Below are 135,716 nucleotides of genomic sequence, written 5' to 3' on the forward strand. Positions count from 1 at the left end.
TTCTTTCATCATTTACTCACCCTCATGTTGTTCCAAACTCATATGATTATTTTTCTGTAGAACACAAAAGGATGTTAACAGAATGTTACTCAGTTACCATTCACTTTTATTGTATGGAAAAAAGATGCAATTAAACTGAATGGTGACTGAAGCTATGATTCTGTCTAACATCTCCTGTTGTGTTCCATGGCAGAAGGACATCCTATGAGTTTATAACTACATGAGAGTAAATGTGACCGAATTTTCATCTTCATTTTTGGGTGAACTGTCTCTTTATGAGGCCACACAGATGGCTATCCCACCAATCTTCACTGCAGTTCAACTGAGTTCAATAGCAGTTTAGAGGGCTTTAGTTGCCATATCAAAGGGCTTTAGCTTTCCTCACCTGTGAGGTGAAAGCAGATGAACAAAACAACTCCTGAAATTTGATCTAGATTTTACAGAAGTCAAGGGCAGCCATTTAGAATGCCTTCTCAAAGCTTGACAATTTAGATTGACAGGCCAGTCACCATATCAAGAAACTAAATGTTGGGTAAGAATATAACTTGTCAGCATAATCCAGAAATCTTTGTGGGACCTGCTTTTGTCCAGTTTGGCTTGATGGGTACACAGTCAAGGGATAATGGATCCCCAAAGTGTAATGCTGAGGGGTGGGATGGGCATGTGATAAGTTGGGTTAACAGGTGTTTGTGACTATGCTATGTGTTGAGTTGTTAAAATAGGTGAACTGGCAGGTGTCAACCGATGGAAACTTTTGTAAAGGTTCCAGACATACCGTGAACATAAGAGTGTATCAAGTTATTTGTTTTGTTAAGTGCTCCAGCCTTATATATATATATATATATATATATATATATATATATATATATATATATATATATATATATATATATAGTTACATATGTAGTTACAGAATATGCAACGTCATTCTTCTGTATTTCAGTAATTCATCTAAGCACTACATGTATCACAAATTAATCTTTTGAGGATGCATCACAAATTAACTGTACCTAATTTTTGTCATTTTCAAAATTTCCCAAATTGCAGTGATTGCTAACATATAGTTGAGTTCAAGAGTCAACTTGTGAAAATGTTTCAACTTTGCATTGTTTCTAAATTAATACAGTTTTTTTTTTTTTTTTATGAAAAATTATATTATCAGCATAGTAATTGGAGTCAAAAGCTTAATTGAACATTCTTAAGTTCTCTTGTTTTGGGTACATACTGTATTTGTATGTTGTTGTTCCCAGAGGCACAAAACATATAAATGTACCTTTAAAGGTACAAAATATGTCCTTAGGTTTCAATTATGTACCCATAATATTATCCTTACACTTATAAAATATTTGATTTAATGACCTTAAAAAAAAAACTGAAAATGATAAATAAGTGTTTTGTCTCAAAAGAAATGTGTTAATTTCAGGGATTTTCATTAGCTACATAAATTTGCAACATAATTTTTTTTTTTTTTTTTAAATACAAATAAAAATACAAATTAGATCAAATTGCCTCAAAATCAGCCTTTAGACATCACACGCAAAGATCTCATGGAACAGGAAAATGTTCCAGTGTATAGTGACAAACAAGTGTTAGGAAAGTGCTGTGGTAGTTTTTGTTGCTATTTAGTGTTTTGGGAGAAAATAAAATTAATGGAGCCTTTTATCCCGCGGAGTCTTAAGCCCCGTTGTACCCTATATTAAAAGTAAAGGACAAACAATGCCCCATGAATTCCTCTATTTATTATTTGTAACATCTGATATATTTTTTTAAATTGCATTTTAGGCTTAGTTATGCATATTATCCCATGAAATTATTGATTTTGATTACATTTCATATGTAACATCTTAATTATTCAGATTGAAAATTAATTTTATTAACATAGATTAATTTAAGCATTTGACATAAAAAGGATGACCATAGTATTTTTTTATTTGGTTAGATAAATATGCCATCCTAAAGGTGCAAATGCCCCTGAAAACAACTCCAGGGAACAACTACTGCCCCTTAACGGAAAAGTTCTTATAATGCTTGAAACAGCAGAGATCCAAGGCAAGATGTGTAAGTGCTATCTACTTAACATAGATCAAACCCATTACTGTAAAGCATGTCTGTTAGTTTGACACTGAATGGAAACAGCAGTCTCTCTTTCAAGGCCTTTCAATGGCACAGCTGAAATGCACACAGTAGATTGATTTTCCATGACAACATTGCATTGATCAAACTGCTGATTCTCTGATGATGACTTTATCTTTTGCCTTTAATCAAAAAGGCTTCATCAAGCTTAACAGCCCTCTTATTTTAAACAATAATCCTCACCATCACCATTAAGTTTATTCACTGCCTCTGCAGTGTGAAGTATTGCTGACACCCCTGTTCTAAATAACCAGCTCTGTTTTGCGCAAGAAGAGCTCTGGCTGCAATTCTACTAGAGGGCTTGTTAGATATCCCAAAATACAGCGCTGTGTGGCTCGGTTCTGTCTGCGACACAGCATGGCACAAAAATAAAGAGCCAAGTTCAGCTCTCTCCCTCTGTGTTTCAGAGCACTGTGGGGTTGGGAAGATAGAGATAGCCCTTAAGAAAGGAGATTGTGTGTAGCACATTATGAGAAACGGGTGCCCCTTCAGTAATCTTTCAAAGCAGGTGAGATAGCTTCATACTAAAGCCATCAGATATTTAAATAGAAAAGATCTTGCTCGGTTCACCTGTTTATTGTGGTTTTACTTTGCTCTTTGCTCAGGGGTGGCTTTAAAGGTATTTTAGCTAAGTCAGAATAGTGCTCAGAATAGTCTGGTTTGCACTGCTGACCCTGAAGTTTGCAATAATAAAATATATTAAACATATGTTAATAGTACTCATTACATGTGACAAATTTTCAGTTTGGAGTGTTAAATGCATTTACTACAGCAACATGGTCATTATAATCAGGTCTAAATGAGTGCAGTTACTTGTCACATGGTTGTCCTATAAGACAATGCAACAGTGTGAAAACTGCTCCTGTGTCCCAACAATATACTTATGACAAACTGAGGGCATGCGAAAGTCATGCCTTAACAAGACAAACCATTTATATCTATAATCAGTTTTCCAAAATATGTAGGTTATGATTTAGTTAAAAAATACTGTATTTAGAAAAAAAGAAGAAAAAAAAAGAAACAAAAAAAAAAAGAAAAGAAAAAAACAGTCCATAAAAAATTATAGTAGATTTTTTTCTTCTGGAATTTGTGATGTGAGGAGTTCCCTACTTTGCCAGGAAAAATGCAGCATACATAACAAATCCTGCTTACAAATGTTATGCGGTAATGTACTTGATTTGTTAGTAGTCTGAATTGGACTATGTGTCATGAATATATACATTATTTTCGGAGTGTCTCAGAATGTTACGGATAAATGACCAAAGTTCAGCCATGCAACTCTTTTGTGGAGCAAGCTGATAGGTTCTTTGAACTTGCTGTCTGTTAGCCAGTCAACTCACTCACATGTGAAATATTTAGCCAATCGGCTCCCATGGTGTAAGCTGATGGGTCCTTTGACTTGTAATAGGGTAGCCAATCAATTTATTTTTCTCTCTTTGTCTAACATTCTAAAATTGCTCAGTTTTGCAGCTGGTTTCTCTACAGCGTGCTGCCAGAGATTCTCTCTGATAATGCTGTTTGCTCAGGTAGTTTGCTGGGGATTTTCTTCTGTCAGTTTGCACAGTAAGGTCTGCTTTTGGCATCGCTATCTTCGGTCATTAGTTAAAAAAACAAATCCACACATAGCTTGTCTAAGTCACTAGTTAAATAATCTCTGTGCTTTCTTGGCTCAGGGACACATTATGAATTAGGTCACAAACCGTTTAAGCTATTTGGCTAAGCAGGCTGAGGCACACATCGAAATTTAGTTCAAGTGTTATGCCATTTGGCCAGTGGTCAAGGCACATCTAGCTAGCATGCATTTGGTGCACATGGCTCTTTGGAGCAGCAGCAATACACAAGTCTTGGTGATTGATCTGCTCGGTTAGGGGGTTTTGATTTGTGTTTATATGTTATGCATTTAGTGCAGCTTCCCTGCTTTGTTGGGGGATTGTTTGTATGTGATTGTTTGCAGCAGCAGCATGTCCATATTCTTAACTCTGTATGTACAGTATGTGTATTTTCTAGCAGTAGCAAGTTTCTGTACTTGCGCTGCAGCAGCAGCAGCAGTGTTAGCAGATCTAGTCCGCCAAGACCAATATCCTATCAATAACATAACCACATTAACATGCTGAATCTTTCCGAGAGTTGTCATGACTGAAATCACCAAAGTTCAGCCATGAAACTCTACATGTGGCACAAGCTGATAGGTTCGTTGACTTGTTATCTGTTAGCCAATCGGCTTGCTCACATGTGAAATGTTAAGTCACTCGGCTCGCATGGTGTAAGTGGATTGGTTCTTTGACATGCAATCAGGTAATTAATCAACTTGCATCTCTCTCTTTGTCTAACATTTAAATGGCTTAGTTTTGCAGATAAGCTGGTTTCTCTGCAGCACTCTCCACCCCAGCTTCCACCTGCCTAGGTATGCTACATGGGCATTGTTAGTAATGTCTATTTGTGCAGCAGCATGTAGAATGTCCACATGCTAACTCCGTATGTACGCATATTCTCCATAGTCTCCATACTTGCTTTGCAGCAGCAGCAGCAGCGTTAGCAGATCTAGTCCACCAAGACCAATATCCTATCAATATGTCATACCCATATTTCCATGCCAGTGTAACAGGTATAGAAAGTATTATGTTCATATATGTAGAATTACACAAAGAAAATGTTCAAACGTATACCTGATATGCCTGTCTCTATGTGTGCACCTTCCCCTTTAAATTTCTGAATGCAATGTTGGTCTGATTTCCTGTCTGTGCACCTCCTCTTCCCTTTCTGCACTGTCTCTGCATGGGAGAGGTGGGTTTCTAATGAGCTCTGATCAATCCAGTTACATCTTTTTCTTTTAAATTACTTTTATACTTAAATCTGTCATCTAAATCATATGAGACATTATTTTTCATGTATATTTGATTATTTAAACATTTTCATCAAGTTTGGTCACTTTTCTGTCTGATGTAAACTGGAAGCACATGCTAATTACATTGCACTTACATTCATCTTACAGAAATGAAAAAGGGTGAATTCACACCATATATATACATACTCATGTCTTATCAGGTATGCTGTTTTGTTACTAATGTTGTTAAATTAATTTCATTACTGAAATGTTGCCCCTTTCTGCACTGTCTCTGCATGGGAGAGAAATGAAAAAGGGTGAATTCACACCATATATATACGTACTCATGTCTTATCAGATTAAAGAAGAATTGACCGTCGTCTGATGTCCGTCTGATCATTCCAAAAAAGAAAACACAACGCAGACTACACCGGTTACACCAGATCTTTCAGAGAGTTGTCATGACTGAACATAAGTTTAAGAAGCCACTATTCTGGAACAATTCAGAATTAAAAAATATAAACTTTTCTCTCGTCCTAAAGTATTGCTCTGTGTATATCATTAAATTATAGACCTATAGATTATAGCAACCACGTTACTCGTTAACAGATCACCTTACCCAGCCGTGTCTGCATCTAAATTTAGACCGAACTCTGATACCCTTCCTCTGCAACATGCCAGCCCCCACAAAGTACAGTCTGATATGGTGCTATTGCTATATGTAAGCACGTTTGAGCCTCATGTTGGAAATTTTGATGTTGCATATCATGGTCTTCTATATAATGTCAACACCACAATTACGTCAGTACATCCACCTGAACTGATACAGTATTGTATGCTTATGTGATGTTTAAACAAAAAAAACAAAACCAAAAATCCTCATTCATTCATTCATTAGGAAATTCCTTACAAAACGGCATGGCCTGCAATCAATGTACCATTTCTATGTTATAGTCTGCATACTGTATACTAAAAACTGCCATACTGACATGGTATTCCATGGCATCAGACATCAACACATGCTGCGAAAGCATTAGCATTAGATTTCACACGATTATATATGTGACCACAGATGAGTTTCAATAGAAATTCATGCATGAACTGTGAATTGCATTCCTTCAGAGCAATATTCTTTCCAAAACGTCTTGTCATTTGCCTGTGGCAAAGTCGGGATTTTGAACACATTTCCTGCTCATGTGGAGGTTGTGCCAAAGGTCTGACGTTATGGTAAATTAAAACCACAAGATATTGAAAGAAGCAAACTGGTTTTATATATATATATATAGCTGAAAGATTCTAAATGCATTATTGTTTTATATATTATTCTTGCTTTATAAACAATGATAAATTTTCAGCAGTCAGTCATAGCAATGATACAAGGTAAATAACGTATGTTGAAGCTTTCAGAAGTTAGTGTCAAATTTATAGACCCATCAAAGCTTATACAGATCTTCAGGACTATCAGAATTGTGGACCATGAGTCATTTTATCAGTTTGCATCCTTGTCTAATATCTCAGGCTTTAGAGTGCAATGACTCCCCAAGCATAGTTCTCACTGCATGATATAATCTTCAAAACTCTGTCAGTGCAGCCAATTTAACTATATCATGCAATGCAGATGTATATTAGTACAATCTTTTCATTGAGAATCAGCCATTCTGTAGTGAAACTGTATCACTTTCTCAATAAAACCATTTTCTATTCTTATGTATTAAGTCTTGTTAAAAAAATAAAAATAGATTTTTTTTTATTTTATTTTTTTCATTTTTTTTTACAAAGATTAGGAGGAGGAATCTCTTGTCACCCCTCATTTATCAGCTCTTTTGAGCTGGGTCCTGCCTCAGTGCTGCAGTCAGATTCAATCATGTACTGATGTTCAGTGAAGCAGCAGATTTAGGCTGTGCCAGCCTCAGGCACTGAGGTACTGTTTCTAAACCCTCCCTAAAACAGTCTTTTTCTGTGTTTCCCTGTTAACACTGGGAACGGCTGCCCATCCTGATTTTCCTGTCAACATATACAGCAAAAACATTAAAAACAAGTGATGATTATAGTTATGATGATTTATCACTAAAAGCTGTTCTGTGAAAATAAATGCTGCAATACAGCATAAATTAATGTTTCTAAACTAGTTCAAGGATTTGACTGGAGGTTTCTCCCTAAAATGAAAAAAATAAAATAAAAAAATAATAATATTTGAGATAATGCCAGATTTTTGGTGAAATTGTATGGACACAAACTAGGATGTGGTATTTACTCTATTCTCTTAAGGGGCAACCGCCAAAGAAATTGAGGAGGACATGTACCCCCATTTTTTGTTTCTATTTTATTTTGTATATATTATATTGTATAGTGGTTAATCAATATGGCTTTTTTTCCTCCAAAAAATAAGCAATTTACAATCCTTGTGTCATTGTTTTTATCCTTGTAACAAAACAAAACTAGCCAGCCAGCCAGCTATCCAGACACACACAAACCAAACAAACCAAACACAACAAAACAAACAAAACACAACACACACACGCACAAACCAAACAAACAAACAAAACACACACAAACCAAACAAACAAACAAAACAAAACACACACAAACCAAACAAACATAAAAAACAATAAACACAAGCAAAACAAACAAACAAATGAAACAAAACACATACACAAACCAAACAAACAAACAAACAAACAAACAAAACAAAACACACAAACCAAACACACACAAACCAAACAAACCAAACACAACAAAACAAACAAAACACAACACACACAAACCAAACCAAACAAAACAAAACACAACACACACAAACACAAACCAAACAAACATAAAAAACAATAAACACAAGCAAAACAAACAAACAAATGAAACAAAACACATACACAAACCAAACAAACAAACAAAACACCCAAACAAACATACAAAACACACACAAACCAAACAAACAAAACACACACAAATCAAACAAACAAAACAAAACCACACAATCAAAACAAACAAACAAAACAAAATGCACACACAAACCAAACAAAACAACAAAACATGCACACAAACCAAACGAATAAACAAAGCAAAACACACAAACCAAACATATAAACAAAACAAAACACACAAACCAAACACAAACACACACAAATCAAACAAAACACAAACACACACAAACCAAACAAACAAAACACACACAAACCAAACAAACAAAACAAAACACACACACACACACAAACCAAACAAACAAACAAAACAAAACACACAAACAAAACACAAACCAAACAAACCAAACAAAACACACACACACAAACCAAACAAAAAACAAACAAAACAAAACGCACACACAAAGTAAGCACAACACACATACACACAAACAAAACAAACAAACAAACAAAACAAAAAACACACAAACCAAACAAACCAACAAAACAAAACACACACAAAACAAACAAACAAAACACACAAAACAAACAAACAAAACACACACACAAACCAAACAAACAAACAAACAAAACTCACACAAACACAAACAAACAAACTAAACAGAACACACAAACTAAACAAACAAAACAAAACTGAATCAAAACAAAACTGAACTATACAAAAATAAAAAATAAAAACAAACAAACAAAAATTGTCAGGTCTGCATTCTTTACATTAAAATTAATTTAATGATATGCAGCCACAAAATGTATTCTTATGCACATAACTAAAGTGTATTTAGCCAGCCAAAATGCAGAGAAACTATGAGACATAAAAAAAGCTTTATGTGCAATGCCATTCCTTTTATATATGCAACTAAACCCTGCATTGCTGTTTCATGATGACTTTACTGAGTGTGAGGAACATGCATGCATTGCAGTGCATGCATTCTTCTTAATCTTTATTCATACACAAGGAAAAAGATACTGATGAAAACTAATTAGTACACTACAGTAATGTAACATTACTCCTTTGCTATGTCTCAGTGGGTTAGGTCTGGCCAACTCTGAAGTGACTGGACTGGATTGTGACTGGATTGTGTTGTCCTGGCCCTGGGAAAAAATACTGTGACCTTTCTGGTTGGCTCAACACCTCAGAATACACAGGAGTGTTCTCAAACAAATCATCCAGATGTCAAAACATAATATCTGTCACATGTGATGTGGTTCTGCATTTACACATGATCCCTACCACCAGTGCTATGTGCAGAAGATGTGTCAGGAGAAGAGCAGTATCTTTTGACATTTGCACCAGTTCGCAATAAACAGCCCTTGTACACCCTGCAGTCCAGAGTCACAATCACTTCATCTCCCTCCCCAAGTTTTTCAGCTTTCTCGGTCACAGTGTCCTTGATTTGCTTGAAGAAACAAAGAATCCCTCTTTCTGTGGCAGGTTTCTGTTGCAAAATGTAATGCGACACATATTTTTGGTCAGTTTACAACCAAATTGTTGAAAAGTGTTGGAAAGTTTTGACCTCTGTGCACCCCATCGTCTTTGTCTGTCAGGTGCTTTTCTTTGGCATGGCTTTTCTGGTTTACTTTGTGTGTAAATACCAGGGTGATGGAGAGGTGTTCACAGCCCTAAAGTAAAGATTTGTGCAGCCTCTGTGGAACGTGCCACTAAAAAGACAAAAATTCAGGAAAGACTGACCGCTGAACTTTTCAATTTCCGTCTCATCTCCAAAAGATTACTGTGGCTTGTGATTTTCAAGACCTTTTATTTTTGCTTGTAAAAGTATGATCTGTTTTCTATTGAAGCAATATATCTGTTGTTATGAACTCTGGTTGCAAGCTGGATAATAACCTTTCCACTACAAGAAAGGAAAAATAAAATATTAAAGCACGTTAGTAGGTTTCAAAGTAGGAATAGTACAAGAAAGCATTTAATTGTTTAAGATTATCTAAGTCCCATTTCATAAATTTTCACAAAGGTTTCACAGAGATTCACAGAGTGAATGATACTGATATAGGTTGAGTCTCAGCGATTTTCTCTTATCGTTGTTCTTTGATTGTATCTCAGTAGTTTGGTTGGCCAGTATTTGTGGTAAGACCAACCCTGGGGATATCGTAACAACAAACAGTAGTTTACAACCAAAAAAAAAAAAAAAAAAAGTTCAGACAGTGTATGAAAAAATTAATAAAAATAATAATAATAATAATAAAATGCCATCTGTAAGTCTCTTTCGAATGAAGTCTTAAATTAGCTTCTTTGTTAAAAGTGCTATATGTAATATTTTTTATGTACTAAATCATAAAATGACCATAATATTTCATTAGAGAATTAGGAAACATGCTAAGTTGAAATACTGGCTTCTCCGATAACAATGCTACAGCCAGTATATTCTACTTTGAAATTTCCATTCCGGGCCGGAATTTCTGTTTATGTTTTGGCCTGTGTGATCCCACCCACTGCCCACTCACCAATAGTATTTCGACACCGCCGGGTTGCCAGACTTGAACAAGTTTGCAGGCAAACAACACTGCGTGCTGCAGCCATGGAAGCCAGCAAACAAAATAGATCAAAGATAACAGATTCCACCCGACCTAAAAAGCCTCATCATCCGTCTAAAAACCACCATGACCAGAGGCGTAGTAAAACAATGATAAATATTGGAGATGCCTTTGGAAGATGGAGACAGCTGAAAGCCCAGAAATCCTTTAAAACGGATGCTGAGTTAGCTAAATCTGGCAACCCACATGAGCTTCGAGTCTGGGGCGGGGCAGACAACTCTCCAATATTTTGAATTTGGACTGCAGTATCCATTTCAGATGCTTGTTGTCAATCTTACATATAGCACCTTTAAGATGATAGTCACATATACAATAAACTTCTTTTCAATAACTGCAATCTAAAATCTGCCTATATGAGTTGTGCAGATGACAAAGAGACCAGATTTTTATTTATTTATTTATTTATTTATTTATTTTTCTTTTTCACCCAATTTGGAATGCCCAATTCCCAGTGTGCTTTTTAAGTCCTCGTGGTCGCGCAGTGATTCGCCTCAATCCGGGTGGCGGAGGACAAATCTCAGTTGCCTCCGCTTCTGAGAGCATCTTATCACGTGGCTTGTTGAGCCCATTGTCACAAAGACATAGCGTGTGTGGAGGCTTCACGCCATCCACCGCGGCATCCACGCTAAACTCACCACGCACCCCACCGAGATCGAACCACATTATAGCGACTACAAGGAGGTTACCCCATGTGACTCTACCCTCCCTAGCAACCGGGCCAATTTGGTTGCTTAGGAGACCTGGCTGGAGTCACTCAGCACGCCAGGGGTGGTAGAAGAGGCCAGATTTGATGTATGCTTGTTTTGTCGGTCTCTTGCCGCCACCGTCACGGCTACCTTTCTGTGTTGTGTTCAGTAAATAGAGGCTGGAGTCCAACTGTTAGTTCATGTCTTTATTGGAGGAGGCTGTGTAAGATAGAGAATATGCAGATGATAAACATTGCAATGACAATTTGTCTGCTCCTGCTCTCTCCACTCATACCTCACACGGATTAAAGCAGGAGAGTGGCAGCACGGCAATGACATTACAACTGCAACGCACATAAAACTCATATAAACAGTAACAAATACATTATTTATATTTTTCTTTCACAAAATAATTTCCTCCTTTTATTTCCACACATATAAATCAGTTTACATCAGATGAATTTAAGGTTTTTGAGTGAAGTTAAACAGATCAGAATTACTACCTACTGTCAAATGAAAGAAAAGAAAAAAAATATGTGTGTATAATCTAACTTGTTCAGCAAGACTCCCCTCAAATTGCTGCTCCGACATGACAGTTGTTGATTGAAAAAAGAAAATCCGCTGTAGCGCCCCATGTGGCAATGCTGAGAATACAGGACGTACATGCATTGGGTTATGAATTGCGATCTGACACATTTCACAATGCAACGACACGTGAAATCGAGCTTGTGTTGCGCAAGTTGCGTCTGTGTTCACGTACTTACGTAGAGTATGTTTGGGCCTTTATGCTAAAATGCTTAAAAAATAATAATAATTTTCACATCAATCTACACTCCATACCCCATAATGAGAAAGCAAGAAATATATATATATATATATATATATATATATATATATATATATATATATATATATATATTATTTATTTATTTATTTATTTTTGATAACTTTGCAAATGTATTAAAAAGAAAAAAAGGAAATATCACATTAACATAAGTATTCAGACCCTTTGCTATGACACATGAAATTTAGTTCAGGTGCATCCCATTTCTCTGGCTCATCTTTGAGATGTTTCTACACTTTGATTGGAGTCCTGTGTCAAAAACCTGTCTATATAGATCTCACAGCTGAAAATGCATATCAGAGCAAAAACCAAGCCATGAGGTCAAAGGATCTGGCTGCAGAGCTCAGAGACAGGATTGTGTCAAGGCACAGATCTGGGGAAGGCTACAAAACAATTTCGGCTGCACTGAAGATACCCAGGAGCACAGTGGCCATAATTCTTAAATGGAAGAATTTTGGAACAACCAGGACTCTTCCTAGTGCTGGCGGCCCAGCCAAACTGAGCAATCGGAGGAGAAGGGCCTTGGTAAGAAAGGTGACCAAGAACTCGATAGCCACTCTTGTTGAGCTCCAGAGATCATGTGTGGAGATGGGAGAAACTTGCAGAAGGACAACCATCACTGCAACACTCCACCTATCTGGGCTTTATGACAGAGTGGCAAGACTGAAGCCTCTTCTCAGTGCAAGACACAAAAAAGCACCTAAAGGACTCTCAGACTGTGAGAAACAAGATTCTCTGACCTGATGAAATGAAGACTGAACTGTTTGGCCTCAGTTCCAAGTGTCATGTATTGAGGAAACCAGGCATCACTCATCACCTGTGCAATACCATCCCAATGGTGAAGCATGATGGTGGTAGCATCATGCTGTGGGGGTGTTTTTCAGTGGCAGGGACCGGGGGACTGGTCAGGGTTGAAGGAAAGCTGAACCCAGCAAAATACAGAGATATCCTTAATGATGTCTGGGCCGAAGTTTCACCTTCCAACAGGACAGTGACGCTAAGCACAGAGCCAAGACAACGCAAGATTAGCTTAGGGACAACTATGTGAATGTCTTTGAGTTGCCCAGCCAGAGTCTGGATTTGAACCCAATCGAACATCTCTGGAGAGTCCTGAAAATGGCTGTCCACCGATGGTCCCCATCCAACCTGACAGAGCTTGAGAGGAACTGCAGAGAATAATGGCAGAAAATCCCTAAATCCAGGTGTGCAAAGCTTGTTGCATCATACCCAAAAAGACTTGAGGCTGTAATCGCTGCCAAAGGTGCTTCAACTAAGTACTGAGTGAAGGGTCTGAATACTTATGTCACTGTGATATTTCAGTTTTTTCTTTTTAATACATTTGCAAAGTTATCAAAAATCTGGTTTTTGCTTTGTCATTATGGGGTATGGAGTGTAGACAACAGCTAGTTTGGGCTGGTTTGAGTATTTCTGTAACTGCTGATCTCCTGGGATTTTCACACACAAGAGTCTCTAAAATTTACTCCAAATGGTGCCAGAAACAAAAATCATCCTGTGCGCAGCAGTTCTGTGAGTGGAAATGCCTTGTTGAAGAGAGAGGTCAACAGAGAATGACCAGACTAGTTCAAACTGACAAAGTCTACGGTAACTCAGATAACCGCTCTGTACAATTGTGATGAGAAGAATATCATCTCAGAATGTTATTCTGAGATGTGGGTTGGTGCTGTTTTGGCGGCAAGAGGGGGACCTACATAATATTAGGCAGGTGGTTTTTAATGTTGTGGCTGTGTATGTTCATCCCTGTTACCTATTCAATCCAGTTACGTGGCATTCAAGCCTGTTACTTCATTGTTTTTATCACAAAATTAAATATAAATCACTTTATCACATTGGTCCTTTTTTTTTTTTTTTTTTTTTACTACTTTAATAAATAAAACGCTATAAACATTTGGATAGAATTTGGGCTTGTTGGCAGCATTAAAAGAAAAAACGGATTTTGTTATTGAAGAAAAATACAAATTATATGAATATGGTCATTGTTTTTTAACAGATGTAAAGTATGTTGACATGTAACCATTCATTTCATAAAAAGTAAATGTTTATTGGGGGAAATTATGTACTTTATTTTATATACATTAAAAAATATATTCAAGCAATTGAAGAACTTTTATAAACAAGGTTGAGAAACATGCAGCCTTTGTCCACAAAAAAAAATAAAAATAATAATAATAAAAAAATAATAATAAAAAAAACAATATATATATACACACTACCGGTCAAAAGTTTTGAAACACTTGAATGTTTCTCATGATCTTAAAAATCTTTTCATTTGAATGTTTGAAATTAGTTTTGTAGACAAAAATATAATTGTGCCACCATATTAATTTATTTCATTATAAAACTAAAATTGTATATATATATATATATATATATATATATATATATATATATATATATATATATATATATAAATTGAAATTGATGATTTGGACCAAATAATAAAGAAAAGCAGCCAATAAGTGCCCAACATATAGATGGGAACTCCTTCAATACTGTTTAAAAAGCATCCCAGGGTGATACCTCAAGAAGTTGGTTGAGAAATTGTCAAGAGTACATGTCTGCATATTCTAGACAAAGGGTGACTACTTTGAAGATGCTAAAATATAACACAGTTCTGATTTATTTTGGATTTTGTTTAGTCACAACATAATTCCCATAGTTCCATTTATGTTATTCCATAGTTTTGATGACTTTACTATTATTCTAAAATGTGAAGAAAAAAATTATAATAAAGAATGAGTGTTTCAAAACTTTTGACCGGTAGTGTATATATATTATGGCCTGAGAGCACTTTTTGAATAGGCAAAAACACTTTTTGGATGGCTAAAAGCATGTTTTCTTTGATTAAATTTTGATAATTGACTAAGTTAAGTTCGATTTTCAAGAGGTGAATGGCCTCAATGGCACCACAATCATAGAATCACCCAAAAGATGCTTGACATATTGTACAGTTGCCACACATATAGGACATGTGTGTCACCTCTCAATTTATAGTTGTTTTGGTGCGTACATATAGGGTCCTCCATTCATTGAAGGTATCTCTATTTTAATGACTGTAGTATGTCAAAAAAAGATGCTTGACATTTAGCGCAGTTGCTGGCATGTGAAACAGAAGTGGTATGAGCTTACAAGCTACGAATAGAACTACGGGAGGAATGAGAGGAAGTTTCCAGCTCTTCAGCAAACACTTACCCAGGCCAATCAGTGAGCGATACACATATGAGACTTTAAGTGCTGAGTAAAATTTGGCTTCAGTGTCCTCAGTTGGGATTTTTAAGCTTGACCAGCGAAGTCATATGGGGGATAGAGATTTTTCTCAGCTTCACAAAGATCCTGTGCTACTTACTAAAAAGTTCAGTAACCAAAAGCAGCAAAATGGCCAGGTCACTGTGTATCGTTTTTTGATTGGAAGCTGTCTCTAATATTTTATAATCATTATTTTATGCATCCTCTCACTGAAGCGATGGGCTTGTTTACTTGAAAGTATTTGTGGTGGACAATTTTATAACCACATGATAAAAGCTGGAATTTTAATCAGATACTTGTTTGCCAGTGTGTCGTGTTCAATCAGAGAGCCACAATGCTTTCCATTTTGAACGGGAATACTTCTAAAACCTCTCTGTATTAATGTTTAAGACCTGCTCCAACTGTATGATAAGAGAGACCGTGGGAGAGGTCAGACACCAATTAGCACATGCTATCAGTGTTATTTGGATCAGTTTTCTATGTTTACACTAAACGTATATGTTAATAATGAGAGAGGCTCAAATACATATTAATGCTAACGGTGGTATGAAATTACAGTAAAATACAATCACTGCTACACCAAGATAGCTCTAACCTGCTCTGGTGTTTCAAAGTAAACAACTGTTTGATCCATAGTCTTTTTGAAAAAGTGCTGGAAGATATCCTCAAGACTATAACAAGGTGGTAACATGACAGAAAGATAAACAATGTAGGAATGCAGGACTAGTGGAAGTAATATGGAGGGAGTATTGTCATTAATCAGGATGTGATCCATAGCTCTGTAAACAATCCATATAATTCGCTTAATCAAAGCAAGTCCGATCATCAGTTGGACTAGGACTAAGTAATATTAAATAAACAATATGTGCATTACTATAGTAATATTATTTTAGTAAGTGGTTAGATAGAACTTCTTTTTACAAAGCAACTTATTATACTGGGGTATTATACTAGGGATAATACTCCTTGAGCAGTCTGGGGTTATAATCCAACTGATAACAATGTGAATTTGGCAACAGTACATCGAAGGTTCTGCTGCTGAAATCACTCTGTGCATAACGTAATTTGAATCATTGCCCCCAGTGGCCAAAGCTGGCATATAGGCATGTGTCAGCTCCAGTTTCTGGGTGAAACTGTCACAAAAGCCAAAAGCAAGCTGTATTTTTAGTTGTAAATGATGTAATACAGTCAACAGGAATGTATTTTTTTTTAACCATGCCCCCTAACCCAAACCCCATCCCCAAACCTAACCGTCAGTGGAGTAAAAATGTAACTTTATAGTGAAAATGCAACCTCTAAATCAAGCGGACCACTATGTAAATACTATCACTTCTTAGTTTCCATGGGACCAGAACCCATGTCTCAGAGGTCGCTCACGCAACATGCTATCAGTAGCGCTAGAGGGAACAGAGTTCACATTTGAATTGATGCAAAAATGTTTGATGGGGGATGGTGCTTATCAGTAATTTGACTGAATTGGGTTGATTTCATGGGATGCAACATGTTGATTTCCCATGCAATGAACGATGGTGGTTGCTCATAGCTTGATCCTTATGGAAATCAAACAGCAACCTTCCAGTTATTAGCCCTAATCTTCAACAACACACACTGTTTCAATGTTAAACTTAACAATTTGTTTTTGAATATGATATTACCCAAAGGACTGCAGCCTCTCCAAGCTTTGTGGAATGTATTTCCAAAGTGGGATTGCTCTCTTCTGACATTAGTTGATATTGATTTGTGGGTTTAAACAATCGTTTCAGCATTCACTGTGTCTGAGCATCATTTAGGGTCCCACACCACTCTTTCTTTCCAAAGGAGATTAACACACTGCACAACTGGCAATTGACATTTATTGAGCACTTTTCCATTTTATGCTTACATAGTTTTAATGATTTTGATTTAGGAGTTCCAACAGTTTTTGTTTAATGTCTAAAGTCTGATTTATTGTGGCACTTCTATAGAAGAAGCCTGTAATGCAACACTTTCTACCAGTTTTGATTGAGAGGGTCTTTTGAAATTTCCACACTGATTGCCTCTCTGAGCTTCTTTTTATTGTATGCAACCAACACAAGTTTTAAAATTACTCTTCAATCAGAACTTGCATCACTTTCATTATGCTGAACACATTACCATGATTGTGGAATAATGGTTTGCTTCTTGTTTTCAATTTGGTTTAATCCAGTTTTAGAATAGTAACCCTTCTAGGATGGCCACTTTGCTTGTAACAAGAAAGACAATAGACCGTCTGACTCATTGCAGATAAACCCTGACATCACGCCTGTTACTTATGGATTACATTGTGTTTGCTAGAGGTGATGTATGTGCACTACATGACCTATCCTGGAATAGCCCTATAATATTTCCACTATAGGTATATATTTTCAGATGTTTGAAGGCCAAGAGGTAGAATAATGAACACTAACAAAACAAATAACTTTCTGTTAATCAACGTGCAGGCTACAACTGTACATTGGCAGTAGATTCAAATTTCCCACAATAAATTTACACACCACTAAGTTAAACCACACCTGGTAAGTGATTATTTCCAGCGGAACTTCCTCTTAGCTGTGGGAGCAAATATGCAGTATATAGGCAATCTTATGAATAACAACCAAAATGTTGCTGTTTATTCATTTCAAGATAATTTTTGTGCTCGATGGCCTGTAACATTTACTCGCAATGACGAGATGCATTTTCTCAGTTGGCCTGTTTCCAGGCAAAAGAGCTATTCATCCCACCACCCCACCCCCATCTCATTCAGGACTGATATGCCTCAAAAGGGGATTACTGGGTCAGTCTAATTAAATCTCTAAAAAACATGCAGCAACGAACAACAAAAAGACAATGTATATCGTGATATGAAACATACATCTTTTACATCGAACATAATTTTTATATTGAGGTGACAATTTTAATGTAAAACTAAACAAGGTTTTCATTAAACATGACAAAACACAAATAAAGCTCTCAAAGGGCAAATGAGCCAAAGAGTGAAATCATCAGACATTATCAATAAACATAAAAGCACCACAAGTCTCTCATCATTGAACATAAAGTTTTATTTCTACAAGGAACACAGAGAGCACAACAGTCTTTTGAACAAACATCTTTCTTCGCAGTAGAAAAATATTTAGGCATACACTATGGCTTGTGTACAGCTTTTTTACATTCAACCTACATGATCCTTCTTAGCAATTACAGCAGCTATCATCACAGTTCACAATCGCTTTCGTTCAAGGTGTCAGCTTCACCATACTGACCTGTTTCTCTATTGCAGCAGAAGAGGGATAAAACAAGCATTTAAAAAAGGCAACAATTAATCTCATTCAATATTATCTTTCTCCTTAGCCACTTTTCCTCACTTACTTAATATGTCTTCCTTAAAGTTACAGTACATCCAAAGTCCCTTATGTCCTCCAAGTAACACTGGAAAGTTTCCACACGCACACACTAAAGTGCAGGAAACGCAGGCACACACAAAACCATAGCAGCAAAAATGTTGTAGGAAAGAAGTGTAAAAGACACTGCAGCTTTAAAAAATTAGAACAGATGTAGGAAAAATCAGAAGTGCAGGAGTAGGTGTTTAGCGCATAATTATCTCTCATGAACCTCCTTATAATGCATCATGCTTATTGCACTTGTTAGAAAGTGACCGATAAGCTGGTACTGTGAAATGAGATACACAAACTTCAATATGAAGCAATCTCGTATTGTACCAGATTCCCACTTTCAAAATCTGATTCAAAATAATTTTATGCAGTGCTGGACTGGTTCCTCTGCTCTAAAGGGCTACTTAAATTTAATGTCCAAAAAGATATTTAAAGATATTTAATGTCCAGTCACATTTTAGAAACAGGATTTCCACAATTAATAGACTTCAAATGGGTAACGACTGATGCTTCCCATCAAAATCATTACACTTAAAGGTAACAAATAGTACATTTGAAGAATCTATTTAGGAGCTAGCGCTAGTTGTTCACTTCAAACAAGGATACTTTAAAAGATTTTTGAAAATGATGCAATTGTATTACAGTTGTACATAATATTGTATTAAATTGACAATTAAAGAGAATCACAAAGGAGGGCATCTATGTTATGAGAATGATTGGTTTACCCCATGTCAGATCTAGAAAAAGCCGTAGTGTGCTACAAAAAAAAAAAAAATTATATAAATTTGAGTAATTGCCATCATAAAGTGTTAACATGGTTAGTATCAAATTTGCATTATTTCAGAGCCCCAAATCACATTAACTTGGACAGTCTGAAAAGACAAAACATGGCCAAAATGGCTTTCTTTTGAGGATGTCATTGCTAATTTCTACTCTTTAGACTTTTTAAAACTGAGCAGTCTCAATATGTTTAAGTCAATTCTGAAATTAACCAGGTGCCCATTTGCGTTTGTCCTTTAACCACTATCATTAAAAAATGTATTTTGAATTTGTAAATGGCCCTTGAACTGTCACCAGTAGGGGGTATTGTTCTCAATACGACCCCAGCTCTGCCACTCGGGAAAGAAGCCACTGGATGTTCTCGGGCTTCCAAATTGATCAAACTCCACCTCTGGCCGTTTGCCTTGATTCTTGAAATTTGTTGTGGTCTTCTGAATGACATGGTTGGCCTGACTGGGGTCATTTTCTATATGCACCAACTTGTAATTTTTTCCATCATTATTGTCCCAGTATATCATATCGTGAGTTTTGTATGATATGCAGAACTCCACCTGCTCATCTTGGGGCACAAAACTTGGAAGGTCGATGGAAAATGAGAAGATGTCAACATCCTCGCATCCATAAACATTATTCATGTAGGTACATGGAATGTCAGTGTAGCTTTTCCATGAATCAAATGTTATTCGCACATGGACAACTTTCTCAAAGCGTACATTGCCAACTTTTACTGTGCCAGTGAGCGATGTCTCTTGAATTATACAGTTTTCCAAGCATACCAGGTTCTTCTTTAGACGGTTTCGGAACTCCAAATAGTCTGCGGCGGGCTGAGGGAAGTCCAAAACCAAATTCTTCTCTTTCTCGACTTTCAGGCCACCAATAGCATCCCCAAGGTCTGTTAATTCAAACTGCAGGTCTATCATGGGGTCTTCCTCAAATTCTTTAAACACATGGACTGATGTTAGAGAAATGCCTTTGGAGTCAGCAAAAACCACTTTCTTTTTAGCTTTGGTTTTGGTACTCTTCCAACCTAAGTTGACAGTGTCCACTTCTGTCTTGGAGCTGATACAGGATCTTAGGGGTTTGTATTGATTGACTAGGTTCCTGGACTTGCAGTCTTCGTATGAACTGAGGAAACTGCGAAGAGGCGGCGAGTGTGCCAAACAGATTCTCATAGCTACATCCACAGGCATAATTGGACTTGGCATTGGCCTGGGGTTCAGGATCTGCAAAACCCTGTAATAAACAGATAATGAACAACAATAGGGTGACCAATTAATCAGAGATACAGAAAGGGAGAGGCAACATTCACATGATTAAAGACTTTGACCAGAATTTACAGAATGAATGAACAAAACCACAATAGCTCGCTATCTAGTCTAAATAGCCATAGCTGCTGTTTTAAGCTGTGATTTGTTGTCAAATTAACATAACTATAATTTATGAAAAAGTTTGTTTTTAATAAGCTACATGACAACATACAGTATGTAAAGTAGCATTAAATGTAATTTAGATAAATCCAAAAGCAACCAAGTAAAAAAATGCGACCTACAGCAGTTCTCAAAAGACCATTTCAAACCATAAAAAAAAATCAGTAACACTTTACAATAAGGGTCCATTCATTAACATTAGTCAATGCATCAGGTATCATGAACTAACAATGAACATTAAATTATTATTTTTTTTACAGTATTTATAAATCTTTGTTAATGTTAGTTAATAAAAATACAAATGTTCATGGTTAGTTCATGTTCGCTCGTAGCGCATTGATTAATGTTAACATTTTTATTTTAAAAAATGTGTGTACTGTATGCTGAAAATAACATTAACCAAGATTAATAAATGCTGTAAAGTACTGTTAAAGTGCTACCAAATAATTATATTCAATAAAGTCTGGTAATGCATTATATAAACCGTTACTTGTAAGAATTTCCATTCTGTGATATGGTTTCTTATCAAGCAAATACTTTCACCCACTGTCCAAATATTACTTTAAACAAGCCAAAATAGTCGCAAAAAAATCTATTACACTTCCCAAACGCGTACTAAGCAGTAATAAACCTCACTGACTCTCTCTCGCCGGAACGTGACGCACTCGGTTACTTACCTGGTGCAATTCATTGGAAAAGCGTGGTTTATTTCCAAAACGACAGACACGAATTGCTCTGCTGTAGTTGGGACAAGTTCAGGATTCTCCAACGTGCTTTTAAAGTTAATTTAAACACGTTTTAAGCATCATAACGAAAATCCTGTTGAAGAACAGCCGATTGCTGCGGCACGCCCCTCTCGCAGTCCAGCTGCACTGCAAAAGTAAAGCTCTCTCAGCTGGTCGATCAAGATTCAACCCCCCGTGCTCATCCTGACAGCCAATGGGAGATCAGGTAAGAGAGGGGATCGAGCAATCAGCGCGCAGGAAAGTATCAGTCGGGGCGTGCGTGCAAGGCAGATCAGCTAGACCGTTATTCACGCTAGCGCCATCTTTTTAATGGGAATGACAACGAGGCTGATAGACTTGCAACGTCCGAATATCCATACTTCCCTACTATATAGCAGTGGCGAGGCTAGAAATCTCCAAGTGAGTGGACCTCTTTTCTGTACCAAAATGTGTATTTAATGAAGCGTACCCTTTCCTCAGCCATTATGAGTCAATATTCGCTCAATTTTAATGCGTATAGGTGCATAATTACTGACAATAAAAATACTTATTTGTTTTTGAAAAATTATTACGTTTATAAATAGTCATTTAACTTAATAGGTCATATTGATGCGATGAAAAATGAAATGGCCATAGAAAAAAAAAATACAATAAATTAAATTAAAGAGCACCTATAATGGTTTTTCCAATATTACCTTTCATGTAGTGTGTTATATAGCTGTTTGCGAATGTAAAAAAAAAGAAAGAACCGATTCCGAACACCTGAAATGAGCCGTTAGTAATTCCAGACTTACTTCTTGTACTATCCTACATAATTTGGTAACAAAAACCCCGCCTCTGGTCTTCATTGGCTGTTCGCGAACAGCTTTGACCCGCCCTCAAACATTACAGTAAGCAGTAGACCAATCACAACAGACTGGGAAATCTGACCAATCAGAGCAGAGTAGGCTCTCTGAAAGGAGGAGTTTAGAATGAATCCTTTAGAACAGATCGTTGAACGAGTCGTTTTTGACGCTAGGGAAAAAAAGGTAATGCTGCAGTTTAAATTATGAGCAAATTAAAGTGGTTTTTACCTTGGATGCATGTAAATATATTGTATGAGACCTTTAAAACAAAATTAGGCACGTTGAAAAAACCATAATAGGTGCTTTTTAAAGGGGCACTAAGTTCTTGTTAATGTTGTCTTAGACTTACACACCTAGTGGCCTGGATTCAGCATCATTCAAACGCAATAGTTTTCAGGTACTGATGCCAATGAAAAAATTCACAATTCACAGTCAGCCATGATTACTTTAATCAATGAGTGCAAGTGTCAAATAACAGGATGGTTACTGAGATTAAGCCAGTAATATTCGGCTGGTCATGTGATTCTAACATGGCAGCCCCCATGTGCGGACCCTCTCCGTGTAGAATAAAACAGTTTTATAAGGTTACTGATATGACTGGAGTCTTCATTTTAATGTGAAGATGTAAGATGCCACAAACATTATATTAGACATTTTTTCAGTCCTCCTGCTGTGCAAAGGTGCTATTTTCCAGAAGAACCAATCTTTAATTAAGCTGACAAACTCTCTCCTTTGGGTGATGTTCTGTGCTTCGTGGAGCTGCTGCAATGTCGTAAAATATTTATTTTGCATAGTAGCCTATGTAAAATAAGAGAAAAACGTGAGTGGTGAATCAGATTTTCTATTTAACAGCTGTTTTATAGAGTTGGGGAACGTTAGGCTACTTTTAAAAGTTATGTTACATTATTTTGCTATTGATACTTGATAATGAAATCATTTTTATAGGCTATCGTTAAGCTGCTTTGTATGGAAAGCAGCGCGTTTTGCATAATTTTTTTTTTTAAATAGCTTTACTTGACTGGAAGCTCTCTCCGTTTCAGTTTTAGGTTCTCATGGAAGCAATGGAAACTTAGAAAGAAACTGCATGCAAAGAAAACAGTGCAAAACACAGTCCAAAACAATGTAGCCATAAATTAAGAGAGATGTCAAGAGATTAAAAAGCTCTCTTGCTCCCTCACACACAGTGCGCGCGCAAAGAGAGATGCATCGTAAAGATGTTTATGAAACAGAAGCGACAGGTTTAGATGGCTTTCAATGGCAAATATGCAGACAGAGAATGTATAACTACTCTAAAGAGCACATCAATATGAAAACTAAACCAAATTAATCCCGGACATTTTAGGCAATTGAATCCCGACCAGACGCTCGACCAGAAAATTCCGAAAAAGAGGACCGGTTCGGGAAAAAGAGGACGCGTTTGAAATTAAATATTTTGCCCACCAGATACAGTGGCGGGTGAATGCCAAATTTTACCAGCCACTTTTTTTTTTCATATTATATATATATATATATATATATATATATATATATATATATATATATATACATACAATTATATATTTCAATTATATATTTCAGTATATATTTTAACAATGCTATTTTATAATAGCCTATAAAATATAACATACAGCCTAATAGACTACCAGGCTATTATTATTATTATCATGAAGATGATTTTGCGGCATTCAAATGGAGACTAAAGAGTAGACAAGCACAGAAAAGAAACTTCTTGTTGAAGAACCAAGTTGTACTGAATATAACTCATAAGCTAAACGTTGTTAAAACTCTAACGACGCCTCTTTCCAACCGCAGTAAGGTAGACAACGAGCTACAACCTAATTTTCATCAAGACGAGCCGTCCTCCGAGCTGGATAAATAACATTGGTCTCTCCGTGCAGCAGGCTGCTAGACGAGTGCGCAGGGACCGTCCACAAAGTGCAACACCGAAAAGTGACACAACAAAAATATTCAATAACTTCACTCTTATACAGTGTAGTGTCACCAAAACCACTTCACACATCAGTGGTCTCCTGTTGGTCATACTACAACACTTAGTTAGGAAAAAAATGCTTTTGGATAATTTTGGGGAATTTTTATTAGGATTAAAAAAGCTGTGCTGCAAAATTTGTGCCAACTGAAATAAACATCTGTCCATATTAAATGAGTGAACTAGTTTTGATAGCTTTTCTCTTTGTGTGTGTGATACTATATTTTTATTCAAGACAAATACATCATACAAAACAGCATAGGTCCACAGTTGCACCTGTTTGACCAAATTGCATGATACTTTATACCAATGTATCTTGGAATCCTCCCCACAAAGAGAATTGGACAACACCAATGATTGTATATCAAAATAAATATATAATTAATATTTGCTTGAGCGGCATCCGCATTGGTCTGCAGTCAGTCTTAAATCTTAAAAATACCAACCAATGAAAATTTTATTGAGCTCTTCTTTAACCCCAAAAACATGGAGAATAATAATTTTGAGTCATAAATAAAACAGAATTGTCCTTCAAAAGTGTCAGAGATATAGGCTAAAAAAAAAAAAAAAAGACGTGCATAAATTACCCAGTGGTTTACAATAAAAATAAAATAAGCATTTAAAATAATAATGTCATAACCAACTAAATTCATCTCGTAACATGAAGTTTAGCTTCATACACAAACTCTGTCATCGAATAATACATTTATTTTATAGTCTATAATTAAATTATAAACAAAACATTTCACTACCCAAAATATCCTAATATTTTATTTTATTGTGCATGGTTGAATGTCGTGAATGGTGGACAAATGCTGTAAAAGAATGTATTTTAAGCAGCTCGTCAGTGCTTTGAAAATAGTCAATCAATAATAAATAGGTGCTGTTTATCTGTTTAGAGTTGCTGTCTGCTTTAGCAATAACGCTTTTTTCCCCCGACTATTAACAAATTACACAGTTAATTCATCAAGCTATTATGGACCAGTTCAAGCTGACAACACTGCGTGGATCACAAGAGACTACAGAAGCCTACATGTGTAGATACATTACGCCTAAAAAGACTTAATATCCAATATTAATACTATTTTTATGTATTTTTATTTCAATATGCTGTATTTAGTAAACTGTGAGAGACATGATGTGGGTGACTTGACTCTATGAAGTTCCTGATTTTAAGTTTTTAACCATGATTAAACCGCGATGCGAGCACCGTCTTGGCTGCACAAACGGCACACGCCATTTTACCAGTTGTCAGGTCCTGTGTTGTGTGAAACTGCCTTGTTTAGTTTCTATTACATTGGATACATACCCATCTTTATGTTTTCTTCATGCCAGCCACCTTGGTAGTCGATGTTATACAGTAGTCTCTGTAGTAACATTCAAGCGTATTGGTTGACTGATGAGTGTGCCTGTGCATGTGCGTATGTGTGTGTGCGTGTGTTTGCTAAAACACAGTGAAACAACTCAGGCTACATCTATGACTTCAGGGGCTAATACAGCTGCATGCAGACAGAGATGTGTTCATTAATTTCTTTTTTTTTTCATTGCATCACAAATGTCATGGACTCGGCTGGACTCTGAAAAAAATCCAGAGTCCCAAAGGCTCGAGTCTGAGTCAAGTCAGAGTAAAAATGCATCTGAGCCTGTGACAAGTCCAAGTCCATTAAAATTGGACTTGTGACTCGGACTCGAGTCCAAGTCCAAACTCGAGTACCCCAACTCTAACATCTGGCCTTCCACATCTCTTTCTGTCCTTGTTAGAGCCAGTTGTCTTTGAAGACTGTAGTGTACACCTTTGTATGAAATCTTCAGATTTTTTGGCAGTTTCAAGCATTGTATAGCCTTCATTCCTCAAAACAATGATTGACTGACAAGTTTCTAGAGAAAGTTGTTTCAGTTTTGCCATTTTTGACCTAATATTGACCTTAGGACATGCCAGTCTATTGCATACTGTGGCAACTCAAAAACAAACACAAAGACAATGTTAAGCATCATTTAATGAACCAAATAGCTTTCAACTGTGTTTGATATAATGGCAAGTGATTTTCTAGTACCAAATTAGCAATTTAACATGAATACTCAAGGATAAGATGTTGGAGTGATGGCTGCTGGAAATGGGGCCTGTCTAGATTTGATCAAAAATGACTTTTTTCGATTAGTGATGGTGCTGTTTTTTACATCAGTAATGATGTGAATTACAGTACCAATTTCCTTCTGAAACAGCATAATCTGTACATTATTCCAAACATTTGGCCGTCAGTGTATATATAAACACAAAATAAAACTTAAAAGACTTTAATTTAAGCAATATATAGCCTAAATTGCTATAGATTTAATTGACAAGATGACCGAATAAGATACTTTAAAAAATTTTGTGTAATGCCATAATATTCATTCATAAAATCTATCTGGAAAAAAGTTTTTTTTTTTTTTGCCCTTCCTTTTGGGACATCTGAGATATGTTTGCTAATATCTAAATCTAAACTTTTATTTTCTATGTCAAGATTGGAAACTTTAAGTAACAACTGGTCCATTAACCACACTTGCAAAACAGGAAGCGCACATGCAGCATGCACAATCAGTTTGGCCAGCAGCAGAATGCCAGAATATACTTGAATACACTGATCAAAACGTATTCTCTTTACATTGTTAATAAAGATGATCCTTAAAAAGGGTCAGCAGGAATTCCTGTACCTGTCTAATTTAGAATTTAGGACAGTGCTTGTTTTTTTCTTAAAACTATGGTACTGTGCTTTGCAACACCAATGCTAATTTTCAGTGTTTGGTCCTTAAAAAGTATTTAACACACAGTAAGCAAGACTGTTAAGAAAGTCTGAGACTTTGTAAACACTTAAGAGTCTACTTTGCAATGAACTTTAAGATGACTTTCAGATGGGTATTTTTTTCACAGAGGGGTGTTGTTATGGATGATTTCCTGTGGTAGGTTGAACAATTCAGGGTGTGTTTTTACTTAATAGCAGATATGCTAACATGTATTAAGGGAAATAGAGTGCAAAACAAGCCAGAGCTTGCAAAGATTCATTTTTTCCAGCCATAGCAGCCAATGGCAATAATTGGTATGTCAGCAATGATAATATAGTTTAAAAAAGTACACTAGACTCACTGAACTGTTTATTGGGAGATTTAATTATGTTTATGTTTTTTAGAGTTGCCAGTTAGGTTGTGACCATATAATTCCCCCCTCAGTCTTTTGTTTGTATACACTATTACACATTTGTAGGCTGTAGTGCTTTAAAACCTGACACGCCTGATACAGCAACATTGGCTAAACCAATGTTGTCTGACCAAGGAATACCTGGGAGTGTTAGGGGAAAACTGTTTGAAACAGCCCTAATTTTTGCAAATTCCATTTTTTGCCACTAGTGGCACGAAAATTACACACTTTACCATTTAAAGGTTCACTCACCTATTTTTTTGTTTGTGTCATCTTGGACTTACAGTGACACCTAGAGGTGTGGATGCAGCATAATTCAAAATCAGTTGTTTTTAGTTACAGATGCAATTGTAGAAGTTCACTATTTACAGTCAGCCATGATTATTTTAATTCAATAGTTAAAGTGTCCAATAACTGTGCAGTTCCTGAGATTAAGCAAGTAGTATTTGACTGGTCATGATTCTAACATGGCTGCCCCATGAGGGGACCCTCTCCATGTTGAATAAAGAAGCTATTACGTCAGGCCCGGTTCCAGATCAAAATCACTGAGGGTGCTTCTGAAAATAGTGGGGTGCTCTGTATAAAGTGGAGATGTATCATAATTACACATTTTTAAAATATATTAAATCATGTTTAAATGCTACTAAAACAACGTAAATAACAGTTTTTTTATGTACAAAACATTTATTGCTTCGTTTTTTTCACATGATCTGTCACTGAAAATGACAGCAAAATGCTGCACCTGCAGATTAGGACATACTGATTTGCACAATCATACACGTTTATAAGTTTTGATGCAGCAATTGTGTGTTCACAAACTGCAGGGATTTTTGTGTGTTTGATGGGATTCAAGGAAATCTGCTTGCCAATTTACAGTATTAGACTTACATATTCAATTGAGCAGAGGTGTGCAGTTGTTTTGGTACAGGGGCCACATTAGCCGTTAAGTAGAACATGGAAGAGAGAAGATAAGAAGTTCTGCATAGTTGAATATTTTAATCCCAGAAGTAGTAGTGCACTCATGCACTCAATGAATGATGCACAATTTTCTGAAGTGTATACTGATGGCACCATTCTGTGATTGCTTGAAGTTTTGCTGCTACTTTTCTATCACGTGTTAGTAAAACTGAATTAAGACTGAGTATAATTATTGTTTATTTTACCATACTTCAATGCAGTAGTAATTTAGTATTTAATTTAACACTCTCACCTCATCAGGAGTCTGGTTTAATAGTAAAATAAAATATTCGGAAATTATAGATTCTAAAGGCTTATTTTAACGTTGGCCGCAAAGTGGACACATTTGTTTTATTCTCAGAACATTTTCAACCTGTTTACACGCTCATGGGTCATGATGTAGGTCTCATCAGTGGTTTATTTGGCATCTCATTCAGCACAACACTGAATAAAACAGGCTGCATGACACTGATAAATGATTACTGCCGGAGTAACATTCACATACAAGTGTGAGGGACTTCAGCATTTAACACAAAGAACAAACATATTCCTCTATCACCTCCGCGTGCGAAAGATGCGAAGATCTATCACTGAAAAGGTTTGCTCGCAGACTTGGCACCGAACAGCACACGCAACATCACGAATGGACAAGGAGTGGCTGGCTGGCTGCATCACACTTTTCTTTGAGCAGAATATTGCACTATTGAGCTCTTTAAGGTTTTTGTTTCTGAAGAGGAGAGAGAGAGTGTGCACACTTGCATGCATGGTTGCCAGATTGCATAAATTAAGTATGAAATAAGGTGAAATATTTCCAATTTGTGCAGGAATAAAGTGCATCCGGAAAGTATTCACAGCGCTTCACTTTTTCCACATTTTGTTATGTTACAGCCTTATTCCAAAATGGATTAAATTAATTAATTTCCTCAAAATTCTACAAACAATACCCCATAATGACAACATGTCTCTGCCTTACAAAATGTATACTCTTTTGACCGCGAGCACTTATGGCTGCGTTCAACGCATTACAACTGCTTTGTGCAGCATTGATGCGTAAAGCCGCGGACAGTCCGTGTGTCTAGAAAAACTAGGCTGACATTGCATGTGAACTACTGTGCTAATGAAATTTTCACCATGTGCACTATATGTGAGATGTACTGGCACGCAGAGAAACCAAGTATACTTTGGCCTTTGCTGTGTCGGTGACTCTGCAACAAACCTCAGTACTCAAGGGAGCGATAGAGTTGCCCTTAAAAGTTTGTGTCATAAAGGTGGATTATTTAATTTAGATGCATTAAATATATTGACTGTAAATGACTCAACTATATACACAATATTACGTTCACATACTTGCATAGGATATGTTTTGGCCTTTAAGATGCACATTTGAGTTAACTAAACTTTGGCACATTTCCATTTTCAAAAACCACATTTAATGCAAGATTTTGTACTAACCAGACTGTACCAAGCCTAGAGCTTTACTGGCTTCTAGTAGTGTTACACCTATTGAGAGCAAGTAGCACTCATATGGTACATGATTTGAGGTTTGTACATGCCACTTCCTTGGCAGCTGAGACCTAAAGTTGGATTGCTGAAATGTGGAGAGTGTTGTATAGTGTGGCAATATTTGCACAGCGATTGCAAGAATAAGACAGCTTTTTAGAGTAAACTATGAAATCGGCTTACTATTGCACTCCAGACTCAGATGAAATCAGAAATGTATTTTGGATTAAACCTTACCATATACGGTTTCTCTTATTTCTGTCCATTTAAAACAATCCCTATTTTTCATGGTCAGTGATATTTTACTTTGGTATTTTACTAAAGATGATGTCAAACAGTAAGTGGACAATCTTTTTGTCTCCCTATGTTTTGATTTGATTACAGGTTGACATTTTGTTTATATGCGTTTTTTGCAAGGTGTAAACCATAACGGGTCCTATAAAACTTACTACCTCCATCTGGTGGTTGTACCAGATGGTACCAGTTAGGTGCATACATCAGCAGAGTGCTCTAATAACAAATAAGGAACAAGATGCTAAGCTCAATGTTTGTTAGCTTGAATAGGTTAATCATCCGATTGCAGTCACAAAATTCTAGCATTAATATTTAATTAACATTAAGTTAATATTATTATTTTCTCTGCTGTTGCAATTTGTTCTCTTTAGTAAAACTCAATACACAGAAAGAAAAAAGAAAGAACAAAAAATAATATGGCACTAGCCTAATGTATTTTTATTATAACAATTTACATTAAAAAATACTCCATAAATTCTAAACGGAACACATAACATTTTGGACATTGCAATATGGCCCTAAAGATGTGAACAAGCCTTAATGCTCTTTGACTTCAATGTAGCATTTGCTTAATGAATTACACAGACATCATACAGAAACGCATCAGTCATCAGTTTGATATATTGTACAAAAAAAAAAAAAAACATTGACAATTACATCCAAAATATAGACAGATTGACCAAATACGAAATATTGCCTTTTGCTTTTGCACGGATATAAACACTGAAATTATTTGCAAATATACAATATGCTATCTTTCAACATTCCCATTTACATTGGACTAAATATACACAGCCAGCATAAGATGAAGATAACAAACCAAGAGACCTTCACATGACTAGACATTTGCCTGACATAAACATAGCTTTGACACAGTGAGTAAACCCAAGTCATTGATGTCCTCAATCCAAGTGGTACTATCCTCCATTTCTCTCCATCATGATATTGTTATGTGCAGCTCACTCAACAGAAAGAAGGACATCAGTCAGATCAGGGGCATTTTAGTGATACATTTTTGTCAATGCTACTTCAATGCAAAATTTTAGAAATAAAGGTCTTCAATACTACAGCAGAATAACAATTTCTTTGTATTATGTCAGTCAAAGGGATGAAAGGAAAACAGACAGACAGCAGACTCAGAGGCAGAGATGGTCTGTTTTCATTACACCAATGCAAGTGTTTGAATACAGGAAGGATCAAGATCGGACCCAGCTGACTGGCACCCACTGTGGCTCCCTCTCGAGTCGTTCCAGAATATTCCTCAGCTCCGCACAGGCACTGGCAGAGTCCTCTTTTATAAGGACCCTGTCCACTTGGTGGCCGTATTGTTGGTCCATCTGCTCGGCAGACTGTCTCATGTCCTGCAGGTCTTCATCCTTTTCACAATGGGAGGGAGGCCAATTGAAATGAGAAAATTAGATTTGCTTTGACTATGTACAATTTTTGGAATAAAATGAGATTTCCTAGAGAAGTTAGTATTAGCCAGAGTCTTATATAAATAAACTTATATACTATATATATATATATATATATATATATATATATATATATATATATATATATATATATATATATTTCTTTTTTTTTCTGTATATTTTTATTTTATTATTATTATTATTATTTTATTATTATTATTTTTTTTACCTGGATAGCATTTTTTTTAAAAAAGAAAGAAATTACTGGAACAAATTCTTCCTCCACATTTTAAATGTCTAGAGTTAGGGTATTTTTGTCTCATTCTGTGGCATTGCCCTGAGCCCTGGTTAATTTCTGACTCCAGTGAAATAAATAAATCTCACCGTCATGTGTCCATTATCACCCCTTACTGGTGATGTGCTAGTGCTACGCAGCCGACGACTCTCAGGGATGCGTGGCTTTACAAAGATGACATAGGGCTTAAACTCTGCCGTTCTAAGGATTTTAAGGGCCTGAAAATTAGAATGGAGTAAAGAGAGAACTGTTATGAGTTACCAGTTATGTGCACAACAAAAACCAAAACCTTTGGGTGGTGGTAGTCTAATTCTTGGCTGGTAACAAATATTACAGATTTAAATCCAAATTCGTTGGGTAGGAGAAAATCTTGTCTTGCCCACAGTTGTGCAAGAGATCACCACTGTGTCTTTGAGCAAGACACTTAATCTTAGGTTACTCCAGGGGGACTGTCTATGTAATTTATGTATAGTCTGCTTGATAAATGCCACTGCTAAATGAAAAGGTAAAGCCGTACTTGATTTCAGGGCCGTATCCACCACAGACATTGAGGGGGACATGTCCCCACAATGTTCAGATTAATGGTAAATCTAAATTTTGTTATAAACTTTACATGTGTCTGAAATGCAGAGAAAAGTCTAAAGAAAAAAAAAACTTTTCAATTCAAAATGGAAAAAATTATGTTTTACCTCAGGCTGAACATCTACCAGACACACTTTATTTCTCTCCAGTACGCTCCGAATGGACTCCAGACTCGTCCCATATTGGTTACTCTTGTATTCACCATATTCAATAAACCTACATTAGATAAACCATGTAAGTAGCTGTTAAATGTACATCTTTTAAACATAGCAATAAAAAATGAAATCATATAATACATGTAACAATAATAACAAATAACTCTCAGATGTGTATCAATATTGACCAAATGTGAATCAGATTTACTGTAGGCCTAAATATAAAAAACAAAAACAAATCTAGTCTTATGTAACATACTTATTAGATTGGATGTCAGTCTCAAAGGCCTGCTTGGAGATAAAGTGGTATTCTACACCCTCCTTCTCATGGCTCTTCTTGGGTCTTGTTGTGTCTGTTAGAAAGAGATAGTTCATCCCAACAATCAAAATTATGTTCTAATGTACTCACCCTCATGTTTTACCAAACCAATTTGACTATCACAGCCCATCTTTGTAATACAATGGCAGTGGATAGTGCCTCATTTTAAAGCTTAAAAAGGACCCCAAAGTACCCATAAATGCAGTCCATGCAATTTGTGCATTTTCAGCAAAAATCTTGATGTCCGTTGACTGTTTATGAGCACTATAATAGAAGCTTGTTCACAGTGACACGCATGTTCATGTGAGAACCTTAGTTTTAGCATTAAATAGCTCAAGTTTTTGCGTAACACCGTGAACAAGCTTTTCTCTTTGGGTTCATGAACATGTTAAAAAATACTTAAATATAAGGTAAATTCTCCCTAAAACTATGCCTTCATTAGACTTGTAACATGATGCTTAAGCTGCATAGACTACTTTGATGATACTTATGTGTTTATGTTTTGTGAATTAACGTCATATGAAGATTCCTAATACATGAAATACAATATGTAGTTATTGAAATTAAAATTTCTTTCCATTTATAGGTCTGAGAAAAGAGTAGGTTACTTTGATTCAGCTCCAAGATGTACCAGCCAGGATATTCTCTAATGTTGGAACAGTGGAAAAAGCAAACTCACGTGGAACAGCGACGCAATACCGATGAGGATTCTCAGCAATCACCTTCTGCTTCAGCTCATTGATCCGAGCACCAAGAGAGCCTAGAAAGAAAACAGAGGAAGAAAATTAGTGGCAACAGGTGAACTCATTCTAAGGGCAAACAAAAGTTTTTATAACTTGGATAGCATCAAAATCTTTTGGATCTTACCTATCAGCACAACAAGTCTTGGTTTATCTTGGGGTCTCATCTGATGTAGAATCACCTCTTCATATATGAGGAACTCAATCTCGGTGGACTCCGCAGGGCGAGATTCTGTGGGCGAACCCTGGCGATCTTTGCGGCTAAGCCTGAAGCTCCTCCTAAGACCAGCTGGAAGCCAGAAAGATTTGTCAATAGATCAACATGAGAACAGAGGATGGAAAAATAAAAGATAAATAGACATGACAGAGTTACAGGAACACAAATATCAGACAAAAAGACAAGGGTGGAAAGAGGTGCTGAAATATCCTGTCTCACAAATAATCATCACCTGGAGATTTGTATGTAACAGCTATGTTTCAGGGGCAAATAGCATTACGCTGTGAATGCTACATCAGCTTTGTACAGTTTAAAAGGATAGTTTACCCAAAATTGAAAATTATTTCATCATTTACCCACCCCCATGTTGTTCCAAACCCATATGACACTCTTGCATGAAACTCAAAAGGAGATGTAAGGTAGAATAGTAATGTTAGGTAGAATCACTTCTCACTTTCATTGTATGAAAAAAAAAGATGCAATGAAAGTAAATGGTGACTGAGGCTAACATTCTGCCTAACATCTCCTTTTGAGTTCTGTGCAAGAAATAAAGTCATACTGGTTGGAAACAACATGAGGTTGAGTTAATAATGACAGAATGTTCATTTTTGAGTGAACTATTTCTTTAATATGCAGTGAATAAGGTAAAGGTGAAGTGTGTAATTTCTGCACCACTAGCGGCACCAAACAATTTTCCCAAACACTCTGCTCGTCTGCCATTGGTCACCCCAAACTCACATCATTGGTTGATTCAATGTCGCTTCAAACAGAGTAATGTGCCACACAGCCACAGTTTTTACACTTTTTGGGGAAATCAAACTAAGAACAGCATACTAATAAAGCTGTCTCTGTCTCTGAAAAAGATACACACATCACCTTTAAAGCAGCAATGTATCTAGTCACCTTACAAGTGTAAATGAAATGTGGTACCTGAGTAAAACTCCCAGAAAAAGGCCTGGCCACAGGATGGTGCCACCACCTTACACTTTGGAGAAACTACAACTAATGTTAGACCATCACACATCCAGCATAATTCTATGGAGACCAGCACAAGCTAACAGCCATGCCGGGGCTGTGTGAGCCATTTGCCTAAAGCAACAGTCCACTGACTATAGCAGTGTGCATAAGTGGTTCAAGCTTAAGCAGTATAAGCTCTACAAACATTAAATGTCCCTCTTTGCAAACAGAAAAAGGCCTCAAACTTGCACAAAGAGGGAGTTGTCCAAAGCCAGCAGCAGAGCAGAGGGCTGTCATGATGTGACCAATGGCTGGGATCTTAGGATGTGCCAAGCGCATGAGCTGTGGTGCTGTGCACCAAATAATTCACAGAAAGAACCCGGGTGACATTTAAAGCATTTCACACCACACAACAAAGCACCATCCAGAGCCAAAGCCATGTGGAGTGCATTCAGGGTGCATGCTCTCACCTATGTGCTGTCCACTGCCACTGCCTTCACTGTCACAGTCCTCTGGAGGATGGGTGGGTGTGTCAGGGTAAACAGCAGAGATGGCAGGAGAGTGTAGGAGAGGATAATCAGTGGGATGGGGGAATACATGTATATTTTACAAGGACATTTTGTTGATTTTTCAGAAGGTCAAAGAAGGGTTGGAAACTCAGAGGTCAGAATTGTTGGAGATGACAAAGGACCGACAACAGCAAAATGAAGCAGCAAGCGCTGAGCGCACATAGGGTTATCAGAAAAAAAGGTTGTCTGCTTCAGCATTTCTCCATTGGGTGTTTATATATTCACAGGAGTTTTGTAATTGGGTGATTATTCAATTTAGTACACATTTGACTTCTTGAAATCTTGAAAATTTAAACTTCTATAAATTATGTTTCAATAAAATATTCATCACATATACAGGAATAAACATTTAAAGATCACTTCTTATTTCACATCCTTAGTAAAGCTCTTATTTCAGACAAATTGACAAATTCAGTTACAAAGTGGATTGCTGTGGACTGTACTCAGAGGTGGGTAGTAACACGCTACATTTATGCTGTTACATTTACTTGAGTAACTTTTTGGAAATTTTTTTTTACTTTTATAGCAGGTTTAAAAATGGGTACTTCTTACTCTCACTCAAGTAAATTTCTAATGAAATTTTGTAACTTTTACTTATTTACAATGGGCGGCATTCCTGTCGTTCCTGGGTTTAATTTTAATTAATGCGTAATTTATTGAGAGATTGTTGACTGGGACTTTTACGAGAGCGGAAGTTCACACAGAGGCCTGCTCTGCTGTCACAGACTCTCACTCAAATCATCAGTGCTGCAGCATCAAACTCTTCAAACAAAGTGAAACACTTTCTTCGCTCCACACAGTGGAAAAAAAGAGAATAGATTCATCATGCAATGCCTTCATTTAACACCAAGACAAGCTGATATTTCAAGATTAAAATCACAGCTCCAATTTAAGGCAGCACGCTGAGGTAAATTTTGGCTCTAATCCTAACGCGGGCTTTTCTGTGTGAATGTGTTGGTAATTTTCAAGGTGATTCTGTAACTGGGCTCTTATGACATCAGTATTTAAGTGTACATTTTTAAAGCAATGCAGCAATATATCAGTGCGCTTTGTCCCGCATGTAATGAACAGTATTTACGCATTTACCCCACGTCCTCAAGGGGGTACTGGAAACTATCGCAGCTACTTAAGGCGGATTAACTATAAATCCATGTAAACATCCAATTTAAGTGTAAATAAATGCCTTAGCTCTGCTGTTCGCGTGATTGACAACTGGAGCGCGAACAGACAGCATTTGTGCGCGTGCTCAGCGAGGTGCGCGGGGCGGGCGCGAGGTATCGCAAAGAGAGTGGCTGTGTCTGAAATCGTTCACTATTTCCTATATAGTGAATGGCAGTAAGTTCACTATATCTCAGCAGTGAGTGAAGTTGGACGCTGACATATACACAAAAGAATCGGATCTCTGAGGCTGTCATAGAAACATCCAATATGAACTTTTAAAATACTTGGGCCTTACTTGTTATTCTTATTAAATAATATATTAATACAATACATTTTTTATATATACTGTGTGTTAATATAAAGAGTAAACACATTTGATCAAATAAAGAGTACATTTTAAAATGTATCTGTATGTTTTGCCTCTCTATATGTTATGTTATTTTAATCAAGTAATGATTTGTCAAAAAGTAATTTAATACATTCAGCATGAAAGAAAACATTGCAGGAGTGAAGGAAGCAGTAAACTCCCAGCTCGTACGTCTTCCCCGTGGTGGATTGTGGGCAATTAAACATCGTCGAGTGTACATCAAATGTACACTCGAAATTAGAGTGCATTGTGGGTAAGAATGAGTGAACAAAAGCGGACACTCGAAATAGTGCAATATATAGTGGATAGGGGGTGGTTTCAGACACAGCGAGTGTTCTGCGACCAGGGTTGGTGCCCTACACAGGCTGCGTACTCTGCATTTAGAGAGCGGAGGTACTGCTGTACAGAACTAATGATCTAAACACTTATGACACTGAAAACTGTAACTACACTGAAATAAGAATCCGCACAGGACTTTAAAAGCTATGAAATAGTGAAATAAGGCATTAATAAAACATGATCTTGCTTTGGTTTATATTTCAGCATTATATATAATGTCCTTGTGGGACATTTTCACGTTTTCACTGTAATAATTACTAGAAATGTTTCCAAACCTCTCTTATTGACAAATTCATCCAGATCTGACAAGAGCCCTTAAAGGGATAGTTCACCCAAAAATTACAATTCTCATTATTTACTCACCCTCATGCCATCCCAGATGTGTATGACTTTCTTTCATCTGCTGAACTCAAATGAAGATTTTTAGAAGAATTTCTCAGCTCTGTAGGTCCTCACAATGCAAGTGAATGGGTGGCAACATTTTAAAGCTAAACAAAATCACATAAATCAGCATAAAATAATTGATAAGAATCCAGTGGTTAAATCAATATCTTCAGAAGCGATGTGATAGGTGTGGATGAGAAACAGAGAAACAGATCACCTTCACATTCTTGTGTTTTTGGTGATTCACATTCTCTGCATATCGCCCCCTGCTTTCTAGCAAAAAATAACAAATATTGATCATTTTTTCAGCCACACCTATCATATCACTTCTGAAGACATGGATTTAACTACTGGAGTTTTATGGATTACTTTTATGCTGCCTTTATGTGCTTTCTGGAGCATCAAAATTTTGGCCAACATAGCTAAAATATTAATTTGTGTTCTGCAGAAGAAAGGAAGTCATACACATCTGGGAGGCATGAGGGTGAGTAAATGATGAGAGAATTTTCATTTTTGGGTAAACTATCCCTTTAAAGTGATAGCTCAGCCATAATTTAATATTCTGTCATAATTTCCCTACCCTCATGTTGTTCCAAACCTGTGTGATGCTTTGCATTGTGTGGAACACAAAATATGTTAGACAGAATATTAGGGACTGACAGTCTCGCTCACCATTCACTTTAAAAAAAAAAAACAAAAAAAAAAAAAAAACAAATATATATATATATTTTCACTAAAAAAAAAATATATATATATATATATATATATATATATATATATATATATATATATATATATATATATATATATATATATATTAAATTCACTAAATTCATTGAAAGTAAATAGTGTCAAACATTCTGTCTAATATCTACTTATTGTGTTGCTTGGAAGAAAGAAAGTCATACGGGTTTGGAACAACATAATGGTGAATGATGACAGAATTTCCATTAATAATAATACTAATTCTGTAATACATCTTAAATGTGTATTATGTAATGGAATATAGGGGAGTTAACGTCTATTATGTCATTTGTGAAAGTAACGAGTTACTCACTACTTGAGTACTCTTTTAATTGGATACTTTCTTACTCTTACTCAAGTAATTATTTATGTTAGTACTTCTACTTGAGTAATTTTTTTTAAGTAATTGTACTTTTACTTGAGTACAGTTTTGGGCTACTCTACCCACCTCTGACTGTACTCCAATGAAAGTCTTATGTTCAATAATATGGAAATAAACAATATATTGCCTTATAAAGCCCCTTTTTGTATTGTCTTATCAATGCTTTACTCGTCTGCCACAATAATGCTATGCATTTGTATTATCTGAATTATATATTGAATTGTTGTTATTTAAAGGGCTTTCTCAGCAAATATTTGAATTCAGTTAATTAATTGGAATATCATGTAATTCAATAATAATAATAAAAAACATTTAATCAATTGACAGGCCTTAAAAAAATCTTGCAAATGAAACATTTCAATGTACTTAAAAATTAGGAAAAACAATTAAAGAAGGAAGATAAAAAATGAAGTTCTTATAATCTATTCTTTAAAGCTATAATGATTTTTAAAGTATTTTTTCTTTTAAATCCAAGAGGGACAGCAAAGTTCCCCTCATTGACAAATCACCCAATTAAAAAATGTTTTTATTTATTTATTTTGCTGCCAGTCTGTTTTTTTCATGGGCCAGCCATGGTTATAATTGTAACTTGGGGGTATCTGAAGAACACATTTTACAGATTTACAGTTCTAATGAAAGAGAAGAATCTTGATTTAATATAATTTTTGTCAAAATCGCTTACCTTTTTCACTATTCTGGTCACCTGGGGTAAGCAGAATGAGGAAACAAATACAATAGCTGAAACATTAATAAATATATTATATAGTAATATATTATAATATTACATAGCAAAATTGTAGTATTTAAATTTACATAGCATTTCATACTGAATAACACAGGATTGGGTCATGTAACAGGAACTGTTTTTATTATTCTTTAATAATAGGTTCAAAAAATCTGATTGTACAGAAGAGTATTAAACTTAATCCATTTACCAACATTCATCAGCATTTGGCTTTAACTGGTTCACTTCCATATTTCCCTGTTTTCTCTGAGGGCTAATCATTCAGCGCAGTTCAAAATTACTGCCTGGTGAATAATGCATCATTTTCAAATTGCATGTGATAATGTCAGACACAATAACTCACATCATTAGTTATGGAGTACATGCCCTACTTCTGTTAGCTAATAAGTAGCTTCTAAAAACTTACATGGTGCTGCTCTAGGAGATTTAGGGCTCTGGTATGTTCCCATTTTAATCCTATACATCAGTCGTCTGCAGATTTGGGAGGAAAAGACAAGACATGTTAAGAATAAGCATGAAAAGTATACATATCACAATTATTGTTTGTTCCATTTGAAACCACAAAAGTCTTATCTTTCCAAGACTTTATCCTAGATTAGAATCATATTACAGACTTGGTGTTTTAAGGGACTGGTTATAGTAAGTGGAGGGTAACTCTTGACATGGTCTTTGTTGTGTACCTCTCCTGGAACTGTCTTGAGGGAATGAGGCCGGCACGCAGGTTGCTGTCTCCGACTCGTTTGGCCTGCCACCATGTCGGGTCATCCTTGCTGACCACCTGCAGGATGTCTCCACGTGTAAAAGGGAGTCCCGCCTCCTGACAGGGTGTGGCCTTGTCCTCAAACGGTGTGTAGTCAAACAAGGCTCTTAAATAGACCTTAAACAGAAATAAGATAACTATTTACAGAAGTATGAATAGAGCTGTTCAGTCATGACGTCAGTTTGTAGGCCAATTTGGAAGACGTACTATGAGTCACCTTGGGAATTACTAATAGGATTTTAGAATAGCAGTTTTTGAATTATTGGTAAAATAAGGTCTGTAATAAACATTATTTTAAGAGACATTCCCATTTTGTTCTAAACATAAAATTCACACAGTCATCAAAATGAATTTTGAAGAGCTTTAAAAATATAAGTTGCATAGTACTATTTAAAGACTACAATGGTTGTCTGCTTAGTTACATGTCATTTGTCAAGCAAATGTGAGTTATCTATGGTTTATGTGCTTGACGATTTACATGTAATTAAGCAGACAGCCATTGTAGTCCTCATATGGCAATTTGTGATCAACTTGTTTTTAAATCACACAAAAGTTGTAGAACAAACCAGAAAGTCTCTTAAAACCACTATTCTTAAATCTACTTGAAAATGGCAATTCTCTTTAAGGTTTAGGACTACAACCAGAAGAGCTGTATTGTACATGCACAGTATATGTTATGTTGATGCTCTGTGTTCTGTTCAATGTCAACCCTGCTGAAAAGACCAGCAGCATATGTTGTGTTCTGGGTGCTGGTGCTGGATGCTGGAGGGCTGGTGTCGCCACCAGGCTTTTAAACTAGCTTTACCAGCTTTATCAGAAAGACCATGCCTGTCAACCAGCTGCACAAGTTGGATTTTGCTGTTGAAAAGCATGGCTATGCTGGTCCACTAGTTAGACCAAAACCAAACCAGCACAACCAGCATGGGAACTGCATGCTGGTTAAGATTATCTTTTTAGCAGGGAAGTTCAGTCACTCAGCAGTGATTTCATTCACCTTACTCTCCTTGAATCTGTCCTCCTCCTTAATGGCAGGAATTATCTTCAGAGTGATCGAGCCCTGAGACTGAGACTGCAGCCAACAAGACGATAAACATCAAGGACACTAAATTACACAAGTGCTTCTCTGTTTTGAGATTTGAAATCTTCTGGGAATGATTCAGCAGTTTGTAAAATAGGAGGAAGCTAATAGTGCACTCACCAGAATCTGACTGATCTCCTCAGGACGTTTGTGTATGATGAGATTTCCATTGACCTCTCTTAGCTCATCTCCAACATGCACCAGACCTGAAGAACATTTAAGCAACAGTAGTCACAGTGCATTCAAAATGTATCAAAATATCATATCTATAAATCTATAAGGATTTCTCAAAATGTGTTGATGAGTACACTGGACATATTAATAATCTGTTTTATTTGTTTTAAATATTGCATACAAATTTCATTATACATTATATTGCCAAAAGTATGTGGACAACCCATTTTAATTAAGAGTTTTGGCTATTTTAGCTACACCCAATACATAACATCAAGCATACAGTCATGCAGTCTACTAGACAAACATTTAGAGCTCAGTGACAATCAATGTGACGCATAAGATGTTATCAGTGAAATGGTGTACAAAGTCTGGTGTGGATGAACTTGACTGGCCTCACAAAGTCCAGACCTGAACCCCACTGACCACTGAATGCAATTCAGTGCCCATCACCCAACATCAATGTCTGACCACATTGATGCTCTTATGTCTGAATGGGAGCAAATCCCCTATGCTTCAACATTTTGTGGAAAGCCTTCCCTGATAAGTGGACCCTGTTAAAGGGAGGACCAACTCCCTTTTAATGAAAAATCTATTATTTGAAATGAAATGTTAACAAGGACATATATGAGTGTGGTGTTCTGGTGTCCACATACGTTTGGTCATACTGTATGTTGTGCACATTAGAACAACCTAGAATACATACAGATGCAAATCATATTCCAGCAGAATTTCCATGGCAACCATAAAATCCAGCTCTGCATATTTCCATTGTAATCTGTAATCTCAAAGCAATGCATAATCTCAAGGATTTTAGTCAATATTTTGCTTGTCATCAGAAAAATCCACTGCCCCGAATGCTATTAATATCAACAAAATCATGATTCTTCTGTGATTACTTCTCTTGTTGTTGACATAATTTTCAAAATAATTTTTCCCCTTTTTTAAGATCTCAAAGGATGAGAGATTCACAGTAAATTGTGTTGTGTAACACTTGAATAAGTGACATTCAATTCCTTCTCTATATAGAATTGAGTCATTTTTCACAGTTTTAGAGATTCAACATTTTTTGGCTTATATGCTCTCTGACCGCGTCATCACAGATTATGTTACGCCAAATCTGCTGAGAGAGATTTTGGTGTCGTGTAGCCACAGTGAAAAAGTACTCGTTGATAGGGGGAGGGACTAGACTGTCACTCACCACTGCGGTCTGCAGCCCCGCCCCTCATGATCCTAGCAACCACCACTGCCCCAGTTACCTCATCCCTGCGGATGGTCGCACCCTAAAGAAACAGAGCCACAGGCTACAGCGGGCCATATATTTTCATATATTGTCACAATCGATATCTAATATGACGTTTCATGATAATGATTATGATGATTATAAAGATTTAAGTCAGTGCAATAGGAATAGCCAATGTTGTCTTAAATCTAATTTAATGTCTGATCTAATATTGGCTTCTTTTTCTCTTATATATATATATATAAAGCTAGACCAAAACCAATATGTATATATGACATAAAATGTCCCAAACAATCTGATATATATTACTGAAAGAGGTGCTTTGAGAAATCACACATATTTCTGTGATGGGCCTAGGCTCTCTAAACAACTGCATTTACAGCTTCAGAATACTTTTTGGACAGTTCTTCTCTAGAAAGAACTTGATCTTAGGGTCACGACAATGCAGCTTTGAGTGGATTGGGCAGGATTTCATGATAATCACCACAGATGGCCACCAGCATGTTTTCCTTGACTTTAAGGGGATTTAAGACAATAAATCTTAAAGTTTAAGAGCAATTAAGGATGAGAGAGTGCTGGGGACAGTCCCACACTTTTTAACCAATCAGAAAACTAGCCATCACTAGACTCATTTAGCATTCAGGTTTGCTGACATCTGATTGGCTAACATGTCTTTCAAGGGGAGGGTTTAGAGATAGGGTGTGAAATTAGCAAAACTGGTAAAATTAGCAAAATCTTTTAACTGTTATGAACTGGTCACACACATTTCCAGTAATGTACTGTAACAGTCTGATGCTTAAACTACTGTTGACTTTTGCTGAAACTCACCAGAGGCTCTTTGTTCTTCACCAAACGCACAATCTTCACAGATTCCTCCTCCAATTCATCATCCAGATCATCCGGCAGAGGGGGGAGCATGGGGTCAAAGTTCTTCTGCGCCACCGTGTCATGTACTGTCAGCACTGCCTGATGGATCATGCAGAGAGGTGAGAAAAAGCACAATAAAAGTTTGCAAGCTGTTCCAATGGTGCTGTGGAGGACATAATGGATGTGTCCGTGTGTGAGAGATAGAGAAAGAATATAAGCATAACTGGGCTGAAAGAGAATAGATATAAAAGAAGAGAGAAACAGGAAACTAATGCCTGGGGCACTGTGAGGAAATGAGTGAGTCTAATTAGAAGGTTTTGAAAATGTCATCTGATTCCAAAGCAGCACACTCAAACAAAAACTAATTAAGTCTAATCACTCAAAGCTTCTTTTATTGACTGATTATAGCATCTTGACATGACTGTGTAGCTGGAAAACCCCCCACTTTCGTGTAAAAATCAAAATGATAAAAACAATGCAAGTTCTTGCGTGATCATCCCTGCCACTGTGAATGAGTTTCTCTCATGCTGAAAAATCACTGAACAATGACTTAAATATTGGGTTGTTTCCTACTAAAACCTTGGAATATGATGCACGAGCCGCTTGGAGTCACTTCAATAAGAAAGAAGGCCACACTGGTTTGGAATGACGTAAACAATGACAGAATTTTAATTTTTGGGTGAACTATCCTTTTAAGTTGAATGTGAAAGGAGAAGGGTTAAGGTTAGAAGAAGGTACATGGTTATAGGTAAGAAAGTCCCTAGATATGAATGACACCAAGAGTTTGATTTAGCAGTTAATTTTAGAGTTTGGCTTTGGGAATTCCCTACAAAGACAAAAAGACTGTATGTGTCTATGTTAGTTTTGAACCTTCACATGTGGAGCAGTCAGAAGCATCAATAGCTCTCTCTCATCCTCTTCCAGTGGTCCATTCTGCAGCTCCTCAGCAACCTGTCAATCCAAACCACAAGATCAGTGAAGTCATAACATTCTATGGCATTTTGATGTCTATAAAAAGCATTTTATAATCAAAAACCTAACGTTTGAATAAGAGACACACACTTACGTCCTCTACCAGGCAGGAGGCGCTGTGGAGCACTGGGGTCGGGCTCTGCAGCTGGAATTGCCTCAGTCGCTCATGGATCTGCAGAAATGGCCCGTATTACATAATTGTTCACAAAACAACACTATTAGGAGATTAGATTTTGGCTATGTTCAGAATGGAAAATTGTACTAGCATACTACTTCCTGAATACCTCACAGGATAGACTATACTGCCTACTATTTTAAAGTAGTGAGTGAAAAAGCAGGCATTATTCCACAAAACAGGTTTCAGACAGTAATATGCTACATGTCATGTGTATGACACCCAGTTATCATCTTGGATGAAAACTACATTTTTCAATCAAATACTGAGTCTGAAAAGATATTTATTAATTCTGGCTCATTCATCTCACTGGTTATAAAATGTCAAGTTAAGCACATTGCATAGGGATACACTATTCCTTGCCATGTGCTCTGCACATTTTGGCAAATGTAGTAGGTCATCAGGGTATTCCACGCATACAGAAGAAAAATACATTCTGTACACTGCAGCAATAGCGTAGTAGGAGTATTATGTTAGTATGCTATTCCAAACATAGGCATTATCTCCAGCATGACACACTTTCATAAGATTGCTGAGGCCTCTCTCACTGAACACCTCTCTGAGGAAGACCAGGTCCTCCTTATGATTAGCTTCTGGATGCAGCTGTGAGGTGAGGAGGGCTAGCATCTCATGTAAACCTGCAGCAGGAAAAAACAAAAAGTTATATATATGTTTATGTTTTAAAACATGGGTTATGTAGTGGGAAGCACATCAACAAAGTTGTAGTGTAATTTTAAATCAAGTTTAAAATTGTAATCAGTTCAAGGTTAGGGGTTTGTGGTGGAACTTCAGGGAGTTTGTGAGATTGTGATAGAAATGCCATTGCATAATTAAATAGAATAAAAATGTAAAATGTATATATAAATGTATGGCAAAACTACGAAAAATAGAACACTTACATGATCTTATCAGAATGATTCAATAAGTTGTTTTAATTATTTCCAAATAAAAACATGAATATGTTGTAATATTCATCATGGGTTTAAATTACAGTAGCAATACTTTAAATCACAGGGGGTACTTGAGGTAAATAATTAATGTAAAGGGTTTTAGCTCACAAAAAAGGTAGATAACTACAGGATTAAATGAGCTTCACACCTGCTGTGTAAAGTATTTACCTTTGGTAGGTGAGAGAACAGGCATGGCTACTCGTGAGACAGACAAATATGCAGGAAAAAGGGTCTCTCGGGTCACTCACAACGTGAGCTCATCTGAAAAGCCTGTTATGCATAAAACCTTAAAAACAGAAAAGAAAAATGTTTTGGTTCAAGCCAGCTTTGGGGAAACCCTAACAATTTGGCTGTTACATTCTGTCAAATTGTAAGTGTGCTATATAGCTTTTCAGTAGTAATGTGGCACATCAAATCAATGAGGCAAATATAGTGGTATACAATTACAAGGTAATATAATATTTCATGCTCATACTGATCAATTCATTTTGAGATTTTTGTGTCATTACTGCATAGTAAGGTTCACTGTCAGATGTTACAGAATAAAGACAATAGTCATCAGACATGGCATTACATTTAATTGTATTTAGTCATCTCACTTTAGTGGTAGGATAAAATGTTGCCTTGACAAGCCAATTGTGGAAAAACATCTCACTTCAGAGGGGATATAGATTCTGGTGGTCTGCACAGATCCCAGCGATTGAGTGAAGTAAGTGGAAATATGATCACTTCAAAAAGAGTCCAGTGGGAAAAAATCCCCATGGCAACAACAATCAAAACTTAGTCACTACTTTCCATCCAGATTGACAGGAACAAAATCACAGGACTCAATTATTTGTAAGAGGCTCTGCACTTGTTTAAAGTCCCTGTTAACCACGTCTAAAAAGTATACTTTTTCAATTCGACTGCAACCACTGTGTGCAGTTTTTAAAATAATTTTGCCTTTCTACAATTCCTGCCAAATGGCCCTAAACATTCCTAGTAATGCAGTGCTCGAAGTCTGGATTCCTATCACCAATTACCATTCAGAGAAAGCAATAAGTGTATAGGATTGAGTATACATTGGTAAACATAACTGAAACCAAGTTTATTTAGCAGACACTTTTATCCAAAGCAATTTAAAGTACAAAATTCCATTACAGGAATTTAAGATTAAAGGGATAGATCACACAAAAATAAAAATTATATCACCATTCACTCATCCCTGTGTTTTTCCAAAGCCATATGACTTACTTCTGTGGAACACAAAATGAAATGTTAAGATGAATGACAGCCTGAGTCACCATTCACTTTCATTGTATGGAAATCAAAGTCAGTGGTGATGAGACTTACATACTGCCTAACATTTTATTTTGTGTACCACAGAAGAAAGAAAGTCATATGGGTTTGGAACAACAAAAGGGTGAGTAAATAATGACATAATTTTCATTTTGGGGGGAACTATCCCTTTAAAGGTGCACTCAGTAGTTTTTTTTTTTTTTAGGTGTATCCTTTTATGTGGACTTGCACTGACAACATATATTTAAAATCATTACCACTCAATTGAGATGAAGACTTATACATCAGTAACCTAAAAAAAGCTGTTTTGTTCTACGTGGAGAGGGTCCCCTCATGGGGGCTGCCATGTTAAATCCTCATGGGACTACTTAATATATGGAGGAAGCTATAGGGCAGGAACTCTTAGAAGATTGAGGATGGAGATGGAGAGGTGGAGCGATACTGGAAAGACTGTTGCTAGAGTGAGGTAATCAGCGACATATATATTCTGCAGCCTGCAGGTTGATTGGCAAATTAGATTAAGCTGCAGTATTCCACTGGTCATGTGATCCTAACATGGCAGCCCCCATGAGGGGACCCTCTCCATGTAGAACAAAACAGCTTTTTTAAGGTTACTTATATACAGTAACTGGAATCTAATGTGTCATCATGATTTTAAACACATGTTTAAAAACCTTACTGAGAGCATCTTTAAGTGCTAACCCAAAATAAGAAAATAGAAGAAATTGTGGAATATTGTTGTAACCATTTCGCAGTCAGAAAATGTGTTGACTGATATTTTGTGGTTTTCTCTAGATTTCAGCATCTAGTAAAAATTCAGGTGGTTTCAACAATAAAAAGCTATAAATACAGATGTAGGCCAAATCATCACTCATATTATTGTAGGCCAAAATAGACCTACAGTTTCAAAAATGAAATCCCTGTGCTTATTAAAGATTCAGTATGATCTGCAAAACTCAGGCATTCTGATTGTGGTATATGTAGCTCAAACCCTTAAAGGAAAAGTTCACACAAAAATGTAAATTCTCTCATCATTTACTCACACTTATGCCATCTCAGATGTGTATGACTTTCTTTCATCTGCTGAACTCAAATGACATTTTTTAGAAGAATTTCTCTGCTCTTTTCTCAATGCGAGTGAATGGGTGCCAAAATTTTGAAGCTCCAAAAATCACGTAAGTCATCATAAAAGTAATCCATAAGACACTTATAGAAGATATCTTCAGAAGTGATATGATTTGGGTGTGGGTGAGAAACAGATCACTTTCACATTCTTCTTCTGGTGTTTTTGGTGATTCACATTCTTCATGCATATCGCCCCCTACTGGGCAGCGAGAAGAATTTCAAGCGAAAAAGGACTTAAATATTGATAATTTTCTCACCCACACCTATCATATCACTTCTGAAGATATGGATTAAAACACTGGAGTCATATGGATTACTTTTATGATGCCTTTATGTGCTTTTTGAAGCGTCAATATTTTAGCACCCATTCAACTGCATTGTATGTACAGAGCTGAAATATTCTTCTAAAAATCATAATTTGTGTTCTGCAGAAGAAAGAAAGTCATACACATCTGGGATGGCATGAGGGTAAGTAAATGATGAATTTTCATTTTTGGGTGAACTATCCCTTTAATATGAGAGGTGAAATATTGAGGGGTGCCATGATATGAAAATTTGGTACGGCTTGTACCAGATGCAGCCTTACTACAGACTTTACATTTTCTGAAAGCCCTCTAATCCAAGCTGATTTTCTGAAAACACCAGAACTATCTCTCTTTTTCCCTCTCTTTTTCTTTCTATTTTCCCCCCTTTCTCTCTGATTATGATGTGTTTGATGGAAAGATTACACTGGTTTGCATCTCTCTTCAACTTACTCTTATGCTGCTGCTGCTTTGACAGGATTCTCACTAGACATATGCTCAGATCAGGCTTCTCTCTATCTACCTTCCTATGTACCCTACCTACCTACCAAACCCACCTACCTACCTACCTACCTACCTACCTACCGACCGTCCGACCTACCTACCCTTGACACGTAGCATTTTTGTTTTCATGCAGTCAGAAGACACTGGGCCAGCTCTGTCTGACCTAACATCATCCTCTTTTTCTCCAGCAGAACAGCAGGTCTTTTGCCCAGTTCTCACCCTAACAGAGTGATTGATGTGAGGCTAAAAACATGCCCTACTGGGGGACAAGGTCATTCCACCACCCTTCTGCCACCATCTGTCCCCTCCACTATCATGCACTGCTAAAGGCCACCATAGTGCTGATAGCTATTTTGTGTGTGTGCATGTACAGAATACATGTATGGATACAAGCATGGATAGCAAATACATCAAATTAAATCTCTTTGGAGCAGATTATTGTAAATTACATCAGCAGGAGTCACTGAGCGCTATGGGATAGAGCCAAATTCAGCAGATTATAAGAAAACAGTCTGGACATCACAACAAAACACATCACAACAATCAGCAACAATATATGCACATGAAAAAAGTCTGTATTAGAACAGACTTGTTAGTTTACAGGTTGTCAAAGAAGCCTAATGCATAGACGCATGCATGCCTCTACTCATGTACACTGACATTCATAAAAATACACACACAAAGACATTTCTTTTTCTGTCATGGTGGGGACTTTCTGTTGACTTCTATTGTTTATACTAAGCTAATGATATTTTCTGTGCCCTAACCTTACCCCTACCCTTAACCCTTACAAAGCCCTTACCCCTACCCTTAACCCTGAACCCTAACCCTAACCCTTACCCTTAACCCTGAACCCTAACCCTAACCCCTACCCTTAACCCTTACCTCTGCTTTTCTACATTTTCATTAACATTATTTAGTATGTTTATTAAACCTTATCCTCGTAGGGACAATTGGGACACACAATGTAGGTGAATTTAGGTTTTCCTATCCTAAATGTCCCCATAATGTAGGCAAAATCTGACCCAAACATATATACACAGACATGCACAGGCATGACATAACACACATCACAGGTGCAAGGTAATATGCTGAAGGCTGCTCAAGGAAATCTAAGAAAGCAAAAGCTAGAGAGCAACAAAAAAGGCAGTCATATTTTGAACTCTAAAATACAACATCTATATCACTATTTTTCTATTCACACACCCTCACCAATAAATTTCTGAAGATATATATATGACCATCACTTTAAAAACCTAAAGAGAATCTGATAAATAGTCAGGGAGACCCAGCATCCCTCTACCTCATTCCAGTGTATGTGCATCCCAGAGTCTCTCCGGAACTGAGCGTCAGTGAATGTGGCCAGCAAAAAACACATCGCTGGATGCTGAGATCCTTTTAAGTGCTGAATCCTTCCACCCTGCTGTTCACTCTGTCTGCAGAACGGATTATACACCCAGCCGTGAAAAAGGGAGGATGCCCCCGTATCTCTTACCTTTCACTGTCTCTGTGTGTGTGAGGTTATTTCTGCTTTCATGGAAAGACCCTGTGCATCTCTGTGGCAATTCCTGCTACACTGGCTCGAGTGTCTATTAGTGTGTTGGTTTTTCGGTTCCTTCCCCTCTCTCTCTCTCTTACACACACAATCTTCAGCCCTCCCTTCTTCAATCTCTTGCTTTATCACCATCCCCCATCTGCTCCTCTTCCTCTCTCTCTCTCCTCTAATGAGGCTCGCTGTGATATGGCAAGAGCTGATAAGCAGTGCCTGAAACTGGACAATGTAGCATACTTGCGTATTGCGAGCCCATCAAAAGCCTCGGTCAAACACACATTAATCATGTTTGAAGGTGTTCTGGTTTTCATAACTTTTAATATATGCAGGCTGAAATACAAATAGCTACTTTATTATGTTCAATCACTCTGGAAAAATACAATAAAAATAAATAAACCATATGGGGTTTATTGCCACACTGGTGGAACCCTCTGGAGAACCTCTAAGGTTTCTCTTAAATATCCTATTGTTACTCAAGGAACTGAAATGCTGTTCATATTTCAAATTCCTCAAAGCCCTTCCTTTATAACAGGGATACTCTGGAACTTCCTGGTTCCATTTTTGTAAGCTCCTCAGAGAACTGCCCTGTTTGGAGTGTGTCTAGAGGTTCTTTAAAATGTGTTTTTCCACCATCGACCCAAACAGTTCTGAGTATTTGTTCCAGAAGCATTTCCACCTGAGCACGGTTTGGCATGGTACGATTAAAAACCATTCCCGGCCCGGATTTCTCAGCACGGTTAGTAAACCATACTCAATTGTACTGGAGGACCACCTGTGGTGACTCACTATAGGTTACTTGCCCGGTCAGGCGGATTTAGTGATTTGGGGGCCCTAGGCAAAGTACAGGAATGGGGCCCTCTTCAATGACACATTTAGGTTGAGTTTCTATTAAAGGTGCTGTTAGCCTTTTTATTATTATTATTTCATTTTTTTATGGAATGTTATGGAGAAAATATTCCTACGCCCTGAAAGATATCACTGACTATGGTGACATGGACGCCAGAAAGTGGCTTATTGTGAGAAAGCGGGTTATTGCAAGAAAACAGCGTTCCCATTTACATGCACTGTATAGACAGCGTACATTACACCTGTATACGTGTGACTCGGTTAATAAACAGCTTTCTCCACAGCAACATAATTTTCCTGCAATGCTTGTGTAAACAACACACATGGCATCCGAGGAAGACTCTCTGTTGATTCGCTTTATTTCCAGATATTCCAGAGTTGTTAATAATGTCTGACAACACATTATAAAAACACAGTCTGGCTATGAACTAAAATACAGTATATTCTACTACAATACCTTTTTTCTTTCTCACTCTCCCTCTTTCTTAATGCACTTTTCCTCCATCAACTTGACCTTGAATTAACTATATCCAAATTATTAGACTAAAAGTTGACTTTGCATGTTTCCAGAAGGCTTTGATCAACTTTTAAATTTGAAAACATTTACGCTGCTAAATAGGGCGAAAACACGTCAACAGTTAGATAATAATTTTTTAATTTTTTTTATTTACGAGTGTCAACGCGCAGATCATAATCATCATCAACACTGTGTATTGGTGACTATTGTGAGTGCTGTACTCGTCGAAGGAGCGGCAGGTGGTGGTGCAGTCTGTCCAGCAGTCTGATCTGTTTGGAAAAACAGTGTTACCTTAGGAAGTCTTGATTCCATAAAAAAAATTTCTCTCCACAAATTCAAACCAAACTGAACTAGCAACAATGGTGCTTAACTAGTAACTTGCAATGGAGTATACGGTGAAATCACACAAAACTGTCCTAGTGATTTGGCTAACTTTCACCTGTTTACAAACTTGTGTAGATGCATAAAAACCTTGGAATATTCCACTTCAGCCTGATCTGAGGGGGAAAGGGGTTACTTGCATTGATGGTGCTGAAAATAACAGCAATCTCATGTAACAGCAATATCGGTGTTGTAACAGTGATATTTAAAATTTCAGCACACGTTATTTAGCATTAATGATAATAACAAAGCATATTATTTGTATTTTTAGGGGGCCCTTGGCTTCTGGGGGCCCTAGGTGGATGCCTACCTTTGCTTAGTGCTAAGTCCACCCCTGTGCCCGGTCAGTCCATTCTAATCCTGATTTTTGCAGCATCACAGTGGAATAAGAAACTGTAACCTTGTCAAAGAACCCGTATTAGTACGTAACGGCACAGTTTCGAGACGATAACTGTTCAGCCTGATGGCAAAAATGTGGCTAAAGGGTTTTGCATGTGTGGCAATCTGAGAAAACCCAAATGGCACCTTGGGTATCTTTTCATTTTTACAGTATGTCATGAACACTGAAGAAAAAAAAATTCTTAGTATTTGTCTCGTTTATCAGTAAAAAAATCTAAAAATACTTAAAAAATATACATTTTGTTATATATGAAAACCAGATGTTATATCTTGTTTTCTGATAAATCTAACCAAATTTAGTGAAGTTTATGCTTAAAACGGAAAAAGAAAAAATTGCCTATGGGGTAAGAAAATGTTTTATGGATGAGTAGATATTTGTACTGGAAAACGAGACAAAAAACTGAACAAGAAAATTATTTTCTGCAATTATATTAAATGATTTCTACAGTTATTTTTTATAATTACATTTTGCTTCTCAAGGATATGTTTTGGGGATGTTTAGATTTTTCTTCTAAAAACAAGACAAAAATACTAAGGTTTATTTATTTATTTGTGTGTGTGTGTGTGTGTGTGTGTGTGTGTGTGTGATGATGAACCATCTAGCATCACTTGACGATACAATATAACCTGTTTATTGGGTCATAGCTTCCTGAGGCATTTAGATATCAAGTTCAATAATGGCACATTTGTATAAACTGCATGTGCATGTGTATTCATGTGCATCAGACCTACGTATAACATTCTGAAGTTCCACAATTCGACAGAAAACCTTTTTCGAGGCATAATTACACTTTATTAACATCTTAACAAAATGAGACAAAACAGCATTACACTTGATCACATATATTGTGGGGAAAAAACATGACTTTAAATTAAATCAGACAGCAAATGCATCAGTAATTTGAAGAGAATCATAACGCCAATCTACAGAACACATCTAAAGTACCACAAGGCAAATCTTTATCTATAAAAATACATTAAAATGTGTAATCGATCAACAATACTACACTGCAAATCTTTACTGTATATACAAACATATATTGAAAGGAATGTGTACTAAAAAAACTGTTAACAGTTGCTGAGTGTGTCATCTAAAACTTTGTTGTATCTCCCTATATATGCAGACCATATGCAGATTACATTGATGAATAGTATACGGCAGCCATAATTTACTAACCATAAGTCTTAGCTGCCACAGTGACTAAGAGCCAGTCGTGTAAGATGATCTTGAATTTTCTTCAGACTGTAGACTCTCCCTGGATGCCTGTGAGTGGTGAATCCTGCCAGGACACAATGTAAGGAATCTTTATCAGTTTTCTTTCCTCAAATTTAGTCACAAGAGGTAGCACGCTAGGTGCCATTAGGTGCCTTTTTCTTTATGCTGAGGTGGAGGAATCAGCATGTCAAGGTACATGGAGGGAATGATAATTGACTGAGGATAAAGAGCTGAATGCATCTGCATTCGCAGAGATCAGTCTCAGGCCTCGACAGAACAAAACACATATACTGTAGATCTGTGTCATGCTTGTAATTTCTGCATCTGAGAGACTTACCTTTCATTAATCTGATTCAAATGTAGTATTTTGAGCTACTTATGAAATGTTCAGTGACAGCTCATGTGTCATTTGCTAAATGATACAGTAGACTGTCTTTTTTGAATTCCATGAAATACTGTAGATGGATGGATATACAGTATAAATGAAATACGATTTCAGAGTTTGCATCATGTTCCTCCTGATCACAAGGGTTTATTTTGCATCAGTGAATGGTTGACAGTACATTATCCTGTTTATTACATGACTGCTTACCAAATAAAATAAAACGATTGACATTCAATATTGATCCAAGTTGAAATATAGGAGATTACACAGTGTAGGAGATTGGTTGTAATGAACAACGGTCAAATATACAGAATAAAGGTCATCATACAAAAATATTTGACTTTAGAATGCAATGATTGACCAGACAGAAATGAGTAGTCCAGACAGATCTGTAATAACAAACAAGAACATTCTGATGGATATCTAAAAATATATTCAGATGACATAACCACAGTAAATTACAGTAATCAAAACAAATTAAGTACACAGATTATATATATCTTTACATCTAACATTTCCTTTTTGTCTATTAATGTCCACTCAGGCAAACACAATTCCCTTCATGCTTCCAGTTTGCTTTAGCACAGATACTTGCAACTGAATCAACACCTCCTCCACTCCAAATTACTTTGTCATTTCAATGAGACTTCCAAGGTCTTTCTCTTCCTTTGTTCCCTGTTTTTATCAGCAAGAGAAATTCTTCATCCAAGGCCTTAACATGCCTTCACAGGGCTTTAAAATTTAAAAATCTCACCATATACAATGGGTTGGCGAACATATCATCTGTATCCACCTCGGTCTGCAGTTGTGATGTATCAGCCTGTGTAAGAGAGGAAAACAGAAATTCAGACACAGTCTAATGACGCTCAGAACTGATTGGTATTACACAGTTGAGACACAGATCTATCTCTGTGCTACCATGCTGTGTGGAATGAAGGTCGCCTGTGGGTTTTTGCTGTTACTTATTGATGTCTCTCGAGCTCTTTTGTGTCTTCTTCTCCCAAACAATTGCCTTTTCCTTGTTTTGTTTTTTACAGGACTTGCACGGCAGCAATGTATTGATATTCCTCAAACATTCTGATAAGGGTTTTGTCTTAACCCCTAACCCTAAGTATAAAACTTCTTCGGAACTTCTTAACCCTTGTACACTTATCAATAGAGAACCCCGTTCCATCTGTTTGGGTCAAATTTGACACGAAACATCAAATGTCGAACCCCCGTTATTTTTTTATATTTTTGTCTTCAATTAAGTAAAAAAACTACAGTTATGCATTTCATATGGGATTTTATAGTATTTTTTTTTTACCTTATTTTCCTCTAAATTACTCAGTTACTCCATCCATGTTCACAGAAAATATGCACATTTTATGTTATCTTCTCTTCAATAAAAAACTTTATTTCAGTAAATGTAAAGATTGTCAATACATCAAAATATGTCATCCAACGGATCTCTCTGATGAATTCTGCTGGAATAAAAATAACAATGACATGAAATGACAACTAGGAACAGTAGATGGCTTCAGTGCTCCATGCATTGGCTGACTTGAGGCACTTACGATGGAAGTGAATGGAGCCAATACGTAAATGTTAAAATACTCACTGTTTCAAAAGTAAAGACACAAGGCGTAAACAATATGTGTGCTAACATGATTCTAGTATGTTAAAATCACTCTCTAACAATTTCCTTGTAATGTTATATACAGTGCTGTGTATTTTTCATACTAAATTGTTTTAGAACTTCAAATGAGATATGACATAAACAAAGGAAACCTGAGTAAACACAAAATACAGTTTTCAAATATATATATATATATATATATATATTGATTTTTTTTACCAAAGCAAAAAAGTTATCCAACACCTATATCACCCATGTGAAAAACTAGCTGCCCCCTTAAACTTAATAGCTGGTTGTGCCATCTTTAGCAGCAACAACTGCAACCAAATGCTTCTGATAACTGGAAATCAGTCTTTCACAACGCTGTGGTGGAATTTTGGCCCACTCTTCTTTGCAGAGCTGCTTTAGTTCAGCCACACTGGAGGGTTTTCTAGCATGAACTGCCCGTTTAAGGTCCTGCCACAGCATCTCAATTGGGTTCAAGTCAGGACTTTGGCTAGGGTCACTCCAAAACTTAAATTTAGCTTCTTTTGAGCCATTCAGAGGTGGACTTATTCCCAAGTCGCCCTGGCCCTGAAGCAGCAAAGCATCCACACATCATCACACTACCACCACAATGCTTGACCGTAGGTATGATGTTCTTTTTGTGGAATTCTGTGTTTGATTTACGGCAGATTTAATGGGACCCCTGTCTTTCAAACAGTTCCACTTTCAACTCATCAGTCCACAGAACATTCTCCCAAAAGGTTTGAGGATCATCAAAGTGTGTTTTGGTAAAATTCAGATGAGACCTAATGTTCTTCTGGGTTAGCAGTGGTTTTCGCCTCGCCACTCTTCCATGGATGGCATTTTTGGCCAGTGTCTTTCTGATAGCGGAGTCATGAACAGTGACCTTTATTGATGCAAGAGAGGCCTGCAGTTCCTTGGATGTTGTCCTTGGCTTTTTTGTGACTTCCTGGATGAGTCGTTGCTGCGCTCTTGGAGGAATTTTGGAAGGTCGGCCACTTCTGGGAAGGTTCACTACTGTGCCAAATTTTCTCCATTTGGAGATAATGGCTCTCACTGTGGTTCTTTGGAGTCCAAGAGCCTTTGAAATAGTTTTGTAACCCTTCCCAGACTGATGTATTTCTGTCAACTTTTTCCTCATCATTTCTGGAATTTTTTTTGACCTTGGCATAGTGCTATTGGGTGGGACCTTTTAGCCAACTTCATGCTGCTGAAAAAGTTATATTTAGGTGTTGATTTGGTTGAACAGGGCTGGCAGTAATCAGGCCTGGGTGGTCTAGTCCAGCTGAATCCCTTTATGAATGCAGTTTCATAGATTTGGGGATTTAGTAACTAATGGGCAAATACTTTTTCACACAAGCCCAGTTGGTATTGGATAACTTTAATAATTTTTTTAATAAATAACATTATCATATAAAAACCGAATTTTGTGTTTACTCAGATTGCCTTTGTTTTATGTTAGATTTTGTTTGAATTTTTGAAACAATTTAGTATGAGAAATACACAAAAACAAAAGAAATCAGACAAAACGTAAACCCTGCAAACGACCATAAAATGATTGAAACAGCTTTATAGCTCAAATAATACACAAGCTTTATTAGAAGAATGAATATAAGTGCTTTTAAAAAAATTATAAGCTTCACATTTCTGCCTTTAAACCCTCCAAAAATTGGCCCCATTCACTTCCATTGTAAGTTCCTCACTGCAACCCAGATTTTGCTTTTGTGGTAATCAATATTATGCCACAAATTCTGTCAACTGAGCTTAACTTGTATTGAACCCGGAATATCCCATATCCAGACTCCATTCAAACTTTGTTAAATAGATAATTTCAGCCTTAGGAGTGCCATCTATTTTTATTTTTATTTTTGGTTTTTTTAAACATTATACTTTTTAATTCAAATCATCCAACCAAACAAAGTGAAATCATTTCCAGGAAAATAAATCATACATTGCTAAACTTGTCAGGCTTAGTGTTGGTTGGAATGGCATCTGTTTTGGCAGGGGTTGCAGCATCATTTAGCTGGGTCACAGAGTTCATCTCAGTAGCATAAACTGGGTTTTCAATACTCTCCTGAATGCCAAAAGATTTAAAGAAAACACTGAGCCTGACATTCAGTTTTTTACTTTAAAGCGATAGTTCACCCAAAAATGAAAATTCTCTCATCATTTACTCACCCTCATGCCATCCCAGATGTGTATGACTTTCTTTCTTCTGCAGATCACAAATGAAGATTTTTAGAAGAATATCTCAGCTCTGTAGGTCCATACACTGCAAGTGAATGGTGGACAGAACTTTGAAGCTCCAAAAAGCAGATCATGTCAGCATAAACATAATCCATCAAACTCCAGTGGTTCAAGCAATGTCTTCACAAGTGATCAAGTCAAGGCCGTAGCAAGGAATTCTGGGCCCCCTGACTGTATATTGATCAGGGCCCCTTTCATTTAAAGAAATACAGTAAAAAATTTGTTGTGGGCCCCCCTTGACCTGTGGGCCCCTAGAATCATTACCACCTTTCACCCCATTAGCTACAGCCCTGATCCAGTTGGTTTTGGGTGAGAACAGACAAAACAAAACTCCTTTTTAACTGTAGATTTTGACAGCAGTCTCCTTGGCGATCATGATTTCAGGCTCGATTACACTTCCTATAGCACCATCTAGCGCTCTGCACATGTGTCAAGCAGCACTAGGAAGTGTAATTGAGCTTGAAATCATGATCGTGCCAAGTGACTGCAATGGCAAGATATATAGTGAAAAAGGAGTTACCCAAAACCAACTGGATTGCTTCAGAAGACATTGATTTAACCACTGGAGTCATATGGATTACATTTATGCTGACTTTATCTCCTTTTTTGGAGCTTTAAAGTTCTGGCCACCATTAAACTGCATTTTGAGGACCTACAGAGCTGAGATATTCTTCTAGAAATCTTAATTTGTGTTCTGCAGAAGACAGAAAGTCATACACATCTGGGATGACATGAGGGTGAGTATATGCTGAGAGAATTTTAATTTTGGGGTGCACTATCCCTTTGAACAAATAGTTCAACTAAAAATAAAAATTCAGTCACAATTTACACACTGTTTAGTCACTACAAACCTGTATGTTTTTTCTTTCTTCTGTGGAACATAAAATAATGTATTTTGTTTATAAAGCTGCTCTTTACCATATAACAAAAATATACAGTGACCAAAGGCTATCATGCTTCAGTAATAACATAAAAGAACCATTAAGAAAAAAGAACCATTTGACTCATTTTATAAATTCCAAGACTTCTGAAGCCATTTGATAGCTTTGTGTGAGGAACAGACCAAAAGTCATTATTCGCTAAAAATCTTCCACAAACACAAAGCTTGTATAACTGTTGAATACTTGGAACACAGCACATTAAGTCAAATGAACTAAAAAATAAATAAATAAATAAAAAAAAGCATACAGGTTTTAAATGACATGAGGGTGAATATTAATTTTTTGTTGTTTTCTTTAGTTTTGGTGAACTATCCCATTCAGACTAAATTCAGTACACTGTTTCTTCCACTAGAGAGCAGTAAAAGACATACTATGGCAGGCCCGCTGATGACTGTAGTCGCAACAGTGGCAGGGGTGGTGGGAGAGCCCTTTGTTTCTCCCTCATCACTGTATGCAGGGTTCTCAAAACTTCTTCCTGTTCCCTCCACTTCTATAGATGTACTGGACTCCTGTTTTTGACCAGAGAGCAAAATATGTTGATATTAACAAGGCAAACAAACCTACATCTTCAAATTAGCATGAAACATTTCCATTCAACTTTTTAAAAGCAAGCCTCTGCACTAATAATATGGATATTATCAGATTTTTACCAACCAAGACACCATTAATTTAGCAAATAATTATGTAATCACAGGATATGTTTAAAATGCATAGATAACAGGTTAAGTACAAACCCCTTTGGGGATGTTTTTGTTGTCATTATCTTCTCTGGATTCTGGTGGGTTGTTAGATGATTCAGATGAACCACCCTTAATTATGTTAAACAATAGATTTAATGTGGTATGTGTACTGTAACTGTATTTAACTGCAGAGTACTGTATGTTCTCTGTCTCATTAATGAGACATTTTTATTAATTGTCACCAGAAATGGGGCCTACTGAAGTTAGATATGCTGACATATAGATTGATGTTATGCAGAGCATCCATGATTTTTGATTTCTTATGGGCAGAATATATCAGTAATCCCAGGAAAATAGCTACAGCTGCTGTTACTTCAAGAGCAATGGCAACTGTGGATGTAAAAAGAGTGACAGAGGCAGACAGGATGTGGTACACATCTCGTTTGCTAAGAGACCTGTTTTGCATGAGGACAAATTCCATACTAGCTACATAATAACTGCAATGCTGAGGTTTAATACCAGGTGACAGAAGGGTGTTATGTACCAACATAAGATTCTACCTGAGGTTGTGACTACACCATAAATACTGGTCTGGCAGAAATCTCCTTTCCAATCAGGAGGACAGCTGTGAGGACAGTTAGCAGTCAGCATTACATAAATTTATCCATACATCCATCCACACACAAACACACCCATGTACCCTTTTTTAAAGGCCATTTGTAGTCATCTATATGCTGTATTCTAAAGGTTTTAACAGATATACACATTTAAAATGTACAGTCTTTCTCTTCTGGGAAAATGGACTAAAAATGGTAATGATTTTTTACACTACACAGAATTTTGTCCAGTCAAATGCTCTCTAGAATGATAATGTAAAGTAAATAAAGCCTGTTAGCGATTTTAAAAAAGGGACACGCCCTTCAATATGTCCTGTCCAAACTTCTTGTTTCAATAGGAAATATGTCAACACAGAAAACAGTGCTTGTCAAGCAATTTCATTAAACATTACAATTGTGTCAATTTCATCAGAAATTATTATAAGCTTACATGCCTTATTGTCGTCAAAATAGCAGGTTCCTCGATTCATGCACTGGCATGGAGGGGGCATGGTGGGTTCAGGATCAGTTCCTATCAAAAATCATACAGCAAAACACAATCGTCAGTCGATGACAGTATAAATAGAGCTGAGATATAAATGTGCACCACATTATTGACTTGGTGCAGGAACCGAACTGCCATCATATATCCTGTAATATTACTGAAACCCGCAGGCAAACGTCAGCAATGTCGGTTTGAATAGCTAAAATTAATTACTTTATGATCACATCATCAAGATAAAGACAGAGATAACAAGTATAAAAGGCACCTGCGTCACACTCCGTACTGCTGCCAGGGAAGAAGCTGGTGCCCTCTGGAAAAGCACAGGTGTAGCCTCCTGGCCTTAACAAACACAGATGACTGCATGTGCCCTTACAAGGGTTCTTCACTGTGGGAGGGAGAGATAATGCCAGTCACACACATTCATCTCACCTATAAAATCACTTTTTATGGATTACTTATAACATTATTGGATACCTACATATCCTCACAACCATCATTATATGGAACAATTAAGGGACCACTTCAAATTATCAGTTTCTCCGGATTTACTATTTGTAGGTATGTGTTTATGTAAAATAATGCAAAGAAACAAGTTCATATTCATTTTTAAACAACACAATACTAATGTTTTAACTTAGGAAGAGTTCAGAAATCTGTATTTGGTGGAATATCCCTGATTTTCAATCACATATGCATGAAGAATGTGAAAAATATTCACTTGAGTTCTGCAGAAGAAAGAAAGGGGTTGGCTTAAGTGTGAGTAAATGATGTGAGAATTTAAATTTTTGGGTAAACAATTTCTTTAACAAATGGAACCTTATTGTGGTGTTTTTTTTAAGATTTACGCATTCCAATTTCATGAAAATTCAACAAAATTCCATCAAACTGAATAGAGTAATCTTTAACTAAATAATATTTTAAAAACCTACAAATTTTATAAAAAAACTACACAATTCAGTTTTATGGAATTTTGTTATGAAATCTAAATGCGTAAATCTTAAAAATAGGCTAAAATATTTTTGAGTAGCATCTTTTAAAACAGTGTTTACAACGTGCTTTATATAATAATATTTGTATAAGAAAAGGGATTTAAGTGCTGGATTTATGTAATTCCTTAGTCTTGTATGAGTCAGCATTATAACAGAAGTCAAGTCTAGATATACCAAATGCATAAATGCCTCACTGCCAGAAAAATATCGGAATTGTAAACAGAATGCTTTGCCTGCCAACCTAGTCCACTGCAATTCTATAAGACTTGTTGATATACTTGATGTCCAGGTTAACGGCAGCAGCAATGTTATTACTGTGATCATCCAAAGCAGGCAGATAAGCTCGTTTAATAGCACCAGGTAGTGCACCCTTCCCTTCTACTATAAAATACACCATACCTGACACACAGAAAAGGTAATGCACCATATGAAGCACAAAAGATGTGAAATTGTGAACTTTGAAAGTGATTAGTTATCATATTTGGTGCTTTTATCATAACTGGTTTGTGATTAATTTATTATTGATAATTTATTATTTGTGTATTAGGAGGAACAGGCTAATGTCTTATAAAGATTACACACTGAATCCAGTGTTGTTGTGGTCCCAGTCGTAGTCCAGGGCCACAGTGTGCTCCTCTTCCTGCAGGAAGTCACGGTACTTCTCTCTCTGGAGGTTGAAGCGGCTGATACGGATGTTCTCCGGCAGCAGGAGCAACGGCCCTGGACCTAAGAGAGAGGAATGACAGAAATGAACATGCATACTGAAGACTTAATTTCCTATTACTCAAAGACTTGTGCTAAACATATTCTGATTATTTTCAGTATCCTACTTGTGAATGAGTACTAATTTGTCTTTCTTGTGAGAAGCCAAAGGAAAATTTCCACATTTGTGGATAATAAAGTTCAATCAATCAATCAATCAATCAGTCAATCAGTCAATCAATCAATCAGTAAATTTATTGTGTGTTGTTCCACACAAATATAGTTTTCACAATATAGTATCACAGAATGTGTTCCTACCTTCAGCCTCGCACTCATTTCCTGTGCACACTTTCTTGTACCCCTGGGCACACTCACAGTCATAGCTGCCTTTAAAGTTCTTGCAGACCTGTGGGCATACGGCACACTCTAAACACTAATCTATATCTGCAAGGAGAAAGATACACACAGGATAAGCGGAGGCATAGCAAGATAAAAGTGAGGGTTAAAACACCATTCATAGGTAAAACGTTGAACTTGTCTATTTACCTCCAAGATATTCATTTGGAAAATGTAAGACTAATTGAAAAGGACAAAGGAGTGAAGAGAATTGTGTTAAGATGCTTAGTGTACTTAGTGTCTCAGTTATGGACAACACGGCAAATCCGTTTACCTTAAAGTGCTCCAGGACTATATGAACCAGTGAACTCGTGAAATGGCACTTGTGTTTCTTTGCCGCAGATACACTGCAAGACATGTGAAGAATGTGAGCTTCTTTCCAATGACAGTTTATTCTAAAGCAAGCAATTACACTATGAGAATTGCATTATACTCTAATAAGTGTGACCTGGAGCATGCAAAGATGTAGATTATTCAACATCATTAGCAGTTCACTTTTGCAATTTAGGACTGATTGTTTTCATTCCAACTGCAAACTGTAACAGAATTCACATGAACCGTATCCTAGATCAACTTTTCAAGTTCGGTTTCATTGTCACCACAGCGGAACTGATTGCTGGAGCAGTCTGCCACACACTGGATCTTAAAGCCAATTGACAGACCAATGAAGTGATCTGGACACACACATGTAGCAGATCAGACCCAATCAGACACAGGTGACTGCAGGTTAGGAAATGGTCATTGCAAGGATTCTCACCTAAGGAAACCTAGAAAAATACTTTCAAACAACTATAATTTAACTTTCTGTTGTAAGTTGTGAAATGAATGATATACTATAGTCTTCCTGTAAGGCTGTCTGTAAGGATGGTAGATGTGGATGTCATTTGGGCAGTGTGTGATGTTGCCCATGACAATACGGTCAGCACCGGTGTACTTGTGGGCCCTCTCTATGGTGTGGGTGTTCCAGTCGGTCCAGAATACAGAGTCTTCAAACAGGGTCAAAGCGTAAGCATGAGGCAAGGAGCCAGCTATAGCCCTGTGTCTGTTCTGTCCATCCATATCAGCATAACTGTTGGGATAAGGAAATAGCAATTAGAAGGATAGTTTGGTTTCAAAATACAAGACTTATGGCAAATGCCCCTGAGCTGGTGGTGAATTTACTAAAATCCACTAAAGAAAAGTATTCTAACTTAGATAAAGTAGCCCTACTGTGTGTGTTGTGCTGGAGATACCCATGATTATGCTATCACCAATTATTTATTGGTTTGGGTTAGATATAATATTATTAGAAAAGTTAAGGGATAATAGTATTTTATTTTACTCAAGGAAATTGAGGTGAGCATCAGCAAAAAATATCTTGTTACTGGTGTAGTCAATGGTCAGGGCATTTGGCCACACCAGCTTTGAAGTGATGATGGCAGATGCACTGGATCCATCCATGCTAGCCCTGCCAGTGAAAGCTGTCCATCCCCAGTCTGTCCATTATAGCCATCTGACCGGGAACAGGATGAAGAACATTTGGAAATTTCATACATAAAAATGCTAGACAAATGCTAGTTCAACTACAAACAAACTACTACTATACATTTAAATGGTTATTTTTCTCACCCATATTTAGGGTTGACAGCGACAGCCTGAGGAATTGCAAAGCAGTATGTAGAGTTGGTGTCAACACAATCTTGAAGGAGCTTCTTTTGGTAATGTCCATCAAGTTCAGACACGTGAATGGCTCCCATGGTTGCATCTGTCCAGTACAGCTTTCTATAATGAAAGGAACACCCAGCCATACACTAACCCTCATAAACCTTGTGTTTAGAAAGCAATGCCCAGTTATTTTTAGAATATACTGAATATATTAAAGTGAAAGTTTGAATCAAGCTTTGAACACCAAAATGAGTACTTTGTCATCATGCACTCATCCTTATGATGTTACTAACCAGCATCACTTTCTTTCTCCCATAGAACACAAAAGGGGAATTTCTGAAGAATGTGCTGTTAATTTTTTCCTTGCAATTACGAAGAATGTTGATCGGACCGGTAACACTTTCTATGTAGCCAATATTTATAATGCATTATAAAGGCATTACAAAAGCATTGTAATGCATTTATAATGTCTTATACACCTTATATGTCATAAATAACTGTAACCACAATTATAATTCATTATAAACATCAAATTTAATCTGTAAAAGATAAAATGTATTATATATATATATATATATATATATATATATATATATATATATATATATACACAGGTATTTATATTACAGTATATTAGCTATGCTTTAAGTAAAGTGACAAAAGCAATATCTTCTTATAAACATCCATAAAATATTTTTAAGTAGTTATAAGACATTACAAGTCAAGCTTGTAAAATGCATATTATATATTTTAATATATTTGCAAGCTTTATTGTACATTTTCAATAGGCATTTGGCCTATGTTCCACTTAAATTACACCCTCTTGGGCAAAATTGCACAGGAAATTTCTTAATGTCTCAATTTACATTGTGAATGTGTGTTCCATTGTATCCTGCACATTTTTAAATAACTTATATTATTTAAGTTTGACTTGTAATGTACTGTATGTTACAAGTTTATGTTATGGCTGTTAATAGGAAGACATTGCTTTTGTAACTTCAAACAGGCTAAGAGCACTTATAATGTTATATGATCACGTTATAAAGTCTTTTGACTGTTGACACTATGCTGCATTTGCATGACAGCACTTACGATACCTATTATATATATATACTGTATATATATATATATATATATATTACATAACTTATGCAGATAAAATTCATTGTTGATTGTGTTATAATGCATTATACTCTTTGAGGTATAACTATGAATATGTCAAGTATTATGATGTATAATAACAATAGTTCCAATTACCTAAGATGTAACATATTATAAGGTGTATTATGAGATATTATAAATGCATTTATAACGCCTTTACAATGCATTATACTGTAGATATGGGCTTTAAAGAAAGTATTACCATTGGACCTTTCAAGCTTAAAAAATTACGCAAAAACATATTCAAAATTGGTCCGTTATTGACTGTAAATCTTGAAATCTGTCCTTGCTCTCCACAACAGAGAAGTAACAATGTCTGATTCATGAAAATAATTATTCTTTAGAGTCTGATCAATGAATCAGATGATCAGCCTTCTGGTGGTGAAGATTATAAGTGAATATCGATTCACTTCAATTTTGGTCTGCTCTTTACATAAAATTATCTGTTTAACAATACTTATATTTTTATGGTGATTTCACATCCTTTTTGAAGCTTAAAAGCTGCAGACTTCCTTCTTTGTAATTTCATAGAAATAAAAACAATCAGTTTCTCCTTTTGTGTTCCACGGAAGAAAGTCAGACTGGTTTAAAATAAATAAATAAGTGTCAGTAAATAATGACAGAAATTTCATTTTAGGGTGAACTAAGTCTGATGGTCCTCATTAACTTACCGGCCCACCCAGTCCACAGCCAGGCCCTCTGCTCCACCCAGGTCACACTGCAATATGACCTCCCTCCCTGTCCCATCTAAATTCATCCTCTCAAAATGCATTACGCCACCCAGTACAAGCGTTTACTCAGAGGTATCAAAGTCAAGAGCTACAATGTTGGACAGGCCTTGCAGCACCACTGAGAGTGAAGATCCATCAGCAGTCAGGTACGGATGTAGTAACGGTTGCAGTAGAGGAGATATGGGGAGATCCCACTTTTCTGCCTGCAGGTGCGGCCATCGGGCTCCCACAAATATCCAGGGGCACACTTGCAGTGGAAGGAGCCCACAGCATTCTCACAAACCTGACTGCACACTCCCAGCATCTCCTTGCACTCATCTATGTCCTCACAGGCCTTGCCATCTGACATGAGTTTGTAGCCTTCCCTGCAGGAGCAGTAGTAACCTGTGGGAGTGTCTGTGCAGTTGTGTGCAACTGGTGGACGGCTGAGTTAATGCATTCATTTATGCCTGTGGAGGGACAGAATTGCAGAAAGCAGGTGAAAGACATCAGATTATTGTCATTTTTTTGAACAAGTGATATAATTTGTTAAGTAGAGTAACTTCATTTCATACAGCTAAAGGAATAGTTCACCCAAAAAATAAATTCTCTCATCATTTACTCACCCTCATGCTATCCCAGATGTGTATGACTTTCTTTCTTCAGCAGAACACAAACAAATACCTTTTGAAGAATATCTCAGCTCTGTAGGCAAATACAATGTAAGTGAATTGTGACCTAAATTTTGAAGCTCCATAAAGCACACAAAGGCAGCATAAAAGTAATCCATACGACTCCAGTGGTTTAATCCATGTCTACTGAAGTGAGCTTATCAATTTTGGGTGAGAACAGACCAAAATGTAACTAGTTTTTAAATGTACATCTTGCCATTACAGTCTCTAGGCACAATCATAATTTCAAGCTTGATTACACTTCCTAGTGCTTGACGCATGCGCAGAGTGATAAATGGTGCTAGGAAGTGGAATCGAGCTTGAAATCATGATCACCAAGAAGACTGATGATGTCAAGATTTATAGTGAAAAAGGAGTTATATTTTGGTCTGTTCTCACCCGAAACTGACTGGATAGCTTCAGAAGAAATTGATTAAATCACTTGAGCCTTATGAGCTTTTATGCTGCATTTGTGCTTCTTGGAGCTTCAAAGTTTTAATCACCATTCACTTGCATTGTATGGACCTTGAGAGCTGAGATATTCTTCTAAAAATCCTCAGTTGTGCTCTGCAGAAAAAAGAAAGTCATATACATCTGAGATGGCATAAGGGTGAGGGAATTTTCACAAACACACTTTTCAAGCAAAACATTCCACAAAAAATGTTTAACAATTGATATATGCTAGAAAATTAAGACAAAAAGTTAATATGAAGAACTTTAACTGTGTTTACTCTGCTGGGACACCTGTATGAATGGTATTTGACTTTATACAGTATATCCACTAAAAGTCACCTATGGACCCAGTGGTTAAGTACTTGAAAAAGGTCTAGCAACTTTTGTATGCAGATGCCAGTTGGTTTGATTTTTTGCTATGTAATGCAATGAAATGCCAAAATGTTTAAGCATGAATTAAGAGTCTAAAAGTGTCAAAATGCTTTTTGGGGCCACTATTTATGGTAAAGCCTTTCCAAATATTGTATCTTACTACAGCCCTTCTCATCACTGTTGTCAGAGCAGTCCCTCTGCTGGTTGCAGACCTTGAGATTGTCAGTGCATTCTCCAGAATTGCACAGAAATTGTCCAGGTGCACAGGTGGGTTCCGGGCTACTGCACAACCCCTCTAGTTCATCAGTTCATCGACAGTCAGCTTCTCCATCGCATACAAACGTTGACGGGATAAACATTCCATTCTGACAGGTAAACTCACGACTGGAGCAGGTGTCGTACACACAGCCGATCTCATCACTGCCATCCCCACAGTCATTCACACGGTCACAGCTAAGGAGAAAAGTTTCACATGCACAATCAATGGCATTCAATGTTAAAATACTTTCTTGCATCCCAGCTTAATATGCAGAGACAATAAGTTTGTAGCCATTTCATAGGTTGATTCTTCCAAAAGTGCAAACAGTATGGCTCTGTTTCACTATCAAAACATTTTTTTATCTTTATGTGCGCATGTTTTTTTCTAATCATTTAAAACAAACTGTCATATTGTCCTGGTTACTTTCGTAACCTCCGTTCCCTGACAGAGGGAACAAGACGTTGTGTCGATGTAGTGACACTAGGGGTTGCCCTTGGGAGCCCCAAACACCTCTGATCTTTGAGAAAAGGCCAATGGGAATTGGCAAGTGGAATTTGCATGCCACTCCCCCGGACATATGGGTATAAAAGGAGCTGGCTCGCAACCACTCATTCAGGTTTTGTGCTGAGGAGCTGAGACTGGGTCCTGGACATTTCAGCGGGTAGGTCAGAGTTGTGGCAGGAGGGACACAACGTCTCGTTTCCTCCATCAGGGAACGGAGGTTACGAAAGTAACCAGGACGTTCCCTATCTGTCACTCACTTGACGTTGTGTCGATGTAGTGACACTAGGGGTCCCTATACAAAATGCCACAACTAGCTGAACTGTGTTACGTGAACTGGCGGTGTGTGACGGGCAGACTGCTGTGTGCTTTGTAGCCAGTGTACCAGGCCGTCATGTAACCTCCCCCAATGCTTTTATGGGCATCGAATGGTCCATCAGGAACAAGCCGACTGCCCAACTACAGTGACAGGCTAGCCCAGCCGTGGCCTCTTTTCCCTCTCTTTTCTCCCCAAAAAAGAGTGGAATTTGTTAACTGACTGGGAGCCATAAGTGTCTGCGTCGGGGGGTGTCCTTCCCAAGGGGAAGACACCGTGGAGACCACACCCCGCCCAAAAGGGGGGGGGTTGAGTGGAATACGTCACATGGTCTTACCAAGTCTTGTCGGAAGTATGTCATGTGGAGAGGTCCCATGGTAGGTCCTACCCGAAGGGGGAGGAGTTTCTACAGAGCATGGCGACCGGGGACAGAGGGGCCTCTGCCCAAGGAAGATGCAGTTTGCCATCAGAGAAACAATTTTTGTGGAAGATATCACATGGGGTCATCTTCGGGGAACCAGCACATGTTGAGCACCTACCTCAGTACAGGGGCTCATTAGCGCACGTATTGGGCTGGTCAGCGAGTTTCTCTGCAAACTCAATTGCCAGTGGGCTAAGGAGGAAAATCATCCAAGGATCACAGTCTGTGAACACGATTGAAAGTCAAGAGCGCACGTCTTCACCTCAAGTGAAGGGAAAAGCGCTATGCGCAAGCAGTACACCCGGCCAGTTGTCCCGGAACTTACCTGCTCGTGCCTGCCAATACACAGGACGAGACCGGCTCAACCCGGAGATTGTAGAACCTCGCAAAGGTGTTGGGTGTTGCCCAACCTGCTGCTCTGCAGATGTCTGCCAAAGAGGCGCCACTGGCCAGGGCCCAAGAGGCCACCACTCTCCTGGTGGAGTGGGCTCGGAACCCCGCAGGGGGTGGCATGTCCTGAGCCTGATATGCCATTGTGATGGCGTCGATGACCCAGTGGGCGATCCTCTGTTTGGAGACAGCATTTCCTTTCCGCTGTCCACCAAAGCAAACAAAGAGCTGCTCAGAGCTTCTAAGGCTCTGCGTGCAATCCAAATAGATGTGTAAAGCTCGCACCGGACACAGCAACGCCTAGGCTGGATCTGCCTCCTCCTGGGGCAGCGCTTGCAGGTTCACCACCTGATCCCTAAAAGGAGTCGTGGGAACCTTGGGCACATAGCCCGGTTGGGGTCTCAGGATCACGTGAGAGTAACCCGGACCGAACTCCAGGCACAATTCGCTGACAGAGAATGCCCGCAGTTCCCCTACCCTTTTGATGGAAGTGAGCACAGTCAGGAGGGCAGTCTTCAAAGAGAGTGCCTTAAGTTCAGCTGACTCCAAGGGCTCAAAGGGAGCTCCCTGTAGACCCTGAAGGACTACAGAGAGGTCCCACGAGGGGACGAGGCATGGTCTGGAGGGATTCAACCTCCTAGCGCCTCTCAGGAACCTGATGATCAAGTCGAAATAGCGGCTACATACACCTTCAGAGTGGAGGGGGACAGCCGCCCCTCCAGCCTCTCCTGCAGGAAGAAAAGCACTGATCCGACTGCACATCTCTGGGGGTCTTCGCGTCGGGAAGAACACCACTTAGTGAACAGACGCCACTTCAAGGTATACAGGTGCCTCGTAGAGGGAGCCCTAGTCTGAGTGATCGTGTATACCACCACGGGTGGTAGGCCACTTAGGTCTTCCACGTCCCATCCAGGGGCCAGACGTGGAGATTCCAGAGGTCTGGTCACGGGTGCCAGATGGTGCCCCGTCCCTGAGAAAGAAGGTCCTTCCTAAGGGGAATTCGCCGGGGGAGGGGGGGGCGGGCTGTCGCGAGGAGCGTGAGATCCGAGAGCCACATCTGGGTGGGCCAGTAGGGTGCTACTAGGATGATCTGCTCCTCGTCCTCCCTGACACTGCACAGGGTCTGTGCAAGTAGGCTCACTGGGGGAAACGTGTATTTGCATGCCAGCGGATCTATACCAAGGGGTGCCTTGGTCAGGGCGTACCAAAGCGGGCAGTGGGAGGATTCCCGGGAAGCAAACAGGTCTTCCTGTGCTTAACCGAATCGACACCAAATCAGCTGGACCACCTGAGGGTGGAGTCTCCACTCTCCCCTGAGGGTAACCTGACGTGACAGCACGTCCACTGCGGTGTTGAGGTCGCCTGGAATGTGAGTGGATCGTAGTGACTTGAGGCACTGCTGACTCCAGAGGAGGAGACGGCGGGCGAGTTGTGACATGCAATGGGAGCGTAGACCACCTTGGCAGTTGATGTACGCTACCAATGCTGTGTTGTCCGTCCGGACCAACACGTGCTTGCCCTGGATCAACGGCCGAAACCTCCGCAGGATGAGCAGTACTGCCAACAACTCTAGGCAGTTGATGTGCCAACACAAACGCGGGCCAGTCCAGGAGCCGGTGACTGTGTGCCTGTTGCATACGGCGCCCTAGCCCATCTAGGAGGCATCTTTTGTAACCACGATGCGCCTGGAGACCTGCTCTAGGGGAACCCATGCCCATAGAAATGCAAAGTCGGTCCAAAGGCTGTTAGAGGCAGCGACAGATCAGCGTGATGGCCACGCGATGTGTCCCGCGGCACCATGCCCATCAAGGGACTTGAGTCTGAAGGGCTGCCTCTGTGACCTTCGTGAAGATGCGAGGGGACAAGGACAGGCCGAAAGGGAGGACCTTGTACTGATACGCCGACCCTCGAATGCAAACCACAGGAAGGGTCTGTGTCGAGGTAGAATCGAGATGTGGAAGTACGCGTCCTTCATGTCTACCACCACGAACCAATCTTGATGCCGGACGCTCGCTAGAATGTGTTTTTGCATCTTGAACGGGAGTCTGTGTAAAGCCCGGTTCAGTACTCGCCTTTCTTCAGTACAATGAAGTAGGGGCTGCAAAACCCCTTCTTCATCTTGGCCGGAGATGTACTTGAAACTTAATTCTCTGTCTGCTCGTATGAATGTAACACATCATAAGAAAGTGTTTCACTGCTGGTCAAGTGCACTTTGGATTGCATCATTTATATGTATAAATGTTTTCCATCTGAAAGGACTAAATATTAAATGAAACAAATGACAAAAAAATGCAAAGTAATCTCTTCAGTAATCAAAATACTTTTTGGATGTAACTGTATTCTAATTAACAATGATTTAAATTGTAACTGTAGTGGAATACAGTTACTTATATTTTGTATTTTAAATACGTAATCCCGTTACATGTATTCTGTTACTTCTCAAACCTGGGGGTAAAGTTAACAGTGTAACTACAGATGTAATTAAATGCAGGTACTTTAAATGTAAGTACAATGCAACAACACATAAGTGCATAATAAGTACATTGTATAAAATTCTTAAGTAAATGGTAGTTAAAGACATCTAATGTTAAGTGGGTCCTTTCTGCGTATTAATTCAGAGAATGATAAAGCATCAGGCTGTACCACTGGCTATGGTGATTGGAGGGCTGGTGCTACTCGTGGTTGTGATGTATCCTATTTTACTCTTTGCTAAACCCAAGTACTGGGTAAAGAACACTCTCTTATCCTGAAAGTCAAACTCTAAAGCCATAACACCATAGCCCAGGGTAAAATTGGGAAATGGAGAGCTGTGGTCATCTGGGTCCAGCCTGATGCTGTTCAGAGAGTAATCTGTGGTGAAGATGAGGTACTCATCAAGGCCAAAACCACAAGAGACTCCATTGCTGAGCAGGGAGCCATGGGCACAGGCGCATTTGGGCTGCTGCTGCTCAGGCGTTGCAAAGCAAAACTGTTGGCAGCGCCCATTGTCCTCTTGACAGGGGTTGAAACCAATCTGGTTGGCGGCAGTGGGCTGAACATGGGGGTCAAACACTGCAACATCTGTCAGATGCTCAATGCCATTTCAGATGACCTCAGGAGTGTCTGTATTCCCAAGCAGCTTGCTGGCCTGAAAGAGTTTGCCCAGTTTGCGATCCACCCATAGCATGTAGCTGCCAAAGATGGCAACACTGTACGGGGAGGGGTAGCGAACAATCTGTCGCTGAGAACCATCGACTGCCATGCATGAGATCATATCTATCGCATCATCAACCCAGTAGAGGAAGTCATTAATGTAGTCATTTGTAAGGCCTCAGGGAGATGATAGGCTGTCAGATGCAAGAATAGTCCAACTGGTACCATCTAAAAGAGCACTTTCGATCTTAAGTGACTGGCCAGCATCAGTCCAGAATAGCAGATGCAGTTTGGAGCTGACGGCAAGATCCTGGGGACAATCCACTGAACTCTTTAGCAGGATCAGTCGATCACTTGAGTTTAGATGTAACACCTCGAGATATGTCTGAGTAGTGTATGTGATAGTGAAGTACATGTTTCCTGAAAAAATCAAAAAACAAAAAACAAAAAAACAAAAAAAACAGGAAAAGAATATGTTTCACAACATATATTAACAATACTTTTATTTTATTTCTGTATGTGTATACAAGTATACATATCTTTGGCAATGTACGTATATGTACATGTTTTCAGAATAATACATACTCTATACACATACACAAAACTGTATGTATATCTGTGTGTTTATGTGTCTAAACCATGTTTATACAGTATGTGTTCCTTGTTAGATAGTCTGAGTACTGGTTAGATGCATATGATTGTTCATTGTTCATTTTCATATGTTATATCAAAGTGTATGATTGAAATCAAAATAAAATAAAATAAATAAAATGTTGATCACACACACAAAAATAAAAACAGTAATTTACCTGCTATCCAATCTACAGCCAAGCCTTGAATCCTTCCAGTTCCCAACTGAGTATGAGAGAAGAATAGCGGGAGCCATTTGTCTTGGCCCTGTGAAGACCTCTGTAGGATGAGTAGGTACTGTTATCAATCCAACACAGGAAGCCAGAGGTGATGTGCATGTCCAGCTTGTCAATAATTGAGTAAGTACCTTAAGAAGAAAAGCACAGCATGAATTATTGCAGTGAACAACAAACACATTACAACACAATGTTAAATCATAGGACTAACCTATTGTACAATTATATATGTATATATACACACACATAATAATTATAAATGGTTCAACACAACCACTCCTTTAAAATATTTTTGAGGTGCTATATGAAAGACAAAATATGAATCACAGAATCAATTGGTTGGTAATGAAATATTACCACTACCTTTCTAAAAAAAAATAAAAAAAATAAAATAAAAACATAAAAAAATGCCTTTCTAAATCTTTTGTACTCTATGCTATAAAATTTGAATAATGTTAAGCCACTTTGACCTACAAATACATTTTCAGTTTTATTCCACTGAAATTAAAAAAAGGTCTCAGCTTTCCAATGATATAATTATTATGTTTCTACTTCAAACCATTGCAGAGATTTAATCAGATAAATGCTGGCTAAGACGTTCCTTGTTGCTTTAGTGTATAAAATGTAACATGTTTTCTGGGTCAATTTGACACAAAAAAAAAATGGAGCGAGTCACAAATACTTAAACAAGTTTCAAACAGTCTAACAATGTTGTCAATACTCACTAGCTCCCACAGGAACCATGGCCTCAGAGTGGTCTGAACTGTTGATGTGGAACCCTCTAATAAATCTGGGAGAGGATACTACAACATAAGAGTCATACTGCTCACAGCGGGAGCCGTCCTGAGATGGGATGAAACCTGTGGTGCAGGCACATGTCTTCTGTCCATTAGTTTTGGCAGACACAGATGAGGACACCCTCCATTGTTGATGCTGCAAGCGTTGGTGGTTCTAGCAGAGTCTGGATATAAACGATTGGTGATGAACAGAATATAACAAGTGATTTTTAAAAAGTGCTTTTTTTTTTTTTATGTTCCAACAGGAAAAAACATGAGGGTGAGTAAATTATGAATTTTAATTTGGGGGGGGGGGGGGGGGGGGGGGTAAACTATCCCTTCATTTGTCTCTTCTTGTATTGATCTCATTTGTATGTTGCTTGGATAAATGATTGGCTAAATGAACAAATGTAAATGTAAATGCTATAATCACTCACTGTCTCTGGCATGCACTTTTAGTGCCCGCACCCCAGCCATGCCACTCCTCATCACCACCATGTCTGCGCCCATGTTCTTGTCCATTCTCTCAATGACCTCATAGTCAAGGTCAGTGTAGTAGAGATATTTTTTGGTATACAGTGATGCCCCAGGGATGTGATAAACCACTCACGATAGTCACCCTGCTCTCACCATCCATGGTTCCACACTCAATCTGACAACCACAGATTAATTGACAAAAACAGTTGCTATATTAAAAAAACAATAGTCAGTGTCCGCACATCATTATTAATGTTCCAAAATTGTATAATCATTTATCAGGCTTGATTGAGGCCAAGAGGTCGAAACTTTGCAATTGTTTCAGCACTGTAATTTCTATTCCAGAACGATACCAGAAAAGAAAGAAATAGGCTCTTGTTTTGTGTTTGGAACTTGGAAGATGTAGCCTACATGGGAGAACATAACAAATATTATTTTTAAGTTGTAATTTTCTCCAACAGAAACAAATTCACTATTATGTTTCCACAACTTTCCAAAAGAAAAAAAAATTAAGAGAGATGGATTATGGCAGTCAAAAAAGAGAAAGATGTCAAATTGACTGTCTCTGACTCCTTAATTCCATGGTAATATAACTCAAAGAATAGTATTATAAATTCACATGAAATTGTTTCAAATATAAAAAAGTTAGATTTACACTGGTAAATTAAGGTGGAAATGCATCATCACAGCTCTGGTTCTCTGGTGTGTACTGTACTACACACAGTCTGCATCTGACATATCAATGCCAAAACCAGACAAAATCAAGCAAATGTGTAATTAATTACTTCTGTATGTGGCTTCATAAGGAAGTTTATGCTTTTCACCATCCCAATTTGAGGGACATCCCAGTAGAGCTTCCTGGCTTCAATGTCTGTGGCGATAATCTCAATGTTGCCCAGGTTACCCGTGTAGAGGTTTCTGAGATTATCACCATCCATGTCTGCACTGGCCAACTTTGGTGGAACACCAATGTCCGTCCCTCAGTCTGTCCAGAACAGTTTCGTGTAGAGTGGATGATGACAATAATATCCAAACACTGACACATAAATTAGCACAGGACAAATGTGTACTAGTCAGAATAATGTGTTTACCCCCTGGCTGGATCAAGAGCTATTCCTATTGGCTGACCAGCTCCCTCTGGTTTTCCTGTGTTTGTGATGATAGTCTTCCTGTAATGTTGAGATCCATCAACCTTAATGACCTATGGGTGGAGCAGAGCAAAGTATTTACTTTTAATATGTAATTAAATACATTCATATATAAAATATCACATTTGGTAGCATGATGTGTTAAGTATCTTATTTTATAAATTGTGTTGTTCACCTCAATAGCCCTAGTTGAGGGACTGGTGTAGTACATGATTCGTGTTATCCAATCAAATGTGAGACCAGAGGGAGAGCCAGTGATAGCAGCTGGTGCAAATTGAGTTCGATTGGCCCCATCTGTCTTACTCCTATAAATAGAGCCCTGAGAAAAATATTTAACTTTAGTTTCATGGTAAACACAACAATTATGTATTTTTTTATTTTTTTTTCTTAGACAGGTTCAATACTACAGTACTTTGTAACAGCTGTAAACCACTATAAAGGAAATGGACATCGACTTAACCTCTTTTACCACTCAAATTTAAAAGCTCCCTGTTCACACATACAGTGGACTAATTTCATAAAAATGGTCTCATTTTACAGATAACCCCCTACATTTTAAGAAACAATTGCACTAATTTATAATAACATTGTATACGTTTACAATTTTATGATCAACATAATTTTTTTCTTCTAAAGTTTAAAAGCATGCCATTTCATTTCTGTGTGCTCTATTTTCGAGCAACAAGTCTTATTTTATTCCACTGGATGGCAGCAAGTACTAGAAAAAATAACTTTCTCTCTATCACATTCCATCACATTATACTGATCTGAAATGTAAGTTGTGCTCTAATGCATTTTAGCACTCACCCATAGACAACAAGTCTTTTTTTCTTTTTATGCTAAGAGCTTTCACACTGAGTTGTCTAGAAGCCCAATCTAGGTGTCTTTGGAAAACAGAGAATCTTAGCTTTACAATGATGTGTAATATTTTATCTTCAATAGATGAGAACCTATTTTGCTGATGATTTGTTTGTCATATTTTTTCTACTGAACTTCATATTTTGTTCAAATAATTTCGGACACAAAATTGGATTATTTACCCACGCAAGCTCACAAACAAGTAAACAAGTAATTTCTTTATCTCATTTTAAAGCTAACAACCCAAGGTAAGATTTGATATAACGTTTGAAGTTATTTGGGGCTTACAGATCAGTGGTCAGCACAGAAAAGTGACGTTTGCATTTAATGCCTCATCGAAATAAAATTACACTTTGTGATATTTTTGAAAATAATTAAAACTGTGGTATTATGGCAACAAAATAAAATGTTTTTATATGACTGGTATGTGAATGACTTTTATATTCATTTAAAAATTCTACAACGTAACCTCTAGGTGGGGCCAATTTGCGACACAAATGTTTTCAGGCCTTATTTTATTATTTTATGTAACTAAATGCAAAAGTGATGGGGTTCTCTAAAAATGTCAGATTCTGAGTTTTCAAATGATACCACATATGCCTAATTTATACATCCAGGGACTGACAGGTGCATCTATAGTATCGAGGTCTTAAAATCGAAAGCAAGCATAGCTGACTGCACGAATGGCTCGCACAGGGGTTAAGTGCTGCATGGAAGCCAACAGACACTTTGTTATTCACATGAAAAAAACAAAAAAAAACATTCAGGAGTAATGTAGTCCTTCTATCAATAATCTGCATAAAAGTCTGACCTAAAGGCTACTTTACAGGGTGATCCATGATGATACCCATGCACTGGTAAATGCCAGACAGAAGGATGGTGATGTTTTCTCCATGAAATTTGTTAGTCCTCATGATTTGACCTGTGTACCGGTCACTCCAGTAAATGTTGTCCTCAAAAATGGTAATACCATGGGGTTGCTGAAATACCTGCAAGGTGTGATGACAGGGAGTGAAGACAGAAGAACATAGATCCAGAAAAACATTCACTTTCATTGTATGAATAAAAATTATGCAATCAAAGTGAATGGTGACTGAGACTGATACTGCTTAACATCTCCTTGTGTGTTCCATGGAAGAGAGAAATTTATAAGGGTTTGGAACAAAATGAGGGTGAGTAAATTAATACAGATTTTTTAATTTCTGAGTCAACTATCCCTTTAATTTAAAATGACTTTTGCACCAGATTTTGTCTGGGGATTAACTCTTACCATCTCACTTGCAAAGACTTGATTTTTGCCGTCGTAGTCACAGTAGTCAATATATTTTAGGTAGGCATCAGCGAAGTATACTCTTCTGGTTGTGTAATCCAAGGTAAGACCATTAGGCCAGTATACCTTACTGGTCACAATCAGATACGTTACTGGTCACAATTGGTCTTCTTGCCAACCCGTCCATGCTTGCCTGTTCTATACGGGGGTTCTGACCCCAGTCCGACCAGAACATTAGATTGATACTGAGAATAGAAGAAATTATATTTTTAGTATAAAAGACAGTATCTTTAAAAGTAAGTCATCTTAAACAGCAAAACTTTTATTGCAGTCCCTTAAACAACATTTTAAAGATTATAATAAAGTGCAAACAAATAATTTTGTCCAAAATGCCTACTGGTTGCGGGGATCTAGAGCCAGTCCATGAGGGCTGGTGACATTCTTGGTAATCAGGATCTTCTGGAAGCGGCCATTTAGAGTGGATACTTAAATGTTCTCCATGACATAGTTGGTCCAGTAAAGGTTTCTACCCACCCAATCCACTGCTATAATTTTCTGGTACCAGTCCTGAGGAGAACACCTAACATACCAGGATCATGGAATGAGTTTGTCCCAAAAAGTAGTAGATGAATACAGTCAAACAAATCCAGATGGATTTCAAAAAGAGGTGTCTAAATCACATTGGACCCTTAAATTGTTTTTTGCAATGTGAAATTATTTTCAGAAAAATTAAGATAATTTTACTCCCAAATTCTCATTACTGTATTGCAAAATTAGTCTCATCCTTATTACTGTAACATGAAAAAAGATTAATATAATAAGAATTAATGTAATATTATCTCTATAAAAATAAAATATAAAGTAACGTTCATTTTAAAATGTATATTTTTTATATTTTATAACATAAAATGTATTCAATTTATAGTAATATAATAATTAATATAATCAAAAATATTATACCATAAAATATGAAAATAGAATTTTTTTATACATTTTACTTGATATTCAAAACACATTTACATCATTGTAAACTCTATTTGTTGTACTTTAATTAAAATGTAATTATTTTAATTTAAAAAAAATATATTGCGCACACACACACACAAAAAGACAATAAAAGATGCATACAGTAAAGATAATTAAGGGTTAAAATGTGTTTAATTGTTTGAAAAGAAAAAGTTAAAGTGCAAATATTCTAACAATAGACTACATTTTTTTATTAATTTGTCTTTTGGTTTTGGAGTGAAATCTGACCTCAAGATTTCTTGTCAGGTTTCCTGAGATGAAATGAAAGGCTACACCCTAAAAGACAACCAGATAAATCTTTATTTCCTTGTATTACTTACCTGCTGTTGGTCTGTGCCATTCCGTAATGAACTAAAGATCATTTTCTGAGAGGCATCACTCCAGTAGATTCTTCTGTTGACATTATCAAAGTCTACAGTGATGATGCTCTGGCCACTGACAATGGGTTGGATGATGGGTGGCCTGAAGCTGATGCGGTTAGACACAACTTCGTAGCATTTGGCCACAAGAAGTAAGGCTTCACCTCGGGCTAGAGCAGATTCAGTTTCATTACACATGACTGACAAAGAATTATAACTCTCCTGCACTTGGTCTCAGTACAGTAAAACCACTGTTTTCATGACCATACCTATACAATACACCATCATATTACTCCTCAAAAAAGCCCAATCATGTTAGAAATGTAAGGGTAAGTAATGGAGATGTGGCTTACAGTTGGCTTTGCATGTGCGTTCATCAGGCTCCAGCTGGTAACCATCCTGGCAGCAGCATCAGAAGGAGCCTCGCTCATTGAAGCAGGTCTGGCTGCAGAAGCCAGGGATCATACACTTATTTATGTCATCGCAGGTCTTCGAGTCGTTCAACAGCTGAAATCCTGGGTCACAGGTGCACTGAGCCCCAAATGGGCCCTGTATACAATCATCAATGCAGCCCCCTTTATTCACTTGACAGTCATCTTCATCTAAAAAGATAGAGAGAGAGAGAGAGAGAGAGAGAGAATTTAGGAAGTAGAAAAACTTTTAAATATTTAGGAAATTGTTTAGATCATGGAATAAAGATGGCGGGCCCTATTTTAAGAGTGCTAGCGCTAAGCACAACACTATACTATAAGTCAAAAGTGCAAAGTCATTGGGCTTGGCCACAAAGTTTTGGTATTTTTTTAGTCTAGACGCAATTGGGTTTGGCGAACTTTTGCAGCCAAAGTGCTAATGGACTGGGTCAAGTGCAATTTAATTCTGAGTTTTCCTATTATATAGTCTACTCCCTCAAGCACCAGCGATATAAACAAAGACAGCAAATTCACAAGAAGTTGGTAGTGTAAATGGACTGTATGCAATTAATTAGAAGAATAAAAATACTTGTATGACAGTGACACGGTCCTTTTACATGTAGCCAAGTGGAGAAATGTAATGTAATTTAACTCTAGTTATAAACTGGACATGGCCCCTTTAAAGACTAGAGTTTTGCGACACTGGAGTTTTGCACCTGCTTTCCGGCACTCTCTCGTGTTAGAGACGTGACAACATAGGCTGGGCAAGAGAGCTCTCAGTTTTGTTCATCGGTTGATAATTCTTTGGGTATATATACAATTTTACACAAAATGTTGTTAAATTGCATTAAATACAGTTGTGCTCAAAAGTTTGCATACCCTGGCAGAAATTGTGACATTTTGGCATTGATTTTGAAAATATGACTTACCATGCAAAAAAACTTTTATTTAAGGATAGTGATCATATGAAGCCATTTATTATCACATAGTTGTTTGGCTCCTTTTTAAATCATAATGATAACAGAAATCACCCAAATGGCCCTGATCAAAAGTTTACATACCCTTGAATGTTTGGCCTTGTTACAAACACACAAGGTGACACACAGGTTTAAATGGCAATTAAACGTTAATTTCCCACACCTGTGGCTTTTTAAATTGCAATTAGTGTCTGTGTATAAATAGTCAATGAGTTTGTTAGCTCTCACGTGGATGCACTGAGCAGGCTAGATACTGAGCCATGGGGAGCAGAAAAGAACTGTCAAAAGACCTGTGTAACAAGGTAATGGAACTTTATAAAGATGGAAAATAATATAAAAAGATATCCAAAGCCTTGAAAATGCTAGACAGTACTGTTCAATCACTTATTAAGAAGTGGAAAATTCGGGGATCTCTTCATACCAAGCCAAGGTCAGGTAGACCAAAAAAGATTTCAGCCAAAACTGCCAGAAGAATTGTTCGGGATACAAAGAAAAACCCACAGGTAACCTCAGGAGGAATACAGGTTGCTCTGGAAAAAGACAGTGTGGTTGTTTCAAGGAGCACAATACGATGATACTTGATCAAAAATGAGCTGCATGGTCGAGTTGCCAGAAAGAAGCCTTTACTGCGCCAATGCCACAAAAAAGCCTGGTTACAATATGCCCGACAACACCTTGACACGCCTCACAGCTTCTGGCACACTGTAATTTGGAGTGACGAGACCAAAATAGAGCTTTATGGTCACAACCATAAGCGCTATGTTTGGAGACCAAGGCCTCTAGTGAAAAGAATACCATCCCCACTGTGAAGCATAGTGGTGGCTCACTGATGTTTTGGGGGTGTGTGAGCTCTAAATGTACGGGGAATCTTTTGAAAATTGATGGCAAGATGAATGCAGCATGTTATCAGAAAATACTGGCAGACAATTTGCATTCTTCTGCATGAAAGCTGCACATGGGACGCTCTTGGACTTTCCAGCATGACAATGATCCTAAGCACAAGGCCAAGTTGACCCTCCAGTGGTTACAGCAGAAAAAGTTGAAGGTTCTGGAGTGGCCATCACATTCTCCTGACCTTAATATCATCGAGCCACTCTGGGGAGATCTCAAACGTGCGGTTCATGCAAGACGACCAAAGACTTTGCATGACCTGGAGGCATTTTGCCAAGACGAATGGGCAGCTATACCACCTGCAAGAATTTGGGGCCTCATAGACAACTATTACAAAAGACTGCACGCTGTCATTGATGCTAAAGGGGGCAATACACAGTATTAAGAACTAAGGGTATGCAGACTTTTGAACAGGGGTCATTTCATTTTTTTCTTTGTTGCCATGGTTTATTTTATGTTTGTGCCATTCTGTTATAACCTACAGTTGAATATGAATCCCATAAGAAATAAAAGAAATATGTTTTGACTGCTCACTCATGTTTTCTTTAAAAATGGTACATATATTACCAGTTCTCCAAGGGTATGCAAATTTTGAGCACAAATGTATGTGTTCAGAAGAGTTGTATGTTAAAACTGAGAGTTTGTTATAGATCATTTTTGAAGGATGCGTATGGATTGCATGTGTGGAGTTTGATCATGTTTACACACATGCGAGGACTGGATATGTACATTTAGAATTAATCATATCTTATTTAGTGATCTATAGCCCAGAGTGTTTTCCAGTTTAGTGAATTAGTGTAATATGTTTTATGTGTGAAAATATGAGAATTCTATTGTTTTAGGCTGTTTTAAATGTCCTTAAAGCATACTTAAAAATAAGTAAAGTGTTTAAGCATGTGTTAAATGCATAAAATGCTTTGAGTGATTTAAGCATGTGTAAAACGCATAAAATGCGTTGAATGATAGAAGCATGTATTACGGTGATGAAAGCTGAAACATATGGGTAGGCTAATGCCCTGTTTGTGTTTTCATTTAACATTATCCTCTACCGTATTTCAGTTCCATTTTACTATATTTTTCTATATTTCTTTTTTTCCCTTTGCAATATGGCCCCATCGATTGCTGTCATTTTTCTGAGACAGCAGTCAGAAATAAAAATTCCCAAAAGTAATTTTTTGTTTGCTGTGTTTTTTTTTTTTACAACCCACTCTTATTTTTACATTTAAATTACACATCAAATAACGATGTGGTCATAAAATTATATCAAATTTAAACATTTTACCCTCTACAACTTCTACAACCAATACAAATTAGATCATAAATACAATTGTAAAAATGAATGTAAACATAATTGTAGCAAGTTTATTGTTGTATGGGAATGAGGAAGTGGGAATCGTTTCTGCAGACCACATGAGTTTATTGTAACACATTCTTTAACGTAACACAAACAAAAGAAGCGCTTTTCAGAGAACTGGTAAACCTCTGCTCTTCATCTTGTCAGTGAAGCTCCCAAATATCAACTGCACTCTATGTGGTCCGGCACAATATGTGGATCTCTTGCTCTGGCGTCTGGCTCCCTCTTATACCTCTCAAGCTCTCACTGTAATAGAAAACAGCTGTTAGAAATAATCCCATCCAAAATCCTTACCTCTCCCATCTCTCGAACTTGCTCTCCACTCACAAACCAGCGCTCGACCATGCCCTCACCACCACAATAATAATAATAATTGAAAAATAAAGTATGATCTAAAGATAGTTTAACACACTATATTTTCAGAGTTTGGACATGAACTTTATTAACACTTGCTGGTGGGCTCTCCAAACTGCAAATGTAGGGACTGAGTTTGGACTTGAACTGAGTTTAGGCTGCAAATAGACCTGCTTTTGAAACGTCTTAGCATAATTACCTCTTTCTCAGGAAAATAGCAAATTGCGCTAGGCTCCACTTCATTAACATACAATACACCCACAGTTAGTGCGTGCATACACCCACAGATGGCACAAAACACTCTCACCCATGCCCACTTGCGCTTTGTGCCAGCACAACAAAATTACGCACTCACGAAAATTCTATAAGATGTAGCTCAAGGTTGTTGCGTGTATCGCTATGCTTTGCACACTTATGAAAATAGAGCCCTTAGAGGGAGAGATTCTCATTCTCAGGAGCATTTGATTGGACAAACAAATCTGTGAAGTGTAGGATGATTCATCAATATATTTGATGTTTTCCTGAACTAAAAACTTTTAGTTTAATTTAAAATGTGAATATCTGCCAAAGGTTATTTTTTGTCAACCCTGATGAATAGACATTGTAGACCCGCATGAATTTCCATGGCAAGTAATTATGTTTTTTTCCCAAAAGGCTAGCATATAGATGCACTGCAGAAAAAAAAAGAAAAAAAAAGTATTTTTGTCTTATTTTCCAGTAAAAAAAACCAAAAACAAAAACAAAAACTAAACATTCTCAAAACAAGATCAATTTACTTGACAAGCAAAATGGCATAAGATATTTTGTCAAAACTATTTGCCAATGTGATAAGAAAAATAAAGGAAACAAGTTTATTATTTTAATCATGAAGTTTGCAAAATTTCAAAATTCTCTAAAAACAAGACTTAATATCTTATGCCATTTTGCTTCTCAAGTAAATATATCTTATTTTAAGAATATTTAGATGTTTTACTGGAAAAAAAGACAAAAATACTAAATAAGAAAAAACAATTGCGGCTTCAAAGCAAACGGACATACAATATTCTAAAAGTCACAAAACTCCAGTTTTACATTTATGAGGTCTTGAAAGCATAAATTTGCTGTCCCAACAGCATCAGTACTCACTGCAGAGGGGTGACTCATCTGCTCCATTGGGACAGTCTCTCTGGCCATCACACACCTGAGCCTCTGTGATGCACACCTGGTCTGTGGGACACAACCACTAGCCTGATGGGCAGCTGAATGGTGGAGTGGGACAGTTCATCTCATCACTCATATCCCGGCAGTCATTATCCCCATCACAAACCCAGCTCTGAGGCACACAGTTGCCATTAGCACACTGGAAGTCTCCAGATCTGCAGGTTCGGGGGTTGACATCCTTTGTGCTCATCAGAGACGTCTTCGCATTCTGGATGGTCATAACATTCCCACGCCTTCAGAATACAGAATCCGTCAACCTGGCACTGGAACTCATTGTCATGGCACAGGCCTGGCCCACGTGTGGCTGCACATACAAAAAAAATACCAGTCATCACTGACATTATTTTATTTCATTAGCATCATTATGCTAACTGCTAATTACACTAATACAAAAACCTAAATAGATACGCTAATATATATATGGATGGAACTCACTATCAAGAAAACAGCCAAAACAGATATGGGTCGTTAACGCATTGATTTGCCAAGGTAAACTTAGAACATAGATTATAGAATGAAACACTGATTACAATAACACCCTTATTATAACTTAATTGAATAAAAGGTAATAATCAGCAATATGCATTCACATATGGATTTATTGGAATGTTTAAACGTGACATCAGGATGTTAGAATTACATTCTAGTACTTGACATCAGGATGTTAGAATTACATTCTAGTAACCTCATTACATGATGACGTAAAAGAAACGCTAAAATTATTTGAACCAATTCAATGAAACGAATTGTCCAAAAGAACCGGTTCGTGGAAATGAATCAGACTTCCCATCACTAAGTTATACGTATTGTAAACAACACAACTTACGACAGCCACTCTCATCTGAGTGATCCCTGCAGTCATAAACTCCATCACAGAGGTAGCTCTGACTCACACACTGGTCTCCACTGGCACAGGCAAACTCGTACATTCCACAGGAGTAGTCTACCAAAAGCACACAATATTCATGTCGTTTGTGTTAATTAAACAGATCTTTAGAATGGATCCTGACACCTAAAATGTGCGATCTGCGTCTTACCACAGTCTTTCTCATCAGAGCCATCCAAACAGTCCTGGTCTCCATCACAGACATATAAGCCATGAATAAAGCAGTGATCTGGACACAGGAAGTAGCCTGGCCTGCAGGTGCTGATAGTGGAATCTAGAAATGGATAAAATAGGGAGACAATGGTTATTAACTTAAAATTTTAAAACTTAAAATGGTTCACAAAACCATTATGAATATCTTCCATGGAATATGCTAGGCAGAATGTTAGCCTCAGTCACCATTTACTTTATTTTATAGAAAAAAGATTAAATAAAAGTAAATGGTGACTGGGGCTAGCATTCTGCCTAACATCATCTTTTGTGTTAAACAGAGTCATAATTGTTATGAACAACATGAGGGTAAGTAGATGACAGATTTTTTATTTTTTTGGATGAACTATCCCTTTAATGGCCATGATAAGACAAATGATAAGGATGAGGACAACACACAGCATGTTACATTAAAAAACTTCCTGAACTTGCTTCAGTATCTTCAATATTTACTGCACTCTCTCTCATCAGAACCACCACCACAGTCATTGAAGGCATCGCACACCCATAATTTTGGGATACAGTTTCCACTGGTGCAAGGGAAGAGGTTTGACGAGCAGGTTGTTGGACCACAAGTGGGGCAGTTATCCTCATCAGTCCCATCACAACAGTCATCGTGCCCATCACGGCGCCATCTAGCAGGGATGCAGTGCTTGTTGCCACAGGGGAAGGCATATGGAGAGCAGGTTGTCCCTGATTACAAATGTGAAAGGGGAGTAACAGCGTTTTCATAGAAGTTCATAGACTCACATGTACTTGTCTCAGTTTCAGATGACATATCCACAGACAGACCGTTTGCTGACTGTCTGATGCATATTGCACACAACACTGGAAAGTTACTTTCTCGATCTGGCAAATGTTAATTTGATTGGAAATAAGGGCACACAGACTTTTCTTAACAGTCCGCTTGGAAATAAAGTGTCTTTACAAAATACAGAGTTGATACAATGAGAGCTTTTGAGGGTGAAATTATCATTGGATTTGCCAAAATTTGTCAGGTTGGTGGCATCAAATCATTGAAAGATATTCAGAGTTTTGTTTGATGCACGTTGTAGCAGGTTACATCTACAAGCAGGTGCATAAACCTCAACCACAAGCATAAACCTGCCTCTAAACTACAGGTAAAAACTGAGCAAACTGTGGCTGGTCACTTTACAGGTCTCTTCCTGTCTAAGTGAGTGGTTCTAGGACAGAATTAGATACAATATAGACCAGAACTAATGACTAAAGTTCAGCTATAAAACTCTATGTGGGCAAGCTGATAGGTTCTTTGAATTTGCTATCTTTTAGCCAGTTGGCTTGTTCACATGTGACATGTTAAGCCAATTGGTTTGCAAGGTGTAAGCTGATTGGTCCTTTGGCATGTACTGGATAGCCAATCAATTAGAACTAATGACTAAAGTTCAGCTATGAAACTCTATGTGGGGCAAGCTGATAGGTTCTTTGAATTTGCTATCTTTTAGCCAATTGGCTTGTTCACATGTGACATGCTAATCCAGTTGGTTTGCATAGTGTAAGCTGATTGGTCCTTTGACATGTAATGGGTAGCCAATCTATTTGCGTCTCTCTTTATCTTACATTTAAATTGCTCAGTTTTGCAGATAAGATGGTTTCACTACAGCATGCTGTAGGAGTTTTTCTCTATACTATTTTCTCAGGTGGTTGCTGGGGCTTTTCTTCTCTAAGCTTGCTTTTTGCCACGACACATAGAAGCATGTCTTTAACAAGGTAAGCCTTAACAAAGTCTGGCCTGGAACACATCGCTATCTTAAACCCAAAATATACTTTGGTTTGATGTGAATGCTTAGTGTCTTTGTACAGTCGAACGTGAGCCTATCAAAGTATACTTAAATTCACTCTAGGCATATATACAGGTGGTTGGCGGATGTGCGCTATGACTGCTGAGAGGTACTGGACTATTTCTCTTCAGGAGTTTAGACACATAAAGATGTCTTTATATTCCTTTAGACTCGAGTTATACAAATGCAGGTATCTCCTGACCTTCTCACACAGGTGTTCTTCGCATGCACATCCACTGTTGTTGTTTCCACATTCATCCCCTGTTGTTTATCGTGATTCCATCTTCTAGTGCTTCTTCGTGACAGCAACGACTTAACAATGAGTGTGGACTCACTAATTAGTGCAAATAATTCCATGTGCATGTGCATTCTGCACATTCAAAGATGCGCGGTTAGAAAAATGGTGCTACTTGTGTTCAGTCCTAGAGCACTTTGCTGATGTTGAAAGTTGTGTCACGCGTCCTGTACCCAGATGCTCAGCTTTTGCATCTGACCGAAGTGTACTTTAGGCTTTAAGTCATTAGATTATATTATCAACATATAGCTAGTCTAAATCATCAGTTAAATAAACTCTAGGATTTCCTGGCCCAGGTACACATAAAAATCAGGTCACAAGCTGTTTAAGATATTCCGCCAACAGGCCCAGGCACACATTGAAATTTTATTTCATAAGTGTTATGCCGTTTGGCCAGTGGCCAAAGCACATCTAGCTAGCATACACTCGGTGCACATGGCTCTTTGGAGCAGCAGCAATACAAAGTCTTGGTGATAGATCTGCTTAGTTGAGGGGTTGTGTTTTGTCTTAATGTGTTATGCATTTGGTGCAGCTTCCCTGCTTTGTTGAGGTATTGTTTATATGTGGTTGTTTGCAGCAGCAGCATATCCACATGTTTAAATCAGTATGTGTGTATTTTCTAGCAGAAGCAAGTCTCAGTACTTTCTCTGGAGCAGCAGCAGCATAGCAGATCTAGTCCGCTAAGGCCAATATCATATAAATATGTCATACCCACATTAACATGCCAAATCTTTCAGAGAGTTGTCATGGCTGAAATGCTGTTTAGTCAGAGGTCTGGCTACATGAGACTACAAACCTGGGTCTGTGCAGTTGGCTTCATCTGTCTTGTCAATGCAGTCTCTCACACCATCACAGTGGAAAGAATTAGATACACAGCGGCCTTCATCACATGGAAAGTCATAGTCTCCACAGCTATTATCTGGTGGGGGCTCAGAGTCATCCTTCACACAGTCCCTCTGGTTCTCCTGCAGCTTCATGCTGGGACAGCCGCACACACGGTTGGACGCAGGTGTAGGGAAATAGACTGCAGCGGCCGTTTGGAATCAGGTTGCATCTGCTTTTGAATACTGATGCAACAGAGGTAAACAAAAATGAAATTATGGTACATGTATCTGAGCATGATCATCCTTACATTAAACATGTTAACCTGTCATTAACTCTATAATGTGTCTTTTTAAGCCTAAGTTCAGTAAATCTGATGACATTTAAATTCATAGAATAAATAATAAATACAATTTGCATTTGTTTGGATCAAGCAGTAGCCTAATAGTTTTGTAAGCAGAAGCATTTTTGGATCACTCACAGTCCTGAATATCAGATGAATATGCCTTGATATTTCTTTATGCTCAAGATTCCCATTCAGAGTGTTATATTTTCTCCACCATCCCTCTTCCTCATCCGAAACACAGCATTCATCCTCCAGTCTGACACAAACAGATAATCTAACAAAGAGTAAAAATACTAGATCTGTCATTGATATGTGGAACTTATTTTTGAAAGAATACCTATTGGTCTTTGCAGTTAAACATCATCTCATGCAATTTTCATGCAAAGTAAATTATTTTCAGAATCACCTTTACATTGTAATTAAATGTTTCAGCGGCCAACATTTTAAAGGACATGCTGAATGGACCCTTTTCACAAACTGTGATGACACATTTCCAGCTTAAAAAAGCAGGGTAAATGTAGCAAACTTTTTTTTTTTTTTAATTAATGTAGTGATTTATATTATTATAGTTTGTATTATGCTACCCTGGCATTAATAAAAAAATAAATAAAAAAAATAAACCCTGTTGCTGAAGGAGTGACAGTAAATTTGGCATCTTTATTTTTTCTGACTGCCGTAATCCATCTCTCTATTTTTTCCTCTTTTGGAAAGTCATGGAAACGTAAAAGCAATTTTTTTTCTTTTGCTCTTGGAGCAAATAGGAATGCAAAAATAATATTTGCAATGGCCTCCCATTACCTCTATTTAAGATTACCCTGCTTTTACTTCTGCATCCAAAACCTGGAAATGTGACAAAGGTCCATCCAAAAAGAGTGTTGTCATTAAGACCAACCTGAGTGTATGGTAAGAGAGAATGGGTGAGTAATTTGTCCAACACTGAAAATTTGTCCAACCTGTCGATCCAGCCCATCAATGCTCACATGCTCGATCCGGTCCAACTGAGCATCTACCCAATACAGCCTACCCATTCTGTGGAGCACCAAAAAGAAAAAGAAAAAAATAATAATTTTACAGCTTTAAATGCTTTATTATAATGCAAACTCAACCTTTAAATATGTTAGGATCACATTACAATGGAAAGTGGATAAACCCATCCTATTAAGAAAGCGAGCTCATGATCAAATTGAAGATATTAAAAAACTGGCAACCGTAAAAGGACTTCCTTACATATAGTCCATAGCGAGTTCATTAGGCCACCTGAGTGTGGTGTTGATTAGAGGAATTGCATTGCTTCCATCTGTGTAGGCTCTGGTGATTACAGCTGAGTCTAACATTGTTACTGAGTCTAACATTCTGCCTTATATTTCCTTCTCTGTTCCATGGAAGAAAGAAAGTCATAGTGAGTTTATAACAACATAAGCGTGAGTAAAGGATGACAGAATTTTCATTTGATTTCAAGAATTACATACAGTATACCTGACTGTAGTGTATGAATAGTATAAAGAGAAAAGTATTTGGTTGGACCAAAAATGTGTTTTTGTTTTTTCATACTCTGCACTGGGGTGCACGGCAATACCCCTGGGGTAAATCAAGTTCTTAACAATGTCCCACCTGGAACCATCCATACTTTAAAAGCTGAGACAGTGCGATAGGAGCTGGATGTCCAGAAGAGGATCTTAGAAGTCCAGTCATATGACATTGACTCCACAGAGCCCACTCTGTAACCTGTCAGGATCTCCTGAGCTGACAATTTAACAACATGACAATGTTTAGTGTAAAATAGGCAATTTGTTCAGTATAGTGTGATTTTAAGAGTAAAAAATCTCTACAAACTTATCTCACATTAAGTGATGAGTGATAAACTCCTATGTGTTACACAGCAGATGTAACAGTTCAGTATTTAATTATTGTTAAACTTCAGATCCCTGTAAAAAACTTAAACTAGCCTAATGTGGTTTGTTGGTGTTAGCTGGTTTAAGATAGTTTAGCTTGTCTCCCAGCCTGGTCATGATGGTCTTCAGCTGGTCTAGCTGTTCTCCCTGCTTGGTCAAGCTGGTGTTATACTGGTTTAGCTTGTTAGCTAGGTGTACTTCGACCCTGACCGGCTGACAAGTGCCCAAAACCCCTCTTAAACCTCTTGGGCCGACTTAAGCTTTTTTCAGCAGGGAAATCAGTGAGTTTTCCACAAACTTACTGGTGCCATTGATGGGTGATTTGTAAATTAGCTGTCGAATGTGGTCATTATAAAACACAGTCTCCACTGAGCTGTCATACTCCACTGCAGTGCCAGAGAAGGATTCACCCAGGCCAGCGAGCAGAAGGGGGACATCCTCCTGGGAGGATACATTCAGAGGAATCCCCCTGACAGCTTTCGCATTAGCTACAAGTAAATAATCTTTAATCTCTGAAAGAAAGAAACGGGTATGTGTCAGAAGGTCTAGTGCAATTGAAAATGAAAATAAAGACTGACATCTGATGTTTAAGGGTGATGTGTGTACATTTTTTATGTTATAATACTTTCTCCTTTCACAGCCTAATAAGCAGAGACAAGCCATTTGTGGGCTGATTTTCTGAAAAGTGTAAGCACTGTGCCACTTTCAAGATTACTCTATTTGTTTCTTTGGCCGGCTCGACTCGTAATATTGGCTCAACCAGTGGTGTGAGTTTGGGGTGGAGCTACATGTTTGGCCGAAGAATGTATGCTGGAGGAAGTGTTTGAAAACAGATATTATTTTTGCAATTCTGTTTGGTGCTGCTTATAGTGCAGAAATTACACAATTCACCTTTTAAAATTAAGCATTAAGTTCAGTTGTGTTTATCATCACCTAATTAAAAAACAAAAACAAAAAAACAATGACATTTATGATGTGGCAGTCTAGTTCTGTCACTCACTAAAGCAGGTGTGGCTGTCAGGCTGGAGGTCACATCCTAGGCGACACTTGCAACGGTAACCCAGCCCATCGTTGTCAGTGCGGTGACTCAGAAGGCAGATTTGCTGACACCCACCATTGTGTCTGCCATATGGATTTATCACTGCAAAAAAATAATAATAAAAAAAAAATTTAATGTGTACTCCAGTTACAACCAAGAATCAATCTCTTTAAGCATGATGAATGCATAGAATACATATGAATCATAGCACAAACAAAAAAAAAAAAAAATTTGGTAATGCTTTGGCCTTTTTATTATATGAGTATATTATTGTTTGTATTATCAGCATTAATACCCGCATGAAATCAATGAGTTTTTTGGCTTTTAGTCCATGTGTGTTAGCTTTGATGCCAATTATATATTAGTGTACCCCTAAACAATGACAAAATTCATATTTGGCATATATACACATTTAAAATTTACAGTCTTTCTCTTTTGGGAAAATTAAGCAAAAATATAGATTCATTAATCTTGCACTACACAGATTTTAGTCCAATTAAATGCTCTCTATTATGCAAATATCCCTACCCCTACAACCACCAAGCAAGTTGCAAATCATGGTTAATGGCAGTGACATAACTAAAGTCTGCTGGCTATTTAAAAAAAGGGGGAGTGAGCCTTTCAATATGGCCCACCCTAACTTCAGGGGCGTCACTAGGGCAAACAATGATTTTAGTCTAGCCCTGGAAGATTTTTGTACCGAGCTTTTTTGAGTGGAATGTTTAGAATCAGGACTAGCGATGTCTGATTTGCAAATGAATCACTCTTTTGAGTCAGTTCTTCTCAATTAATTGATCTAACGTGTTGACAAAACTGAATCGGTTTCATTTGGTTTGCGATTCAATCAGAATGATTCGGATGCCTCCCATCATTTGAATCATTTGGAGCAGCTTTCACACCATAAAACAGCAACATAATAATTTAGATCATTAAATACCCACACCTTTAGCCCCTGATGTTTTCCAATCCTTGCCCTAGCCCAGCTTCCTGTTTCAATAGGACATACAAGAACACAGAACAGAAAAGTGCACTCGTCAAGTGATCTCACGGGGTCTTTAAACTTTGTCTCACCCATGGGCTGAAGGACTGGATGAGAGACCACTATTGCCCAGGTCTGTTTGTAGAGAAGTAGAGAAACGTCGGGTCACTGCCATTGAAGCGGTTGGTCCAAATGACACCCATCTTGACCCAGTCGGAGAAGTAGGCATGGTTCTCAAATACTGCAATCCCGAATGGGTGAGGAACCTGATGACCTCCATTCAGCATGGTTTTCCTAATGGCACATTTTAGAGCATGAATACGAATTGGAGGATATCACTGACATGAATGATATCATTGATATGAATCTTCTTCCTCAAAGTAATCCCAACCCCTAAAGTCTCTCTCCTAAAACAACTGATTTGGTTTTATACATCAAAATACATTATCTGTTCCTTAATAAGTTTAAAATGGTATCCAATTTGTTGAGTTTAATACCTGACCAAGCCACTGTAAGTGACTGTTTCAACCAGGTTAAAATGGCTATCTGTCCAGTAAACCCTTTGGGTGACCAAATCCAAGGTGATTCCAGTAGGGGAACCAAGCCTGGTCTTAACCAACTCAAATCGGTTACTACCATCCACGAAGGCCCGCTCCAATTTAACATCGTCTGTGTTAAAGCCAGAATCTGTGAAGACAGGTTAGAGCAATCAGACCACAAGTCTGCCGAACACAATAAAATAACCAAGGAAATGTCCGATTTTCCTTTACCAGAGTTAAAAGGAAAGGCCAGGCTAATAAGTTTTATTAAGCTAGTTAAAAATTCTGTCGGAAACACCAGCACACCAGCATCCCAGAATGGTGGTCTTTTCAACAGGACACATATCCTACTGTTGGGTCCAGAGCAAGCCCATGAGGGGTCACCAGATTTTCTGCAATCAGGGTGACACGGTCCCCCCCGTCATAATTACATGCTTCAATCCTCTCCATGTGTTCCTCCACAAAGTAAAGCTTGAAGTTTATCCAGTCCACAGCCACATTCTGGGCATAGTGCACAGCTTCTGACAGCACCTCTGTCTAATCCCCACCATTAAATTTATGGCTTACACCTGAATAAAAATTATTTCTCAAGCAGTGATATTTTTTGTAAATATAATTGTATTAATTTGCACATTTGTAGTGATTTCATACTACAAACCATGAGGCACCTTCTGAGAATTTGTATCTGTCCAGAAGATTCATTGAGTATGCCAGTTGTAGCCAACTCCCACAGCGTAACCTTTACCATCTGATTGGACTAGAGTTCTAACAAACCGCCCATGTATGTCTGCAGTCTTAATATCCCGTCCATCTGTGAAGATCAACTGTGGTAACCCCCCTATGAGAACCAAAAATACAGAAGACAAGTTATAACATACTATTATGAAAACAGCTTATACTATACACAACTAAAAAATATATAGTTTTCTCTGTATTCTTTACAAGATATTCTGTTCAAGGAAGTTCAATGGTCTGTTGGTGATTTCTGAAATACAAGCAGAGACTTTGAAGCTCTTGAAACACACTGACTTTTTGGAGAAAATTAATTTCCTCTTAAGCTCTTGTAAAGTTTTGTTCTATGTACTTACTGTGACCATACACTTCCTAACTTGTTTGGAAATAACAATTGTTCCAAATACTGTCTTCAATATTGTCTTTAGCAATGTATGAAGAGCTCCTGTGAGCCTAACCATTTGAGGCACTAAAATACTGTACATTCAGATTAATTTCATACAAAGTTACGATTACATCTGTTTGACAGGAATCAGACTTGCATATATTACATTAAAAGCATTTTGAGTTCTAGTGCCCCTTTACCTGAAGTATTGGCCTTGCACACATGACCCTGCTCCAGGAAGTATCCCATCAGCACAGCCGCAATGATGTGTGCCTGGTCGATCCTCACAGAAATGATCACAGATTCCCCAAATCTTACAGTCATCATAGTCTGAGGATAGACCGCATACCTGCTAAATCAGTCATAACGTTTTAATCTAATAAATTTAGGGTAATGCTGACAAACAATTTTGATTGTTTAAACTCACATAGATCATAAGATGGAGCAAAATGTTTAAAGTTTCACAAGAACCTTTACTGATGTCAAATGAAATATGCAATCAAATTTCTCCTTGCACTTACCCACACAGGAATGGCTGTCATTGGCCACAGTGAAGCCATCGGGACAGTAGCAGGCTCCGCCCTGAGGACTGGAATGACTGTGGTATTCACAGCTGAGAGCAGAACACTGGTGTAAACCTACAGGTGAGGCAGTAAAGAGAGACAGTTAGGTTATTGGTTCACTTAAAAATGTTCTTAACTGAGCACAGCTAGTCTGTCACGTGCATAGTGTGATATGAGAGTTTCATCAGACACCATCTAGACATAATTGGTGCTGTAAGAAAATGGAACTTGCACCCACACCCTGCACTCATGTGGTTAGAATGAAATTGTTCCTGTAATGCTGAGGATATGAAGGTTTACCAGTTAATTGTGGGCATACTGGCATCTACTTTGTGACTGCTGTTTTGATTGATATGATACCATATGATGATCATCATCAAAATGTACATGATCACCATCATCAAAGTTTACAAGTACTGTGTTCCTGCAGCTCAAATGGTAGAGCATGGCACTAGCAGGCCAAGGGGTGGCATTGAATGCCCTGTAAGTCGCTTTGGATAAAAGTGTCTGCAAAATGTGTTCATTTTTTTAAATTGAATTAAATTCTATTCAAAGTAACCTTTGTTCAAGCTATTTACCGCAGGTTAGCTGTGCTGTAGTGTTGATCTCATCTGTTCCACTAGTGCAGTCGGGATGATTGTCAGACACTTGGTTTATGGGCACACACATTGAAGAGCCCGGACAGGGCCACTCACCAGGGTAACAGTTGCGGTTTCCTGGGTCTGAAAGTTTGAAATCCTTTAAAATGTGTAACTTTTCTCCTACTATACAATTTTACTGAATTAAGGCTGATATATTTGCACAATAGCTGTTTGAATGTAATACATATTGACTGGACAGAAGTGGTGTCAATATCTCACCACATCCATTCTCGTCACTTAAGTCCCCACAGTCGTTGATGCCATCACACACCCACTGCTGAGGCATACAGCAACCATTACTGCAGGAGAACTCTGACCCACTTCAGGTTCGATACTCTGGGAAAGAAGACAAGATAGCAGTGCACTGAGTGGCTGATCTTTAAACACATCTGTATACTTAATTGCTTGAACATTTTATTAAACATACACATTAGGACAAACATTGGATGGTATACCGGTGCCACATTACTACTGCAGTACCACAGTGTTATTCAATGGGTAGTGTCACAGACGCAAATACAGAACAAAACACACCCACAGTGACTTCTCTGATACATGATTAATCTTGGCAAAATGTATCTTTGACAGATTTGGTTGACATGTATTGTGGGACCCACCACAGTTTTGTTCATCACTGTTGTCCCCACAGTTATCCCAGTGATCACAGAGAAGGGGCATCGGGATGCAGTATCCATTGGTGCATTCAAACTGATGCAACTGACAATGCCTTGCTGTTTCGAAAGACAGTGAATATGAAAAAACATTACAATGATCTCTATGCTTGGTTTTTTGGTTTCTTTGACAACTTAAAGACTATTGAGGAACATGCTAAACTAATACATTTCTACACTCTCACTCACTGCAGTTGGATTCATCTGATCCATCTCAACAGTTTAGGATCCCATCACAGTGTTGAGTGTTGTTGTAGCATGCTCCATTACCGCATGTCTTCTCTGTGCAGTCTGGGTAGTCTGGATGAGAGGTAAATTGATGCAATCAAAATGTTTTATTTGCATTCCAATACCTGATGATGGTCCCCTGTCATTTTGGAAACTGATTCGTCTTGAGATTTATGTGCATTGGGCAATGAAAAGTTGGAGTCACTTTTTTTTTTTTTTTTTTTTTTTTTTTTTTGTAAAGATAAGACCTTTGTGACATTCATTACAGGTGTGGTTGCGATAATTTCAATTTTGAAGATTTCTATTCTGGTTGAGTTTACACTGGTGGTAGATGAAAATAAACTGTTTATTCGATACAATTTTGGAATACTCTGACTGACATAAGACATATTCTTATTTAATACACAAATGTTCAACGAAGTGCAAAAGCCCTGAGGGGAAATGTTAATTATATTTTTCATGCATCAAATAAGCAAATTTGTAACATGGACCATGTTAACTTAGTACAAAAAGGTCAGATTTCTTTGCTTCAATTAAAGCACTTAAGATGCTCTTTGGATAACGCTCAACTCTCAAATCACAGTTTTGAACATCTTAGGAGTCACTGCTAGTTGGAACATGCTGTCATTACAGCAAAAGTGACACATAATTAAGCTTAATTGTAGTGTAAATTTCTCAACCTTTTAATCAAATTGTTGCTGATAATATCATTTGTATTAAAATGTTGTATTGAATTACATAAAAAATAGGTATTTTCACTAATGTTTGCAGACTTTACACCCCACCGTATGTTTGGTAAACGTGGTATTTCTTTTGTTGTACAGTAGAAAGAGATGTTCTTACTGCAAAAGTTTTCATCAGGGTTGTCCACACAGTCTGGTACATGCTCACATCGATATTGTTTGGGAATGCACTGCCCTTCTCGACAGGTGAACTGCTCTGTACTGCATGTTTGACCACCTTGGGAGGGAAAAAACTGTCAGGTCATACACCATCCCTAAAACTTTGCTAATAACATCTATCCGACATTTGTATTATTTCTGTATTCCATTAAAGCACTTATAGACATACCACATGCCCTTTGCTCATCAGAGCCATCAGCGCAGTCTGGCTCCCCATCGCATACAAACACTAGAGGAATACACTCCCCTCCAGTCAAGCACTTGAACTGCTGAGAATTACAGGAGGGTGATGCTGAAAATCCAAAAGAGAATGGGGAAATTGTATATAAAGGTTTCATTTTATGTTTATGGAGTTTAGGTACATTTGATCATTGGTCAGTCCTATAAGCGTTCACCCTGAGATACTTACGACATGCAGTTCAGTTCATCTGAGTCGTCTGGGCAGTCCTTTGTTCCATCACACCTCCTGTCTTGATTTATACATTGACCGATATTACACTGAAACTGACCACTGGTGCACTGACCTGCTCAGAGAATCAAGAGTTAGTTTTCTCTGACCAGGTTGTTTCACTTTCAAATTTGACAAAACCTTACTTAATAACTTTTGTTGTATCTTTGCAAATTTGAAAATATTATAGGTCCATATAGTCAAACAAGTACATTTAGAGGTTGGCATCAATTCCCAAAGGAACCAGTTTATTAGATATTGTGGAATACTGATTGTGGACAAATGACAGATCACAGTAAAATATGGGGATAAGGTTGGTTGTCAAAGTAAATGACCTTAAGGACCTGTGTTTACTAGGTAATTTAGGAATAAATCTTACTTTTGCAAGGAATAATGTATCAATGAGTAACTTTGTTTATGGATTTATGAGCTACTGTGCAGAACATCTGAACTCTACCTCAAGATGCCCAATAAAATTTGAAGGTTTTTTGTGATATTTATTCACCAGATTTGAATTTCTTAGTTATTTAAGCAAATTGCATGTGTTTTGGCACATATGTGCAAAAGAGTAAGTACAATTGTCTACAGTTTGCACAATAACCACAGTTTTTCTCAAACGATTTTACGCATTTCTCTAAACTCAGGTCACTGCTCTCAATACAGTTTACACAGCCATCTGAACACTTTGTAGTTGTCCTTAACAAACTGTACATTTTCCTTAACTTTCAGAATTTTCTTGAAACACTACATACAAATTTCTCTGATCCAAGATTCATGCTTTTAAAACAGTTAACACAAACAACTAAATTAAAGTCATACCCTCAAATGCATATGTCATGTTGTCAAATGCCTTCATATTGATATCTGCTGTGTTAGTAATGCACACATCAAAGAAAACGTCATGGTTACTTGTGTAACCTCCGTTCCCTGATGGAGGGAACGAGACGTTGTGTCGATGTAGTGACACTAGGGGTCACTCTTGGGAGCCCGAGACACCTCTGGTCTTTGATAAAAGGCCAATGAAAATTGGCGAGTGGTATTTGCATGCCACTCCCCCTGACATACGAGTATAAAAGGAGCTGGTATGCAACCACTCATTCAGGTTTTATGCTGAGGAGCCGATATAAGGTCCGGCCATTTCAGCGGGTAGTTCAGTGTTGTGGCAGGAGGGACACAACGTCTCGTTCCCTCCATCAGGGAACGGAGGTTACACAAGTAACCATGACGTTCCCTATCTGTCACTCACCCGATGTTGTGTTGATGTAGTGACACTAGGGGTCCCTATACGAAACGCCACAATTGGCTGAACTGTGTTATGTGAACTGGCGGTGTGTGGTGGGCAGACTACTGTGTGCCTCATAGCTAGCACACCAGGTCGACATGTAACCTCCCCCAACATAGTTATGAGTGTCGAACGGCCCCTTGGGGACAAGTCGACTACCCAAAAGATAGAGACAGGCTTAACCCAGTCGTGGCCTCTTTTTTCCACTCCCTGAAAAAGAAGGGGGATTATCCGACTGGGCTGCCAGGTCTAGTCAGGGGGTGTCCCTCCCAAGGGGAAGACACCGCGGAGACCACAACTTGCCCAAAGGGGGGATGGGGGGGTATTTAAGTGGAAAAATACGTCACATGGTCTTTCCAACCATGTGGAGAGTCTTCAAGGTAGATCCTACCCAACAGGGGAGGAGTTACTACAAACATGGAGACTGGGGCAGAGGGGCTCTGCCCTAGGAAGACGCAGTTTGCCAACAGGGAAACGAACTAGCGGAAGATATATATCGCATGGGATTAGCCTTACAGGGAACCACCACATGCGGAGCACCTACCCCAGAACAGGACTCTTAGTTAGCACGTGTACTGGGCCGGCAGCGAGTCTCTCTGAAAACTCGACTGCCACAGGGCTCGGAGGAAGTCAACCAGGGAACAAAGTTTGTGAACACTACTGGGAATTAATGGTGCACGTCTTCAGCTCAAAAGGAGGTGGAAGGTGCTATGTGCAAGCGATACACCTGGCCAGCTATCCCGTGCTTATCCGCTTGTGTTGCGTGCCATTACCTGGGATGAAACCGGTTCCACCCGGAGGTTGTAGAACCTTGCAAAGGTGTTGGGTGTTGCCCGTCCCGCTGCTCTGCAAATGTCTGTTAGAGAGGCACCTCTGGCCAGGGCCCAGGAAGCCGCTACAACCCTGGTAGAATGGGCTCGTAGCCCTTCCGTTGGCGGTATGTCCTGGGCGAGATATGCCATAGTTATGGTGTCAATGAGCCAGTGGGCGATCCTCTGCTTGGAGACAGTGCTTCCTTTCCGCTGTGCACCAAAGCAGACAAAGAGCTGCTCAGAGATCCTAAAGCTCTGCGTGCGATTCAAATAGATGCGTAAAGCGTGCACCGGACGTAGCAATGACAGGGCTGGGTCTGCCTCTTCCTGAGGCAGTGCTTGCAGGTTCACCACCTGGTCCCTAAAAGGGGTCGTGGGAACCTTGGGCACATAGCCCGGTCGGGGTCTCAGGATCACGTGAGAATAGCCCGAACCGAATTCCAGGCACGTTTCGCTGACAGAGAATGCTTGCACATCTCCTACCCTCTTGATGGAAGTGAGCGCAGTCAGGAGGGCAGTCTTCAAGGAGAGTGCCTTAAGCTCGGCTGACTGCAAAAGCTCAAAGGGGGCTCTCTGTAGACCCTGAAGGACTACAGAGAGGTCCGATGAGGCAGACAGGCCGAAAGGGAGGACCTTGTACTGATATGCCTGACCCTTGAATGCAAACAGCAGGAAGAGTCTGTGTCGAGGAAGGATCGAAACATGGAAGTACGCGAACCAGTCTTGATGCCGGATGCTCGCCAGAATGCGTTTTTGCGTCCGCATCTTGAACGGGAGTCTGTGTAAAGCCTGGTTCAGTACTCGCAGATCCAAGATTGGCCGCAACCCACCGCCTTTTTTCGGTACGATGAAGTAGGGGCTGTAAAACCCCTTCTTCATCTCGGCCGGAGGGACAGGTTCTATCGCGCCCTTCCGTAGGAGGGTAGCGATCTCCGCGCAAGGTAGCAGCATTTTCGTCCTTCACCAAGGTGAAGCAGACACCGCTGAACCTGGGCGGACGCCTGGCGAACTGAATTGTGTAGCCGAGTCGGACGGTCCAGACCAGCCATCGCGATGGATTGGAAAGCGCAAGCCACGTGTCCAAGTTCCGCGCAAGGGGGACCAAAAGGACAACGTCATTGGACGTACCGGCAGGTGGGGCCTCGCGGCGGGGCGGAGCTCGAGGTGCCACACCATGTCGTGGCCGTGCTGAGTCTAGGAACATCGAAGCACTTATCTGGCTCCTTGTGACCACCCCCGAAACAGCCTGGGACGGGGGAGGAAGAGGCCTGTCCTCATGCTGAACTCTTGAGTACTGCTGCCACTTGGGCATGCAGCGCAATTAAATGCAAAGGTAACAAAAAGATGGAGAGGTCTGCTTACCAGCTCCAGAGCAGCGGGTTTCATCATACCTGGGTCGCCCGTCTCAAGGGTGCTTTGAAGCCTTTCATGGGTTCTCGGGGCGGCCACGAGACGGGTGGCGTCTGCTTCCTGTGAAGGGCTGGGCTGGGCCGAAGCGGCGGGCTGCGGCGGAGCCGGTGCAGTCACCACAGGCGGACGCCGTTGGTGACGAGCAGACGGGGTGCGGGATCTTGAGCCGCGCCGGGGCAGGATATGCCGGATAGCCTCCATCTACTGCTCCACCATCGAGAAATGCTGGGCAAAGTCCTTGACGGTGTCACCGAATAGGCCAACTGTGTCCTGTCGGCCTTGCCCATCTCGACCAGGTTGAGCCAAAGGTGGTGCTCCTGGACTACTAATGTGGACATCGTCTGCCCGAGAGACCACGCCGTGACCTCCGTCGCTCGGAGAGCGAAGTCGGTCGCCGAGCACAGTTCCTGCATCAATCCCGGGGCAGAACTACCCTCGTGCAGTTCCTTTAGCTCCTTGGCAGACTTGCAGGAGAGCCATGGCGTGCAGGGTGGAGGCAGCTTGTCCAGCGGCACCACAGACCTTGGCCGTCTGAGACTACGTAAACCTACAGGCCTTGGACGGGGGCTTTGGGCCCCCTTGCCAGGTGGTGGCGCTCTGTGGGCATAGGTGCACCGCGAGCGCCTTTATCCACCAGGGGAATGCTGAATAGCCCTTCGCTGCCCCCACCATCGAGGGTAGTGAGGGCAGGGAAGCTGAAAAGATCGGGACCGGGCAGTAAAAAAGTGCCTCCCACGACCTTGTCAGCTCTTCATGCACTTCCGGGAAGAAAGGAATGGGGGCGGGGCGTGGCTTTGAGCGGTGCCACGAGCCCAGGAACCAATCATCGAGCCGCGAGGGTTCAGGGAAGAGCGGAGGGTTCCACTCTAGCCGACGCACGCGGCTGCCCGGGAAAGCATGTCGTCATCTCCGCGTCAGCCTGTGACTGGGCAATCGTCCCCAAAGGGAGGAGCCCAACTGACGCTTCCGCGTCCGACTTGACGAGCCCGTTCTCTGATGCTGCGCTCGAGAGCTCATCACTTTCGCAGGCTCCAAATAAGAGGTTGATACCCGGCGGAGGCGGTCCCATTGGGGTCCCCAAATCACCCCCAGTGCTAGCCACACTGGCCTCATACCCGTGGGTAAAAGGACCGAGGTGGGGAGCCTCTGGGGTGGCTTGCTTTCTTACGAAGGCGAGCCGCAACCACATCGTTGCCATGGACATGTCCTCACAATGAGTACATGACCATCCACGAATGCTGTCTCCGCGTGAGCAGTGCCCAGACACGAAAGACAGTGATTGTGACCATCAGAAGGCAAGAGATAATGAGCGCAACCAGGAATAACACACAATCGGAAAGTCATCTTTAAAAAGAGGCGTCTTTAAAAAGACGTTCCGTGTGTGCTGCTCTTTTAGAGAAATATACTCTTTTAGAGAAATATACTCTTATTTCTGCCGAAGCGCCCAGGGGCATTCTCTGCAGTGCACCAGTGCAGAGGAGGAAGAAGCCGCTGAAATGCGCCGTCAGATCCAGCAGAGATGAATGAACAGTCGTGGGAATTCAGCTCAGTGAGCATGACCGTTCGGCTCCGAAGAGAAAATCTGAATGAGTGGTTGCATACCAGCTCCTTTTATACCCATATGTCCGGGGGAGTGACATGCAAATACCACTCGCCAATTTTCATTGGCCTTTTATCAAAGACCAGAGGTGTCTCAGGCTCCCAAGAGTGACCCCTAGTGTCACTACATCGACACAACATTGAGTGAGTGACAGATAGGGAACTATATCTAAGTCTGGGCCTTTTTTTCCACCAAATAAAAGTTATAACTGAACTGCGTAATTGTCTTAAGGCTCTACCGGGAAGCAAAACAGGTAGCATCTGGAGGAGATATAGCAGACTGGGTACAATGTTCATCTTGACAAGGTGAATACGACCTAGCAGTGATAATGGCAAGCTGCACAATCTATCCAGGTCATTATTAATAGATCTGATAATCGGACTGAAATTTAATTTATAAAGGTAATCCAATTTAGGTGAGATCTTTAAACCTAGATATGTGAACCCAGAAGGAGACCACTTCATGCTTTGCAAAGTTAATCTTATACCCAGAGAAAGCACCAAAATCAGAGATCCAATCTATTAATCTTGCAATAGAATTCTGTGGTGAATCTAGATAAATTAGGACATCATCTGTGTAGAGTGAGATTTTATGGACCTTTTTCACTAAGGAAATCCCCTTAATGCCAGAATCTTCTCTGATAGCAATCGCTAATGGCTCAATAGCCAGTACAAATAATAATGGTGACAGCGGGCACCCTTGTATAGTGCCTTGGGTTAAAATAAATTTAGGCGATTGGACACCGTTTGTAATTATACTAGAAGTCGGGAGTGTATATAAAATCTTGACCCAACTGACAAAAGTACTCCCCAAATTAAATCTATCTAACACTGAAAATAAATACAGCCACTCAATCCTATCGAATGACTTCTCGGCATCTAACGAAATGACTATACCACCTTTTGCGCAAAGACCTGAATGATTAATAATATTAAGTAACCACCTGATATTATGGGATGAGAATCTCCCCTAAACAAAGCCAGTCTGATCTATGTTTATGATAGTGGGAAGCAACAACTCAAGATGATTGGCTAGAATTTTCGCTAGTATTTTAATATCTACATTAAGCAAAGAAATAGGATTGTACGATCCACACTCCTCAGGGGGTCTGCCCTTCTTTAAGAGGACACAGATATTAGTTTCCAACAAAGAACTAGGCAGATTACCAGAGTCATAGGAGTACTGTATCATATCGTGCATAGAGGCAATCAAACAGTCTTTAGGATTTAAATTTTTAAGAATAATGTATATAATACTCTAATATCTGTGTGTCATAGCTGTATTAAATTATGTTTTGCCTTAAACTGATTTTAACCTTTGAACAAAAATTTTTATACAGTCTATGTGAAGATTAAAAAAATAATCATCCAATTGCAAGGATTTGTCCTGATCATGTGATGCTTATATATGCGCATTCTGTCATCATCTTGTCGATAGTATGTGTTTTGCACTCCCCTTGAGCCATTCTCCACTTCCCTCATGCCATAGGCAGTGTACGCTGGAGGAATTGACTCTTGTAGCTTACCTCATTGTCATCATCGTAATCTGTGTAAGGCTAAAAAACATAAACAGTGTTTTATTAACTTGCAGATGCTTTATCAATCAATGAGATTAAATCTAAAATATACAAAATATTTTATAGGTTGCACACAACTCAATAAGATGACATCTGTAGCCACCACACAAACTACAGAGTACAGGCATGATACTCCAACATTCAGTGGTGAATTCACCAAAAAATTGATTCATTATACTGTACATACAGTCATACACTCTAAAAAGTGGTAGTCTGTAATTGATCTATTGCTTAAAATAAGTTTTGTTGGTGTGACCTAATGTATTCAGGCTGATTTGGGGATGTTCAATAAATAATATTTTTGATTGAATATAAAACCAGTTTATTTAGATGTTAACACACGAAGCACATTTTAGGTTAACATTTTAGTGTAGATTGTACCATATTCACACAGTCAGCACTATTTGCCTGCTGCAATGAATGTTGTGCTGTTACAGCCCACAGAAAGCTGGCTATAAACTGAACGTTGTTTGAAATATACATTTTAAAAAGTAAATTTTCTAGCAATTATGGCAGCAGCAATTTATCAAATGATGATCAAATGATGGAAAACAGTGTTATAAAACAATGTAGACAGCGTGTGCAAATAAATGATGTGTAATTCATCAGTGGACGTAATTCATTCTTTGTATATATCCCCTTGTGTCTGTCTTCCGTGTTCAGTAGTGTTTTGGCTGTGGTCTTACTGCTTGGTCTCCGAGTGATTTTTGGTCACCAGTGCCTGAGTGCCCCCACTATTTGTCATCTCCAGATTGGCAGGCTGCAAGCCAGGATTAGGGTTTACCCGGGGGATCCTGGGAACTCCCGCAGGTTTATGCACTTCCATATCATTATATGGACTTAATTCTTTGGATGGGGATTTTTCCTTTGGATTCCTGCAATGGTAAATGCGTACACAGACAAAAATGTGTGTGTGTTACATATATCCACAGAGTGTTTGTGAAAATGAGTCTCATTCGACATGAATAAGCTGTCATGGAACCTCACCTGCAGCTTACAGCTATCAGGGACACCATAAAGATGATCAGCAATCCACCCAACCCACAGGATACCACGATCATTATCAAAAGATATGCTGTAATGACGTGGAATGATTTATACACAGATGCATAAATGTTCCCAGCCACTCTCACCTCAAAAGAAAAATGATGATGGAAACTATATGTTATCAGCACTGACTTACTGTAACAAGGACTCAGGCTGAGTGGGATCCATGTGCTGTTTATTAAAACACAGCAAGTTCAGAGTACAGACAAGCATGGGTCAAATAACCAGGGCAACCAACAATATCAGAGGCAGACAGCAATAGAAATAGTCCAGGCAAACACAGTGGTAGGCAGGCAGCAAAGATTCGTACAGAGGTAATCCAAGGCAGAGTCAAACACGGGCAGAACAACACAGGAAATAATAATGCTCAGAAATGTAGCCGGGGCAAACAAGACTTCGCAAAGTGTGAACACACACACAGGGCTAAATAGTCTGAGTGATATGGAGCAGATGGGCAGTAATCAGTCCAGGTATGTGGGCACTTGGGAAATGTAGTCCAATGTTAATACTCAGGTGAGTGAGACCTCCGGTGGCCGATTGAGGAATCTTCACCGGCGTTCGGTTGGGCGGGCATTCTGGAGGAGGCGGGTTTTGTACGTGGGCCTGGGAGATTTCGGACATGATGTCCCACAGGACCGGAGCTAGAATCAGATGATGGGTTCTGGAGAGGGGTTCTGAGGAGCGGAGTCATACTGACGGGATAGTGAGTCGGCTTTGATGTTCTTTGATCCTGGATGATAAGTGATTGAAAAGTTAAATCGAGTGAAAAACAGTGCCCATCTGGCTTGTCTGGGGTTTAGTCTTCCAGGTTGTGATGATCTGTTAATACCAGAAATGGATGTCTGGCCCCCTCCAGCCAGTGTCGCTATTCTTCAAATGCTTCTTTCATGGCTAACAGTTCACAATTGCCATAATTCTGTTCAGCAGAGGGGAGTTTACGGGAGTAGTAAGCACATGGGAAAAGCTTAGGAGGATTACCTTGGTGTTGAGAGAGGATAGCGTCAATACCTGTGTTTGATGCGTCTGCTTCTACCACAAAAGGTACGGTGGGAACAGGATGATGCAGAATTGGAGCAGAGGTGAAGCGATTCTTCAATTCATTGAAGGCTTGAATGGCGTCAGTAGAACAGAGAAGCTTGGTGTTTCCTCCCTTTACCATGGCGGTGAGTGGAGCGGTGACAGTGCTGAAGTTTCTGATAAATCTTCTGTAAAAATTAGCAAATCCTAAGAATCGTTGTAGTTCCTTTACTGTAGTGGGTTGAGGCCAGTTTAGAACTGCCTGTACCTTGCCCTCATCCATAGACACCCCTTCTGGACTGATGATATAACCGAAGAAGGAGATTGAAGCTTGGTGAAATTCACATTTCTCCGCTTTGGCATACAGTTGGTGTTCCATGAGATGCTTCAAAACTGCCCAGACCTGCTTGATGTGTTCCTCCAGGGTGTCTGAATAAATCAAGATATCATCAATATATACAATTAAGCACTGGTTTAACATGTCTCTGAATACGTCGTTCATGAAAGATTGGAACACAGATGGACTATTGGATAGCCCAAATGGCATAACGAGGTATTCGTAGTGCCCACTGCTGGTGGAAAGGGCAGTTTTCCATTCATCCCCCTCTCAAATGCGAATGATGTTGTAAGCGCAGTGCAGATCGAGCTTGGTGTAAAACTTAGCAGTTCTTAGTTGTTCTAAAGCTGTGGGGACCAGGGGTAATGGATATCTGAATTTGACTGTTATATCATTTAGACCACGATAATCAATACAAGGACAAAGGCCCCCATCCTTCTTTCCCACGAAGAAGAATCCTGCTGCTGCCAGTGAAGTGAATGGATGAATGAAACCCTTGGCCAGTTCTTCTTCAAAGTACGATTTCATTGCTTTAGCCTCAGGTTCTGACAGGGGAAAGATTCTGCCTCTAGCTGGTGAGGTACTAGGTAACAGATCAATGGCGCAGTCACTAGATCGATGTGGTGGTAGTTGCGAGGCTTGTGGTGGTGGTTTTAGTGAAGGCGTCAATCAGATCAGCATACTCAGAAGGTACATGTGGTGCTATTTTGGACTCGTTAGTCACCATAGTGGTTCTCACAGACATAGGGGTGATTGGCTTTAAACACTTGGATGAGCAGCTGGGGTCCCATCACATGATCTGCTTCTCATGCCATGAAATTTGTGGGTTATGGTCCTGCAGCCAGGGTAAACCGAGGATGACTGGGTTGTGAGGATAATGGATGAAGAAGAGGCATGTTGTTTCAGTGTGTTAAACTCCAATTTGCAGAATGATATCAGTAGTGGTGTACAGTACCTGGCCGGTCCCCAGGGGGCGCCCATCTAGTGCTGCTACTGCCAAAGGAGAGTCGCAAGAAATTAGTGGTATCTTATGCTGTCGGGCTAAATTTTCATCAAGTTGCCCGCTGCCCCCGAATCTAACAAGGCCATAGTGGTGATCTCTTGTGGTATCTGACTGAAATGTAAATTTTACTGGCACTTCAATACAAGCAGTAGTTTGGATAGAGGAAATCAACAAACTCACCCTGCGGTTGTGAGTTTGAGGGGGTCGTGTCGGGTAGTCAGCTCTCAAATGTCCCACTTGGCCACAATATAGACAGAGATGATTCCTGATGCGGTATTCACGCTCCTCTGTGGAGAGATGAGTTTGACCGACTTTCATGGGTTCAGCATTATCACTGGGTTGATTCATTTGACTGAGAGGGCTGGTAAATAGGTTAGGTCTCCAGGAGCGAATGAGATTGTCAATGCAAATAGCGAGGTCAATGAATTGGTCCAGGGTTCTGCCTTCATCACAGCAGGCCAGCTCTGATCGCACATCAGTGTTTAATCCTTGACGAAACAGCAGTTTTAATGTGTCTTCCACCCACACAGTTTGTGCAGCAAGAGTGCGAAAAGACTGAGCGAATTCAGCTGCGGTATTTCTTCCCTGATGAAGCGCAAGCAGTTGTTTCCCCAGCACTACTTCCTCCCTCAGAATGTTCGGATACCTCTCTTAGTCGTTGAATAAAATCGTTGAAAGTGGTGCGGTTTAGTCCTTGATTGGCCCAGACAGCTGTTGCCCACTCCAACGCTTTTCCCGTGAGCAGTGAACACACAAGAGAGATCTTACTATAATCAGTCGGGTATAATGAGGGCTGTTGAGCCAGGAACATAGAGCATTGCATAAGAAAGCCCTTACATTTGGTTGGGGTGCCGTCAATTTTTTGGAAAGGCCAAACGTGGATTAGCAGTCACTGTACTGTGAGGCATTATGACTGGTGCTTGACTCGCTTGAGGCGCTAGGGTAACGGATTCAGGTGCGGGCCGATGGAGACTCTGTACGGATTTCACCAACTCCTCCGTTAGTGTGGTGAGTCAGCCTAGTTGTTGTTGGTGAGATGCCAGTGGGTTTGCTTGGGCAGAGAGTTCACTGGACAGATGCATGAGGACCGCTGGATCGGTAGTTGGCGAAGTCTTCTGTAACAAGGACTCAGGTTGAGTGGGATCCATGTGCAGTTTATTAAAACACAGCAAGTTCAGAGTACAGGCAAGCATGGTTTGAATAACCAGGGCAACCAACAATATCAGAGCCAGGGCAGTAAATGTGGTATAACAGGCAGAGGATCAGGGCAGGCAGCAAACAGCAATAGAAATAGTCCAGGCAAACACAGAGGTAGGCAGGCAGCAAAGATTCGTACAGAGGTAATCCAAGGCAGAGTCAAGCATGGGCAGAACAACACAGGAAATAATAATGCTCAGAAATGTAGACGGGGGCAAACAAGACTTCGCAAAGAGTGAATACACATAGTCTGAGTGATATGGAACAGATGGGCAGTAATCAGTCGAGGTATGTGGGCACTTGGGAAATGTAGTCCAATGTTAATACTCAGGCGAGTGAGACCTCCGGTGACTGATTGAGGAATCTTCACTGGCATTCGTGACACTTACAATCATTGCAGTTGAATCCAGAGAACCCAAATGGACACTGTGCTGTGCTACCACAATCAAAGTATTCATTTTTGCACTGGGTAGCCTAAAAGATAATTACACCACTATTCACTATAACAAATACATATTTCAAGAAACATCACACAGCCATACATTTTCATGACTTTTTCCACGAAATAATCATAAAATAATTCATATAAGACATAAATTTCATATGAAGATGTGAAAAAAAACATCTTTAAATGTAAGAGACCTTGACAATGAATAAACAGAAAATGGTTATTCAAATTGGACACTTCTAACCTAAAACTATGGAACCAAATTGAGTATCTTCTTATGGAGTAGTTTGAGGTTTAAAATTATAGTTCAATAATAGTCAAATTCAGAAATGAAATTTTTTTTTTGAGAAAAGCATAGAAAATAACATTTGGTAAAGACTACTTTTTCTACTTTATGTAAATTATGATTAAAAATATAAAAAAAATTGTAGCTGGAGGGGTTGCTGACTACGGAGAGTGGTGAGTACCTTGTGTAGTAATGGTTGTGGTGGCCATAGTTGTGGTTCCTGCAGTACCAGGTGGAGCACTAGTTGTGGTTCCTGCGGTACCAGGTGGAGCACTAGTTGTGGTTCCTGCGGTACAAGGTATTTGTGGTTCCTGCGGTACCAGGTGGAGCACTAGTTGTTGTTCCTGCGGTACCAGGTGGAGCACTAGTTGTGGTTCCTACGGTACCAGGTGGAGCACTAGTTGTTGTTCCTGCGATACCAGGTGGAGCACTAGTTGTGGTTCCTGCAGTACCAGGTGGAGCACTAGTTGTTGTTCCTGCGATACCAGGTGGAGCACTAGTTGTGGTTCCTGTGGTACCAGGTGGAGCACTAGTTGTGGTTCCTGCAGTACCAGGTGGAGCACTAGTGGTTGTTCCTGTGATACCAGGTGGAGCACTAGTTGTGGTTCCTGCGGTACCAGGTAGTTGTGGTTCCTGCGGTACCAGGTGGAGCACTAGTTGTGGTTCCTGCGGTACCAGGTGGAGCACTAGTTGTGGTTCCTGCGGTACAAGGTAGTTGTGGTTCCTGCGGTACCAGGTGGAGCACTAGTTGTTGTTCCTGCGGTACCAGGTGGAGCACTAGTTGTGGTTCCTATGGTACCAGGTGGAGCACTAGTTGTTGTTCCTGCGATACCAGGTGGAGCACTTGTTGTGGTTCTTGCGGTACCAGGTGGAGCACTAGTTGTTGTTCCTGCAATACCAGTTGGAGCACTAGTTGTGGTTCTTGCGGTACCAGGTGGAGCACTAGTTGTGGTTCCTGCAGTACCAGGTGGAGCACTAGTGGTTGTTCCTGTGATACCAGGTGGAGCACTAGTTGTGGTTCCTGTGGTACCAGGTAGTTGTGGTTCCTGCGGTACCAGGTGGAGCACTAGTTGTTGTTCCTGTGGTACCAGGTGGAGCACTAGTTGTGGATCCTGCGGTACCAGGTAGTTGTGGTTCCCGCGGTACCAGGTGGAGCACTAGTTGTGGTTCCTGCGGTACCAGGTGGAGCACTAGTTGTGGTTCCTGTGGTACCAGGTGTAGCACTAGTTGTTGTTCCTGTGATACCAGGTGGAGCACTAGTTGTGGTTTCTGCAGTACCAGGTGGAGCACTAGTTGTGGTTCCTGCGGTACCAGGTGGAGCACTAGTGGTTGTTCCTGCGATACCAGGTGGAGCACTAGTTGTGGTTCCTGCGGTACCAGGTGGAGCACTAGTTGTGGTTCCTGTGGTACCAGGTGGAGCACTAGTTGTGGTTTCTGTGGTGGAAGGTTTTTTTAGGGAGTTGGTTGCAGAAAGACCTAGTGTTGGGTTCAAGTCCACCTTAGTCGAGTCAAGTCCGAGTTTAAACAATCAAGTTTGAGTTGAGTCCGAGTCCAAAAGGGGCCGAATCAAACTCAAGACTGAGTCCATAGCAGGCCGAGTCCGAGTCGAGTCTGAATGAATCTGTTCATGAATCTGAATTAAAATTGTAACCATAAACTCAACATCAATATTTTAAGCTTATTTTAAACTTCACAACTAAGAAAAACAGCTTGTCAATATAAATGTAACAAAACCACCTCTGTTGCATTTCATATATACATTTTATGATTAGTATCCTACTGAACATACTTCAAAGTGGATTCAGAATGAAAGTATATGCTTTAGGTGTATGAAGACAAAACTGTCCTTCAACACAGTTCTTATTGAGTTCTGTTGACATTTCAATTATTTGTTGCTTTTTCCCCTCCACTCAAACATAGACTAAAGAAAGTGAAAGCTGTGTTAGTCATTACAACCAAGGTTATTATGTTTTGAATTTTAATTTAGTTTTTATTTCTACTTCATTTTCAATTTTTCAATTCAATGTAATTTTGTTTTATTTAAAATGATCCCTATCTAAAGAAATAATAGTCTATACAGAGATTTCTGTCTTAATCTTTTTTCTCTATCTGCCGTCTGATTTGGAAAAATACAGTACATACAAATGAGTCAACACAGTAGTAATTAGCAGTCGCTGAGAAGTTACATCTCACAACTGGACTGCAAATGCTACATCCAAAAACACTGGAAAAGCCCACTGATAATATTAGGGCCATGTCGTCATGGACACGATTTTCTAGTTAATTAACAGTGCAGGGCAGTTCTGCGTGCTGCTCGTGTACCTAAATCCCTGAAGCGTCCGTGTGTGTCTCACAGAAACTGCCACAGAAGATAAATAATAATAATAATAATTGATATTTGCTTGAGCAGCAGCTGCGTTGGTCTGCAATCAGTCTGAAATCTTTAAATACCAACCAAAGAAAATTGTATTGAGCTTTTCTTTAACCGCAAAAACATGGAGAATAATAATTTTGAGTCATACATTTAACAGAATTGTCCGTCGAAAGTGTCAGAGATATAGGCTAAAAAAGACATGCATAAGTTACCCAGTGGTTTACAATAAAAATAAAATAAACATTTCAAATAAAACTAAATTCATCTCGTAACATGAAGTTTAGCTTCATACACAAACTCTGTCATCGAATAATACATTTATTTTATAGTCTATAATTAAATTATAAACAAAACATTCCACTGCCCAAAATATCCTAATATTTTATTTTATTGTGCATGGTTGAATGTCGTGAATGGTGGACAAATGCTGTAAAAGAATGTATTTTAAGCAGCTTGTCAGTGCTTTGAAAATAGTAAATCAATAATAAATAGGTGCTGTTTATCTGTTTAGAGTTGCTGTCTGCTTTAGCAATAACGCTTTTCTCCCCCAACTATTTAACAAGTTACACAGTTAATTCATCAAGCTATTATGGACCAGTTCAAGCTGACAACACTCCATGGACCACAAGAGACTACAGAAGCCTACATTTGTAGATACATTACGCCTAAAAAGACTTAATATCCAATATTAATGCTATTTTTATGTACTTCGATATGCTGTTTCTAGTCAACTGTGAGAGACATGATGTGGGTGACTTGACTCTATGAAGTTCCTGATTTTAAGTTTTTAACCATGATTAAACCGCGATGCGAGCACCGTCTTGGCTGCACAAACACCACATGCAATTTTACCAGTTGTCAGGTCCTGTGTCATGTGAAACTGCATTGTTTAGTTTCTATTACATTGGATACATACCCGTCTTTATGTTTTCTTCATGCCAGCCACCTCGGTAGTCAACGTTATACAGTAGTAACATTCAAGCGTATTGGTTGACTGATGAGTGTGCCTGTGCACATGCGTATGTGTGTGTGCGTGTGAAACACACAGTGAAACAACTCTGGCTACGTCTACAACCTCAGGGGCTAATACAGCTGCATGCAGACAGAGATGTGTTCATTAATTTCTTTTTTTTTTTTTTTTTCATTGCATCACAAATGTCATGGACTCGGCTGGACTCTGAAAAAAATCCCAAGTCCCAAAGGCTCGAGTCTGAGTCGAGTCCAAGAAAAAATGCATCCGAGTCCATAAGTCCAAGTCCATTAAAATTGGACTCGTGAAAGTCCAGACTCGAGTACCCCATCTCCAGAAAGACCATAATCATTGGCGGATTTAGGCATGGGTGACATGGGCAGTTGCCCAGGGCGCCCCCCCCCCCCAACAATTTTGGGGGTATGTTGAAGCGGGTTTCGCCCAGGGCACCATACAAGCTAGAACTGCTACTGACCATAATGCATGTCTGACCACAGATCAGACAATACATTCAGTGCATTCAGAAAGTTTTCACATCAATCTACACTCCATACCCCATTATGACAAAGCAAAAACCAGATTTTAACCAGATAACCTTGAAAATGTATTAAAAAGTAAAAACTGAAATAGCACATTGACATAAGTATTCAGACCCTTCACTCAGTACTTATGTAGGGCTTTACCGGTTGTTTAGATCAGTTTAGATCATTAATAATTATTTCTGTAGTTATTAATTAATATTTAAATTAATTAATTGGATCTAACTCATTAAAACCTCATATGGGGCTCCAGTAAATGTAGTGTGCTACGTTTAGGAGCAAGTTTGGTTATTAGCAATAATTAATAATTATCAAAGATAATTATTAATTATTAAAATCAATAGAACATTGATGAGAATCAATGTTAGCTTTTTAAAATCCTTTAAATCAACAATTATCAAAGATAATCATTAATTGTTAACATCGATGAAACATTAATTAAAATTAACACTAGCTTATTGATCATTCAAATTCAATCATCAAAGATAATTATCAATTATCAAAAATCAATAGAATATTAATAAGGATTAACATTGACGGGGCACCACCCTGGAATTAGGGACTAATAACCAAATAGTAAAACAGTCTCAATATTAGGTTGTTTTCTTAGGAAAATCGACATCCGAAGAATATCGATTTTCGGGAAAAAAAACAATGAATGAAGATTTGAATCCGAGCACTGACATCCCGTCAGCATGACACAGGTGTATGCAAAACAAACCAAAACACTTCTCTTTGTAATATAAAAAAAGTTTATTTATGCAGTAATATCAATTAATAATTAATACAATGCAGTCAATAAACTTCCGACTTACAACTACAAACTAAACAGTGATATGATTAGATATGGAAATAAAATAATCCTATAACACATAAGGTGTGTGTGTATGACAGTGTGTGTGTGACAGTGTGTGTGTAATTAGTACGAGAGAGAGAGAGAAGTGACAGCCCTAAAGCCGATTTTGTGATCGTGGGAGAGAAAACAGCTGTTTAGTTCATCGCTCAGAGACGCGGTGGACGGCTCGTAAACAGTCCCGCGTTATTTGACTCTTTAATGGATTAACTCAGTTGCTGTCTCACCCGCGATGGCGAAATTGCACAACAATCCAATTTGGTTGGACCACAATACAGCAAAACAAAATCGTGATAATTAATACCCTGAGTATTAATAATGAGCGGACATGGCGGTCCGTAAACTGTACAAGCAAAAACCTTGAAACACAAGAATAACACACTATAATATTCTATCTCTGCCCAGACGTAAACCTCTTACTTGAATCGCATGAGGACACAGGTAGAATGTGTTTTCCTCCGTCCTTTAACTCTGACCCGGTTCCTTGAGGCTCGGGTGATGAAGGGAGGCCGTTTCCTCGCTCTGTCGCCGGGCGGTATGGCTGTTGATTGTCGGCGGGCAGTGCGGCTGTTGATTCTCGGCGGGCTGGCAGAGAACTCAGAAATGTCGACTTGATTGAAGATGGAAGAGAAATCTTTTAATCTCTTCACTTCTGTAGGCAAACGGATGAAGATCTGAATTGCTCGGCGGTCTCCTTCGGATCCGTTAGAGTGTTTGGTTGAACACAGAGTAATCTCAACTCGTCCAGCGAGATGGAGATTGTATGGCTACAGTTTCAAGTCGGACATTACTTCCTTGTGCCACGAGGTTGCACCTGAGAGCAGCAAAAAGCTACGTCTATATTCGGTGAACAAAGTCGCTGGAAGTAACTCATGAAACATTTCAGAGGTATTTCAACTCCTGATGATGTCATGTTTGAGGGACGTTCTGTTGTGTGCCTCATCCAATAGGAGTTGAGAGTTCGATCCTTTAGTGAGCAAGGCTTCATGGATTTGTAGTCTGTTTTGGACTCCCTTTGTTTGATTTTGGCGTGATTTTTATCAGTAAAATTTACGACATGGAATGTGTGGGGGCTGAGTTAGGTTTTACGACTTGTGTTAGGCCTGCCTTTGTCTTCTATCTGAATACATGAGGCCCAACACTTAGTTGAAGCACCTTTGGCAGCGATAACAGCCTCGAGTCCTTTTGGGTATGATGCGACAAGCTCTGCACACCTGGATTTGGGGATTTTCTGCCATTCTTCTCTGCAGATCTTCTCAAGCTCTGTCACGTTGCGTGGGGACCATCGGTGGACAGCCATTTTCAGGTCTGATATACAGTATGATGCTACCACCACCATGCTTCACCGTTGGGGTGGTACTGCGCAGGTGATGAGAGGTGCCTGGTTTCCTCCTGACATGATGCTTGGAATTGAGGCCAAACATGTAAATGTGATATTTCAGTTTTTTCTTTTTTTTTCTTTTTATCCACTTTTCTCCCAATTTGGAATGCCCAATTCCCACTACTTAGTAGGTCCTCGTGGTGGCACGGTTACTCAACTCAGTCCGGGTGGCGGAGGACCAAGTCTCAGTTGCCTCCGCTTCTGAGACAGTCAATCCGCGTATCTTATCACGTGGCTCGCTGTGCATGACACTGCGGAGACTCACAGCACTGGAGGCTCATGCTACTCTCCGCGTTCCATGCACAGCTTACCACGTGCCCCATTGAGAGCGAGAACCCCTAATTGCAACCATGAGGAGGTTACCCCATGTGACTCTACCCTCCCTAGCTGGAGTCACTCAGCACACCCTGGATTCGAACTCGCGACTCCAAGGGTGGTAGTCAGCAGCAATACTCGCTGAGCTATCCAGGCCCCCTCAGTTTTTCTTTTTAATAAATTTGCAAAGTTATCAAAAATCTGGGTTTTGCTTTGTCATTATGAGGTATGAAGTGTAGATTGATGTGAAAAAAGTAATTTAAAGCATTTTAGCATAAAACTGCAACAAAATGAAGTGGAAAAAATGAAAGGGTCTGAATACTTTCTGAATGCACTGTAAGTATCAATCTTGATTCAGTATCAATCCAAAACTATTGTCACAAAGAAAACTAGAAGAATATGTGGCACAAGATAGTGGAAGAAGAACTGCAACTATATTATTTGGGTTGGAACACAGTCTCAAATTAGCATACTGCTGTCTTATTCTACCCCTCACACATCTGTGAAAATTCCCACGCAGCCACTGCCAAATCCGGACACATACGCATGCATGCATGCACGCACACACTCACACACACACACACACACACACACACATAGAATAATAATAATAAACACCTTTATGTATTCTCTTAATCTTTTCCAAAGTACAGTGCATTTTGCCTGATGATAAAGCTCATTCGAAATTTCTCACTGCCCTACCCATTCCATGAAATAAATGGTACTCTAGAAAAGTAGTGGAACACACAAGAAAATGATCAAAAACAACAGGGACGCTGTAGCTGCTTAACAACTATTATGTACACTTAAGAAAGCCCAAGATTGATTTGAGAATCTTACTGCTAATTACACAATTACTGTAAATTGCTTTGGATAAAAATGTCTGCTAAGTGACAAATAACCTTACAGTGCAGCATGTAAAGACAGCAAATTAAGACACAATATTAGGTATAATGTGTATATGTAACTTTGTGCAGGATAATAAAAATGTTGGAGGAAAAAAGACGAACTGCTTTGTCTTTGAGACTATTTTAGTCCAGTAAAATTTTGGAGTCTAAGGCCATTATCATGCCATATCTACTCATGTCAGTGAACAATAATCATTGAAAAGCCCATAAAGGAAAAAGGAAAATGGTCAAATGTAGAGAAAAAAAGGGCTATTGGTTTATTGAAAGCAATATAATTCAACAGTTACTCAAGTGCCTCATGATGAAGATAAAAATTCAAAAGTAACTACCATGCACAATTTATCAGGAACAGAAAATAACTTGACAAAATAAAAGAATTCAAAAATATATTTGCATATTCTTTAACTACTGTGTCACTAATATATGTTTTCTATGTCACTATTTATAATATATGTTTTTCCACATCTTTAAATGTATAAATACATACAACACATAAATACATGCAACAAAACTCATATGTTTTCTTCAAAGCAATGTCAGTTATTTGGTAGTCTATCTTCAGGGTTTCATTTAGTGAATACCATTAATTTAAAGAGGGAATTTTGTATGTTAGTAAAATATAACATATATGACTGTAACAGTTTAAGGACGGGCAAGGAGGAGGCGGGAACTGGCTGAACAGTAAACGTAAGTTGAATGTCAAAAATCAAACTTAAAACAACATAAAACAAACAGACACACATGCAACGTGGCCGCATGCGTCTCTCTCTCTCTCTCTCTCTCAAACTGGCGCCTTCGGCTCCCCTTTATCTTGCTCTCCTGCTGATCAGCTGTTTCAGCGCTGGCTATGCATCATCACGGCCCGGCCACACCTTCCTCCTCGTCACAATGACCATCATATCATACATATAACCATGTTATCACATATTTAGATGTGTTTAATAAAGCAGCATTCTTTAGCAGATTATTTATTTTAAGCCAAATTGTATCCATTTTTCATCACCCTAGACACTACTGCAAAGTTGGCTTTCACCTACAATTATATTATCCCAAAATGTCCCAAGTTAGCCACCCTCTGAGTTTAATGACTTGAGTAAGCATATCATACTTTATATTTATGCCTGCATAAAGACAGAAAGAATGAGACATGGATAAAGTTAAGGAGTACTGCTAGAAGTGTGTGTGTGTTTATTTGTGAGTGGATGGGACTGTTTACAGTGTGTTTCCTGATGGCTTTCTCCAACCTCTCCTTAATTTTCTTTAGAGAATTAGCTGGGGAGGGCCACACATTCCAAAAATCCCTGACAATGTTTTTGTGTGCAAGCAATAAGGGAATGTAATTCTCTTAAAATACATATACTTTATGGCAAAGATGGAAAAAATGGCATGCCTCTATTGCACCATGTATAGAAATAAAGTAGTAAACTGTCTACAAATGTGTCTACAATAATTTTATCATGAGGAATTGCTGTAGTAACACAATAAAAACTGTAATCAGTGCTCAAACATTTCTGTCTGAGAGCACATTAAATTACTCATCTGTTCAAGCTACAATTAAACACAAGAAAATTTGAATTTATCCTAAATTTACACATTTAAAAGGACAAAGAGTGTTTAGTAGGAATAAGGGAAAACACATTACCACTCTACTCTGCAATCTGCATTCATGACGTTTTGTAAGATTAATAAAGTTAATGTTCAGATTTTAAGGTAGGCTTACATCATGGACGAAAACTCAAGTAAAATTAGTTTGACCCAACTGTCCAGACTTTGTACAGTATAACACAAAGGAGAATCCTGTAAGTCAACATCTTAAAAAGATTTTTGATGATCTATTATGCCACAGTGGCAAAAGTTGACTATTCTACTGCTATGTTTGTGAACCTTCTTTAAAAAAAAAAAAAGAAAAAAGAAACCTTAAAGAAATAATAATAATAAAGATACCCAGTGGTGCTTGCCCTATAACAAATTATTCTCTAAGTGTCATGTATATAAAACATTGTTGCAGAAATTCAAATCAAAGCCAATTTCACATGATCAGAATAAGCAAGCATTACTAAAAAAAAAAGACAAGTCAAAGAAACATACCTGACAAAACTACATGCAGCGGTACAGCATGGGAGATCTGCTTACAGATTCCCCGAGCTTCCTGCCAACTTCCCTTAAATATCTAGACAGAATAAACATTGTGTACCAAATGGTATTATCCTTTGAACAATGAGAATTTGGGGGTGAATTGGTTCTTGACTTCCTGGGGTTTACCTTGTTAACATACAGGAGATAATTTCAATTGTAGGTAAAGGAGAGGGATAGACCTCAAGAATTATGCAGTATTTGGCAAAGACCTTATAACTTTGTTACCATTAGTTTTATCAACATGGGAAAGAGACCATTATACCAGTCACACAGAGACCTCTTAAATTATATCAAACACATATGGTTGCATTCTTTGCTTTCATGGTATTTGTTAAATTTTTTACATATAAATCTTGTGTCTTTGTGTTGGTCCAGAGCTGTTGAAGGGGAGAAGGGGGAGAGAGAAGAGGGGGCAGCAAGGTGATTTGCAATTTATCACACTGTGGTGATATTCAGGTGAAGATTTCAGCTTTTTTGAGAGAGTTCTATGACGTTGATTCTTGACTTTTACCGGAAATGGCGCCTTTTTGTTGTAGACATCCTTGTGCCAGCCTTACAGTCAGGTCATTAAGAATTGAAAGGTTAATGTTTAATTATCTTAAACTTATAACTGAAGCATTCTTCCAAATCCTTTAACTGGAATTCCAAATCTTCCATGTTAACATACAAAAATACTAATTATATATATATATATATATATATATATATATATATATTACAATCAAGAAAAGTAACAATAATAGTAAAGATTCTACAGTAGGTCTAATGAAAACTTGAGTCTAAATAGCTAAATATAACATTCCTTCTAAAGCTCTCTCTATTGCAATATTTCTTACATAGGAGATAAACACTCATCCACTTTAACAGCCATTGCAGCCACTAAGAAAAAATCTAAAGGATCTTAATTGGTAAATTCATTTTCAGATTTTCAAATTTTGAAAGCATCAATACAGTACGTATTGTATGACAAAAAATATGCGACCGTAAATTAAAAACTAGATATCTAGGTGAGAGATGGCTTCGCTCTACCCTCTGTGGAGTTTTCAGGTGTTTTAGGTAGTGTAAATGCCGTGCGATAAAAAAATAATAATGACGTCAGCTGCGAAGCTGGCAAAGACACGCCTCCCAGGGTAAAGCAGGTGAGCTAGAGAAGCTATTCAATTCTATTTGATAGAATTGTTCAAAACACAGTTTTGATTTATTTTGAATTTTTTGTCACAACATAATTCCCATATTTCCATTTCTATTATTCCATAGTTGTGATGACTTTACTATTATTCTAAATGTGAAAAAAATAAAGAATGAGTAAGTGACCCTAAACTTTTGAACGGTAGTGTAGCTGCTTTCAAATCTTGTCAGCTGAGTGGAAGCTAATGTGTAAGCATGTATTCGCCAAATTGTTTTGTTCAGGATTTGCAGTTTGGTACCCCCTTCAACCGAACAATTCCAGTCGTTGAATTTACAAAAGGTGTAAATGCTTCTTGCCCCTAATTGACTGGCAGTATTAAAATAGTCCGCATTTGACTGATGCTAAACAGTACTTCTGATGTTTATTTAGCTTTTTATTTTATTTGAATTTATTCTTTATTTAAATGGTCAGCCATTGACTGATACTAAACATACAGTACGGATTTTTATTTAGCTATTCATTGTATTTTTATTTATTCTTTATTTTATCAGTGTTCATTTCTAGAATTTGTTGACAATGTATAATAATAATGTCAAATATTATTTTTGATAAAAATATTTAAGAAAGCAGCTTTCTGAGTGCTTTTGCATAGTCATATCGGTGCAAAATCCACATAGAAAAGGTCTGTTTTCATTCCAGCTCATAAATGAACTATTCTGGCCACCATATCGATAATCTGTGAATTTTCCCCCTCTAAAATCAGTATCGGTCAGGTTCTAGATCCAATTTAAAGGCAATGCTACCAAATACTAACAAAGTGTGTGTAAACTTCTGACCCACTGGGAATCTGATGAAAGAAATAAAAGCTGAAGTAAATCATTCTCTCTTCTATTATTCTGACATTTCACATTCTTAAAATAGTGATCCTAACTGACCTAAGACAGGGAATGTTTTCTTCAATTAAATGTCAGGAATTGTGAAAAACTGAGTTTAAATGTATTTGGCTAAGGTGTATGTAAACTTCTGACTTCCAACTGTATGTGCGTGTAATATATATATATATATATGCTTTGCTAACAGCTTCAGGAGGAAATAAAAAAAAAAAAAAGTTTAGATCTAGTCCCCTAGTATTCATTTCTATTCCTTTTTTGCATCATTTACTGTTGGGATAATATAGAGACACTAAATAAACCTTATTAATATATTACACACTTTCATTCCTCAAACATGAATTTTAAAGCCATTATTTAATTGCATACTTGGAAAAAAATAAAATAATAAAAACACAAGGCAGCTTCAAAATTCACGTTTGCAGTATAAAAGCAAGTAATATGTTGTAAAACAAAACGTCCACATATTGTGAAGTCATGTTTACCACAGACCTTATTTTACTCATATACTGTATGTAAAAAAAAAAAAAAAAAAAACCCACTATAAAACCCCATAATGAATTCCCAAGGGAATCCATGGTGAATTAGACTCCCGCTGAAAAAAAAAAATTGACGTCATGGCTGAACATGCCTATTGCTGCTATTCTTTCCCTGTAAAATCTAAAATTGACATCAGCTGTCCTAAAAACTTGCATTGAACATTTATAACAAAAGGTTTTTATTGGCTTACCTAATCATTTATAAAGTCATCTGACGTGTACAGCCCTGTCACATAAAAGAGGCTGAAGTCGGGGATGCATATGCTACAAACATTTGGTGCAATGGTGATGATCAGAGGAAAGCCATAAAAAAAATTTTTTTAAATCATGCATATCAGAAACAAAAAGAAAACAAATTTGTTAGTGTTTTTATACATTATTGTAAACAAAGTCTTTATAGAAATCATATCAAAACACATGGCAAGTAACAAAAACAAGGGGAAAACGGGAGATAAAAATCATTAAATTCTAGGGATCATTCTACAATGAAACACTGCTTGGCATCACCGCTTAAAAAAAGTACATTTGTATTCCAACAAATCAGCTTGAACTGTAAACACAGGTGGCATTATATGATTATACAATAAGCTGATGCATACTACAATATTTCCACTACATGAAACACATGTCCCTGGTTTTTTTCATTTTACAATGATATGAGGTATTTAAAGGTCAATCCTATTCTCCACTCTTTTTTTTCTTCCTTTCTATAAAAGCATGGAACGAGTTTGGAGTGCAGCATTCAAACTTTGTTCATCACAGCTATGGCATTTCTCTGTGACAGGACTCTCTAAAAGGCAGGAAAAAACAGGACAGGACCTCTGACAGAGCAATGTCTCACAAACAGTGGAAGACAACGCTGCCCACCACCCTTTCCAAGGGCATCATGTATTGCATTGGGAAGGAAACACCTTATCCCAAAGTTTTTTCAATAATCAGCTTCAATCCTGATTTAATGCTCAATCAAAAACAAATAATATTTTAAAAGAAAAACACCACATGTTTAGGTCCTTTCCTCCTGATTCATGCATTACAAAATAGTCATTGAGTTGGGTTCTTCTCTCTGCAACAAAAAGGGACACTTGCAATTTTGCCAGGCATTAAATTCATCACAAGGTAGGAGGTAGAACTCCAATTGTTGCTACTCATCCGAAGTCAAATGGTTGTGATACCTGAACATGTTCAGAGCCTGTTTTTAGCCTGAGGGCTAACAAGGACACATAAAAGTGGCATTCATGTAATTCAATTCAATAACAGCATTTTCGGTTAGAGGAACAAAATAATATCACCAATACCGGCAATGGTTATACAAAAATTCAAATGCCCTTTATGGCTGCAAAGCTGCCGTTCCCTCCCCCACTTTTAAAATCACAGCTTTCTTCATAAAAAATAATAGTTTTATGAGTCCTGAATCTGAATTCTTGCTTTCAATGGTTTATAAAAGTGCTTATTTGATTCCTTGAGTGATAAAAGGGTTGTCAGCTGACAAAAAGTTTAAAGAAGGGGATAAGAATTACTGCTCACCCTGAGACGATAGTAATGTAGTTTCACGTAGCTACAAATAAATATCTACATACGATTGAATGTTTCTCTCTGCCTACTTGTCTACCTGTATGTGTTTAATATGGCCCTTAGTGATGAAAGTATGCAAGTGTTTTCACATTGATATTAGAAGTACCATAAAGTAGTGAAGAGAGTCACCAGTGTCATAAGACAAACACACAGATTCCAAATTAACTTTTTCTCTTCAAAGAAATTTTGAAATCAAAGCTTCACTGTTATTTCAAAGTACACCTTTTAAAAAAAGGGTGCCTGTGCACCTCATTAAAAAAAGTTCCTGCTTTTTCCTGAGTAATACTTTAGATTATTGTAACAGACAATACATTTTTTGCTGTTGAATACTGGGCCACTCCCTGACATCTGTTTTTATTGTAAATCATCGTCCATTATTAACTTAATCTTACATCTGGACTATGATTGCTAAGACATACATGTTTTTGAAAAACCAAGCAAGTCCTTCGCTACCCTCTAATTTTGTTGAAAATTCATTTAAATCTATTCTTACATCTACTACACTAATAAAACAAATTACTAAAACACATTAAAAAGAAGAACATGAAAATTGCATCTGAGGTCTTGTAGACCTTCTCTGGTAAAGTCTTCTATGGACATTTAATGGCAGTGTAATAATTAAAGTTTTAATCAGCGAGAAGAGGGAAGCACTGGAGAAAGTCCTCATCCCACACAACAGGGTTAGGTAAGCAACCTAAACCCTTACCTGTAGCTTTGGCTTGTGGGGGTTTTGGATCCTGAGCTAGCTGGCTCGTTGACATCTGCTAACAGACTAGTATACCCTGAGAATTCTGACACTGGAGTCCGCTGTATTCTGTGGTCGACTTCCCCTACGCCTACCCGCGGGTCACCGCCATAACCTAGCGGGGTCCGGCGACCAGACTTGAACTGGGAGCCGAAGGCTTGGGCGAAGTTCTCTATCTGGTAGGTGGAACGCATGTCCACCACTTCCTTGGAGGGCTCCAGTGTAGCAAGGTCAGGAGGTGGGGGCAGAGGGTAGACGGAGCCATTAGAGGAGCTACCATTGGTGCCACTGTTGTTGCCATTGGCTGAAGAGTTGCCATTCTTGGTCTGCTGGTCTTTCTGGCTGCTGCCATTGGCCAGCTGCTGAGTTGTAAGAGGGTACGATGGCGATTGCTGCTTGTCTAGCTGGTCGGTGAGCTCTTGAGAAGGGGTAAGCTGCTGGTGTGTGGCAGGCTCCAGGCCGCCAAGATGAAAGCCATGCTGGGAGGAGGGTGAGGCATGGGAGGGTGATGGAGACCCAACCAGCATTCCAAAATGGGACTTGGTTATGGAAGAGGAGGAGGAAGGAGCAAGAGGGGAAGAAACGGGCTGTCCGAATCCACACTCCAATGGGGAGGTGGTGTAGATGTTCTTGTCCGAGAAGAGCGTGCTAGCAGTGCTGCTACTTGATGACAGGAGGCCTGGGAAGGGCCCGGATGGGCCTAAAATGAAGCTGCTGCTGTGGCTGGTTCTCTCCAGGGTCTGGAGCAAGAACTTTGAGTATTCGTTCATCATCCCACTCTTGTCTCCAGAGCCATTGGGGGATCCCTCATCCTGGCCCAGATCAGAGGAGGCTGAGGCCGGTTGCAATTGCACATGGTGTGGATCTTGCAGATCAAATGTCACATCATGATGAGAGCCATCAGATTTGTGGCTGTAGTGGTCCAGAAGGCTCTGTAGCACCTCATCTGGGATTCCAGACTTGTCATGCTTATCAACACTTACCAGAGGTGAGGTGTCGAGCAAGGCCAGTGTGGGTTCTCCAATGCCACCCTGGATGACCGTCGGCTGAGGAAGGTGGACTGAGCTGAAGTCATTGCTGTTAGCAGCATGCAGATATCGTCTCTTTTTCAAAAACTGCATTGCATCATCGTAGTTGCTGCTGGTACCTCCCTGTTTGGGGCCACTGGAGGTTTGGAGAATGCCTAGACTGTCCATACTTGCAGCTCCAGACATGTCCATAGTTCCTGGCTTCTGAGTCAGCAGCTTCTGTTCATGAAGACCTGAGGCTTGGTTGGCCTCCTCCATAGAAACTGGACCCTTATTCATTCCCTTGCGACCGCCTTTCTTAAAAACAAGCTTGGGTGTGCATCCATGCTGGTTGTCCATGCTTGTCTCAGCGAGACCCCCTGAGGAAGTTGCCCCTGATCCACTGGGGATGTTCATGGTATAGTCCTGTGGGCCGAGTCCTCCTCCTCCCGCAGCCGCTCCTTTCTTCCTCCGTCGCTCTCCTCCCTCATTGCCACTTTTGGATTTGCCCTTCTTGCGTGGTGGGGCGCTGGTGTTTCCCTGAGTGAGTAGGTAGCTGCCTTGTCCCATGTCCTCGTCTCCAAGGTCCAGCATTCCTGGGTCCAGACCTTTCTTTATGGCTTCTCCACATGTTCTCTTGTGCTTCAGTAATCGATCTGTTCGTGAGAAATACTGCCGGGAAATAAAGAAAGGTTTCAATTCAGATTCTGGAGTAGAAATGTTTCTTATTAAAGCATTTCTTCAGCATAACTTCTACTTTCACAGATAACAGAACAAGCATGCTAAAATCGAGCATTCAGACCAAATGCACTTTCGTTAAAAACACACTAGGCACAGCACAACGAATGTAACAGAATGCAGGTGTCTAGACATGCATTTTTAAAAGCTGAAGTTCTTTTAATTAGACACAGCCTCTTCAAAATGCAGCATCTCTGCACTCAACACTAAAAACAGCAAGGCGTAATGGTCAAAGACGTCTTCAAAAACCTGATCTGTGTGGATGCACCAAAGTGTAAATAATATCATCTGATCGGACTTACCTGTAGACAGGTGTCGCATTTATATGGCTTTTCTCCACTGTGTGTCCTTTTGTGTCTCTCCATGTGGTACTTCTGAATAAAGCGCATGTTGCACTGGTCACAGCTGAATGGTTTCTCCCCTATAAAGCGAGAATAACAGTCTCAGCACCATCTTTATTTTTGAAGCCAATGACAAGACAGCTTTGCCTCTGCTATAAGACTATAACATCTATAAATGTATGTTTACCACAAAAGCAAGCTCAGACTCACCGCTGTGGATTTTCTCATGCCGTTGCAGCAAATACTTCTGTATGAAGCTCATATTACACTGACTGCACCTGAAAGGCCTCTCACCTGTGATCAAAAATAAATCCCCATGTAAATTTTAGTCCCCAGAAACATTCCTTGAATGTAAAATCTGACCACTGTAGTGCAGTTGACAAAGAAAGCTCGTCACCTGTGTGAATGAGCACATGTCTGCGTAGGTGATAGGAACTGCGGAAGGCTGCATTGCAATGCTCACATATGTGCGGTTTAGAGTTGGGAGAGAAAGGCCCAGCATCCCCATCCAGCATGAGTGACTGAAAACAACAAAGTAAAGCACAGAGACATTAAAACTTGGGATGCACCGATACCATTTATTCTCTGCCAATCCAAATTAGACACCTTAACTCTAGGTATCGGCCAATACCGATTTCGATCCGTGTGGAACTGATTGGGGGTACTCTTTATATGGAAAGAAACACAAACATCTAACTACACATTATTTTAAAATAGAGAACAAAAAAACATTACATATAACATGTGTAGCCTATTTATTATTTTTTTTTAAATAGTCTACTAGATAAAATAGCTGCAAAATTAACAGTAATACCAGTGAAAGTCTTCAGTAGAAAAGAAGTCAGTTCTCTTTACACATTTTTTCAATTTGTATCTGGACTCTGTTCACCTCGGTTGTAATAGGATATCAGTCCACTTTTCAAACACACAGTTCTTTTTTGAAACCCTGTCAAGTTAAAGTGATAGTTCAGCCAAAAATGAAAATTCTCTCATTTTTTACTCACCCTCATGATATCCCAGGTGTGTATGAATTAAGAAAAATGTATTAGCTCAATAGGTCCTTAAAATGCAAGTGAATGTTGATAGATTTTTGAAGCTCCAAAAATCACAGACAGTCAGCATAAACGTCATCCATACGACACCAGCTGTTAAATTTAATGTCTTCTAAAGTGACACAATCACTTTTGGTGCGAAAAAGATAAATATTTAAGTAGTTTTTGACTCAATCATGCTCCTGGTTAGGAGCGGTACGCGCGTGTGACGTAATCGCATTGGCATTTGAAACGCGAGAACTAAAGCACGTGCGACACAGTCGGAAGAGTAGCGCTGTTTACAACTGAGGAGGAATGCTGTACAGTAGCTTGTATGATTTTGATTTAGATCTGTATTTATCGGTTTCTTTACTCACAATGGTGAGTTTGTGTCCCATCCTGGATGTCCCAACCGAGTGGAGAATGTGAGATTATGTCTGTATCATCTGCATGCAATGCGAATACATCACACAAGAGACCGCTTGAACTCCACCCTACTGTGAAGTTTAACAGAAGTGTTTGATTATAGTCAAAAAGTACTTAAATATTGATCTTTATTTTGCGCCAAAAATGATTGTATCACTTCAGAAGACATTAATTTAACTGCTGGAGTCGTCTCAATGATGTTTATGCTGACCGTGTGATTTTTGGAGCTTCAAAAGTGAAATTGCCATTCACTTGCATTTTAAGGACCTGCTGAGCTTAGATATTTCTTCAAATGTGTTCTGCAGAAGAAAGAAAGCCATACACACCTGGGATATCATGAGGGTGAGTAAATAATGAGAGAATTTTCATTTTTGGGTGAACTCTCTCTTTAAATATTATTGTAATTTAATATATAATAATAATAATAATAATAATAATAATAAGTATTATTATTATTATTATTAACAACAAAATCAATAATAAAATATTAGAATTTTAAAATACAATATAAATGTATTTCAGTCATAATTTCTTAACTTTAAGACCCTGGGGCTTTTATTTTTACGGAACATTCCAGGAAGCAAATGACAGCGAGTCTGTAGGCAAGTTCACAGTAGTTTAATATGCTTTACATTCATAATCATGTGAATTGCTTCTTCGGTTCCAATCTCAATGCATGTTACCAAACTATCCGAGATGTTCGTGTGGAGCGTTCACATGTTGCGCGCCTTTCTGGGAGTAGTAAACAGCAGCACGTCATCAGCCCGCACGCGCTGTGTGTGTGTGTGACACAGCAGAGCACCGCTCATTTACTGAAGCACGTTTTGCATGCAGACTATACAGTTATTTATTTAATGCAACCTTTTGAGATGCACTAAGCTATCTTTTGTCTTCAAGAGACTTTAAATAAAATGCACAAGTCATACGGACTACTTTATATGGTGCTTTTCTGGTTCTTTTATGCTATTTTTGGAGTTTGACAGTAACGACAGTCACTAACACGCAGTATTGGATTTGGATCGGGCTTGTGGACCGATACCCGATCCAGTTAAAAATGTCAGTATCAGAGTCAATTCCGACCCAGGTATAGGATCGGTGCATCCCTAATTAAAACATCAAGGCTATACTGATTAACTCTTGTCTAATGTTCTCTTTTGTTTGTTCTCAATATTTTCAGCTTTTTGGCGATCTTCAATATATACGTGTTGCTCTGAAACGGAGAGTTTAAAGAATTGATTTGGAGAAATCAATTGAACATCTCAAATCTATGTCCATTTTAATGAGGTTTACCACTACCACGGTATTTAGGAAACTTAATGGCCAAATAAAAAATAAAAAACATTAAAATCATTGCAATATTTATGATTTTATATCGGCAACCAAATAATTAAATAAATATTGTAAATATTCAATATAATACCAAGTCAATTCCAAATGTTTGAGACATACCTGGTGGAAAGGATATGCAAGCATCACCATTCATGTACAAAAGAAGATGATAATAAATAAACCATTTATTTTTTTTTCCATAGTTCATTACATTTGTGCATCGGGCAGACACCATCATAATAAAGTGTCTGAGAAGAAATTGAGTGATAAAAATGAGAGTGGCTTATAAAAAGATACACACCTTTGCAGCATCTCCTTGTTTCCTTCTAGCTCTGCCCTCTGGTCCATCTCCATTTGCTCTCCTCCCTCTTCTAGGTCCAGATTCTTTTGGGTCTTTCCCCAGCCTGCCAGAGAACTGCTAATGAAGCATAAAAATGGCTTCAAATGAAACTAGATGCAGGCTGGACAATCAAAAATCATTTAATAACTTGTAATGATATGTCAAGAGCCATTATATGCTGTAGGAATTAACTTTAGATTGACATTATTGCCATGTTCAAAAATGTAATCTTTAAACTAAAAAATAAAACAAAATAGTACAGCTACACGATTTCAAGAGATTTAGTAAGGTATAGAGTATACAGTACAAACCATAAGACAAGATAATCCTCAATCCATTAGACTTACATTACTAAGGCTTAGATCATGCAGAAGCATATTCTGGTGGTTGCTGAGAGACATGTCCAGCATATCAGTGCTTTTTCCTCCTGCTGTTCCGGTTCCTGTTGCATACATTGGGAGGCGGTAGTCCAACTCGTTGAGCTTCTCCTGTTTGATACCCATACTGTGGAGAAAACCACCACCATGGTCAGGAGAGTCACGCTCTTTCTTTAGGATCATCTCCTGAGGCATGTCCGCCATGCTGTTTTGCGAAGTCAGCCGTGTGAAACTGGTGACTGGAGGTAAATGGCTGAACATAATCATGCTGGGGGTGAAGTTGGGGTCCATGCCTCCGTTCCGTAAAAACTCATTGCCAAGCTTGTCCTGGATAATACTCATGTTTGGGTCTTCAACAGGCCAAAGTTCATTCAGCACAGATGATTAAATATGCTATGAAGACACAAGAAATTAGGGACGAGCATTAATATCAAGTAATTTTGCAGTCGGGCACTCTAACCCACAAAAAATGAGTAATCATTTACTTGTAAATTAAAATGTAGGTTAACAATATCAGATATGAAACATACGTGAAATTTGTATTTTGTTTTATTAAAAAATGTTACCAAGAATGGTTTCAAATTAAGCTAACTTAAACATTGTGGGGTTTTTTTTGGCAAATTTTTTTTATTAACATTATGCATTCATTTAGTTCTCATTACATTTCATTACAATTCTCAATGCATTAATGATTCAATTGTAACTTCGAGATTTGGTGAGAGATTCAGAGGGAAAGTACAGTATAATTCAGCGTTGCCTACGGCAGGCAAATGCTGAAAGGAAAATCAATTTGCGATATTCGATAAGTATTTTTAATAGACGATTAGCTGGTGCCTAAGGAGTACTTGATCAGTCCATTCCTTGTGCACACCTCTACAAAAAAATATTATTCTGGATGAATAAAATCACGATTTCTCTTCAGATTAGTGAAAGACAGTGTACAACGATTCATTCTCTTAATTAGGCCAACCTGATTCATTATTATCAGTGATTTCTGTAACAAGATTACTACACTGGCTCACCAGAAATGGTTGATGATTCGGGGAATTTCGCACATGTATTTGACACACCATCATGTGATAAGTCTTAAACTAAACTCATAATAATTATAAAACTGCGTTCATTGTCAAAGCAAAATCAGAGAAATCTGAGAATTGCAATTTTTATTTTATTTTTTGCACCCGACAGACATAAAACTGGACAAAAGCACTAATTATATCAATAACTTCAAATAACAACCATTGTGCCAGTGGGTTTAAAAACATGAGCAACTGAAGATATGTGCTTAAATCTCAAGAGTTAATAAATTATCTTGGCATGCTTAGTCATGATAATTATTAATTTGACAAACATATCTACAATATAGCTTGAACTACACAGGAATAATGCTTTCCTAAAAGACCTTTTATTTTTATAATCAGTCTTTTGAGGGTTGTTTCAAATAAAGCAGAATTAAAATCAATTGATGGTGACTCCAGTCTTCAATTCCTTGGAAATGAAGAACAATTCAACCAACTTCTGATCAAAGAGAGAATAAAGAACACAAACAGTGGTTTTATTTAAGGGATCCGTATAATTAAAAGGAACTAAATGTATAAAACATTGAGACCAGCGAACCAGACCATTTCGATTAACGTTTAGCTAACCTTAGCATCAATAGATTGGTGATACTCGCTAAAAAGGAACAACTTTTCTTTTGCAAACACAGGCAATTGTTTACATTAAGTAATTTAAATTTCATTTCAAATATAGTTTAAATACTCTTCATTGAGGGGGGGAAAAACAGAGTCCTGGCTTTGTGAGCGCCGCAGCATTGTTCTCTATTGTGATTGGAAAGCTGTTGTTGATATGACTTCATCATACACACGTTTTTATTAATTAAAAATCAAGTCTGGGCACACTAGTACTTCGGTTTCATATTGGTTGGTATGTCTGCCTCTTACTCCGAGCTAAAATGGGTATAATTTTAACCCGTTTTATCAAATAGGGCTAATCTAGTCGTTCATCACAATTACCAAACACATCTCCGTCTAAATGACTCCATTAGCAGCTAACGGCTAACTAACACCAATGAGTGGGGCAGGAAAACTTAACAGCGAATTTAAACAAACCTATCAAAGTAAATACGAAAATCTCTGCTTACGCATACACCATATACACAAGATAGAACTTAAATGCACAAGCAAAGTTAAGTGTTTTTATTGAACTGAGTGATAAACTGGGCTAACCAGCAGTAGCATGCAGATGAAAGAGCTACAGCTAACAGTCCGTCTACACTGCACGCGACAAGCCTGAACGCCCCCCATTGCAACAAGCCAAATTTAATCGCGCGTACAGTTTATTTGATTTGGACGCCAGTGTTGTAGTTTTGTCGCGTCTCGTGCTTGTACACTGTACATAAGGCTGATACATTTTGACCATTCACAGCGCACACGTCATTAATTATAGCCCGCACACAGTAATACAATCCGTCGAGATTCTGTTGTAAATATATACGGCGATAAAAGCGATGTAAAGAGCACGCGGAGGCTGCTTTAACTATAAGGGCAATGAAATAAATATGCAACGTTTTAAATAAAAGCGGCTCTTACGGCCTCAGTGTTATGGAATGGTCCGTGCGGCAAAAACAATGATGCTCGCCGCTGAATCTGTCGCTTGAGCGGTTGTGATTTCATTTGGAGCTTTCATTCGTGCGCAATCCCTCATCTTCGCAACCGCAGGCAAAAATAAATTGTAAAATGCAGTCGCACTTACTTGTACATGACGGCCACCTCGTAGCAAATGAATCCCGGCGCTCGATCCTTCGAGTTATTTCACAGCCAAAACATTGTTCTCTTGCAGCTGTTGGCCTCTTCTATGTTTTGTCGTCGCTGGGAATTATGGGTTGAGCGAACGGGTCGTGAGAGGAGACAGACGGATACAGGCAGGACTAGTCAAGCAGGGGGCCACTATGCAAATGTACATTGTGTTTGAGCATCTGTGATTTTGTCCTGCGTGTAAACCGGGTCTTGAAATATTTGCTGGCACATAGTTTTATGTATTAGTTATTCTTCTAACCGGGCTATATATACATTTATATAACACAATACATGTTTATGAATTTCATTAAATTATTAAAATATTCTATCTATCTATCTATCTATCTATCTATCTATCTATCTATCTATCTTTGTCTGTCGGTCATCTATCTATCTATCTATCTATCTATCTATCTATCTATCTATCTTTGTCTGTTTGTCTGTCTTCTATCTATCTATCTATCTATCTATCTATCTATCTATCTATCTATCTATCTATCTATCTATCTTTGTCTGTTTGTCTGTCTTCTATCTATCTATCTATCTATCTATGTCTGTCTGTCTCCTATCTGTCTCTCTATCTATCTATCCATCTATCTATCTATCTATCTATCTATTTATCTTTGTCTATTTATCTTTGTCTGTTTGTCTGTCTTCTATCTATCTATCTATCTATCTATCTATCTATCTATCTATCTATCTTTGTCTATTTATCTTTGTCTGTTTGTCTGTCTTCTATCTATCTATCTATCTATCTGTCTATCTATCTATCTATCTATCTATCTATCTATCTATCTATCTATCTATCTATTTATCTTTGTCTATTTATCTTTGTCTGTTTGTCTGTCTTCTATCTATTTATCTATCTATCTATCTATCTATCTATCTATCTATCTATCTATCTATCTTTGTCTATTTATCTTTGTCTGTTTGTCTGTCTTCTATCTATCTATCTATCTATCTATCTATCTATCTATCTATCTATCTATCTATCTATCTATCTATCTTTGTCTATTTATCTTTGTCTGTTTGTCTGTCTTCTATCTATCTATCTATCTATCTATCTTTGTCTGTCTGTCTCCTATCTATCTGTCTATCTATCTGTCTATCTGTCTATCTATCTATCTATCTATCTATCTATCTATCTATCTATCGGTCTGTCTGTCTGTATGTCTCCTATCTATCTATCTATCTATCTATCTATCTATCTATCTATCTTTGTCTGTCTGTCTCCTATCTATCTGTCTATCTATCTATCCATCTATCTATCTATCTATCTATCTATCTATCTATCTATCTATCTATTTATCTTTGTCTATTTATCTTTGTCTGTTTGTCTGTCTTCTATCTATCTATCTATCTATCTATCTATCTATCTATCTATCTTTGTCTATTTATCTTTGTCTGTTTGTCTGTCTTCTATCTATCTATCTATCTATCTATCTATCTATCTATCTTTGTCTGTCTCCTATCTATCTGTCTATCTATCTATCTATCTATCTATCTATCTATCTATCTATCTATCTATTTATCTTTGTCTATTTATCTTTGTCTGTTTGTCTGTCTTCTATCTATTTATCTATCTATCTATCTATCTATCTATCTATCTATCTATCTATCTTTGTCTATTTATCTTTGTCTGTTTGTCTGTCTTCTATCTATCTATCTATCTATCTATCTATCTATCTATCTATCTATCTATCTATCTATCTATGTCTGTCTCCTATCTATCTGTCTATCTATCTGTCTATCTATCTGTCTATCTATCTATCTATCTATCTATCGGTCTGTCTGTCTGTATGTCTCCTATCTATCTATCTGTCTATCTATCCATCTATCCATCTATCCATCTATCTATCTATCGGTCTGTCTGTCTGTATGTCTCCTATCTATCTATCTATCTATCTATCTATCTATCTTTGTCTGTCTCCTATCTATCTGTCTATCCATCTATCTATCTATCGGTCTGTCTGTCTGTATGTCTCCTATCTATCTATCTATCTATCTATCTATCTATCTATCTATCTTTGTCTGTCTCCTATCTATCTGTCTATCTATCTATCTTTGTCTGTCTGTCTCCTGTATATCTATCTATCTATCTATCTATCTATCTTTGTCTGTCTCCTATCTATCTATCTATCTATCTATCTTTGTCTGTCTGTCTCCTGTATATCTATCTATCTATCTATCTATCTATCTATCTATCTATCTATCTATCTATCTATCTATGTCTGTCTGTCTCCTTTCTATCTGTCTATCTGTCTAACTATCTATCTTTGTCTGTCTGTCTCCTGTCTATCTATCTATCTATCTATCTGTCTATCTTTGTCTGTCTGTCTGTCTATCTATCTATCTATCTATCTATCTATCTTTGTCTGTCTGTCTATCTATCTATCTATCTATCTATCTATCGATCCATCTGTCAATCTATCTTTGTCTGTCTCCTGTCTATCTATCTATCTATCTATCTATCTTTGTCTGTCTCCTATCTATCTGTCTATCTATCTATCTTTG

The 135,716-nt window shown here is 38.5% G+C and overlaps 3 protein-coding genes and 1 pseudogene across 8 annotated transcripts; all 4 read right to left on the reverse strand.

The window, feature by feature from the left end:
- Nucleotides 1-18,215: 18,215 nt before the first annotated feature.
- LOC127427252 (protein phosphatase 1 regulatory subunit 3C-B-like) lies at nt 18,216-21,690 on the reverse strand. The gene is made up of 2 exons (XM_051674733.1): nt 21,496-21,690; nt 18,216-20,624 (listed from the first exon to the last, which is right to left on the reverse strand). The coding sequence occupies exons 1-2, from the start codon at nt 21,507-21,509 to the stop codon at nt 19,682-19,684; spliced, it is 957 nt and encodes a 318-aa protein (XP_051530693.1). The 5' UTR covers nt 21,510-21,690; the 3' UTR covers nt 18,216-19,681.
- A 9,240-nt stretch (nt 21,691-30,930) lies between these two features.
- LOC127427250 (MAGUK p55 subfamily member 3-like) lies at nt 30,931-50,727 on the reverse strand. Of its 5 annotated transcripts, none has more exons than XM_051674729.1 (20): nt 50,596-50,727; nt 46,060-46,177; nt 45,461-45,579; nt 44,861-44,938; nt 44,665-44,745; nt 43,756-43,893; nt 42,886-42,967; nt 41,631-41,716; nt 41,427-41,501; nt 40,353-40,549; nt 40,079-40,143; nt 39,610-39,630; nt 35,452-35,493; nt 34,955-35,020; nt 33,935-34,096; nt 33,747-33,827; nt 33,008-33,101; nt 32,701-32,809; nt 32,101-32,229; nt 30,931-31,677 (listed from the first exon to the last, which is right to left on the reverse strand). In XM_051674729.1, exons 2-20 carry the CDS (start codon nt 46,082-46,084, stop codon nt 31,498-31,500), a joined length of 1,830 nt encoding a protein of 609 aa, XP_051530689.1. In that variant the 5' UTR covers nt 46,085-46,177; nt 50,596-50,727; the 3' UTR covers nt 30,931-31,497. The 5 variants fall into 5 exon arrangements, with proteins under 5 accessions (XP_051530689.1, XP_051530690.1, XP_051530688.1 ...); XM_051674730.1 differs by having other exon boundaries at nt 45,497-45,579; nt 50,404-50,683; XM_051674728.1 differs by having other exon boundaries at nt 50,404-50,683.
- Nucleotides 50,728-53,554: 2,827 nt separating this feature from the next.
- Nucleotides 53,555-106,867, reverse strand: LOC127426839 (low-density lipoprotein receptor-related protein 2-like; annotated as a pseudogene).
- A 15,793-nt stretch (nt 106,868-122,660) lies between these two features.
- LOC127426798 (zinc finger protein 281-like) lies at nt 122,661-133,322 on the reverse strand. 2 transcript variants are annotated; one of them, XM_051673838.1, is made up of 7 exons: nt 133,159-133,322; nt 130,375-130,797; nt 129,989-130,102; nt 127,299-127,422; nt 127,112-127,195; nt 126,863-126,981; nt 122,661-126,494 (listed from the first exon to the last, which is right to left on the reverse strand). In XM_051673838.1, exons 2-7 carry the CDS (start codon nt 130,744-130,746, stop codon nt 124,773-124,775), a joined length of 2,535 nt encoding a protein of 844 aa, XP_051529798.1. In that variant the 5' UTR covers nt 130,747-130,797; nt 133,159-133,322; the 3' UTR covers nt 122,661-124,772. The 2 variants fall into 2 exon arrangements, with proteins under 2 accessions (XP_051529798.1, XP_051529797.1); XM_051673837.1 differs by having other exon boundaries at nt 129,989-130,105.
- Between the last annotated feature and the right edge of the window lie 2,394 nt (nt 133,323-135,716).

Source organism: Myxocyprinus asiaticus, chromosome 36 (genome assembly GCF_019703515.2).
Source record: "Myxocyprinus asiaticus isolate MX2 ecotype Aquarium Trade chromosome 36, UBuf_Myxa_2, whole genome shotgun sequence".
In the NCBI taxonomy this organism is placed as follows: domain Eukaryota; kingdom Metazoa; phylum Chordata; class Actinopteri; order Cypriniformes; family Catostomidae; genus Myxocyprinus; species Myxocyprinus asiaticus.

What these genes read in the sequence shown, in the direction of transcription:
- LOC127426798 (XM_051673837.1), bottom strand. Translation starts at nt 130,746, where the DNA reads ATGAGTATTATCCAGGACAAGCTTGGCAATGAGTTTTTACGGAACGGA. An exon ending in AACAAGGAGATGCTGCAAAG is followed by an intron (nt 127,423 to 129,988) that starts GTGTGTATCTTT and finishes TGTTGTTTTCAG; the next exon opens with TCACTCATGCTGGATGGGGA. An exon ending in ACATGTGCTCATTCACACAG is followed by an intron (nt 127,196 to 127,298) that starts GTGACGAGCTTT and finishes TTTTGATCACAG; the next exon opens with GTGAGAGGCCTTTCAGGTGC.
- LOC127427250 (XM_051674729.1), bottom strand. Translation starts at nt 46,084, where the DNA reads ATGCCTGTTCTCTCACCTACCAAAG. An exon ending in ACAGATTCAAGGAGAGTAAG is followed by an intron (nt 40,550 to 41,426) that starts GTGAATGAAATC and finishes TTTCTGTTTAAG; the next exon opens with GTCTATTTAAGAGCCTTGTT. An exon ending in AAGACTTGTTGTGCTGATAG is followed by an intron (nt 33,828 to 33,934) that starts GTAAGATCCAAA and finishes TTTTCTTTCTAG; the next exon opens with GCTCTCTTGGTGCTCGGATC.